This window comes from Amblyomma maculatum, chromosome 1 (genome assembly GCF_055883805.1).
Source record: "Amblyomma maculatum isolate TAMU_Amacu chromosome 1, ASM5588380v1, whole genome shotgun sequence".
NCBI classification, from domain to species: Eukaryota; Metazoa; Arthropoda; class Arachnida; order Ixodida; family Ixodidae; genus Amblyomma; species Amblyomma maculatum.
In genome coordinates, this window is record NC_139344.1 from 91,965,366 (window position 1) to 92,109,544 (window position 144,179).

Here is a 144,179-nt window from a genome sequence, read left to right on the forward strand (position 1 = left end):
CGTGATTAGTTCTCATGTCGAATTATTGTTCTAAAATCCCCCACTCCACTGTGTATGTTCAACAAGGATCTCTGTATTGGTTAGGCGGTACATTGTTTTTTTGCAATAAAATAACTTAGCGATATAGAAAAAGGACACGAGAATAAAACACGCAACGCAGTGCGGGTACTGTCGTGTCTTCTTATTGTGTCTTTGTTCCGTAGCACTCTCCTATGTATGTACAGCTAGTTCTCTTCTTCAGTGCCTATAATTTTTCTATTCCTTATATATTTATCTGTTCATTAATTTTATCCTAAACTTTGTTTTAGCACAGCAACAACATTTGCAGAAAGTTGGTCGAGGCCTCTGCGATATCTCGAGAAGGTAATACAGGCATATATAAGCGATCCTTCAGTAGCACTGCTAAGCAAAACAATTTCGTTCCTTGCCTCAAGGTTCTTCTTTTTACCCTAATTTGTCCAATACGGGAGGTAGATATGGCTATGCGTTCTTTGCGTGTTTTCTTGCAGCTATCAAAGACACTCTTTGCTTTCTTTTTAGCAGGACAAATAAGAATATATTGACGCGGCAGTTGCGACAAAACAACAGCTGGAAATTGGCGCTTGTCTTTTGTCACTTGTTTTCATGGGCATCTCCATTTGAACCCCAGACTAGTTTCTAATTACAGCACCTTGTACATACTCATATGTCACTTTAATATCATGAGCATCCATACTAGTGGCTCCTCATCTGTAGCAGTTCCGCTATATCAGATGGTAGCAAAGGAATCATCTTCAAATCAACGGCTTTGCCAGGACCAATTCTGCGATCCTTTTATAGCTATGCTTCTGTACCCATAACCGTAACCATGCGGTCAAGCTCAATACACCGCATGTGCTATCGTTAAAAGCAACTGGGACTTTGCAATGCCTCTTTCATTATCCCTTGTAATAAAAAAAAAAAGAAGGACATTTTACTCTCCGGCTTACTGCGACTTTGACAGACGAAATTTAAGGATTTGGAGCTTTCGGTTAGTACTTCAGAGATACCAATGAGATTCTCCTTTTGTACCGCACGTCAGCTGCAGATGTCTATAAAATCAGTTCATATTTCCCGGAGGTGACAGAGACATTTAAACGGAAAGGGGCTCTCTCAAGCAGTGGCGCCGTTTTCAGACCTCTGACACCATGCAGTAATATCAACAAACAAATCGCACGGCACTCATTCCCAGCATTATTTGATGTGGGACGCAGTGGCAGTGTGCCTGAAAAGATTCGCTCAATTACAAAGGGACAGCGGAGCGACGTGAACGGCATATATTATCCGTGCAGAGTCCTTTGAGCTCAGAAGCCCTTAAAAGCTGCAAATTCCAGACAAAAATATCCGTGCTCATTAAGTATACGGTCTCATTAAGTAGGGTCGCATTAAGTAGGGCAGCAAATACATGGATCCACAGCAATGATCCAACTGCCAAGGAAGAGAAAGAGGATGCATCGTCGGATATTGTGGCAATCCCAACTAGCATGAAATTACAAAGCCGATATCTCAAGTCGACTGGAAGAGCCAAAACTGCATGTTTTTTGGAGACATTTGTAGAGACGAATGCACCAGAAGGTCACACGTGCACAATTTTTTACCAAGCCGTCGCGGCTGCGACCAATCTCAGCCTTTTATAGAAAGGCTCTATAGCTGCCCGGCACAAAAAAAAAACACAAAAAAAAAAAACAAGGAAACGCTGCCTCCAAGACAGTGCAAGCAAGTCTGCACTGTCGCCGTTAACATTTCATGTATTCAACTGTTGCCCCTCTATGCGCACTGAATGAAGACAGTGTCGATTCTAGGAAACATGTAAGTGCTCAAATTCTTCCAACACTGCAGCAACAAAACAGCTACCGTAGTGTGGGACATGGGTAATAACGAATAATATTACCATAGCTGGCAGTTCTCATGGGCAAAAAAGAAAGTCCTGGTAGTTGGAGGTAACATTTTTCCTCGTTAAATTTAAGCAACTTTTACGCTCTCTGCGTCTCTTTTCTTATCTTCTTAATGTCCATTAGCGGAATAACAGTAGCATAGTAGATGCAAAAAAGAATAACCACAAGAAGCTTTTTAGCGCGCCCATTAGATGTGAGCAATTCTCTGTACGTAAAATACCCATGCATGTTGCTGCACGCAGTGCGCGCGGCTCGTTCCCTGCCACAGCCGCAAGCCTTGCTGCGTTGATATTTGATAGTCAGCGTGGTATACTACCTAAATGCCATTTGAAAGTAGGAAGTAATGAATGTATGTCCGCCTATGCGCATACAGAATTAGTGCTGCAATGTTTTATAGCAAACCTCGTAAAATATTGCAGCTTATTCGCGTAGTATTGGCGCCTCATATGAAGGTGCTCTCAGATGACGTCAAAATAAATATATTCATTACTTCAATTAAAAAGTGAAATATTGACAACCCTTTTAAGGCCTTATGAGCGCACAAACGTGGAACAGGCGAGGACCATTTTTGTTAGACTAACAAATGTATGCATGTGTATTGAGCTGCCGTACCAGTGTTGCACACACAAGACATTACCTTTTCTCCCTCATTCTGCTGTATGCTCTAATCACATGTGAAATTCAGGTAATGAAAAACTCCCAGTATGTGAGAAAGATGCCAGGTGAATACGTACGGTAGTATCTCGTCCTTAACCGAAGACCAATTAATACAGCAGCTGGAAGTATCGCTAGGAGAGCAGCAGATAGGGCGCATGCCAGAGTCACTAATGGAGGACAGCAGCCTGTCTGTTCTTGTTTGGCGCCGCCTTCTTCGGCCGGTTGTTCCTCCTTTTGCTTGGCGTCCGGCACAGCGGGGTGGGTTTGAGTTCGCCTTTCTTGGGCTGGAACAAGATGCAAAAGGAGACATACGAAGAAAGCACAGCTTTACACGAAATTCGTATAGCTGCGCTCAGCGCATCTCTAACGCATACAGCGAAGGAGGGGCATAAATGACTGTTGGCAAAGTCATTGCTAAATTGTGAGGGATAAGAAGATATGACGACATGTGCACCTTTCTCTACGGTTTTGACCTTGAGGCGCCATACTGAAAATACCTCCAAGCTGTGTGCGACTCTAGAGTCTCATCATCATCACCATCATCGCCACTACCAGTAGGACTATACCCACTGCAAGGCGAATGTCGTTCCAATATTCCTGTGCTAGCTGCATCCACTTGATCCCTGCAAACTTCTTGGCCACATCCTCACACCTAATTCTCTGCCGTACCCTGTTACGCTTCCCTTTCCTTGAAATCCTATTCGTTACCCCCGTTAGCGACCATTGGGTATTCTCGCTCTGGAAGTGCACTGGAAGTGCGCAGAAGCAAATATTTAAGGGAGCTCAAGTCGAGCTTTCTTCGCCATCAGTTGTGATTGTGAAGAAACTGGGATACTACGAGCTGCTGTTCTGCGCATGGTGATGGGAGTAATCTAAGCTAAGTATGCTTGGGAAAATTGAAGTAGAAAACAATAGTGCTTCGTTTTATAAATTAATGGCGAAGTAACTGCGGAATATTTTAAGATACTTTTATGAATGGAATAATGAAATTTACCTAAGCTTGCGATGTATAGCAAAATTTTGGTTCTGAAGTTTGTCCCACGCTGACAAAATTAAGTCAGATTGCCATAAAAATGCCAATCAGGCGCGTTTTTGAAAATTAAGAGCAATGAACTAAACGCCTGGCGAAAAAACAAATGGTCTCCAGATGTATAGATTGTTCTAGTCTCGTGATATTTTTGAATATGTGAAAGGTTACGTTCAGAAACCTTTTTTCCTGAAAATCTTCAAAATTTACACTACTCATATCGGTAGCAATGGTGCAATAATTCAATGCATGATAAATTACTGCTTTTAGAGTTTGTTCAGAACTCGCACTCAGTAATTAGGACTCCCCTAAAAAGCTGAAGGACCTACTTCAGCTGTTGAGTTTATCGCTACTTTTTCTGCATATGCTTCACCATGACTTGCGTTTTAAGCGGATCGTCTCTACGATCCGCGCGCTCCCCACGAAGATCCCTCGGAGTTATGTAAATTGAGTTCTGCAACGGCAGTGACATTTTTCGAAGCTGAATATTGCTGCCGCGAACGGTTCATACATAGCCTGTTCCTTTGATGTCCCTTCCATAAGGTTGAGATGAAAAGCTGACTTTTATTCATGTGTTGAATTAACTTGAAAAAGTTTCCCATATTTCCAGAAAACGAAAGTTTATAAAGAGCATTCCTCGTAAAAACCAGAGAACCATCTCATATCTCCGAAGATGGCTCAAAACGAAGACGGTTCCCTTCTTCGATTTTCTCGTATTATGTTTTCAGTGTTTACTGCACCCTATTAAGGAACTGAAGTGTAATATATGTAGTAACATTCAGGAAAATCTCAGTCGGATATCTCCCGGGAGCTGCGGCATGCTTGTCATCGAAACCAACAGTTAAAGTTATACCAGTTGTAATTTTTCAGATTAAAAATTCATTGGTCATGGATAAATTGATGTCACCGCTGGACGTAGAACCCAGCCTGACACCTGAAACTTGGCCATCGCAGCAGCAACATGCGCTCGGCTACGGCAATGTTTCATAGCGGCACGCATCGCCAGCTTGACGCTAGATGGTTGCACTGATAACCGTTGTAGCGTGTATTTCAATACTGGCTTGTGTTTAGCGGACTGTGTTTAAACTAAGTGTATTCACTGTACATTGGTAGCGGCTATTTTACATGTCTTCTGATTACATGCTTACATCAACTAACCAACCAATGAGTCTCGGCCTCCTGCTCTCTGCCACACAGCCAACGTGACAAGCGAGATCGTACATCTGGCAGTGCAGTTAGGTGAAGGTGAGAAACACCGGAGCAGTGAATTCGTTTGACTAATCCTTAATAACGGCACCTGTACGCGGTGGCACTCGAAGGTGGCCACGACATCCGAGCTTGTATGTATGTATGTATGTATGTATGTATGTATGTATGTATGTATGTATGTATGTATGTATGTATGTATGTATGTATGTATGTATGTATGTATGTATGTATGTATGTATGTATGTATGTATGTATGTATGTATGTATGTATGTATGTATGTATGTATGTATGTATGTATGTATGTATGTATGTATGTATGTATGTATGTATGTATGTATGTATGTATGTATGTATGTATGTATGTATGTATGTATGTATGTATGTATGTATGTATGTAAAGAGCGTCCGTTTTGAAACGGCGTGATGATAGTCATCACCATATTCAACCTTTCTTTTTTATGCTGTTTAACTTAGATAACTCTTCAACATCAACAGCAAAGCTAAAAGAACTTAATTTCATGGCCTCTTTTCGTGTGATATACACGACTTTTAGATATGGGTTATCTTTAAATACCCTTGTTTGATTTCGATTTAGCTTCGCGTCCCCCCTGTTATTTATCTACCAATCTTCGTCTATCCGAGCAGCCAGCTAGTGCTGTCTGCGGGCCCTGCTGGTATATTCGCCGCCGACTCTGGCAGACTGCAGATTTTTACTCTATGCATTATCGGAGGGACAAGGTACAAGGCCGTCGCCAGCTCATGCGGAACTATGGCATACTAAAGGCCATATAAAGGGACCTTATGGCATACTGCACTCGGGCGCCCCCTGACGAGTCAATCCTGGCAACGACACAAGCGCAATACCAAGAGTTTTTATCAGGTGGCATCTTCAGGCTGTATGCGTTAGCTGGAGCACAGTGGCAGGGAGATCAAATTTTTGCTTGCGATGGCACTTGTCAAAGCCTGCCCGTTTAAAAGAACAACCTGTAGAGCTAGAAATTATTCATAATTTGTAGCATGCGCACGTAAATGTGGCAGAAACAAAAAAGTATATGTTCAACCTATCCGCTAAAAACAAATGAAAAGTTATAATAGAAGCTCACTAACGTGTCAGTGTAGGCATGCTTGTCGTGCATGACAGGAATGAACAGCGCACAATGGACGGGGACACAAGGAAAAGAACTCAGGCTTGGTCGTTTCTTTCCTTGCGTCCCCGTCCATTATGCGCTCTTCATTCCGGTCACGTCACAATAAAATTATGAAATGTCTGTGTTTTCTTCTGTTTATTGCTATGAATAACCAGCACCCACGGCTCAGGAAATGCGCTTGACACCGTCGATAGTATGCTCTGTTGGCAACAACATGGGGCCAAAATATGATTGTAATGCGAGTTTTAAGGTGGAATGCAAAAGAAATGGAGCATTGAGAGTGGTACGGACAAAAATAACTTTGAGTGATAAGGCCGTTTCCAATACCACATTGAAGGCATATTTCTCGCAGATGCGGTTTCGTATCTTTTTCCTTTTTTTTTTTTTCAAATAAACAAGGTTAGGTGGAAAAGCGTGTCTATCAGTGCTGATTGGAGCCTATGCGGTATTCATGAATATATTGTTTACCATATATAATCTAATGAGATTATATATATATATATATATATATATATATATATATATATATATATATATATATATATATATATTGTAATAGGAGTCCTTAAACAGGGCGCTACGCCGTCAACAATCAATGGAACGTTCTGCGATCTGTAAGCGCACGCCCGAGCGTCGGAGAGAGAGCTTCGTTGTCGTCTTCTTTCCTGACCGTCACGCGCGTTGAACATGATTGCCGTTCTCTTCAAAGCATCAGGCGCTGAACATATCGGAGCCCAATACCTGTTTTACAATTTCCCCCGGGCGAAAAGACGCCATCCTGGCGGATTATGGCGATGTGACGATGGCAGGGTCGTAGTTAGGCTTCAGGCGGTTACTGTGTACTATTTCACGATTGCGGCGACGGTGGTCAGTGGACGGCGTAAGGGGTTCGATGAGGTAGTTGACGGGGGATGTTTGCTTGACAATACGGTAGGGGCCCTGATACTTGCTCATAAGTTTGAATGAAAGGCCGGGACTGGAGGAAGGCACCCATAGCCAGACCAAAGAGTCTGTACGGTAAGTAGGAAGAAGTGCAGATTGTTCTCGGGTGGTTTTCTGCAGTTGCTGGGCGTGAGAAGTGAAGGACCGGGCAAGCTGGCGGCATTCTTCGGCATAAGTTGCAGCTTGTGAAACAGTCGTGAATTCGGAAGAATCCGGTCGGTAAGGGAGAATGGTGTCCATGGAACAAGAGGGCTCACGACCGTAGAGAAGGGAGTATGGCGAGAATCCTGTGGTTGCTTGAGTGGCCGAGTTATAAGCGAATGTGACGAATGGAAGAACGCGGTCCCAGTTGGAGTGGTGGGAAGCGACATACATTGCCAGCATGTCGCCCATGGTGCGGTTAAAACGCTCAACCATTCCATTTGTTTGCGGATGGTACGCGGAGGTGGCGCGATGAACGATTTTGCATTCTCTCAGAACAGCTTCAACATTTTCAGAAAGGAAGGCAGGACCTCTGTCACTTAGCAATTCTTTGGGAGCCCCGTGGCGAAGAATGATGTTATGGAGGATGAAGGAGGCAATGTCTTGGGCTGTAGATGATGGCAAAGACGCCGTTTCGGCGTAGCGTGTGAGATGATCAATTGCAACGATGATCCAGCGATTGCCTGTTGATGTGCTAGGAAGCGGGTCGTACAGGTCGATTCCAACGCGCTCGAAGGGATGAGCTGGGCAGGTCAGCGGCTGCAGAGGAGCGGCGGGCTGGCGAGGTGGGTGTTTTCGGCGCTGACACTCTTGGCAGGACTGGACGAATCGACGAACATAACGGTACATCCCACGCCAGTAGTACCGCTGTCGCAGGCGAGTGAAGGTTTTCAATAAGCCTGCGTGGGCACACTGGGGATTGTCGTGGTAATGGGAGCAAATCACAGAGCGCAGATGGGTCGGAATTACAAGCAGCCACTTTCTACCATCCGGAAGGTAATTCCTACGGTAGAGGAGCTCGTCTCTGATGGCGAAATGGTGAGACTGGCGACGGAGAGCGCGGCAAGGAGGTCGTGAAGCGCAGCCAGATAAAACATCCAAAAGTGAAGCGATCCATGCGTCTTTGCGTTGCTCGGAAGTCATATCGGTGGGCATGTCGGTGGGATGTAGGACGGATATAGCAGGAGTGGCTTCAGACGGCAATGGAGAACGTGAGAGAGCATCAGCATCGGCATGTTTACGGCCAGGGCGATAGATGACGTTAATATTGTATTCTTGGAGCCTCAGAGCCCAGCGGGTAAGTCGACCAGAAGGATCTTTCACAGAAGACAGCCAGCAGAGGGAGTGATGATCGGTGACGACATCAAAAGAACGGCCATACAAGTAGGGGCGAAATTTTGCTATTGCCTAGATGATAGCGAGACACTCTTTCTCGGTGACGGAATAGTTTGCTTCAGCTTTTGTTAGGGTCCGACTGGCGTAAGCGACAACGTACTCATCAAAGCCAGACTTCCGCTGAGCAAGTACTGCGCCGAGGCCGACGCCGCTGGCATCAGTGTGGATTTCCGTGGGACAAGAAGGGTCGAAATGACGCAGGATTGGCGGAGTCGTCAGAAGGTGGCGGCTCCTCTCACGTACGCTGATGTTTTGGTGCGGCCACCACCCCCTGTCGCCCCTGTATACAGACGGCCTCCCCTCCTATACGAGCCTCAGGGACATCAGCAACCTCCGCAGAGTACAATCCCCCCTTATCGTCCGGTTCTCCGCCGTCGATTACAGCCACAGCCTTCCAACCCCTGACGCACACAAGACAACCGACCCATTTGCTACGCCTGTGGAGTCGCCGGCCATGTGGCTCGTTTGTGCCGCAATCGTGGCCCTCGTCCCTACAAGTATACACGCGAGCCGATGTACAATCTTACCCCGCACCTCCACCACTTGTAATAGGAGTCCTTAAACAGGGCGCTACGCCGTCAACAATCAACGGAACGTTCTGCGATCAGTCGTTGCACTTCTGTAAGCGCACGCCCGAGCGTCGGAGAGAGAGCTTCGTTGTCGTCTTCTTTCCTGACCGTCACGCGCGTTGAACATGATTGTCGTTCTCTTCAAAGCATCAGGCGCTGAACATATCGGAGCCCAATACCTGTTTTACAATATATATATATATATATATATATATATATATATATATATATATATATATATATATATATATATATATATATATATATATATATATATATATATATATATGAGATTATATCGTGTCTAATGAGAGCCGTAAAGTATACCGAACGGAGCTGGAAATGAAGGCTCTACAAAGATATCATAATTATTAATTGCGCCTTCATGAAGAATTTGTGAATACCAAGGTTCTCAGAGACATTTATGGAATTCAAACGCCTGCTCAGTGCGCTTGTGAAGGAAACCAACAAAGCTAAAAGAACTTAAGTTCATGGTCTCTTCTCGTGTGATATACACCGCTCTGTTTTTACGTGCAAGAAAACAGTATGTTTAATATCTATTAATTGTCGAAACAATCATATTAAGACTATATCTCCCGAGTGGGTTGAAGTAGGAGGATATGCATTAGATAAACCGTTTTAACGGCTTTTTCAATCGCCAGTTTTCGAATCCTAAATCGGAAGACAATGTGCTGCACTGCAAGCATCGTGCCTCTTTCAAATGCGATTTTCCTATCCGCAAGTGACGAAAAAGAGATCGAGTCTCCTACCACATACCTCAATGATAGTAACGCATCAGACGCGAAATAATTTCAGGTATATTTGCATATTCATCATAATTTCAGAATATGTTAAATTAACATATATTTAGCATAATTTTGTTTCAAGGCGTCTTTCCGCAACAGATGCAAACTGGGAAAGTCAAGTTATTGTTTGAAATTGGAGTGAAATTATACTCAAAATGCTGAGCAATATAGATTAGAAAGCAATGGAAAAGCTCATCCACATCCGACTCTCCAGTTTTCTTAACGGGTAGCTGCAACATATTTCGGAAAAAATAAATTATGTGCGGCTTTTTATAGTTTTTATCTGCTGAACAAGACTATCATGCATAAAAATGGCAGAAATGAACGCAAGCGGCAGTTTTTACATGAAAACGAGCACCAGCGGGACCAAGCGTCACTGTTGACCGCAACTGGTCGGGCCCATCATGACGTCATTCTCGGTATGCCCGGCCGGCGCCGGCAGTGTTGCTGCGTGCGCGTTGCTTCAGGTGGCCTGACAGCTCAATGTAAAACGTTATTCGTTATTCGAACAATGTAAAACAACTTGGACACATACCGTACGCGTTCGAGCAAAACCTGCAGTTCCAAAAAACGGCGCTACGAAAGACGCTGTTGAGTACGTCGACCGCGAAATGCGAAATCAGCACATTTTCGCCAGTCGGAAATCGGCACGCGAATGCGAAAAGCGCACGAGCTGGTCTGCTTTAACAACTGCCTTTTACGCATTTAATTACGTTTTAGTACCAACAAATGAAATAGGCATTGTATGGGGTGCAATCCTGGTCTACAGCGCTTCATACAGCCTTCGACTATCGCCCAGTGGCGCAACGACAAAGGCACGCATACTGCAGCTGCAGCCCATCCCGTCTTCGTGGCGGTGTGCTGTTCAACGTAACGCCAAAAATGATCGTCCCTGTCGCAGCATGAAATAAGTTTGCAAAACCTGCAACACCGGATGCTGCGAGCTCACTGCAACGGTGCCGACAGTGAGCGCGGCGGGCGGGCGCTCAGGCCGGGTGCTGCTCCCTGGTGATCGCTAGGCCCGTATTTCACATCGACGCCACGGTAGACGACGCTTTGAGACTGAGCAGGGCTATAAGTAAACGGCCTACTCATACAGCGCGTTGCACATTACAGACGGGCTGTAGAATGCTTCTCCCAGCTAATCCACTGAATCCTTGGAAGGTCAATTTTCGCACATAAATAGCATTGTGTAGTTGGTATTTTTAATACCAAATTTGTTTTTTGTACTTGCGTTCAATCAGAAACAAATGTCCTTATTGTATTCGGCGGCGGCGAAGGAAGACAAGCCGCTTTCCGAACGCTGGCATTGATGGCGCCATCTTGCGCTGTTTGCAACAACCTTCTATCGCCTCTTGCTGCGACTGGGTTGGGGAAGCAGCACAAGATGGCATCTCCGGTGCCAGCATTCGGGCAGCGTCTTGTGGTGCTTCGCAGCCGCCGGATACGATAAGGACATCTGTTTCTTATTCTGAATGAATCAGGCAAGTACACAAAACAAATTTGGTATTAGAAATGCTAACGACAAAATGCCACTTCTGTGCGAAAATTGAGCTGCCAAGAATTCCGTGGATTAGCTGGGAGAAGTATCCTACAGCGCGCCTGTAATGTGCAGCGCGCTGTAAAAAGGTATTTTTGTCAATCCTTTTGTCTCACAATGAAATGAAGATATGATTATTTCATTATCATTACATGAAGATATCACCTTAGCACAGGAGGTAAAGTATACAAGAGGATCGGATGAGCCGCGACGCACTGGCGACTGCTGCTACATAGCTGTGAAGAGAAACTTGCGTGTATCGCAGTTACCACTCCTACCAGCATCTCGGTACAGGTCATCATCCTCAATAAGGGTTACTTTTTCACTTTCCGTTATCCCTGGGCTTATTATTTATGATAAAAATAAATTCTAGCACGCTTTTGTTTTTGACGCTATAGCGTAAGGTATCCACGGAGAGGTTTCGGGCGCGGCCGGAGCGGCATGTGGAGGCAGTGCTGCCTTCGGACGATGCTTCAGCGCACTGTTGCCGCGCGTGCCACATAGCATTCCAGACACTACATTATAAATGACTATTGCAAATGAAGCTTCGTTATACCGATCATGCATATCGTTTCCTGTACCTAATTGGTAACTGTTGACGTAGCCGAGAATGGCGGCGAGCTGTATAACAAGCCAGCCGCGACTCACGTTTTAAGTTCGGTATCCTCGGTTAAGCATAACGATGGTGAAGCTAGCCGTGCAACAGCAGTATTAACCTAATTAAGTGCGGGAACAACGACTAAATGGCACCGGACTTCACTTGCACTGACTTAGCGAAATTGTAGCGCAAAGCAGGACAGGCCACAAGAAAAAACGAACAACCTGCCCTGCTCTGCGCTGAAATCTCGGCATGTTCACGCACCAACAGGCCCAAAAAGCCACGCTTTTGCTCTGATTTAATTGGAATGCCAAGTAGCCACAATCACTGCCAAGGTTCGATGCCCGGTCATCGGCATGAAAATCATCCTTGCAAAATACAGCGAATTTCAAAGGCAAGAATTTTCGTTTTTCTTTTCATGAGAGAGACGCATTGCACTGAACGTTTCTTATCCTCTGGGAAACTATGAAGCATCATGTCGCCTGGACCACCAATATTCGCACAACGGAAAGGCCTGCTGATAGCCACTTGTCGCTTCACGTACTCACATAGAATGTTTGTTTTCTAATGACACGAGGAAAATAATTTTAGAACATCCAACGACGTTTATTTCACAACTGAGCAGAAGAGGCTCATTATCCGGAGGGCGTCGAAGCGCACGGGCGCTACTCCGCAACAGCAACGTATCTGCTGGTTGACCTCCTGGAATGTTTTGAACATGCGGAACCTTCAGCACAGAATAACCGAATTGGAGAAAACAAACGCCGCCAACAGCAGACTGAGCTGGTCCGTCGATCACTAAAGCGCGGGATGGAGTGGAGCACGCGTGCGAATCTCGCGGCTGGCCTAGCCGGCTGGCCGGAATTTCAAGATGGACGTCATATCCGCCTGGTCGCCAGTTTCAGCGTCCCGCCCCCGCTGCTCCAGACAGCGACCATGGCGTGACCGTGGCGCGTTTTTAAAAAAAGTGATTTCATGTTTTTTTCTATCAACAAATTTCAGAAAAAAATTGACATGCATAACTAACAATACCACTTCTTTCTAACCACATAATTTTATTCAATTTTAAAACCCTTTCAGCTTCCGTTTAATAAGCGCTCTTTTTTGCCTAATTGCCAGCGTGGATTCCGAAAACTCTATTTCAAAGGGGGTGCTTTAGTTTAAGGAAAAGAATTAAATATTCAAAACATCAAAAATCATTGCTTAACGACGCTAGCTTTGCTTTGACTTGCCAAAAGCTTTCGAATAATTACGTCATAATAGATTGATTAACAAGCTACAGGCTTATGGTGCACGCTGCGTGGCATATTAAAATGGTTTTGCCACCTACGTTAAAATGCCGAAAGCAATATGTCTCAGTAAATGATTATTCATCAGCGTTAAGAGCAGTGACCATAGGCGCACTGCAAGAAACCTTTTCAGGACCGCTTCTTTTATTCCTTGTATAATAATACTTTATACACAGTAGTAGTAAGATCACAAGTATAACTCATCTGTTACGCCGACGCAACAACTTTATTAGTTACAGATAACAATTATAAAGATATTGAAACATTATGCGAAGAAACGTTAGCTCAGCTGTTGGTTTGCACGGATGCAAATACCTTAAGAATAAATTTTAATAAAATCAAATGCCTATCATTTGATCATTTACCTACCTGAGAACAGAGTTGCTACATTACTTAGAATTACACTTGAAACTTGAAGGGTTGAAATACTTGGTTCATATAATGATTCAGCGGTGCATTTTTCAAGCAACTTAAGTTCGGATCTCCATGTATTTTATATTCGTAGCAAACTGTGCAGAACCATAGGACTAATAAACAAACACAGGTTTATGCTAAGAGAACACTTAAAAATATTGTTATATAAGACGTTAATTTTTTCAGTTTATTCACTCATATTTGGAATTGGCAACTGCACACAAAAAAATTGGATAATATATTCTTGTTACAAAAAATTGTCATCACAATAATTGCGAATGTTCAATTTCTACGCCTACTGCACAACGTTTTCAACGATACCGAATTATTAAGGTACTATACAGTCTGTATGAATATCATTTATTCAGGTCTTTTCTTCAGGCTACAAAAATAATTAGTACGCTTGAGTGACTTAGCAATATTAATAGAAAGATAATGCTTATATGATACTCGCCGCACAGAAAGGTGGTTTACGCCAACAATTTATTATTTACAATCCGTTAGTTAGTCTCCCGACTGTCATAAATACATTAGAGAGGAATATGGCTGATGTAATAAAACTGTCCCAAAGGAGACTAAGGACACTTTTTGATTATATGTTCTTCCATGTATGTATTTTTGTATTCGTTTTTACATGTATTTTCCCCCTGGCGCTAAATGAGGTTTACTAATACCTACCAGTTGTAAAAGTGCGTTTTCAACCTTCTGTCAAGGGTGTTTGTTTATCTGCGCAATGTGTGCAAGTTATACCAAATGTGGAAAATAATGCATACAAGACGTCTGCGACCGTCAACTTTTTGCGGCTTCCCCCCCCCCCCCCCCCCCTTTTTTTTTGTTCAAAGGATAAAGAAATGATTTGATTTGAGATTATACGGCTGCTCAACATGACAAGGCTGATTTTAGTGCTTCAGCACTAATACTTTCGGTACAATGATAATCGTAGTTTTTGTTTGTTTGTTTGTCTGAAGCCTCCACGCTCGTTAAGCAGCGACACTCGCGTTTATGTCTGCCGTTTTTGGGGCGTCACGAGACAGCAAGTCATGGCCGTTATAGTTCGAGCTGCCAGCTTGGGCAGCAATTTTGAGATGACAGTGTAACCTTACGGAACCATAGGCATCACAAGTCCGGAGCACAATTCTTAGACATGCAAGTCCGTTCGTACGGCTTCGTTAAAGCGGGGCTTTCTATCTTCGTCAGCTTACACCATATGATATATGTACACAAAGCAAGTTAGTTCAAATGAAACCAAGCCATGGAACATCAAGATAAGTCTTGTAAAATTAGGTTTCACAGTGGTGGCGCAGAATAATTTGTGATTAGCATAAAGCTGAATGACCCAGTCGTTTCTTTTTTTTTTTTTTTTTTAATTGTCCAACGCGTTTGATACGCGAGGCATACGCCTCTTCAATATGAAACAGAACAAAGTTTGAACACTCAGTTAACGATTACTTTTGTGATCCACAAGGACATTTCCTCATACGGTTTATTTTTCTGTCTCTAATGTTATCTTATCCTCCTCTATTTCTCCTGTTTTAAACGCAACTCTCTGTCGAAAACAAAGCAAAAAGGAGTGTCCGGGGGTTGGCAGCGTCTTCATCAGCCAGCTCAAGCTTGTAAGCCTCTAAAAATCACCAAGTAACCGTCTGGTAAACACTTAACGTGAGCGCGAATTAGTGCCCCATGTCGGAAATCACAAGCATGGCTGTGAGAGATGGTAGTTGACAGGTGACAAACAAGGGGGCCATGCACCCCACATTCCTTTTAAACCTCACTGCCTCGAAAAATCACGACCATGACTTTGACTCTGGCAACTGTCAAGGGAGTGCCTATATTTCTTTTCACACGGGTATTATATGGACCGAGCGACACCTCCAAGAATCGTCGAAGGCCGGTGGACATTTCACATGGTCAAAGCCACCTAAAAAGAAATTGTCACACCACGAAAAGTTATTCAGAAACGACTATTAAGCCTGTTCCATGAATTCACAAAGGTGTTCGTGTAGCATGCTGTAGGCAAGGAACGCTCTCACGTGTATGCCTAATGAACATAATCGACCATCTGTATATTTTTAATTTGTTATCCCCTTGGCATATGACATCCAGTGCCTATTTTCAGTATTATTGGCTTAAAAATAATGTTAAAAATTATTTTTGTACAAAGTGGGTGTTCTCTTTAATCTTGGAGGGGCCACCTGCACGTCGTGCAGGCATAAATGTGCCGCGCTCCATGCGTGCGACTTTCGAGCTGAGCCAGGCCTCTTCCACGTCGCAAAGTGTGCGGCGTACTCGCACATATTTAACGCAAACCTAAATATTGCATTATCTATACCGAATACTATATTTATAAGTTTAGCAAGCAGATGCTATTTCTATGCAGTAGGATTAATCAAAGTGATCGCAAAGAGCCGTAGTCATGCAATACTCTAGGATTGCCTGAAAGCTTCGCCCAGTAACAGAGACAAGGGCGAAAATTTCAACATAATATTTACTTGAGAGCATATTTACCAGCGTATTCCCTGCTGAAAAAGAAAGGAAAGGTGATGAGCGGAATTTGGTGGCTTTCTTAGGTCTTTATGTTCAATTCAGTGCCTATATAGATACGAACCGCGCGGTGGGATGACGGACGAGAACGAGAAACACGAGACGAGACTGTCTTCCACGTCGGCCTGTTTTTCATACTATTCGCATCAAACTATTGTGTACATAGCCCAAGCTGCAACGTGACTAATACGCTTCTTTTTTTCTTCTTTTTTTAAATACGAAATAAGTATACATGTCTTCAAAAGCCAGCGTTGTCCTCCGCTGTCATTTCGTATGTAACAGTACACTTATGGTCACCAATGATGAAACGTAACGTATAAGTCGCGATTAGTAGGCATAATAATGAGCCATGTCTCATAATCATATCGCAACGTAGCATGACTCGGCAGTTTACAAAGTGTTATGTTTTACACATTTTACATAGTAATGTACGTACTGTAAGATGCGGAGTTTGTACAAATATTTCACATATAATCATGACCCATGGTAAACAGTCCTTACATTGAACACAGTATTATACGCATTCTCTCATGTTAAGTCTTAAGTGTCTCTACAGAGGTTCTTTTGTTGTCAGTAGATTTTGGCCTCTTCACTGATAACTATTTTGTAAGTACCGGTGCGTGTCACATAATTCTCTCGTCCATCTAATGGCCGTTATTACATATCTGTTTTAGCTGTTCGTGTTATTTTTGGTTACTGATAGTTTCATAACACGGACTTGCCTGTGCCGCTTATTTTTTTTCCCCACTCCCTCTGCCAACACACTACCTTTGCATCGGGCGAGGGAGTCGCCGAAATTCCTCCTCTTCTGTTTCGCTGTAGCTTCCACAGTAGTTGCGTAGGGTGCAGCCGACTGTCCAGTCAACAATATAGCAGCGCCCAGGGAGCCCAAAATGCAAAGGTCTATATCGGGTGGTGATCCCTTACCTCTTCCACTGCCTGGAACCGAGGAAGCCTCCGGCAGCGTCTGTGCCCTGAGCGCTGCCAGCTGGCTGCGCCCCCTGGGGCTATCAGCAAACACCAGCAGCTCGAGCGGCGAGTCAGGTGCTAGACCCCGCAGCCAGAGGGAGCGCCGACCCGCCTGAGTGCGACTCCAAGCTGCGCTGCTGGCACGACTCGCGTTGGTGCCTCCCGCAGTGCCGGACAGGGGGCGGCGCATCTCCAGTGTCAGCTGGGGTTCTTCGTCGCCGCTATCTCCGTCCACTGAACAGAGCATGGGAAGAGGGGTTATCCGTCTCTGCGGGCACTAATTAGCTGCCGCGCGCAGCTTGCCGTACTGACTGAAATCAGGAAGAGAGAGAGAGAGGTCTCGAAAGGCCGCTTTCCAGTGCATTACGGATTCTTATTCGGAAGTTTCCCAACAATGCACCTGCGCTTCACTGAACGGTGCTGGAACGCATGGCTGCTTTAGAGAATTGCAATAAGACCGCTGTTACGTTCCTGGAATGCGCGCTAAAAGGACACCTTTCGCCTTTCTTGCGGCTGATGTACAAATTACGGCCATATACAAAATCATGGTGTCATATCGTTCACATGCCGCCTTTGCGTGTGGAAATTAAGTTGCCTTAAGCCTCTAAATCTGGCACGGTGCTTTTTTTTTTTTTTTTTTCTTCTTTTTTTTTTTTTTTTTTTGTGCGCCGCAATCTACCGTACGCAGTATGGCTTCTGCACTCTGCGCAGAAAGTTCATGTCTGCTTTGGACTCCATATAAGGCCATTATTTTTTTTTACACGCAACAGTGTACTGCACAAAACTGAGTGGTCTGAACAAAAAAGAAAAAAAAACACAGGAAGCAGGAAAGATGGGAGCTAGAGGGATGCACAGAGGTACGGGACAGATTTCCTGAGGGCTAAATATCGACCGAAGTCCACATGACAGCCGACCGTATATATTTCCATCGCACTGACTTCTTATTGCATGACACTAGCAATATGCACCCTAAAAAAATAAAAATAAAAAATGCAATCGCCGACACGCGCTCAGAGCAAATGGGCTGCATACACATAGGCGCACTGCGTACGCCTAATAAAATTGGCGGATCATAACACTTGTACTTGTGCTTATACCTTAGACGGGAGATATTTCCAGCACTGGAGAGAAATATTTAAAAATAACGCTTTTTTTTGGAGCCTATTTAAATAACCTGTAACTTTGTAAGAAGAATCTGCCGTTCTTCTGCAGCGCGTAAAAGGCGAATTGCTGAGAATTTGTTCTACAAGGGGGGCAGCAAGAAATCTTGCACCTCTATAAGGCATACAAAATTCCACCAGATTGTGTCTATTTAGAGCCGTGCGATGTATGGTCTGCTTTATAAGTCCCTTTCGCGTTGACCTTTCCTGGCATTTCCTCGCTTCTTTTCGCAGGTGCATGTTCTTTTCACTGTATATTCATTTGCTGGCGGCTTCAGTTGTCCCGCGCACCCAATGAAAGGTGGAAAGCTCTCTCGCTCCCAAATCAAATCGAAGACGGCTGTCGGCCCTGTAGGTAGTTATGACAAACCATATTCTCTCTCGGTGCGCGATACGCCGAAATAGAAGAATCCCCAGAAAGGGAATGTATGTCGGACTGGGTCACACTCAGCGGTAGTGTGTGTCGCAATGGCCCCTCTGTGAAGTTATACCGATGGGCGACGGTTCTCACGGCAGACGACGCGACGCGCCTTCAATGCACTGATCCTTGTAGCGCTGATTTTTTATTTTTTTTTACATATACGTGGTTATAGCGTGGTAGTTGAGATGAAAACAAAAACGTTAAGTAGAAACTCTTCGTTGCAGCTCTCGTGAAACAAGACAAAGGACTGGTGGAATGTCTGTCGAAACGATACAAGCACGACGAGCAGTGCTGAGGGAGTCTTGAAGAGGTCCCGGAGGGAGCACATACAAGCTGTCGTAGTGTCTCCGTTCCAGCGCAGTTTTCTGCTGCATGATTATTTGCGACCCGAACATGAAATGCGACCATATCCTTGAAGCTGAAGGTCTGGTGTCCTGGACTGCAGATTTCCTTTCTTCCAGTTTTGCAAGTGTACGGTAAATTCAATTGCCTCTTTTGATTTATTGAAAAGAAAAAAAAATGCAGCCCATCCTGAGACTGTTTTCTGGACCCTTGTCGCGTCGGGAAATTACCAATGCGTCCACATACTTTTGTTCATATTATAATCCCCCGCGCATTTGCAGACCCATTATTGCGGCAGATATTCTAAGAGAAGGTAGACGATAAAGCTTCGCGTTTTTGTGAGATCCGAGCGCAAAGTTGCAAAGTTTCTCGCGAAAGTAAAGGCGCTTTGAATAGAAAAACTTGGGCTTGCAGGGTTGGCACCGCTAGTACATCCACCATTCTAGCCTTTGGAGCTGCTGTTGGAAGCATTATTCTGGCGTCCCAGGCACTGTCTGTGTATGTCTGAAACCTAAACACAACTCTGTGCTACACATGACAAAAGAAATAATGTCGATGAGGCTAGTTGGAAAGAATATGACAACACCGGTTACATGGAACCCTTTCACAATCCTCTGCTAAATGCTATGATAAGGCTATCATATAGAGTATATTGTAAGGGTGAGATGCCTCGAATTACTGAGCGCTTCCTTAAATCTTCCGACACAATTCAATTAGCTTGGATTTGAAAAATTATTTTTGTTTATGGGGATTAACGTCTAGAGCGACTCATAGTATGACAGACTGCAGTGAGAGACTGCGAAAAATGGATGCAGTAATCCTGAAATGTTGACACCTGAACCAGGACACGAAGGAAAATACTAAGAAGCAAGGAAAAGAGGCAGGGAATAGGTGGCGGCGTAGAACGCTCCTCATTAATACTGACCACCTGATATCAGTTTAAACATGCGCCGACATCGCACCACACACAAGTAATTTTGCATATTGGCGCCATATAACTGCATCTACCGCAGTCGGAATTCAAGCTCGCGGCCTCGCACTCAGTAGGCGAATGCCATGACGACGGAGGCACCGCGGCAGGTTCGGGTGTACCTTTTATTTTTTTCGCAGTCTGTCCAAGGGGGCAAGATTGCGCACTCATCAGTACACTGTGCTATTCGTCTGCTCGTACAAAACCTAGACGTTATCGATTTGGCTGGCGTACAGTATCTATGTCCCATTGAATCCACACCACAAGGGTACAGCCTTCAGGAATGAAGGTAAGTTGGCCAATAGCAAAAAAGGCAAATAAAGTAAGTTTTGATAGAGCCCCTACTACCGCAGTCAGGAATAAACACAGCAGTTTCGATGGCAGTTTTGCCAGACAGTTAATCTGTGCGAAAGGAGGAGGAGGAGGAGGAGGAGGAGGAAAGGCAGGTAGGTTAACCGGCAAAAGAAACCGGTTTGCTACCCTGCACTGGGGGAAAGGGGTGAGGGGATATAAAAGTTGTGGGTAAGAGAGGGATGAGTGAAGTCAGTACAGTCACATCACACACATGTCACATCACGTCAAGTTACTGTCATATCACGTAATATAACAACAAAATCATAGCTTTCGATCAGGCCTGTGCTTTTCATAAAGGGGAGCAATGCCTGAAAGGCCTTCACCGCAGACGATCGCCGTGGCCAGGGACCTAAAATCTTAATTTCAGTCAGTGGGCTTCCATCTAGACGCTCCAGCACACAGCATAAACAATATCTTTCCTCACTCTATATGGAGGAAAGAAGCCAACAGTCGGCGAGGCCAAGGAAAGCATTGTGGATTGTACTTTGAATATTTTTTTTTATTTTTTATTCTGTAATTACATAAATTAGTAATGCAATCTGTTTAGGGGAAAGATAATTAAACACAAAGTAGAAGGAAAAACAACGTGCCGATGGTGGGAACCGTACCCACGACCTCCGAATATCGCGTCCGGTGCTCTTCCAACTGAGCTATATCGGCCGCTGTCCCACCTGCTACTTTCTTGTGTGTTAATGTTGTCTGCATACGAACCCTGTGACTGTTCACCAGCGCCACCATCAACCATAGCGATGGACGTGGAACGTCCTATGTTACCGCCAGCGTCACGTAGAACGTGATCAAGTGCGAGGGCGAAAGCTGTGCTAGAACCCTCTTACGCTACCTATGGCTTCAAGACTGCCAGAACCGAGACCCCGTAAGCTACAAGCAGATAAATGAAGGGGAAATGAGGGTGCTCGTTATAATACACGAAGGAAAGAAGCCAACAGTCGGCGAGGCCAAGGAAAGCATTGGGGATTGTACTTTTTTTTTTTTCATTTTTTACTTCTGTAATTACTAAAATTAGTTATGCACTCTGTTTAGGGGAAAGATAATTAAACACAAAGAAAAAGGAAAAACAATGTGCCGATGGTGGGAACCGAACCCACGACCTCCGAAAATCGCGTCCGGTGCTCTTCCAACTGAGCTACATCGGCCGCTGCCCCGCCTGCTACTTTCTTGGGTTTAATGTTGTTGCGGTATTCGGAGGTCGTGGGTTTGGTTCCCACCATCGGCACGTTGCTTTTCCTTCTACTTTGTGTTTAATTATCTTTCCCCTAAACAGATTGCATTACTAATTCTTGTCATTACAGCAGTAACAAAATAAATAAAAAAAGTACAATCCCCAATGCTTTCCTTGGCCTCGCCGACTGTTGGCTTCTTTCCTTCATGTATTATAACGAGCGCCCTCATTTCCCCTTCCTTTATCTGCTTGTAGCTTACGGGGGTCTCGGTTCTGGCAGTCTTGAAGCCATAGGTAGCGTAAGAGAGTTCTAGAACAGCTTTCGCCCTCGTCTTGATCACGTTCTACGTGACGCTGGCGGTAACATAGGATGTTCCACGTCCACCGCTATGGTTGAGGGTGGCGCTGGTGAACACTCTCAGGGTTCGTATGCAGACAACATTAACGCCCAAGAAAGTAGCAGGTGGGACAGCGGCCGATGTAGCTCAGTAGGAAGAGCCCCGGACGCGATATTCGGGGGTCGTGGGTTCGGTTCCCACTATCGGCACATTGTTTTTCCTTCTACTTTCTGTTTATCTTTCCTCTAAACAGATTGCATTTCTAATTTATGTCATTACAGAAGTAAAAAATAAAAAGAAACATAAAAGGTACAATCCCCAATGCTTTCCTTGGCCTCGCCGACTGTTGGCTTCTTTCCTTCATGTATTGTAACGAGCACCCTCATTCCCCCTTCATTTATCTGCTTGTAGCTTACGGGGGTTTCGGTTCTGGCAGTCTTGAAGCCATAGGTAGCGTAAGAGAGTTCTAGAACAGCTTTCGCCCTTGCTCTTGATCACGTTCTACGTGACGCTGGAGGTAATATAGGGGTTCCACGTCCACCGCTATGGTTGAGGGTGGCGCTGGTGAACACTCTCAGGTTTGGTATATAGAAAACATTAGAGACTTTTAGTATAGCGTATGGACGCATTCGTACGATAAACGCCAGCAAATTATATGACGCTACTCCGCGTGTTGCATCGGCGCTTTTAGTTAGCCGTACGAAAGCGCGAACGCAAACTACGGTGGCGACATCTAGATTTAAAATTAAAAAAACATTTTCAGGCTTTTTCTTTTCGTACTCCCAAGCCAAAACTAGACGAGTTACATCGGGATTTTAGCCAGTTTCTGTGTTGCGGCAGCTTCGTTGTACTCCCAAGGCTGGTATTCCCATGTTGAATACTTTTACCTTGTATTGCCGTCCCCGGCCTCCTTTCATCCTCTTACTGCCAAGCACATTCTTACGGATACACACGTGTAAGCAGTCAAGCCAAGGCGATCCGTTTCATGGCGTTGTCATGTCAACAAAGCAACTCTACTTTTTAGGCTTAGGGACTGCGCTGTTGCCGTTCAAAATAAAGAACAAAGCAAATGATTCACTAAATATTTGAGCTGAATGCTACACGAGGCAAAGCGAGGAACTCGTGTGCCATTTATAGGCGGCAGCCCGCCCTAAAACGCGGTAACGAAGACAAATTCACTCTGAAGCGGGCGGCCTGGACGCCGCCATTTTGTAAACGCTGATCTCCCATCGTACGTAAGGGCTGGGCACAATAAACTCAAGTTTCGACGTACGCTGGCCGATCGTACGAAAGAGCTCGGTCCAGGGTATCGTATAGCGCATGCGCAGTGCGTGTTACGATATTTTTTGCGCGCGCTATTCCTCTGCGTGTGTCTGTGTACGCTATACTAAATGTCTCTATTAATACCCAAGAAAGTAGCAGGTGGGACAGCGGCCGATGTAGCTCAGATGGAAGAGCACCGGTCGCGATTTTCGGAGGTCGTGGGTTCGGTTCCCACCATCGGCACGTTGTTTTCCCTTTCTACTTTGTGTTTAATTACGTGTCCCCTAAACAGATTACATTACTAATTTTTGTAATTACAGAAATAAAAAATGAAAAAAAAAAGTACAATCCCCAATGCTTTCCTTGGCCTCGCCGACTGTTGGCTTCTTTCCTTCATGTATTATAACGAGCACCCTCATTTCCCCTTCATTTATCTGCTTGTAGCTTACGGGGGTTTCGGTTCTGGCAGTCTTGAAGCCATAGGTAGCGTAAGAGAGTTCTAGCACAGCTTTCGCCCTCGCTCTTGTTCACGTTCTACTTGATAGTGGCGGTAACATAGGATGTTCCACGTCCACCGCTATGGTTGAGGGTGGCGCTGGTGAACACCCTCAGGGTTCGTATACAGACAACATTAATACCCAAGAAAGTAGCAGGCGGGACAGCGGCAGATGTAGCTCAATTGGAAGAGCCCGGGACGCGATATTCGGAGGTCGTGGGTTCGGTTCCCACCATTACACGTTGTTTTTCCTTCTACTCTGTGTTTAATTACCTTTCCCCTAAACAGATTACATTACTAATTTATGTAATTACAGAAGCAAAGAAATGAAAAAAAGAAATATAAAAGTACAATCCCCAATGCTTTCCTTGGCCTCGCCGACTGTTGGCTTCTTTCCTTCATGTATTATAACGAACACCCTCATTTCCCCTTCCTTTATCTGCTTCTCACTGTATATGGGGCACTCACAAAGAATGTGGCCTGTAGTGTCGTCGCACCCGCAGTTTGTACATGCAGGGCTCTTTGCCATACCTATCACAAGAGAATAAGAATTCGTGAATGCTACGCCAACCCACAGGCGGCACAGCAAAGTTTCTTCACGTCGGAGTAGGCCAGGTGGAAGCCGGAGCTTCAGGTCAGGGTCCAGGAATTTAAGGCGGCAGTTTGCAAACTGGCCAGAATTCTACAAAGAGAGCGTGTGTTCCCGAACATGTACGCGATGCCTGCCCGCTGCGTCTGCCTGGAAGCCATTTATAGATGATGTCATGTCCTCCATTTATGTCATATTCATGAAGTTTTCATATTTCCGCGACGTGTTGCCCATGGGCTCCACGGCAAAGAGCCGCTTTTTAGGCTTGCAGGGCTGCTTCTGAATCTGTGAAAATAGACTACCGCTGAGGGCTCTGCTTACTAATATGCCTCATTGCGACACGAAGAGCGGTTAGCTCTGCGGCTGTTGAAGAAGTCCGGTGAATTGTCCTAACTTTTATTTCTGTAGTAACTGCGGATATGGCCATGGAGCCTGAAGAACTCACGGCATTCACTGAACCGTCGGTGTAGACATGCAAACGATTTGCATGGTACTCATGGAAGTATTCAAGAGTGAGTTGTTTTAGTTCTGTCGGTGATAGTTCGATATTCTTCCTGATGCCGGGTATTGAAAGAAGCACGTGTGGTTGATGCAGGATTCATAGTGGAGAGGGTGGTCTAGATGCTGGTGTAAACTGGGACGGCAGAATATCGCGATGCGCCTCAACGGTCTATGTAAACGATGTACAGCCTCATCCACTTCTAGCTATAACAAGGTCACTGCTTTCAAAGCGTCATTGAGTCGGACCCGCCGCGCAATAATGCTTAGTGGCAGGCCATGTGAAGCGGCACATCCGGTTCCCTCTGTGCTAGCATCGCTTTGCAGCGATATGCGCTTGCGTCGGATACAATGTTGCCTTGAACGTAGTGACCATGTTATAGCTAGAAGTGGATGACCCTGTACGCGGCCTGGTAATAGGAAGACTGGCCAAATGATGACAGGGAACCTGGGAGATGTGTCGAAACGTGCCCTCAGGGCTTCAACTGTTAGGTAGGTAGATATGGGATGCTCCTGTGCAATTAAAATGGTAGCAGCCGTAGAGGCACATTTCGGCAATCCCAGGCAGGTTCGAAGAGCTTGAGCTTGAACGCTCTGCAGAATTGCTAAGTTTCTTTTCCTGACATTTTCAAGTACAGGTAAGCTGTAGCGAAGAAATTCCATAAATAATGTATGGTATAGCTGGAGCATCGACCGCACGGACGCTCCCCATGACTTTCCCCCAATGAAGGCAAGTATGTGAGCAATTGCTGTCAGCCTCTTTTTCATAAATGAAATATGGGGAGCCCACGAAAGATTTCTGTCGATGATCACTCCCAGAAAGCAATGGTTGCTTTCGTAGGGTATTGTTTTATCATCAATGCGTACGGTGTAAGGTGACATGTTCTTGTGTGCAAATTCAGCTAGCGCACACTTTTCAGTTGATATCTGTAGACTTTGCAGGTGGAGGTAGGCCGCAACTATACTTGCTGCCTTTTGAAGCCTCGCTCTAACCTGTGTCCGCAGAAGGTGTCACGCTTTCGAGAGCGACAAAAATAAATTAATAAACCTTGCCTCCACCAGAAATCGAACCTCCATCTTTTGGATCTCCAGCCAAGCGCTCCACTAATGGCGCCTTGTCCCAGATCTTTTTTTTTTTCCTTTATTGCCTGGCTTTGGCATACGACATAACACGAAACTTCGATCAAAACATGAAGAAAGGCACACAAGGCACCATCGTGAAACGCGCTTCATAATTCCCCTTGTCTACCGTGGGGATGATAGCGGGATTTAGCGAGTGACAGATACTGCGCCTTTCCTTTCCTGTAGACGAATTATAGAACACCGGTGAACTTTGAGGCGTTCAATGGAATGCTGATTGTGTTCGACAAGGGGCACGCTATGTACCGTCAAGACAGGTCATGACGTCACCAGGCTATTCATGCTTATACGAAGCTGACCTCGACGGGCGTCCGATCAAGACGTCCGTGCAGCGCCTTTCATTTGTCGCTTCCTCCAACGCCGCACCACAGAGCAAACAGAAGCAGACTCGGGTGTCTAGGAGGCGTTAGTACAGCAGGCACCAGCGGCGTTTGAAGTTGATATACAGGATAGAAAAGGCGCAGTATCTGTCACAATTCTCTGCGTACCCATGTAGCACGCCGTAAAGGAAGGGAGGAAGGTGGCAGTGAAAGAAGAGAGGGAGATAGAGGTGCAGTAGTGGAGGGCTACAATCCACCGCCCTATAATGGCGTTCGCTTCACCACGCTTTAGTGGTCAAATGTGGCCACTAGAATTTCTTTCGTTGCACGTTATGAACTAGACTACGGATTTCCTCCCGTGCCAAATGGCGTCGGTGTTGCTATCCTAGTCTGCTGTATACCCGTAAAAACTCCCGTTTGAACCTCGCGGCCCAAATAAATTGTTTGCCCGAGTGACCCTCAAACTCAAAAGGTATACGAGGCGAGAACTGACGCTCCCGTGACATAGTATCTTCGGGCACGTGCTCGTGTAGAACGGGCTAGAACTACCGCTCTGCTTTTTTGCCACCGCGAAGAAGAAAACTGCTGAATATTTTTGCATGCTTTTATTCGCACGATGGCATGTCCCATTACAGCCTTGCTTCTTCGTAATAATGCATATTTGCTCCAGTACTACCCCACGACCGTCCTTGATTCTGTCGACTATTTCTGTAAGCATATACCGAAGTGCCACAAGAGAAGGCGGCGAAGTCGAGTACGACGTCACCCCCTTTGGACGTCGACATTACCCTCCTGGCTACTCCGACGTTTGATTGACCTAATTGTCTGCAATTATTTAAATCATTAACCCAAATTACCCGTTTTGTTACTTCCACGCCTTGCATTGACGCTCTATCCGATGGTAACATTTTTTTTTTCGATATACCGAATAGTTCCTCTTTTACGGCGCCAACTAGGTCATGCCCACGCGACTCGCTTATATAGCCACACAGTGCTTACGCGTTAATGAACGTTAACTTTCATTCCTCGTCTACCTAGTCACTGCTCATTTCTAAAAGGGAGCCCTCGACCAAAAAGTCTTCATCCTTTCTCGACATTCATATTTCAATTAAATAAAGGCGTTCTGAACGTGATACCTGGCGTACATAGTAGTAAATTGCTGCTCGGCATGACTAATGCGAACGCGTTCATATCCTGCCCTTTTGTGCACACGTGCGATACCTATACGCATTCTCAGTACGTTCACCATTTGTTATATTCCGTGCCGGCTCATTATTCCGAGCACTCTTTCTAGTGGGAACGCTCGTGCGCAGTCAGGACTCGGCGCAGCGCGTCCTTTTCGCGCACAGAGACAAAAGAAAAAGCGAGCGGAAGCAAATACGATGAGCTCCGGGCGCCCTCATTCGTACATTCATGTTTCCGAAAATGAGCGCTCTGGGTAAATATTGTCACGTCGATTACCACTTTAGCATGGGGGGAACGAGCGCAGACTGGAGGTTACGGGGGAGCATTTCAATGAAACGCTTCGTTTTAATGGCGCTTCTCGCACAACTTTTTAGCGAAATCTCTAATTGAACCCATGAACCCCGCGCCCCGAGACCTTATATCTGTATGAAGGTCCTTTTATTTCTTCTTTCATTCCTTGCGCGTATACCGTGGTGTTCCACAGCGGAACGCTCTTTTTGGTATTCTGTAAGGACACGAGCCTGTAGCTATATACCAGGACTTCCTGCCAGAGTAACAATTTTGTTCTTGGTCTGTAAACATACGTTACGACCTTTTCGGTCTCAGTGGTCAGCCTGAGGACTCATGATTATGAAGGCTTTGCCAACTTGTTTTCTGTGGTTAACTGCGAGTTTCCGTCTGGTTAGGGCGCGATCGCATTTATGCAGCTGCTCGTTTCATCGAGCACTATCCGGGCGAGAACGCAGTCTCTGTTCTCAGAAGCTCGTAAGACGTGTGCTAAGCGGTAAGATGGATGGTTGCGGCATGCTTCTTTGCAATCCGGTGGACAGCTTTATATAGGGCAGCGTTACGTTCATATTCTGATTACATCGCACCACGCGTATCTGCCGCAAGTCGACTTGTTTCGTCAGCCTGGATTTGCCTGAACACACATTAAGTTACTCGTTTCGGTATTTTCGGCGGTGAACAAGGGTATAGCTAGTTTTTCACGTGTAAGCTTCCCCAAAACTTGTACACACTGAAAATACCTAGTGGCCATATGCGCAGAGAGATAATTACCTACCTGAAATAAATACATGACACCAAAAGGCGCGGCACAGCGAAGCGAATAAAGGCAGGCGACGCGCGGGCCCCCGTGGGCTTCATATCTTTAATATCGTTCCATGCCGACGCAGACTGTCACATTAGTTGATTACCCACCGAATTCTGACCAGAAACGTACATACGTATGGATTAACGACATTTTCACATAAGGACGATGAAAAGCACGAAACGCGGGACCCAAAATCCAAATAAAGGAAGTAACTGATCGAAGTCTGAAACTCACTCACTTATTAAACCAAGCTTATTTAATCTCTGGAATCAGTTCTATTCCGGTAAGGTGATCCGCTGGCGATTATGGGTAGCATGCCGCAGAAAGGCCATTCTAAGTGCATTAACCAGAGGTATCTTGCTCTCAATGCATTACTATTCGGCTTTGTAATCGTGTCATAACCGAACTTCGACTCGGCACTTTACTTTTTTCAAGGTCAGCCTACTTGGTATTGTTATTTTATTCTTCCAGAAAATTGTTTGTCTTCTAATCGGCTTCAGTCAAAATCTGTGAACTCCCGCTGTTAGGAGGTCTTACTCATTAGACCGGGACCTTTTCTTGCTGAAACAAAACTGGAATTTTACGTTGTTCTCTTTTGAGAAGCGCGAATGGTTTTCAGCGAGTCAACCTACATGCGCCAACAAACAATTTTCCTTCCATCCCCCCTGCCACCAAGTTGTAAATGGCGGTGACCTGTTTTTGTTCCGAACTTGCTTTCTGTCATGCGCCTTAAGAAAAAAAAAATTACCTCACGGACTGCGCGTCTTGGAACGGCCGTTCGTTATTCCCTCACAACCACCGACTCCATGCATTTGCGAACGAGCATTTTAAGCAGCCTTACTTCCGTTTCTTAAACGTTTCTATTTATTTGTTTTTAAACTCTTCGCTTCCAGGCGGGAGATTAGGAGGCCGAATTTGGTTTCATCTTCCACGATTGGTCCTGTGCCCCTTTCCTTTCCTATAACAAAAAAAAAAAAAAAAAAAAAAGGAAGAAGAAAAACCCCGGAAGTCGTAAGTCACTCGCAAAGCATCACAAAACATTGCATGAAAAAAAAAAAAATGCAAGGGAGAAAAGAAATAAAGAAAAATGGGCCGCATAACTTCCAACATACCGCAGATTACTATATCTCGGTGCAAATGTGGTTTCTTCTGTACGCACATGCTATATATAAGCCCCTTTTTTCGGTTTCGTTGTCCGCTATAAAGCAAACACAGAATGTTGTCAGTTATAGAAGCTTTCATGAAATATAAAAGGGTTGCTAGGCAACTGCCGCTTACTCCATTCGGTCTTATATGGCAGTCCCGCTGGCCCTTCAAAACTACATGAGCCGCAATGGTGGCATTTGGCGCTGGTGAGTACTTTGTGGTTATTTTGCACGCAACACAAATACATTCGAAAAGATTTTGAGCAAATAGCCCGAATAACCTCCTATGAATACTCTAGCATAACCCCGGCCCTCAGTGTCCAGCGGCTGCGATGCAACTGACCAAGGCGGCGGTCAGACCTGCAACGCAGCAAAGGGTGCTAAGAATCTCTGGCTCCGGACAGGCCACCATTGGAAACTGACTCTGGCAACGTTTAACGCTAGAACCGTAGCTAGTGAGGCAAGTTTAGCAGTACTGTTAAAGGAATTAGCCGGCACGAAATGGGGTGTGATATAGCTTAGTGAGGTTAGAAGGCCAAATGAGGCATATACTATAATGAAGGGCGGAGATACATTGTGTAATCGAGGTTTACCGGAGAGACGAGACCTATAGCAGTAGGGTTCCTTGTCAATAAGGATATAGTTTGTAATATAGAAGAATTCTATAACATTAATGAGAGGGTGGCAGGCATCTTAATTAGGCCTAATTAGCGTTATAAACGGAAGGTGAAGCTGGTACAGTCCTGCGCACCTACATGTAGTCATGATGACCAGGCAGTTGAAAGCTTCTACGAAGATGTAGAATCGGCAATGCGGAAAGGAAAGACGCAGCCTACTGTACTGATGGGCGACTTCAATGTCAAGGTAGGGAAAAAGCAGGTAGAAAGATCAGGCAGTGGGTGACTATGGCATTGGTTCTATAAATAGCAGGTGGAAGTTACTAGTTGAGTTTGCAGAGTGCAAAAACCTAAGAATCATGAATACCTTCTTCAGCAAACGGAAGAACCGAAAGTGAACATGGAAGAGTCCTAACTGGGAGTCTAAAAATGAAACTGATTTCATACTCTGTTCTGACCCCGCAATTATGCAGGATGTGGACGTATACGGAAAGGTGCGATGCAATGACCACATGATGTTAGGGTCTCGAAATAGTCTGTATCTGAAGAGGGAACGAAACAGAGTAATAAAAAAGAAGTCCATCAACAAATAAGCAGGCACAATAATTTTGGATCTCGCTACACATTAAATATTCAGCTTTAACCAAGGATGATAACCTTAGCCCGGAAGCAATGAACAATAATTTCAGAGATATGATTACTGAACGCACGGTAGAAGTAGGTAACAGGATAGTTAAAAAAGATACCGATAAACTATCTAAGGAGACGAAAGAATTGATTAAGAAACGCCGAAGTTTGAAAGTTTCTAACCCAATAGACAGGATAGAACTGGCAGAGATATCAAAGCTAATAAATAAGCGTAAAATGGCCGACATAACGAAATCTAACATGGGGAAAATTGAGCATGCTCTAAAGAACGGGGGCAGCCTTAAAGCGAGGAAGAGCAAATCGGGCATAGGCGAAAATCAGATGTATATGCTGAGGGACAAGGCGGGCAATCTCATCAAGATATTTTGTTGGGCGAGTTGGTATTTATTCATTATTAATTTAAACAGCGCGAACACGAAGACAAAGGACAAGATAAAAGAAAGCCACAGTACAAGCGCTGACTCACAACTACGCCTAAGCCTTTTACTCCAACACCCAGAAAAAACAACAAACATGAAGAAAACGAAACAATTACGTGAAACACCCCTGGGTTCACCTGCTGCACAAAAAGTCACTTAAAAAAGGCACCTCTTTGCTTGAAAGAGCAAGAGAAGTCTTGCTGACACACTTATTGTCCGTTGAAATAAAATATAACTCCACTATCTCTCTCGCCATCTTCTCTTTGTGGCGATACAAAATCCTAACCTTGTCAAACTTAGGAGTGCACTTCTTCTTCTCCTTCTTCATTATTTCACATGAATGGCAATGTGATACCAGAAACGTTTTGTCCTTTCCACTTTCCAAGTTGTTCCGGTGTTCCTGTAGTCTCTTATTAATACATCGTCCTGTTTGTCCTATATAACAGGCTCCACAAGAGAGTGGAAGCCTGTACACAACACCTATCTTGCATCCAACAAATGGGTTTCTATGTTTCACCCCACATTCTTGCTTCTTCGCTTCTCTTTTTCTTTGAATAGCCGGGCAAATCCTCTTTATCTTGAGCGGGGCGGTCAAAGCGACGTCAACACCATACCTCTTGCCTACATTTTGGAGGCCATGTGAAATTTTGTGCACATACGGTACCACCGCCACCTTGCTCTTCCTCTCACCCATGCTGAGCAGGGATTTCAGCCTGTGCGTTCTTTTAAGGCTCTTCAGCACCCGGCAACTGGCCTCCATTAATAACCAACTCCCGATAACCAGCCTTTGCAATTCTTGTCACTTGTCTCTCAAAACTCTTGCCCATGCCGTGGTAATAAGATTTCTTCAGCGCATTTAATAAGCATCTGTTGATCATCCCATTCTCCACTAATTTGGAATGCCCCGAATTGGAGCTTAGCAAGGGCTTCATCGATCTCGAGTTGTAATCCCAACAATCATGATCATCACCGAATTGAATCAATAAATCTAAATACTGTATCCTATCGTCCGCTGGTTCTTCAACAGTAAATTCCAGCCCGGATCCACACTCAGTAAAAACATCCATAATGTCCCTCATTCGTTGATTGAATCCTTCATGGTCTGTGAATACTAAAAAGTCGTCTCTCAAATCAGGTGCTCTTTCTACTTACTTTACCATGTCTACTTTTTTCTCTTCAAGCCTTCAAGCCTGCTGAAAGGGGAGGAAGATGACAGCTGTCAAGACTCAAGTTTTCATCGCGCTCTCCTAGATGGGTTCAAATAAAGTTATTCCATTCATCCATCTATCTTGCAATTCATTAATTTCCCCGTTTATTTGCTAAATTTGGACGTATTTTGCACAATTTCGACGTCCGCGGCTGTTTTCACGTCTGCACACCATATCGACGTCGTTGGCTATTTTTACGTCTAATGGACTTTCTTTCAGCTCCAATTAACAAGACATCAACGAAATTTTGCATGCACGCATTGTTTCACCCTTTACCTCATATAACTATTTTGTTTTCGTATCAATCAATTAAATTGTCGATAATGACAGTGTGACAGCCTCTGCAGATGCACAAATTCTGTCCACACTCATGAGTCTATAAAGGTTTTTTGCCTTAAAATGGGGCTTTATAGGTATCTCTGTCAGGTAGTCTTTCAGATAAGTGGGTAGCTTATGACTGCATGCTAATGATACGGGCGAGATATTGAAGGCACAGGTACACTAAGGGGTCATGGATTAAGCGAGTAGAGAAAAGCATGTACGCGAACAACGATGCGCAAGAGGACTCGCAGACGGGAGACATTAATGCTACCACGAAAAAACCTTAAATGCGGAGATTTTTCCTTTGTTTCATGTTCTCTATGACCATAGCTGCAATTCATGGCAGCTTCGAAGTGGCAAATACCCAAAAGACGGCCTCTGCGTCTTTGTACAGTATGTAAGTCTTTGTTACTTCTTTTTTGCTTATTTGGTACCTTCAACGCCTTTACGAGTTCCCTATTTCATACAAGCGAAAAAATCCATAAAATGTCACCTTGGATTCGCCGTTCGTAACGCGGTATGTTTAAGCGCACAGCAACTGCTGCAGGGGCAGTGATGCATGAATTTGTAAACAGTCACTACACTGGCAGTGATTGCTGATACGGCCGCAGTCCGTAGGAAACCTCTTATGTACTGACGCATCGATGAGATGGGATCCCGTCGGAAACATGATTGATCTCACTCCACCACATCAATACCCGCAACTGTTAGGAAGTCAGGCGTTTTTTCGGAACATAAGCAAGAAAATGCTGCATCGGAGATAGTATGGCACTTACGCTATTTTCACTGTAAACCTTCAAAAAACGCTAAAGCAATCCGACATGCGAGGTGAACATGCACTTTCTCAATGCTATTTACCTGTATGCTGGTTGAATTTTTAGGTTCGCCGCTTTCTTTTTACTTGTCTCTAACAAGCAACACTAAAAATAATCAATTTTGTTTGTCTTAGTGCGGGTATTTTCGTTTATTTATTTATTTACGTATTTAATACTATACTCCTTTGTCAGATTCAGACTGGAGAGTTCACGCAAAATACATAAATCGTTTAGCGACAACCTTGATGGAACATAGGTAACAGTACAGCATCCACAGTACAGCAACAAAAACATCGATAAAGAACACACGGCAGTACGCGAAGAAAACCAGCACAACTAAAGTTGTCTCCAATTTTACCCAATTGGGAGAAATTCTCTACCATGGTAAACCATTGCTTTACTAAAGAACAACCACTAACATAAAAATATTATTCTAGCCTGCTTTGCCTAATGGTTTCGCCCAACTGCTTGCATGCTACACGTTCACTAATGACTCGAGAGTAAATTGCTTTGTTAAATCTTCCATCAGCCTTTTCGTACACGCTTAAGTGACACAAAGTAGCATAAAAAACTTCGCGCTCAGTGTATCCACAAGGACACAGGATAATCATCTTTCCTACTTTTTTTCTCACCCACGTTTTGTAGTCGCGGGATAACAGTTGCTGCAACTCATTAAACTGGGCTTACCTTTCGTATGGTCCAATTACTGGCTATGCTCGCCGCCTACCTTCCCATGTAAACAACATCTACCACCGCTCTGGCTCTAGGTGGCCTACGGCCGCTAGTATTTCCAGCCCGAAGGAATTACCTGGGGCTGCTCGATCGCACCAATGACTCCAGTATAGGAGGGCAGAGGTTTCTCTTAGGCATTTCGTGGTTGATAAAAAGAGCTCCATTAAGGGATTAGCGAAAAACACGTTCGACGATACAAATTGCCTCTTATATCCCCTCAATGTAAACACACCATTTTTAGTTTTCTTTGGTCATGACACTGCCTGTAGCCTTCTTAAGATCCAAAGTCTTTACCTCGTCGTAGGACCAAGAGAATAACAGTTCCTCCACAAGGTGTTATTCTCGCTTATGCCACCTGAGCGAGCCTCCGGCACTTTTCCGGAAGTAATGGTGCTACCAGCTTACTGCATTTTACATACTCGCCGCAATCGGCATGCCAATTTTGATGCTGTTTCTTTCGGATATAATTATTAGTGCTGCTGTTTTATTTTCATGGAAAAACTTTAGGTTCGCGCGCGTGAGCTTTTGGTCTACCTAATTGTTTCAGCGGCTGCTTTCGCAGCTGCGTACACTTGTCCAAGTCTAGCGCATTACCAATGCGACCCTGACAACCCGTGGCGCCAATTTCTCGATAAATTGGCTGCGAGAGACCTGAGGTTGCGGCAGGGTTGAGAACATTAGCCTAAAAGATTCATGCGCAGCTATATATGCGTAGTGATTTCTTACTTCTTGTGCATTCAGCAAATTAACATATTTAATGAGCCGTCCGACTACAATAGTTAGGGTGTAACACCTTTAAGAGCAAACCAAACGTACGAAGAGCATCATTACTAGCCAAAAAAAAATAAAAAATATCCTTTTTTAGGTTCGATTGGGAATTTATTACGTCTCGAATGATGGAACGCCAGCTTCGAGAAGATGCATAAACCTTCAAAAAAAAAAAAAAAAAAGCAAGATTCAACTTACCGTCTTACGACCCAGATATCGGCGCCCAAATAAGAAAAATTATTATTTATTCAATAATCTCTTTGTCTTATTTGAGTCTCTCTGTCGGTGTCCGTCTGGCCGCCGTTACTTTTATCATGTTCACCGAACTCCGAATCTCCACTAACTCGGCCTTTAAATATTACCTCTAAAACATCAGTGGCCATACAGCAAAATTCTTATTCTGTTTCTCTGGGAAACTTCATATTATACCATGCTTAGTCCCTGCTCCACGAATTTTGAGTACGCTATCTGAGGCATGGTCTCTACAGCCACTCTACGTTCCTTTTAATTTACGTGACTGTCACATACTATCCTATTCCCTGCTATCTTCCGTCTATTTTCCCTTACAGTAACGCTAGAAGCATGTCTGGCTATAACCTTGCTGTCTCTTATTCCCTCCTTTGATTCCAGCTCTCCCAACTTCAAAGACGATAGACGGCACTAATTTGCAAAATTAAGTCGACAGACAGCCGTTAGCTTCTTGCTCGCTGTTTTCGAAAATTCCCCAACAGGCCCTGGCCTGCCTCGCGTAGCGCCTCAAGATACACGCGTGCCCTTCTCAGCCCCATGATTCTCATAGCAAGAAAGTGATTTCCACCATGGCGCCTTGTTTTGTCTCGTCAAAGTGAGGCACAAATAATTCGACAGAAAAATCCGAGCGCTCCCTCTCAGACGCGTTCACGCTGGAAAAGTAGCGAACTGAAAAGAGAACGCCTCCGGGCACCCAACGAACGGCTGAATGACGCTCCAGTAGGAAAGAAACGGCTACATTCCGTGCTCCGAGAGCGGTGTGCGCCGCGGCCATACACGTCACTGCCACGCTCTCAGATATTTATTTGTCAATTTGTTTATTTTTTTCATATTCTCGGAGAGTGGAGGGGCCTTGAACGCCGCTGTCACTCATCTGTCTGGGGTGTTTGGGTTGCGCGCAAAGAGAGGGCGAAAAACACAAACAGCGAGTATCTCACTGGTCTCTGACGAGTGTTGTGCTGAGCTCTGGAAAACTGGCCCACTCTGACGAGATCCTCAGCCGGAAGAACAAAAGCAATGCAAATAGCAGCTACCAAAAATAGAGACAGTGTGAGAAAGGGTCTCCTCCAGATATCGGAACATCTATATCAGATCAATCCTTTGGGAAGCCAAGAACGCTTGTCCCCTCCAGCACGGAGATGCAGCATTGCGGATAAAACTTGGACCGGAGAAGACACTTGCAGCGACAAGAAAAAGCTGATGTATCGCGCAGTAACACTCAATGCACGTTTCCTAGCGACGTTTCAACTTCAGAAGCGCCAAAGTATAGGGCAGAATTACTAAGGCTTTTTAAAAAGATTTTTACATATTGGCAACTGCCAATCCCTAATTAAGACATCTTGAAAAGTGAGCAATAGACTTATAAGATTTAACAGATGGTAGAAGGAATCATCAAAGCAGCTGTATAGAAAGCCAACGACTTAGGAAATTAATACAGCACAGAAAACGCAAAAGTGATTTGTGGATTCGGCCAAGCAACTTAAATAAATAAGCAAGCTCAAAAAGGCAACGTGGCCATTACAGACCCTCTGCTGAATGAACCAGGTGACAATTTCCAAATTAATTTTTGTGTTCAGGTTGCGGGGCCAAGTTCAGAGCAGAAGTTTGAAACAGAATCAGCGCTAGTGATGCCATGCATGTTCATACGGTTTCATGCAGGTATTGAAAGTGGGAAAAAAGAGGATTTAAATGTGTCTCTATGATATGGATATTCGTCTAAAGTATACATCCGCTGGTTGCTTCATGCTCGCGTATGTGGAGAAATTTTAATTGCATAGAATTCGCCCTGTTTGCATTAATTTCGAACCCGCAGGTTACAATTTGGTGAGTTAGTGAGCGTGTTTTGTTCCTGTTATGAGTGAGCCTTAGTGCGTTGCGCCCTTTCGTTCAATGCGTGCAGTACTAGTTACTGATTTAGGCAAACAAACTGCATTAGAGTATTCATAAAGCAAACGACACGATGAAGTATCATATTGAGGCGATTGAGCGGGCTATTATTTTAAACAAAGCGCTCGTATTCAGTGGTGGCAGCATGTCCCTAGCTAACGTTTTCCTCTGGTCTTTCCGATGCATTTGGGATATGACCGAACTGTTAAGCCGAGATATGGCTGGGGACGAACGTCGAGAGAACTTTACTAAGCTGAGATAAAGAGGACATCGAAAAGGAGGCAAACTCACAAGCTGAAACGCGTAAAAAAACTGGCCCTAGCACGGACGGCATAAATATTCTAAGGGTGAGCGAATATTAAAAAAAAAAAAAAATTGAGCAGCGAACCGAATACTTAATTAATCTGATTATTCGGACGAATCCGATAGCGTATGTCAACAATTATTACAAATTGAGATATGCCCTAAGGTTTTCGAACTGGCAACAATGGAGCCCCACCAGTTACACAAAGACGCGTACTCAACAAGAAAGACGGACGCTGGCCTTACGGGTCCCTTCTTCTTTGCGGCCCCCATGTACCTGCCGGTACTCGATTCTTTCAAGTTAAAGATGCGCCAACAGGGCCAAGAGCTCGCGGTACTACAGCTTTTCGAATACTTTTTGAACACTTTTCGAGCAACTGGCACGATGTTCGAATAATAAGGCTCACTGTATTTTCATTCGAGAACTGTTCACATACTTTCCACAAGGCCCACCTTGACGTTGCGTGTCATCCTTTCAAAATCTACTGATATCGGGGGGAAGAGTTTAGCGCCGCGACGCAGTTCGTTCGTGTGTCGGATGCACGACGCGGCAGGGTTCAGGCAGGTTCAGGAGACCTTGCCGTCGACGTCACACCTCGTATTTCAGAGCTCACAAATAGCGGTCACCCATCTCATCATATGTCCTCACATCTACTTGTGTTGTAGTTTATTCCCCTTCGTCATCAATGTCAAAAGGTAATTTTCCTACACGTATACGGTCGCTGACTTACATGTTGACTTCCTGTTGCGACTCCTTGGAAGATACTAGTGTTGTGTATCGCAGCGCCGAATCACATCAACCATTGGTATGACTGCAGCGAATATTACTGCAAATGTTTTCCTCGTGTTCGATTGTGTTTTCAAATACACTATTCGCATTTAACTCGTTTTCGAAGCTGCACTAGGCGTATTCGATTCAGTTTGGAAAAAAAGTACTATTCAAAATTTTTTCGCTGAAAATTAAAGCAAACAGTTTTTTTTTTCTATCTTTGGCCCTAAATACCACAAACTCTCCGTTTTCTTACAGTTGACCATGTTTGAAAGACAACAGTTGTCAAGGCGATCTTTATTTTTTTTTTTTTGGCTCGATCTATATAGACCGCAATTTAGTCAACTAGATTTTTCCTAGCTAGTGCCGTTTGTTATTTCCAAGGAAAGATGGAGTTTATGCCAAAAACAGAAAAAAAAAGTTTACAGGTTTGAAAACAGAATAACGAAACCTTTAATATTCGCTAAAAAGCTATTATTAGAGTTTACTTGAATGAAGACGGAATATAGAATAAAACAAACAAAACCAGGATTATGTACTTCTATACATGTACTAGATTCAGAAACAAAGTTTCATAAATAAACCTTAAAATACATGAAAATATAATGCCTAACTTGAGACTTAAATTAACAAAGTTAATTGCAGTCGTAGCACTGAGCCTTAATCGGTCAGATGGGCGGATGAGGGTAAGAAGTTTGATGGTAAAAGATTGCCCCAGTTGACACAGGACGCTGTTAAAGGGCGGGTATGAGAGAGGCCTTGGTCTTCCAGTGCACGCGTAGTTAGGCGGCGTCTGTTCCTAATGATGATTGCAGTTACGTACTTTTTCCTTCGTTTAATTCTAGGCCAGATTTCGCAGATCTATTCTGTGTTTCGTATAAGTAAAATATTGCCCCAGAACTTCGGTATAGTGTCCCGCGTAACGTATTTTGCAGTGGTTTAACCAAAGTTGTATGCAACTGGTTCTAATAAGTAATTTGTTACTTTAAATATATTCCATTTTTTTCCAACTTTTAATTGATTGATTAGTTTGTTTTGAAAACAATAAACGTTCCGGATAATTTAAGTATTCCTTATACTCGATTATCGGTGAATACCTGTTATTATTTAGAGAAAACCCAATATTTGAGGGGGGGGGGGGGGGGGGGGGGGCAACCGTGCAACTTCGAGAACCGGGATTTGGGGCCAACACTGACGCTAGAGAAGGTACGTCCTTCGTGACAGAGAGACAATTAACCGGCTGCGGAGAAGCACCATCACGCGCGATCATATCTGCACCAAGAACAGGTCACGGCTATCTCCAGCAAGAAGCCCGTGCCGAGAAATATTCCCACTCTAGAGAGACTCTCCACGCCCGTCCTTTTAGATAATGCCAAAGCTTATAAACCTCCCACTGCATCGAACTCGGCTGCTGCCGCAAAAGTAATGAATATGCTGCGTAATGCAAGTTTCCGTTGAAATCTGTTTTATAGCTGGCGTCGCTTATATGCTAGCATAAAAAAGAGCATGGGGACTACTTCCGCTTCTACAGTTGATAAATTGCAGCGTAGCCAAGAGAACGAAAGGGAACAGGCTTAGAGCTGTGTATGTGTCCCTTTTTCCTAGCCTTTCTTGCGGCGTTATTTGTTTCATTTTTAATATGTGAAGATACACTGAAGTTACACACCTCCTGCTTTTAAAGTTTTATTGTAGAAACGATTAACTTTCCCTGTAATATCAGGTTACAAGGAACAAACGTTTATTAAGCTTACGTGATGGTTCTACGTTTGTGATCGATAGTACCGCTCTGTGCAGGACGATCCGGCTGCGACCCCTTTAGCAAAACGTGCACGGCGCCAAAAAGAAGTCCGCTGGGCTATGCGTTTGTTATGTTTTGCTCTCTTCATATATCAACTCGAAGCAGGATGGCTGTGACAACAATTCAATCCTTGAAAATATTCTCCCCTGTACCGTGTCGATAGATTATGCGGTCTAGAATCACCAGCGCATAAGCTCCCTGGATACGCGCTTGCTCAGTATGCAGGCTAGTCTAAACCATGCGGGTATTGTATGGCCGGCAATAGCGGCCAATGTGGGCATGAGACGCCGGTTGCAGGCACCCGCTTCAAAGGGCGTGCAAATTAAATTACTTCAAAGCGTCACGCTCCAACAGTCATCGAAGGAATGCATGAAACGGCAGGTCAGCCAATTTCCGCTCGAGATTTGCTAAAGGGGTCGCAGCCGGATCGTTGGCGCAGGAAGGAGCTCGAGCATACGCAGGCGCTGGGTGAAGTCTGATTGCGCTAATGGCTTCTATTTGTGAGCAAGCCTGCTGGGATAACAAGATGCATGAAAAACGGGGAAATGAGCTACAAGTAAGCCGCTAAGTGCTAACGCCACAGGCGGAAGAAACGCGAACGCCGTCTCCTGCGGGCCAAGATAAGCTAATGCAGTTTTAGCGAAATGCGAGAATGAGGCTGCGTTAGTGCTTTAATTACGACTGCGCTAATCGTGGAACACAACACCGGGTAGCTCAATATGCAACGAATGAACTTCATTACAGCCCCGCAATTGGCACAGGAATGGTCCGTTGAATTTTCTGAAGGCCTCTTCGGTGCCCGGTCTCGCTTCTACACACAACGAGGAAACGGGAAGACGAAACAAAAACGCTGGCGTTAGGGATCAGCACGAGGAATAACGGTATCGCGACAGTACAGAGCCTGAGGTCAGCACTGCAAAAGAGAACGGCTGTTTCGCTATCTTCACACGCGTTACATAATGCACTTTTATTCGCCATAAGTTGTGTAATGAAATAATAATATATTTGCTTAATGCGAGCGTTATTGTCTTGGAAAGAAAGACGACAACAATAATCTTAAAGTGGTTGCTAATGCTTGAAAATTTTGTGCGATGGGCGTGAAACATATATATATATATATTGAAAGGGGTGTTTACTGTCTTTTAACAGGGATAATAGCCCTCTCTAAGTTGCACAGAGAATCACACAAGAACACAGCCAGTCTAGGCCTCCACAAGCGAGCTCGAGCAGCTCAGCGGCACTTCGTCGTTCTCCTCCTCGTCTTTGTGATATCCTCGCCTAGTTCATCCTCGTCTTCGTAATATCCTCGCATAGTTCACTACAAAATATATATATATATTGTTACGACGTTTATTACACAGATGTTAGGATGCGCTGGAGATTAGCACACCACAGCGGACAGACCCAGCTTCCTCGTCCTCTTCTGCTTATTCCGCCAAACCTTATCTTCCTTCAATAAGGACCGCGGGAGGTGCATATACATACATATATATATATATATATATATATATATATATATATATATATATATATATATATATATATATATATATATATATATATATATATATATATATATATATATATATATATATGTATATGTATATCGTGAGCCTTCCGTGGATGTTCTTTAATTTGTACTACATGCCATGATCTTCTTTCATTTGTACATACCATCGACATCGTCGCGCGGCGCCGGCTCCGGCACGCGCCTAGGTTCGTCATCGAGTTAAAACGCTAGACAAGGCATCGCTGGCCTTGCTGTCACGACCTTGCCGTCTCTACCTAGCCTCCTTTCACAAGTGGTGGAGGGGAAATTCAATCCCCTTGCTGCCTTGCACCCTGCCTCTCGCTGGAGCTACGTTCCGGTCGCCGTTTGGCAACTGCTACCATTGTCATGTCAACCGAGAGCAGTCCCGACCCGGCCGGACCCTCTACCTCGGCGGCACCGACGCCGCCGACTCTACCCACACGACAACGCGACCCGCCGCTTTTCGCTGGTTATCGCGACGAAGACGTCGGTGACTGGCTCGACACATATGAACGCTGCAGTGCCTACAACCGGTGGGACGATGCTTTAAAATTATTTAACGTTTCTTTCTACCTCATTGAGATCGCCAGAAACTGGTTCATTAATCGCGAACCCCACACTACTAACTGGACCACTTTCAAACAGCAGTTCCGGCAATACATCGCCGACCTGGAAGGTCGGACTGAGGTCGCGAAAAACAAGCTCGCTTCCCAATTTCAAGGTCCCGATGAATCATATGCGTCTTACATAGAGGCCGTACTTGCACTTTGCCGGCATATCAGTCCCACCATGACGGAACCTGAACGCGTACACCACGTCTTAAAAGGGATCCATGATGTGGCTTATCACACCTTAGTTGCCCAGAGCCCTTCAAGTGTTGATTCAACTATTAAGACCTGCCAACGCCTCGACCAGCTGCAGTCTTCTCGATTACAGCCCGACTTCGCGACTGGCCCTACCTCTGCTGACCTTGATCTGCAAGCAATTATTCGAGCAATCATCCGCGAGGGGCTCCAAGCCCTCAATCCTTCCTGTCGACACGGGTGCGATCATTCTTCCGCACCTTCTAATGACGCCGTTCTCCGTAACATGATGCAAGAAGAGTTTGCAACCATCACCCACCCTATGGCATCCGAACTTCCTGCAACCCGCCCAGCGCTGACCTACGAGCACGTCGCGGCATCCCCCCCCCCCTCTTTTGGTTCCCCCACCCCGATTGGCACCAACCTACAATCACGTCAATGCAATGGCGACGGCTCAACCTGCACCACCCTATTACGCACCTTGGCGACCCTCCCGACCAGTCTGCTATTACTGTGGAATTAGAGGACATATATCCGGCTTTTGTCGTCGCCGCCTTCAGAACGAGCGCCGTGGTTACGACACCTTCGAAAGTGACATGCCTTCAGCTTCATATTATCAACGCCGGTCTAATTCAAGCCCACCTCGACGATCCTCCCCACTTCCAGTATCCTCGTCTGTGCCTCGTGGGAGCCATGTATCCCGACGCCGGTCCCCATCCCCATACCTTCGCTCAGTTTCCCCTGTCCGACCCGCCCCAACTCTCCCTGTCCGCCATCCGGAAAACTAAGTGCTGCAGTTTCCGGAGGTCAAACTGCACCCTGCGAACTTCCTGATCACCCGTATAATGTGATTGCTGTTTTCGCTGAAGGTTTACCGGTCGAAGCTTTGATTGATACAGGGGCTGCAATTTCTGTCATTCACGCTGACTTGTGCTACCGTTTGCGAAAGGTGACAACACCATATGATGGGCCTGAACTCCGTGGAGACAATGACGTCCCTTTGCGGCCTTCAGCGAAGTGCACCGTACGAGTTATCGACGGCATCCGACATCATGTGCAGTTTGCTGTGCTATCACCTTGTGCGCATCAGATGATTTTTGGATGGGATCTTTTGTCAACCGCTTCAGCGTTAATTTCTTGTGGCGACCGTGTTATCCATCTGACAGACAGCGATTTTTCATCTCTGTTTTCTGACGACATCATTCCCTCATTGCTGCCGCTGATACTGTTTTGCCTCCTCAGTGCGAGAAACTACTTACCGTTGTTTCTGACCATATCACTGACGGGACGTACTCATAGCACCATCTTACCGTCATCTTGCACGCGGCATCCCCTTTCCGTCTAGTTATGTCCGGTTCTACAACGGCTCAGCGACAGTATCGGCCACTAACACTTCACGTGAATCCCTCGTGCTCCCAAAAGGAACTTCTCTCCCTTGCATGGTGGATGTTCAACCTTTTTTCCTGATGGTGCTCACCGCCATGCTGTCTCAGCAATGTGTTCGTCAGATGTCTCTCTCTCTCTCTGTTCTCACAAAGGCTATTAATCCTAACCTCACGCCGAACCAACGCCAAGAACTGCTGATTTTGCTTCAACACTACCAAGCCATTTTTGATGCCACTTCCCACCACTGGAACGGACTAGTGTTGCGCACCATCGCATTATTATGAAGGTAACTCTATCGTTCGCCGACGGCCTTATCGGGTTTCCCTTTCTGAACGAAAAGTAATTGAAGAAAATGTAAATGACATGCTTCGTCGCAATATTATTCGTCCCTCAACAAGCCCATGGTCCTCCCCAGTAGGGCTAGTTAAAAAAAGGACGGCTCGGTACGCTTTTGTGTTGATTACCGCGCACTCAACAAAATTACCCGCAAAGATATATATCCGATGCCGCGAATTGATGACGCCTTCGACTCTCTCCAAGGCGCCGAATATTTCTCAACCTTGGACCTCCGCTCAGGTTACTGGCAAATACCTATGCACGAGGACGACAAAGAAAAAACTGCTTTCGCAACTCCCGATGGCCTTTACGAATTTAATGTTATGCCTTTCGAACTGTGTAACGCACCAGAGGCATTTGAAAGAATGATCAATATTGTACTTCGTGGCTTAAAATGGAGAACCTGTTTATGTTACTTAGACGACATTATTATCTTTTCGTCCACTTTTAACGACCATCTCACGCGCCTGAATGAAGTCCTCGCGCATCTCGCTTCAGCGGGCCTTCAGCTCAACACCTAGAAGTGCCATTTTGCACAGAAGGAAATTAAAATATTGGGAAATCTGATCAGCCATGACGGCATTCGTCCAGATCCTGAAAAAATTATCGCGGTCTTGAACTTTGGTCGTCCACAACGGACTACAGATTTGCAGTTTCCTTGGCCTGGCGTCTTACTTCCGGCGTTTTATAAGGCATTTTGCAACTATTGCTGCTCCACTTCATGAGCTACTTGAAGCACGCAGCCCTTTCATGTGGACTGAACAGTGCGAGACTGCTTTTAAAAAAGTACGTCCTCACATCAGATCCTGTTCTTGGCCACTTCAGTGACAGCGCTCCAACCATCCTGCACACCGACGCCAGTGGTCACGGTCTTGGCGCTGTACTTTTGCAGCGTGATGCAACTTCGCGCGAGAAAGTGATTGCCTTCGCCAGTCGGACTATGACTCCAGCTGAGAAAAACTACACCATTACCGAGCAGGAGTGTCTTGTCATCGTCTGGGCTGTCCGAAAATTTCTCCCTTACCTATACGGTCGGCACTTCACAGTGGTGACCGATCACCATGCTCTTTGCTGGCTGTCTTCACTAAAAAAATTGACAGGCCGGCTTGGCCGTGGGATTCAACGCCTCAAGAATACCATTTCGACGTCACTAATAAATCTGGTCGTCAACACCAAGACGCCGATGCTCTTTCTCGCTGTCCACTTTCGGAGTCAACTTGCTGTTTTTCTTCCCAATGCATTTCCGCATCTGACCAGAGCCGACCATCTCTTTCTCCGACGTATATTACAACAGTTTCTTTCGACGACTCTGAGAACAAACACGCTCTTCGCTCACAGAAATTAGCCGATGCCTACTGCCGTCCCATCATCGACCGCCTTATCGGCGCTTCGGACCCACCCAATGCTAGGCTTCGCCGACAGCTTCGCAATTTCAAGCTCTAAAATGGCATCCTACGCCGCTACGTGTATTGCCCTGATGCAACTTGCTGGATCCCAGTTGTGCCGCGTGTGCTTCGCCCACGTATACTAGCTGCTCTCCACGATGACGCTACTGCAGGTCACCTTGGTTTTGACAACACCTACGACCACGTGAAAAAACGATTCTTGTGGCCTGGCCTATGGTGACCCAGCGTTGCCAAATACGTCGCATTCTGCCCTCTGTGCCAACGTCGCAAACGGCCGACTTCTTCTCCCGCTGGCCTTCTACAACCTCTTCCTTGTCCCGCCACGCCATTCAACGTAGTCGGCATCGACTTATACGGTCTCCTGCCTCTCTCCGATGGAGGTAACTATTGGATTATAACAGCTGTTGACCACCTCACACGCTACGCTGAGACAGCACCTGTACCGACTGGTTACGCACAAGAAGTAGCAAAATTCTTTTTGCGATCAATTGTGTTGCGTCATGGCGCTCCTCAGGTGCTCCTAAGTAACCGCGGGACGGCCTTCTTATCGACAGTCGTTGCCGAAGATCTTAACGCCTCATCCACCCTTCATAAAAGAACCTCAAGCTACCATCCCCCAGACCAACGGTCTGACTGAGCGATTTCATCGCACCTTATGGGATATGATATCCATGTAGATCACATCAGATCATCAAAATTGGGACACTATTCTAGCATTCGTAACATTCGCCTAGCATACAGCAGTACAGAGGACTACCGGTTACTCTCCATTTTTTCTTGTTCATGGCTGTCCTCCCACTACAATTCTCGACACTTCCTTCTTTTCTATGCCCGACTACTCTACATCAGTAACTCCCCAGTTCTTATCTCGTGTGGCCAAATGCCGTCATCATGCCCGCCTCAACACAGCAGCCTGCCAGGAAGACCGCAAGAGTCGCTCTACACATCGCGTGGTCTCTTTTCGTCCTGGTGACGAAGTACTCCTTTATACACCATTGCGAACCCCTGGCCCTAGTAACAAATTCCACCACCGCTACGTTTGTCCCTACGAGGTCATCAGCCAAACTTCCCCAGTGAACTACAAAGTCACGCCTGTTGATCCCCCAGCCGATCAACGCCACCGTGGAACTGAAATTGTTCATGTTTCGAAACCGTTTGTGCGCCGCAGTGCATCGGTTAGTTAAGGGCGGCCAGGCTGGCCGCTTTCGACCCCCCGGGCAGATTGTGGGAGCCTTCCGTGGATGTCCTTTAATTTGTCCATACCATGATCTTCTTCTTTCATTTATACATACCATCGTCATCGTCTCGTGGGTGCCGGCTCCGTCACGCGCCTGGGTTCGTCATCGGATTAAAACGCTAGACAAGGCATCGCTGGCCTTGCCGTCACGACCTTGCCGTCTCGACCTAGCCTCCTTTCACAATATATACCGGGTGTCCCAGCTAACTTGAACCAAGGGATACAAAATAATACATTTGAGGTAGGTCAGTGAAGCCAATTGCATTCAACTGCCAGCCTCCTTGCGCACTACAGGCAATTTTTTGTTTTGCAATGACTTAATTAGCTAATTATGTTAATTTTTCTAATTTAATAAATATAGACTTTAGACCAAACATGTGAATTGGAAACTAATAGAGCACCTTCAGAAACCCCCATTCGATTTATTGCGATAAAGAAAGTCTCACGTGTTTCTTTTTTTCTGGGCTCAAAAGAAAGCCCACGAAATACAAATAATACCACGTGACTAGCGCATTTGTGCGCCGCGATTGTGGTGCTCTCAGTCGTGGTTTGAGCGAACGAAATTAGTGGCGGTCGTGTCTCGGCCCTGTGAAAGCGACAGGCCGATATGCCTGCAATGGCTTCTTCGCCCGCGTCAGACAACCGGCCCACGTGAAGGTGCAAGTAGCGGCGAGAGTGGCGAGCCGACACCACGGAGATTTTAACAAGGCCTGCTTCTCTCCCATCAGCGAACGTCACGACAAACGGATGAGCGATACGGTATCAGCCACTGAATCTGCGCATACAGGCTTGTGTAAAGGGGAGAGATGACATCATGTGACTGGACTAAAATTAGCGCTGCATCTTCATTTGCCGGTTGTTTATCGTCATCCGCTTGTCGGGATGTAGGCTGCTGCGGTGCGTAGGCCTGGCCAAGATCGCGGTGGCGACGGGCGAGCTCGAGCTCGCTCCAACCATCGCCAACATTTCTGCCTGCCGCTGCAACGGGACAATCGGGTCACGGCCGCAACTGATTTCGTTCACTCAAACCACGACTGAGAGCACCACAATCGCGGCGCTGAATTGCGCTAGTCACGTGGTATTATTTGTATTTCGCGGGCTTTCTTTTGAGCCTGGAAAAAAAGATACACGTGAGACTTTCTTTATCGCAATTAACGGAATGGGGGTTTCTGAAGGTGCTCTACAAGTTTCCAATTCACATGTTTGGTCTAAAGTCATTATTTATTAAATTAGGAAAATTAACATAACTAGCCAATTAAGTAATTGCGAAAAAAAAATTGTCTGTAGTGCGCAAGCAGGCTGGTAGTTGTATGCAACTGATTTCACTGCCCTACCTTAAATATATTATTTTGTAACCCTTGGTTTTAGCTGGGACACCCGGTATATATATATATATATACACACACATATATATATATATATATATATATATATATATATATATATATATATATATATATATATATATATATATATATATATATATATATATATATATATATATATATATATATATATATATATATATATATATATTTTATATATATATATATATATATATATATATATATATATATATATATATATATATATATATATATATATATATATATATATGTATATTGCTGCTCCGCCTGTTCTGAAACAATGCGCTGTCTGAAGCGGGACTCTATGCGTGCTTAAGAGGATAGTCGTTAAATTTTCTTCTCAGACGCTGCATAGAAAGGAAAATTAGAAAAACACAAAGCAATTTCAGATACCTTCGTTGCAAACTGCGCTGGTGTTTCCGGCGGCCAAAGGCTAAAATGCTACACAAAGTTGACAAATGAAACTTTTTCACCGCCACACGCAAAGTTGACAAACTAAACTTCCTTAACTACAGCGAGGGGGTTACGTAAGCAAGCACATCGCCGAAGGAGAAGAAAGCACAAAACGGAGGAGTGCAAGCGCATACGCAAATACACACACTAACTTGAATAATCCAACTTATTTCATGCGGTCTTCCTACTTTCTCCTTGTTCTTCCCTCCATTCTATACCACTGAATACCTTCCCGAGCGAGTAGAAATCTTTATTTGGAGCAGCTCCGTGGACGCATTACTGGTTCTAATCATTCCAAGGAGGCACTTTTACTCTTCCGTGCAAGGGCGCACTGCATGAGACCCGCAAGTATAGTTATGTGTACTTCTAACGTCAACCCAGTTGGTAAGCAACGGGCGAGTCCCTTTAAATAAGTTATCCTGTAGTTTACTTCCTTAAACTAAATGCGACGTAGGTGCGCTGACAGCGCCACTTCGCTTACTTTTGTGCATCTTCGTTAACCTTGGTAATTGTGCGGCAGAGTTTCAGTGGGACTAAACCTAGGGTGAACAATTTTATTGCGGCTGGAAAACGGGAAAGCATGCTCCCTTTCGACTTCGCTTTAAGCAGTAATGAGGAGAACTATGAAGACTTTTGTTATACGCAAGTTTTTCGTTGCAATCGGGTTTTTTGTTCCATCCGAGTGTTTCGATCGCCTCTGCCACCTTCAAGACGAAAACAAAGATTTCCCTCTATCGCCGTTTTCTCGCCTGCGAACTGTGGCAGGTGGCCCTTCTTTTTATTAACCCCCTTGGAGCAGCAGGTCGTTTCTCTACAAGAAAGCTTTTTTTGCTAGCAAGGCACTGAGTCCAAATGTGTGCTCGGTGCACTTCATTTTTTTCCCTCGACTCTGGGTTTCTGGTCGACTGCGCACAAATGGGAGCTGAGGAAGACGACCATTGAAGCGGATCAGTTCGCTCCGCTCTGGATTCTAAACCTATTTCGCGGCCGTGAAGTGCTTTATTTTAGCTTATTTCTCTGAGGGTTCATCTGCGGGTAAGACGCTTTTTCGCTAGCGAGGCACTTTGTGTTCACGTACTTAATTAATTTCAACCTTCCCGCTACGGAATCATTTCTCTTCATCCACGTATATATATATTAAGTTTCTTCACCATTTCTCCTCATCACCTCCAAAAGCAGTACGCATACGGTGAGTTGAGTGGAGCATACGCGTGCTGGCACATTAAGTCCTTTTTTATTTATTACATTATGTGGATCAAAAATGGTTCGAACAGGAGCCAAGCTCGCTCGCGTCTGCCATAATCACCTCCATAGGCACAAACGTTTATTGAGAAAAGAACAGGAAAGAAGTATAAAGTATAAAAGTTATATAATACAGAAACCGGCGATGCGGAATGGAAGCACCTGTTCGCCCGGTAGCCTGGCTTTCTTTCATGCTGTCATAAAATACGATGAAAACAGTTTGGTGGGAGGAGGAGGAGGAGGAGGAGGAGGAGGAAACAACTTTATTTAACGCATTGCATTAAGCGTTAAGAATGTCCTGGGCCAGGGTCACCAAGGCCGACTGATCTTGCAGCTGGTCAGAGGCTAACCAAGCCTCCACGTTGGGGGAGAAGGGTGTGGAAAGTGAGGAGATTGGAGGGCGACAGGGCATGAAAAGATGCAATGCTCCAAGTTTGCATAGTATTCTGGGCAATTTGGGCATGCAGGGGAATGTATGATTCTGTATAGAAAAGATCGGGCAGGAGTAAGCAGTGTATTTAGTTGTATGCGTCTAAGAATGCGGATTTGCGTGGTAGTGAGAGATTTATCAGGAAGAGGAAGTGTACCGAGTGTTTCTCTAATGTTGTCGTAGTGAACGTTAATTTCTTTTTTGTAGTGAAGAGCAGTGTCCCACGTTGGTGGATAAGGCCAGGGAATCCCAGGCGCCCCGTGTTGAAGTTCGCGGGCGAGGCGATGCACTACCTCATTGCCTGGGATTCCAGCGTGACCAGGAATCCACCTCAGTGTTACAGTGTGGGGACGTAGTTTGGTAAGAGCTCTGTGTAGATCATCGTGTAGTTCTTCAGGAATGCGACCCGTGTGAATGGCGTGTATAGCTTGTATTGAATCAGTGTATATGGTATATCCTGAAGGGTTAGGGGGTGCTTGTGCGAGGTCTTGAATACTGGTAACTATTGGTAGGGTCTCGAGAGTCGCTGTAGGAGGAGGATCTATGTAAGGACCGAGGGTATGCGTCACTACATCGCTACAGCTCTGAATTGAGTAAGCAGCCGCTCCGACGTTAGTTCGTGATGCATCTGTGTAGATGATCGTGGAATCTGTCGGGTGAACATGGTTGGAAACGCGAGCGGAATGTCTGCCTGTGTTAGTGTCGGGTGCAACGTTTTTTGGAATGGGGATTATTCTGAGGTTATCCGGGAGCGAAGAAGGAGGGGTAATTATAGGGAGGTCTATAGGTTTGAGTGCAACCTGCTGTAGTATCCAATGTCCTTGTTTGGTGCTAGAAAGACGTGCCATTTGCCGGTCGCGATGTTGTTGTATGAGGTCTCCCAGGGGCAAGAACAGCCCCGTAGAGTATAGGCGCTCCGTGGACGTATGTACAGGGACGTTAAGGGCGGCCTTGTACAATATGTGAAGCGCAACCTCAATCTGATGTCTTTGGCGACAAGTTAGTGTAAGGTAAGGAATCGTATATAAAATTTTGCTAAGTGCTAATGCGTGGACAAGCTGCCTGACTTGACCCTCGCGTAGCCCGGCGTGCTTATTGACTATGCGGCGAACTAGATGCGTAAGCTGATTGCAAACTTTAATGGTTGTAGATACATTGGCCTGATTGGTTGACTCATGGATATGAAGTCCGAGGATCCGGCAGGATGATACACGAGGGATGGGGTGACCTGCCATTGTGAGATTGATCAGCTGGTTATGTTGGCGTTGATAGCGAGTTTTTGCACAATCAGCAGCAATTCGGATTTTTCAGGTGCGGGAGATAGCCCTACTTTGTCAAGGTAACTAACGACTGCATCGATACCTTGCTGTAGGGTCTCCTCTACTGCTCCAGGAGACCCAGAAGTGCACCAAAGAGTAAGGTCGTCTGCATAGAATGTGTGTTTTAGGTTTGGGATAGACGCTAAAGTACGAGATAGGGGAGCCATTGCAAGGTTAAAAAGGGTGGGTGACATAATATCGCCCTGAGGAGTACCACGTGTGAGGGGGAAAGGATCAGATATCGAATCGGGGAGACGGAACTTGGCCGTACGGTCGCGGAGAAATGCTGTGAGGTAGCCATACATCTTTGGACCACAGCCAGTAGAGGCAAGGATGTTTAATAGAGGATCGTGGGCAAGGTTATCAAAAGCTTTTCGCACATCAAGGGCCACTATGGCTTGGATCTGGGAAGTGGGCGGAGGGTCAAATTCGTGCATGAGGAGAAAAAATAGGTCCTGAGTAGACACACTTTTTCGGAAGCCAATTCGTTGAGGGGGAAAGAAATCTATGGATTCAAGATGAGTCTCGAGCCGATTGAGCACCATCCGCTCCATGGTTTTTCCCAGGCATGATGTTAAAGAAACTGGGCGGAGGTTTTGAAGCGCAGGTTTTTTGCCTGGCTTTGGAAGTAGGGTTATAAGTGATTGTTTCCAAGATGCTGGGAGTGTGCTTTCTTCCCAATGTAAGTTTATAATGCTGAGAAAATGTTCTTTGTCCTTGTCAGAGAGATTTCGAATGAGTGAGTATGTAATCTGGTCTTCACCTGGGACTGACTTCCGCTTTAGCTGTTGTAGCGCCCAGTCGAGATCTCAGAGGGTAAACGGCTGATCGAGTTCTACATTGGAAGCATCAGTGTACGGAGTATAAAAGCTGGGTAGGGGAGAAGGAATGTAGAGATCGCGGAGTTGGGCTGTTAAGGCATCCGCGCCTAGTTGAGAATAGTGCTTCTCGAGAGTGGGAACAGGAACCGGTTGAGGCCCGAGTAGTTCTCTGAGTAAATGCCAGGTTCTTTTTTGATTTAGTGTGCCGTTAATGGTGTCACAAATTTTGTTCCATTGATTGGTGTCAAGTGTAACGCAGTGTTCTTTAACCTGTCGCGTCAATTCGGTGACTCGGTCGGAGAGGCGAGCATTGTTGGGCTGAGTGCGAAGAGTGCGCAAGAGTCGTTTCCGCCTCTTCCAGATGCGTACAAGGTAAGGTTCCGGATTATCTGACGGGGCTGAAGTGAAACTCTCCTGCGTAGCTTGTTTCTGAGCATGTTTGAGTGCTTTTGTCCAGTTCTGAAGACTGCCAGTAGTATGAGAGGTGTCGTGTATAGTGCGAAAGGTATTCCAGTTTGTGTGGGAAATTTTACGTTAACGCGGACGGGTATGGCTAGGGACAGTGATGTTAATAATGTAATGGTCGCTGAGCACTTTTTCATCTGTAACTTGCCAGGTGACCTCTCGCAGTCCGCGGCCCACTGTGAGGTCTGGCATGGTGGATTGTTGGTTCCTGTAACCTTCCCGGGTAATGGAGTTTGGGGTGTTATAAACAGTTAATTGAGCTCCGTTTAATTCGTCGTTGAGTATACGGCCAGGTCGGAAGGTGTGTGGGTAACCCCAGATAACGTGCGGGGCATTAAAATCCCCACCTGTTAGTCGTTAGTCGTTTCCTTACTGAAAAGTGTACAACTGAACGAATCAGCAGCGACACCGACATGGTACCGCAATGAAGCTCTCTTGCTGCACCCCATACGCGTGTTTCGGTTTTGTGCTTACATGCGGGAAACTGCGTTATTTCGTCTGCTTTCTTTATTATTCTATTTTACAATAGAAAAATCTTTTTTATTAGGCTTCTGCTTCAGCTTGTCTTTGGAGCTTTTATTTGCTGCATTTTAAGATATACCGTGATAGCAAGGCAAGGTTGGCTCTCCTACTGAGGGTAACAAGGCTATATTTTCGGTCAGTTAGTTGGCCATCATTTAACGGTACGCGTTGCTAAGAATACAATGCAAAAATGTACAGAAGGACGCACATAGCAAGCTGACTGTGCTTCATGAAACGTTGAATGCGAAAGAGCGCGCATATTCCATTCAGGAGGCCACAGAACAAAATGATAGCATACGCGCCTAACAGAACACATGGCTCATGACTTCGAGATGAAATTTGGCTTAACCGTAACCAGAGGGGCTCCTGAAAATTACTGTCAGATAAAATTTGAAGGACGCGCCGACCTCCGGAGACATTAACGCAGACCGGGGATGTTCTTTCATGACCTTAGCACCGGTTACATTCGTTATTTGTGCTCCACGTCTTCTGAAGGTGAGAACCAAGACATTATAGGATTAAGATCAACTTGAAGATGAGGGCCTGGTCAAAACTTGTCAAGCAAACCCCATTGTATACGTTGCCAGGTAACCTTCATTAAGCAGTTGGCATGAATGAACCAGATTTAAAAAAAAAAAAAACTAAATTCCTGAAAATGATAGCCATTTCTTTCCAAAGACGATCCACAAAATGCTAAAGATATTGCCACCAAAATTAAGGAGAAAAATATTTGAAAGTTTACGCAAAGTTTAACTAAGATATTCTTCTTTTTCTCTGAATACATTGCCTTGTTTTGTGCGGCTCTGACTTAGCCCGCTTTAACAGGTAAGCAATCGTGTGTTAATCAGCGTCGATAAATATAGCTGGGGGTTATAGCCGTTATCAGAAAAACTAAAAATAAATAAGCTAGCTGTCCTCACTTATTTTCAGAGTAGCCAGCACAATGCTTCAGAGTGTATGGCGCGCTAGTTCATGGTACCCTGGCCGCAGACGGAATAGAGTGTTTTGAATGTAGATTCCCTTGCTTGCGCGCACCTTGTATACGGCGCGGTTTGGCCACACGCGAGACTTTTCTGAAGCCACCACGTTTTATTATTTGTCGCTAAGTCATACTGGGTGGCGTTACGCAAATATAGACTGTTAACGAATCGGAATTGCAGCTTCCGTCAAAGTTTATTTTCCCGGTGAAAGGATGCTGCTGCTCCAGACGAACAACTTTCGACAGGAACGTTAGTCCTTCAGTGAGCCACTTTATGATGCACACAAACTTCTAAAAAATTGGTCTTTTTTTTAAGTTAAACACCCTTGCAGTTTAATTCAGCTGCTTAGTTACGTTAAAAAAGGTCTTCATTGTCCAATAAAACGGTTCTCCCCTTGGCGTGTGAGAAACGGTGCTCAAATCCACCAGTAGCCTTGGATGCGACCTGTTGCGGATGTTTACTGATCAGAGACATTCGGCTCTTGTTCGCAAGGACTCGGGATGGAAGTACGGCCATATCGACTACATTTTGTGGCGCAATTATGACGCACAGTAGAGCCGCAGTGCTCCAAATTAATGCGGAGTTCTTCACTATGCAGACCCATCCTCGCGGGTTTATGCCATCCTCTTCCTGAACACTGATATTTCTCTTGGCGCGGGTCATATGCTGCTAACGAAAAGTACAGAAAATACCGGGCCTTTGCTTTCTTTTAGAAAATTTGCTTCTGGCATAAACCCACATTTTGGATACAGGCTTCGGTCTGTTGCAAACGAAGGTCACCGAAGGCAAGGCAGAAATGTAGGGACACAATTACCGGAAGAATGGCCGAATCCAAGCTCAATAGACGGATTGTTTGGGGTGCCGTCTTCTACTCAAACTATTCAAACTGCGCTGAGTGGTCGGTGGTCGTAAATTGAACTTAAGTTTCCTCCACTGATATGCCGTAGACGCAGTTTAATTGCAAATGGTTCTGTTTATGTGCAAAACAATTTTGTTTAATATCAGTACTTATGCCGCTAACCTGCAACCTAAATAGTCTCCAAGCGTTAGTTGCATGTGTTAAAAGAAGTGCTGAAATGTGGAACATTTATTTCAAGCAAATATGAGACCGAAGCTGTCTAGCAAGTTCTACGAAAAAAAGCTTGTTGACTAAATCACTACCGTTTCAATATGCTTTCAGGAACTCCCGACACACCCATAACGCAGTGTTTTAGATTGTTACTATTCTGCGATGCATGAGTGCGGTATAGAAATAATTTAGTTCTCGACTTATTTTACCGCTGCAACTGAAAGATAACCAAAAAACCGCGTCCTGCTGTATGCTGAGGCAGAGTAATATTCTCTTCGAACTGTTCTTAGTGCATGTGGAAGTATCTGGAACACAGATGATTTAACGCTGCTTCGATATGTCGTAAGCAGTGCTACCAATAGAGTTAACATGAAACAAAAGAAAGCTAGCATGTCGCACGACGTTCCTGCCATGACTATGTGACGACACTTTACATCGTAGTACGTGAGAGAATTCTGGCCGCCTTAAAGCCTGGCAATGTAAGCGATCATTCCCAAGCGAAACGCTTTGCACCGTGATTAATTTTGTACCTTTATTCGAAGCGATGAAAAATGTGCATGCCTCTTTTTAAGCAACAAACAGCAAAGCCCTTATGACCGCTTCATATTTATTCCTCACAAAAAACTCAGCACTTGCTGTGTTAGCAGAACTCCTATTTGAAAGCCTGGAAGTTATCAGTAAGACAAAAAAAATCCGCCACGTGCTTGATGAAATCCGTTCGTTTCCTGTACTCAAAATTTCGCTGCGTTAATCGGTGCACAAACCTATATATTTTGAATAAAGCCTCTCGGATGGATGCTAAGTACGGAGACGTGCAATTTAATGTTTAAGCCGATGAGCGAGCCTTCTAAAGCGAAGAATGCCTGCGTTGAAACGCTCAGTACCGCAGAAAAAGGTCACAGCAAAGTACTGGGCCGGGTCTGAAGGTTCGCACCAACACAAAACGTAAAGAAACGAAGAAATCATCAACGGGCCCCAAGCAATGAAAGCGTGACTCTGCTCAACGTTAAACGCCAGGTGACAATTCTCGCTGCAGAATAACAGCCAAGGTTCAGCACGAGGCGACCACGCCATGAGTTTGGAGGATAACACACGCGGTCATAAGAAAAAGCGCTGAAACGGCGCAATAACTAATGTGTACATCATCCCGAGGTTTAATAGCTTGAGGTTATAATATACCAATCCGGCACCGTGGTAGGTTTGTTTACCGGCCACAGACAATATGACAGGTAGCAACGAGTCGTCGAGTTCCCGGCTGCTGACATTTCGAAGAGTGCCAGAGTTTTTGGGGAGTTGGAATTAATCCACGGTGCCTATCTTTTGCACATACTTGAGCTTACCAGCAAGCTAATGGCGGAGATGTTTATGGAGAACCGGTGCCTTTGTGTTTTTTGTTACACATAATCACGTCGCCAAGAAAACCGGTGCAGACTATCATATAAGAACTGTCTTTAAATCGACCTCCGTCATATTGTTCTGTCGGATTGGTGACTGCCTGGTGCAAATCGCAATGGGGCAGAAAAAAAAAATCTATGCATCCGCGAGGCACGTACAGAAAACAAAAATGTCAAGATAAGAAGGAAGCGCATTGCATCGCGCCTCCTGGCGGCATACTCAGAGCCCCGGGATCAGCAGTGGACGGCACGGGTCCTCGTTGGCAGACCACCTGCACGGCTGATGAGGTGGCGTTCCAGACGCTGCAGTTGTACCACTTGCGGGACAGCCACGTGTTACCTGCGTAGTAGATGTAGTAAGAAGAAAGTAAAAAAGAAACAAAGCCTCTATTCCTAGGGGTGGTCTGACCCTGGGGAGAGGGATGAAATGGGAAAGATTCATTAATGTGCCTGAATTCAGACAAGCCGAAAGCTTGTTGCTGGCGAGGGGTATCCTAGTTCTCAAACCACCTGCGTCAGTTTTCATGATTCACCATCTCCCTCCTTACTCTACCTCCTTCATGATTATTTTTCCCTCTAACCACCGTGTTTTACGCGCACACTGCACTGCTTCATTGCGCGCGTTTAAAATTGCAGCAGAAACTTAAGCTCTTGTGGGATTTCCCATTCCCTCATTTTAGCAGGAATAACTCCGTGCCCAAAGGGAGAAAAATCCTCTGCACTTACTGTACATGTACTTAGAGTTCCCACTGGTTTCATTACGTACTATGTGACGCACCTGGAGGGCGCAGCAGATGAAAGATGCAGGGCCGTATCGCAGCTCCTACGCTGTTCCGAGCCGTGCACTCGAGTGTTCCGTAGTCCACTTCAGACTTGGGTCGGAACCTAGGCAAGACGCATTGCGAATAAGTACATCTGCCGGAAAAAACAATAAACAGAAGAAAAACAGTATGTCGTTTTGTCAAGGCCTTCGGTGAGGAAAGGAGCGCATAACACGCAATTCGAAAACCCCCGGTGCGAAAAGGCACCTTCACGGGCGCGACCGTAAGTCCCCTAGGGCGTACGTGCGATGATGAATGGGAGCCTTGGGCGAAGCTTCGGCGAAGCGGAAAGCACCCATAGATCCTGTGCTGCTTGCTGCGCTCTGCGACAGTGGTAAAAGCCGGGGCTATCACTGGCAGTCGCCGCCGAACTGGCGCAGCTCGACTTCTCCTCGAGCTGAAGATTTCAAGCGTCGCTCTTACCTCAGCGCCGCACCCGCTCGCTCATTCGGTTTGCTGGCAGTGACAATTTTGTGAGGCGCGGCCCCGTGTAACGGGAAAGCGAGAGCTTATAAAAAAAATGCGGCGGAAATAATGTAAAGAAAAGGGAGAGAGAAATTTCTGTGTGCATAGCAGACTGGGTATAGGACAGCGTTTTTAGGGCGAGAATGTAGCGGGCACGTTGCCACAGTGATGAGGCAACCAAACGCGTGATACTCGCACTTCGCGAACATGTACCTAACTATCCTGTCTCTTGTTTACGCAGAAGCACGAGATAGGATATCTGTTTTTCGCAGGTCCAGCTGGTTTCTTCTGAAATGTCAATTCTGCGTCATCAAAGCGCGCAGAAGAACGCTGGCCTATTGGGAGAGAAAACACAGTTCCCTGTACGTAAATACCGCCTCGTTGCGTTTTGTTTACCTTTTCAAAAGAAGCACATATCACGAATGTTGAAAAACAAGAAATACACGTGCCTCTTCGCTCCGATGAGAATAGTATATTGGAACCTTGTGCAGACTTCAGCTGTCCCCGCAAATTTTTCATGCATTTCACACCGACATCTCCGAGGTCCATGCCTCCTCCTCGTGTCGACGTGGCAGTTCTTTTTAACGTCGTGACGAAAGCAGTTACCTCGAAAACAGAGCCGTGCTCGCGTGTTTCGCTTCGAGCGAACCGCGAAGCCAAAAAGTCATTCTACTGCAGCGACAGTTTTAAGTCGCGGCAACGAATGGAAGCTCTGATTTATGCACCCTTGCATATTTCACGAAGACAGGCGCATGCAGACCGCGTCATTTCTTCACATTCTGAAGCGTGGAACGAGCAGACGAACTAGGCGGGAAGCTGTCTTAGCGCTGTACAGATGCAGCTCCTGCCACCCTGTATTACAGCCATGGTGGAGTACATAGCACGTGCAAAAAGATGCCAGCGCAGCTGTCTCTGAAGGACTAGCTTTTGAGCGGCGTGCGACGCAGACGTCTTAGCTGCCCTCCGCTGTCAATTAAGAGCAGGCAAACGGGGAAATGAAACAAAGCCTATACGCGCAAATTGGGCATCCTTGTGAAGAGGCGAAGGAGGCGTTCTCTAAAGCTTTAATTAGGCGCCTCATCTCATTCGGAACTCACCCTAACGAGTAGAGGACCCCTTTTATTCTTTCTGTTTTATTCCTTCGATGTGTCCGAAGTGCTCTATAGAGGCCTGTTAAATTCATGTTGCATCACAATGTGCAGACCGCTGTCTTTAGTTAAAAGTGAGAGGAAAACATTTCAAGGTAATGAGAGCTGAAGAAAGCTAAAAATGATCTTCCACAGAGGGCTTACAAGAACCAAAAGCGCTCTTGAACACCCTTGAATTATCGACGCATCATCTCTTAACACCAAAATACTGGGTGTATTGCCTATGTGTGAAGTTTTTTCTGTTGAAGAAGGAGCCTATAGAAGGCGCTGGACTGACAATGAAATGCAATGATTTGAAATGCATTAAAGGTCATTTCTCGCAAGATGCCTTCCACAAGTATTAGGCTTGTGCTTGAAAGCACTCTGAGGTCGCAAACCGGAAATGAACATCTAGTAAAATTAAACTTTGCAAATCAGTCCATATGACATCATTGAAGATGACCAAAAATAGCAGGACGATTAAGCGTCGCCTTAAAAAGTAAACACGATAGCGCCTTTAACACCGTCTTTGCGTTCTGTGTCCGAACACTCGTTAGTGTGTCATACGCATTACAAAGCGTTCACAAGGCGCCCATGTAACACGCTTGGTACGAACGATCCTTTGCGGCTTCTTGCGATCACCAGGCGCAAATCTATCGTTCTTGGTACAAGCGACTGCTCTTAACTCCTTTATATTTCCACGCATCGTTTGCCAATTACTCCTGGCAAGAACTTTGCCAGTGTTCATTGTATCAACTGCTTTTCACGTCACGAGAAGAACATAGTTATTTGCGTGCAATTAAAAAAAAAAAAAGACGGTTTCTTGTATGCTCGATTCTCAAAGCAATATCTATCCATCGGCACCAGAAAACGGCTTTAAAGAGCTGTTATTGCAGTAGTCTTGACAGTTGCTGCATAAGAGTCCGTCTGCTCTATACTGGGAAGGGGAAAACGTGTTGCAACGCGTAAAAGGTACGCCTGCACAGCCTGCTGTCAAAACGTTCTTCCATAGAGTGCATTGGTGTGTTGTACTCACCAAGACATATGGATAGCAGAAGAGAAAAATATGTAGCATGGGCTGTCAACTCTATTTTATGTAAAAAAATCAGAGACTGTTGAGCATGTTTTTATAGATGGTTAGGATAGTGTTTGTTTTTTTTTTGGGGGGGGGATGTGTTGTAGCGAACTTAGCAGTAACTCCCATAGAATTCGTTTTTTATCAGTACCGAATGATAATGATGTTCCGTATGATATGCTAATGCTTTGAGGTTTGCATAACACGAGGAAACGGCGAGCGGCAGTTTGCCTTGCTGATCTTGTCGGAGATATGAGGGAATATTTTGGGGATTTTAACTCAACAAATATTAGATGTTTTTAAGACTCAATGTACCTCCTTTTTTGTTCTTTTTTCCTCTTTTTTTTTTGCAGAAGGTGAGCAACTTCAACCTCTTATAATTAGAAAAGTTGCCTGTAAGCGGGCTCGCCGTTACGATTCGTCTAGTCAGTATCACTTTGCAAAATAAAGACACCAAAAAGAAAGAAAAAAATTCTGAGAGCACTGTGCAATCCACACTGCAGAAATGCAAAATCTAAGCATTCAGGTGCATACGGTGCATTATCTCATTATCTCTCACTATCCTTATCTATTAAATGCACCATCATTATCATTGCTAAGTAATCATTGATCATCGCTATTGTCATCGTCACGGTAGACAAAGAGAATTATAATGTGCGTTTCACGATGTCTGGCGTTGGGCCTGTACAGAATATGAAAATGCAAGATGGCAGTGCCTCATGCAGACCTTGACGCACGGCTTGTTAGAGAATACTTTAAGGAAAGCGTTGCAAGATATTGTGAACTTATAAAACTTGTAGATCCAGCACTTGAATGGTTCCCGCACATTGAAATTTTGAAATCTTCAAAAGAATTTTAACCCTGGTAGGTCATGCAAATACGGCTGACGGCTGGTGTGTAAATATTGCATGTTTTGAGTGCAATGGCGCAGTTGGTTAAAGCGCTCGGTTGTGGATCTAAGGAATGGAGGTCCGATTCCCCGTGGAGACAGGATTTGTTTATTTATTTTCAGCTATCTTCTTCAAGGTGCACAAGAAGAATCACGATGTGCGTTTGAAGATCCCAGGCGTGGTGCTAACGAATGGGAAGCGTCACAGAAAAACATGAAACGCGAAACAATTTTGGCAAGTTAACCTATTCATGCTTTACCAAATGTTATTGTATCTTATAACATTTCTTATCGTCTGTGATAATGGGGTGTATAACATTTCTTATCGTCCGCGATAATGGGGTGTAATGCATGATGTGTATTTATCTCTTCGTTTGTACAAAAATTTAATTTCTATGCTCTTTTCTCCACCCAAGTACCGTTCTATGTGTTTTGGTTTACCGAGACATGATGTACTTAAAAGAGTACGGAAAGTTCCGCTCTTGCCATGCACGAAGACTGTCTTGTTTAAGTTACACACAGAGACACTGCCTGTTAGAACGTGGTTAGAGAAAAAGGGTTTTTTCGTATCTACAGTAATTTGCCGCCTTTGTGACTGTCCGGAAACCATTGAGCACTATTTCATCGATTGTAAAGAAGCAATATTATTCTGGGATATTTTGCAACGGACGTTTAAAAAAAGACTTGATTTGACACCAAATTATCTACGATATTTCACTGCATTGCCATTTGTTGATAAGCATTTAGACATGTTCTTTCTAATTGGATTATACACAGCCTCTGGAAAACGTGCATGATGGACAGAAATTGTGAATCTGTTGTTTCTACAAAATACTAGTTCTGTAGGATGATTGTTCATTTAAGAGAATTGTAAGCAGAGACTGACTTTGAACCGGAGTGGAACGCACTCTTGGTGACGTGCTCTACATTGCCTCTTGTTTAGAGATTGACTTGGTGTATCCTGTTGCGTACCATGTTGATTTCATGCTCTTTTCTAAATCATTTGTACATAGTCCGTGTACATAGAACATTGTTTAAGTGTAATAAATAGCATGATAAAGAAAAAAAATCTCGCGCGCGGTGCAGTTGGTTAAAGCGCTTGGCTGGGGACTCGAAGGATGGATGTTCGATTCTCGGTAAAGACCGTATTTTTATTCTTCTGTGGACGTTACTTTCGGTTTCGGGTGATGACTCCATTTGATTGACAGCTATGGTGTGATCGAACGAACGGCGACAGTATGAGCCATCAAAGGCTTTCGCCTTGAAATTATTTTGTGGCCTATGCATTACGTGCCCATTTGGTGAGCCGACAGCCTGGGTTCAAACCCCAACGGAGGCAATTTTAATTTTATGACGACTTACTAGCATTTTCTGAAATCGCCCTCTTACAGGAGCCTCCGCGCCAATTTTGGATTCATATCATCCTTCCCCTCAATCATTCGCATTTGTTCAATGTTTGGAGTTTGAAATTCCCGCGCGAAGTAATGTAGTCGTAACGTCATCACAATGTTGATCCGAGGACGTTTTTACGCGACCGCATAAAACGTGACCGGTTTTCGAGCAATGCTTAATCGACAGAACCAGCTGTGCACACATTCCCGTAAATTTCTCTAGTGCTAACAAAAGTGTGACTGAAAGGAGTGCCTGGGAGTCCACAGAAAGGCTGATGAAGCGTGTGCAACGTTCCTGAATCTTTAAGCTGGCTCCTCAGCCCACAGAGCCCACTCATAACCTGAAGAAATAATGCTCCAAATATGTTGCGAGAAGCTAACACTGACCTCCGCAAGAAAGGCGCCTTTTTCGTGCTCTGGCCCTTTATCAACGCTGCAATGAAGTTGACGTAGCAGAAGATTTCTATAAAATGGTTGTGGGCACAACGCAGCCACAGTTACTAATTTCAGAGGTTTTTGCGTCACTTTCGCAGAATGACCAATACGACTCGCTCTTTTCAATGCCTGAATTTAACGCCGCTTTTGCCTCTTGTCGGCATTCATCTGCACCCAATCTTGGCGGCATTTCTTATTCAACTTTATCTAACCTTGGCTAGGATGGGCAACCTGCGCTACTTAATTACTTTAATGTTTTATGGGCTTCTAGTGTTGTTCCACAGCATTGAAAGATCAGTCGCCTGGTTTTTCTTTTGAAGCCTGGAAATCATTTTTTCGAGCTCACCTCATACCGGCGAGTTGCTATAGTAAGTTTTGTTGGAAAAGTTATGAAACGAATCATTCTGGCATGATTTGAATAGTTTCTAGAAACTAATGATAATTATCCGAATATGATTACTGGACAGCCTTAAAGCGGTAAAGAAGAAATTGGGCATAGGCAAAAAGCAGATGTATGCGCTAAGGGACAAGGCGGGCAACGTCATCACTAATATGGACAAGATAGTCAAAGTAGCCGAGGAGTTCTATACAGATCTCTACAGTAGCCAAAGTAGTCAGGACCGTAATGAGATTGGTGGTAGGGAAAAGCAGTCAGACGTTCCACCAGTGACGAAGGACGAGGTCAAGAAAGCACTAGAAACTATGAAAAGGGGGAAATCAGCTGGCGAGGATCAGATAACTAGACTTGCTGAAGGACGGGGGGGATATCGTGCTAGAAAAACTGGCCACCCTGTATACGCAGTGCCTGGTGTCATCGACGGTACCGGAACCATGAAAGAATGCAAACTTTATCCTCATTCACAAGAAAGGGGACTCTAAAGACCATAAAAATTACAGACCAATCAGCTTACTGTCTCTTACGTATAAGGTATTTACTAAGGTAATCGCTAATAGAATCAGGACAACCTTAGACTGCAATCAAGCAAAGGATCAAGCAGGGTTTCGGAAACGGTACTCTACTATCGATCATATCCATACCATCAATCAGGTGATAGAAAAATGCTCGGAATATAACCAGCCCTTATACATAGCATTCATTGATTACGAAAAAGCCTTTGACTCAGTTGAAACCTCGGCGGTGATGCAGGCATTGCGAAATCAGGGGGTAGACGAGCCGTACGTGAAAGTGCTGGAAGATATATATAGTGGCTGCACAGCAACCACAGTTCTGCATAAAGAAAGCAACAAAATTCCCATAAAGAGAGGTGTTAGGCAAGGAGACACAATCTCCCCAGTACTATTCACAGCTTGTTTAGAGGAAGTATTCAGAGACTTGGAATGAGAGCAGTTAGGGATAAGGGTAGATGGAGAATACCTCAGTAGTCTGCGGTTTGCTGATGACATTGCCTTGCTAAGCAACTCGGGGGATGAACTGCAAATAATGATTGATGACCTAGACAGTAAAAGTAGAAAGGTAGGCTTGAAAATCAATATGCAGAAGACTAAGGTAATGTTCAACAGCCTCGGGAAAGAACAGCAGTTTACATTAGGTAGCGAAATACTGGAAGTAGTAGGCGAATATGTCTACTTAGGACAGGTAGTAACCGCAGATCCGGACCATGAAAAGGAAATAACAAGAAGAATAAGATTGGAATGGAGCGCATTTGGCAAGCACTCGCAGATTATGACTAGCAGCTTACCGGTATCGCTCAAGAGGAAAGTATACAACAGTTTCATCTTGCCTGTACTCACCTATGGGGCTGAAACGTGGAGGCTAACCAAGAGAGTTCTACTTAAGTTGAGGACAACCCAGAGGGCTATGGAACGAAAAATGGCAGGGGTAACTTTAAGAGATAGAAAGCGTGCAGAGTGGGTCAGAGAAATAACTCGTTACTGACATTCTAGTGGAAATTAAGAAGAAGAAATAGACATGGGCAGGACATGTAGTGCGAAGAGAGGATAACCGATGGTCGCTGAGGGTAACAAACTGGATTCCAAGGGAAGGAAAGAGTAGCAGGGGGCGGCAGAAAGTTAGGTGGCCGGATGAGATTAAGAAGTTCGCAGGGGTCAAGTGGAAGCAGCTAGCACAGAACCGGGTTAAGTGGAGAAATATGGGAGAGGCCTTCGCCCTGCAGTGGGTATAATCAGGCTGCTGCTGCTGATGATGATGATGATTACTGGATTTCATCGAGGACGCTCTTCCATCGACAGCGTGATCGACTTTTTTGCGACAGTAGAACACGAAAAGCGTCACCGTCGACTACAGTAGCTGCTGTATATTTAGATATAAAGGGGGCTTACGAAAACGTCCTTCATGATGCTATTCTTGATGGACTTGACGACTTGAGAAGTGGTGGCCGGCTGTAGCTATGGATTGTGAGCTATCTCAACGGCCGCTCTGTTTACAAGGCTACATCTGATATAGATACTACCCGTCATCAGGTCAGTCGTGGAGTTCCACAGGGAGGAGTCCTTAGCCCAACTTTGTTTAATCTTACGCTAATGGGCCGGGTGAGTGAATTGCCAAGTAAGATCCATATCAGTGCATATGCTGGCGACATCTGCATATATGCTTCTGGTTAATCGCACCCGAAACTACGTGCGAGATTGCAACCAATGCAACGTCATCGACATCGATGTACCTACGGCGTCTAAGTTAACTCTTAGCGGCAGAAGAGTACATTGTTCGCATTTACAGGAAAACGTGTCAGCCGCTACCCAATTACTCTACATGGAGTTCTGATATCGCATGCCTCCAAGTCCAATTACAGATTCTTGAGAGCAACTATTGACCGCAGACTGTCTCGGCCAAAACATATTAATAAGGTGAAGAAAAGGCTTATTAATTTTTGCCATGTTCGTCGCTTCATAGCAGGCATCAAATGTGGCCCATCTGAGCGCTCCTTACTACAGCTTTACGAGACGCAGTTCGTAGGCTGCATCCGGTAGTCTCCCAGTACACTCTGATATGAGCATTTCCCGCTTGCGGACTTTAGAGAGTGTGCAAGCACTGCCGCTGAAGATGGGCCTTGAATTGCGCAGATGCACCTTTGACGATGGCAGAATTGAAGAGGCACATGCTCGCCCAATATCAATACACTTGTCGTACGAACCACTTTGTGTGTATTAACGAGCACTTACACGACACCGTTGTCACCCACTTGTGAAGATTCTGGATGAGCGGGCGGACTGCAGTTTTACAAGTGCACTCCGCTGCCATCAGCCGCAAGTACCGACAGGCTATGTCCTCCCATATCATCCCGCTCAAACACCACGAAGGATGGATAAACCATCGGTGTGCCTACGTGTTTCCGGGATACTAAAGAAATCCACGTGGGCTCAAAAAACTTACTCTGGCGCACACTTGTTCAGAATATCATAATTATATTCACGTACACACTGCTGGACCTCTGTTAGCACTGCTGGCTAGATGGAAATGAACAGGGCAATTATAAAGCAGTGGCCTCCAAACAGCTGTACCTTTTTCAAGAGCTGATACCAAGTGTCTTCTAACGAACTGTATGAAGAACGCTGTGGGAGCTTACTGGGCCCAGCCAGGCGCTTAACATCCGTCAAAGGAGACTCGACCAAACACTGTCATTTTATGCTTCACGTGATATTCCGCGCCATCCTGCATGCTTGCTACATAAACGCCGTTTAAACGTGGCTTTCAGATGCAGGTACTTGCATTTAAGTGAACTGGCGGACTTCCCGGAATGTTCAACTTGCGGAATCTCAGAGACTGGGGACCATATATTATTAGTGTGTTCAGTGTATGCGCATGAACTAAAAGTGTTAGCTGCTTCCTTGGAGCGTTTGGACAAGAGGCCTCTGTCGGAGGAGTTGCTGCTGGGCGCTTTGCAGGACAAGGGGATGGGTTTACAAGCAGTGCGGGCTCTTTGCCGCTTTTCATGCGACACCAGACTTGACTCGCGCTTGTAACGCAAGTTGCCGTGCCTGTATATATTTTCATGTCTTAATTATCCCACATCGTCACCCATCATGATCCTCTTTTTTCTCCTCTCCCGTTTCCCAAGTGCGGAGTAGCAGACCATATTTTAATCATTCCGGTCAACCTCTCTGCCTTTCCTTTCAACAAACACGTCAATATACTCCAAACATCAGTAACTAAATTTACTCTAAAAGATGACAGCATGGTAAAAAGAGGTTTTAGTTACCTTAACAAAATTTTTACATGAGAGTGCTACGCACGCTTAAGATCAAAACCGGACCTAAGGACCGGAGATGACTGTGTAACTGTTTGCTCCATAAGGGCGAGAAATGACACAGTGGCCAATAATTTCGCCTAGCGAGACCAAATCCTTACTTTAAGAGAAAGAAAGAAAAGTAACTTTATTTAATAATGAACGTGGCTCATTCACCCACCATACTGAATTTGAACAAAAAATTACAGTGCACAAATAAAGTTTTAAAGAAGCGATACGTATAGATATGAGACGTTTAACATTTATGTTTCGAAATAAACTCCGCCAATTTTTTGAAAGAGATACACACCTCGACATGCATAGTTTTTTTCTGAAGCATATTACTGACAGCATAGTGTACTGGTATGTGCTTATTTACCTAGTAACTCGCCAACGACAAACGCCAAGGCTAGGTTTCTATCATAATTTTATTCTATATGTCACAAACTCAGAAACAATGTCCGACAACGGACTTGAACTGGCGCAAAAGCATATTGAGGACCCTTCTCAACGTGTCATCCCTGATATTATATTCGTGACGGAAAAGCTTTGCGGTTTAGGAAGAAGACAAATGTGTTCAGAAGTCTTCCAAAATGTATCTCCGTTGCACTTGCTTTCGCCGCGCGCTTATATATTGCTTGCCTATGGGGAATATTTCCGTGTATAGCTAGCACGAGAGGAACAAAATCCGCATAAATGCTCTCCGGTCATTGTTTTATGGGCTCGTTGGTACTGCACGGAACCTTGAATTCAACTAGTACAGAAAGAATGAACGAAAACACCCAATACGACAACAGAGAGATAAAGTGCTGGGTCCCAATCTTCCTTGTTGTGCCTCTTCGTCCGTGCAATCTATGTACATAAAGCGCATTCGAGTTGCAGTTCCTTTTGGAAACGTGAAATAAAATATTCTGCAGGATGGCCTTCGCGGTCTAGCTTGACTTCTCTGACATAAACCACCACTCTGCAACTGGCTCGTAAACATGGTGGTATTAGATTGCTTCTTTCCATTTCCAAAATTCTGACGACGAATTATAGTCCTTTTGATGTGCGGGTACCCTTTCAGAGGAGTGACGTGTTGGTCTGCTACACCGAAAGGAACGAAAACGGATGAACTTCTCTCGATGAAGGATCGCTTGTCAACCAGTGTGGACACAGAACACTGTGGGAACGTTTGTAACTTTTCCTCGGTGACATTTATTATTTCTCAGAGTGACTCTCACTGATACAGTTCGCCTAGCAACCTGGCGCCACCATCTCCTGTACGTAAACAAGAAGCAATCGTTATCGTGTTTTCGCTTCGGGCTAGTTAATTCTTGCGGACGCGTTTTAAATGATCATTTTGCAGTCAGATTACGCAGCTTCTAATGCGCAAAATCTGCAATGAAAAAAAAAAAGAAAACAAAGCTTCGCTGGAAATTACACATTAACTGTAAGAAGGGCAACATGTCATATGCATTCGCATGAAAGAATGAAATAAATTTATTAGATAATAGGCAGCAGGCTAGGATGCATTTCTTTCAAAGCAACGCTTTGTCGCCGAACATCCCAGAGCAAGACAGAAGAGTAAGCATTTGATTTTTTTTTTTTTCCACGGAGTGCTTAACTCTTTTTTTTTTTCACGAGTTAGGCAGCGAAATGCAAGTAAAAACATTAAGACAATTTACGAAAAGAGCTGTAAGGCTGCGATGCGAAGAGCAGTAAGACCAGAGAAATGAGCGTAAAGAGAAAAGTCCGAGAATTAATCTGCAAGGCAAAAGCACATTTATATTCTGCGCACGGTGATGACCATCAACTAGCTTTACAGGTGTTTTCTTCCATTGCCAGAAATAAAGTTTACAGGAACACCGTCATTTGAAATGGGATAATTTTCACCCCTGGGTTCGGCTCCTATCTTAATGAAGAGTGCAAGAGAATATTCACACCTCTGCAATCAATAATTTCTGAATTCGATTGTTTTTAGTCTTTTCGCATAGTTCTACTGGACAAAGCTAGAAATGAAGCGATTATAGGATACGTGTTGGTGGACGCCTTCTGCGCGCACTTCGCCTCTACGGAGCAGCTCCCTTCTAGAGAAGGGACAGTGAATCTTCCGGCTTTTTTTTCTGCTTTTATTATTTTTTTCATCTACTGCATCAGGAGCATTAAAAGATATAAATGAGAATACTTAAACGAAAAGCCCGGTTCCCCGTTTTCTCCGCCCGCGACGACTGCTCAGATCGAAATAAGGGAGTATTGAGGAATTAATGTCTGTATTCTACCATGACACTAGCGAGCATTCGCCCTGATAACTGAGTGGCGACCTTGTACGACTGTTGGGGCCTGTAGGCACATATTATAAATCAATCACTGAGGGAGTGAACTGCGAGAAAGCCGCTCGGCCAAGTGCATTTCGATGTAGGTTAAAGTTCCACAGCTAGTCAAAATTGATCCAGAGCTTTACTCATACCTCAACCATAATTTATTACTCATACCTCCACCATATCTCAAAATGAAGCTTTCTAAAGTAAAATAGCATCAATCAATAAACCATGGGCAGCTAGAAAAAGGAAACCGCTCTCAGCGCCAGCCCGTTACGGGCGTTTCTAAGCAATCTTTATTGTAGTGCTCACTTAAGGCTGGAGTGTGCTCCGTGACTCTGGAAGCCAGTGATGTCCCTCCGACCCAAGGAGCCGTTGAGCGACCAAGCAAACTGCAGCTGGGACGGCTCGGCTACCATGGCGCATGGCAGCTCCACCTCTTGGTCGACGGCTGACAGGAACAGTGCGCTTTCTTCACGCTGGCACACCGGCGCGTCTGCATGAAGGGTACAGTGCGGTACGTTCAGCAGTTTATACGCTAAATCCCTTCCCCCTCCCCCAACCGATACTCCAGATATCACTGCCTGTTCATGCGAACGCATTCGTCAGGCGCGTCTTTTCAACGGAGAAAGAAGCAACTCTACCCGTTCACGTGGCGTCTCCACTTTGCCTATCTCCATCTGTGCGTGCGTTCGTCCTTCATGAGCGCATCAATTTGCTGTTTCTTTTGCAGTTATCCAGCTCTGTGGATCCCCCCCCCCCCCCCCCCCCCAATCGTGGTATCCGCGAAACCAGCCTTATTTCAAAATGGAGCTGCGCTCAGGAACTTTTCTTAAACGCAACAAGCACTAGAGGTTTGGCAATAAATAGTGAATGGAGGATGATCCTCAAGACGCACTAGGATATCACTACAAAAAAGAGAATACGTTCCAGACTTGGGATCGAGCACTGGGAAATTGTTTGTTTTATTTTTATACCTCTTCAGCTGCTTGGAACGAACCCGAATTTGTCTATGTAAATTACCCCAGTACTACGGAACTTGCAGCTGGCGCCAGCGTATTAGGAAGAATTTTATTTAATGCAAAGTCTAGCACGTAATGATCATCTGCGACCAACTTCGTTCTATATTCTTAGAAGTTTCTGAACGACTGCTAAGACTCACGCCATTCCAGGCCACTTTCTGTGAGGATAGCGTTGAGGATTTCCCAATAAAAAAAAAAGTAACACTGTAAACGATTAGAATTGCAACTGTTTTGAATGGGAACAATGGGTGCCAACTTGATTCTCCTTCCAACTGAACATTTGAAGTGAACTCTGCAATGAATCGCAGTTGTAATCTACATTCCAGTTGGGTAGTCAAATGGGAATCGGTTTCATTTGGAAGTCTATTTACAGTTGGAAGCCTAGGACTCCAAGTTGGTTTCAATTCGGTAGCCTAGATAGACTTAGCAGCTACTAGTTCAATGCCTAAATAGACTGTCATTTGTACACAGCAGTAGCTGTAAAATATATTGCTCACGTTTTCAGTGGATACTCATTTGGACCAATCTGCCTGCTGGCGAGTACATTTGGTCTTACCACTTCAGTCAATTAGTCTCACCAATTGCAATTGCACTGTGAACATTGGCACATACCCCAATGAAAGCAGAAATATAATTGAATTTTCGTGATGACAGCTGTCGGTAGCTTAAGCTACCAAATCGAATTCATCCTCTAGAATATCATACGGCCAAAATTAAATGAACCAACTACACTGTGTCGGAAAGCGCAACTGGCCAGAACATGAGTGTTTGATTAGTGGTATATATAAGCAGGAGCAGAAGCGTTCTTACTGGGTGTACACATTGATCTTATCCTGCTGGTGTTATGACTGTATATAGGGTTTCTTCTTACGAAGTATTCTCACCTGCCGGCCTCGATACTGATAAAAGCTTGTAATTCTTATTGTTTCCACATGGCTACCAAAAATATAAATTGGCGGTTTTCTTCTGCCCCATTTAGTATGTCCCACTGGACCCATTTTTTTTTTTTGCGAGGGGCTTGAGCCATTGAATCCAACAGGCATGTCCCCTTGGACCCATTGTATTCAATAAGTATCGCCCATTTGCTCTTATTAGAAATGGGTTATAAACACAATTGAAATAATCAGTTGGTTCCAATTCAAAATTTACAAATGATTACTTCTTTGGTCTGCGTATTCCTGACGTCAGTTATAGCTTCTAAGAAGCTGCCAACCATATACGTATCGCGGTGCAAGTGGCTCATAACAGCCCTGCATCGGGGTCAACAATGGCAGGGCCATCGAATAAGCCTCATTCTCCGGTGGGGTGCTATATGACCACTCAGAATCTTTGTCTCGGTGTTTGGAAATAGCGCTAGCGTCATGGGCCAGGAAGTAACGAATGGCGCAACAGTGTGTCGTCAGGGGCACGGCTTCTCTCGGGGTGAAAAAAGAAAAGGCGGCGTTGGATATATGGCCCGAGATTCCTTGACGCAGCGTCACTAATTGCTGAGTCTGGCCCTATCTTACCATCCGCATTTACAGACTGTTTCGCCATCGGCCGTTTATAGTTAGGAATGACACCAGGAAGGAAGCCCCGATTGGAATGTACTCACCTGCCACTACCGCCTTGCTTAGTCTTCACGACGCTGTTTGGAGTAACATACTTGTCCATTTTTCTTCTATTTTTATTCTGCGAACGCGCAGAATACGTTGGCTACATATTGACAACTTTTCTCGTGTTTGCTTCGTATGACAACTATACTTGGATGCCTTGAAATACTTGACTCTAGAAGGAGACGCTGCATATATTCAAGGAATCACTGAGGAACTTGAGGGGTTAATAATAACAGTAAACTACGTGTATTAGAATAATTTATTACGAGCACATTGAAGTAACAAAAACATCGATCTCATCCCCTTTCTGAATGCCGCTCGCTTTCTTGTTAACTCGGCAGTCGAGAAATAAAAGCACACAGACTGGAAACAGCGCTAACTTTTGCTTTTGCAATCGAAGGAGGGCTTCTGACGCACCATATGGAAGTTTTCGAAAATCACTCAATAAATTAAAAAGTTTGACTGGTAATTCAGAGGTTGATAACTTAGCTCATATAATTATTTTAATCTCGAAGCATGCTCCAAATACAATATTCATAGCGTTCTCGAGTTCTTCGAAGCCTGACCTGGCACCTCCGACGATAAGCCGTACATCGATCCGTGCAGCACTGGATCGTTAGTATTCCTTCTTTTGGTTGCTAACTTTGTCCCGGTGACGGCCACGTTTAATCGGGCAGAAATATGCCCTACCTTATAGCGTGCCCCTTCAAGGACTCGCATTAAGTGGCAATAAACGGGCCTTAAGTGCGCGCCGCTCTTGCATTTTCCGCAAGTTTGAGTACACGTGCGCCCGAGCACCACACTGAGGCGCTGCCGATACTTTAGCGTATAAAAACTCTGACAGGTAAATTTATGCGTGACGACGGGAAGGGAGAGTCATATATAGATTCAATTTTTGGGATCGAAGTTAGGCCGCCCAAGTTTCGCATGGAAATTGGCGTTGCACGTGGCGTGAACTAAAGCTTTAAAGTGAAACAGTCCTGCCTTGCAGGGATGAAAGTCAAGCCTTCTTGTTGGCGTTGTTCTTGGCAAGTACAGGTAGTCTTTATTTGATACTGTTATTACAAATATAAACTCACTTGGTACACTCAGGAAGTTATGGAAAAAACTTCAGTGGTAAAGCATCGGGATGAACTACATGCGGCACAATGTGTCAATGCAGGGACTGCTTTTTTTATAGTTTTTCTTTCACACCTCAAGCCAGCGCGAGCCTCAAAAAGACTGTAAGATAAAGGAATGGCAACTTTGACTGATATGGGCGGAATACGGCTGTTCGAAAACAAAAACTAGCATTACCCTCTGGCTGGAACAATCCTCGAGCGGATAGCTTTAGGTACGTGCCTTAATAGCGAACTGTTTGCTGACTGCCATGCAAATATCTTTCGACAGCAAATGTAATCGTAGTTTAAGAACGTCTGCGCTATTGAAACCTCCGTCAAAATAACTTTTGTAATGTCTTCGAGCCAACCGTAACTGCGCTGTAAGCTTTATACAATGCGCCCCACTTATCGTAAACCAATGTTTTAAACTAAAACCGAGGTGAATAGCACAGGAGGTTAAAGTGTAACTGAAAAAGTATTGTTGTGGGTCCACCTGCAGTCATCTCTTCCTTTTTAATTTCCGGACCAATCTGAAAAAGTTAAATATTCTTACATATGTTGAAGAGCTACATAGCGTCTGAAGAAGTTTCAGTCGGGGCAGCCGCTGTAAAAAAAAAGCGCATTTCGAAAAGATTTTTCTACTTTTAGGCAACTCCTCGAAACGTAGACTGCAGCGGCTAGAGCACTGATAGCAATTGGAGCCAAGTGGACACGAGTGCTCCACAACAGCAGCGAGTGCGCAGTGATGCCAGACGCGGGATACTAAAGGATGCACACTTGCTGCGACCGTTGAGTACTTCGTGCAGAAAAAAAATCGAAATTATCCTCTTCTAAAACAATTAAACATATGCTGTTTCTCTTAATGCTTTCGAACTTCCCCTTCCGGCTTCTAGAAAACTTGCAACCTTTTAAGGATAAATAATATCGAATTATTATAGAAGCGAATAAATACACTCCAACACTCTCTTGGCGACAGCTAGCTTTACTACGATTTAAATTGCACTAGCTCCACCTGTACATGATTTTTTTTTCCAATGATCACGTTACCTTCAACATTTTGTACATGGCGTTCAAAAGTTAGATTTCAAATTTTTTCAAGTTGCAAAGAGCACTGCAAAAACGTTGTTTTGGTGCATGGAATATGTGGCCAGGAGGACGCAAACTTTAAAGATGGTTATCATTGTAATATTAATAACTATTTAAACGTCATAATAAACTTCGTTTTCTCTGTAGTTGGCAATGCGTGTTTAGAGATAGTGGCACCTGATGAGTATTCTGTTTTGTAAAATTTTAGTAACGCTCGTGTGTTATCATATCTGACATTGTCTAAACATTTAGGCTAATCCGCCTAATTACGCATGCGAGGTCGTGGTACTAGGCATAAAGCTCCTCCGTGGTGTAACGCAGCTAATTAATATAACGGTTCGCTTGAAAATCATAGAGAAACACGAGGCGCTGATAACCTTCCCTTGTCGGCAGCTTTTCATTTTTTTTATATTTTAATAATTCATTTCTATCACTTTACGAACGGAGCCAGTTGAGAGCTATTTTTTCTGTTAATTGGTCACTTGGCAACGAGCGAAATGTTTCACCGTTAGGTGTATATATAGATTCTCGTGTAGCAAAACATCATAGGCACCGTGAAACTAGGTAGGAGCTTCGTGTAGAGTTGCGCGGTCTCGAATGCGTAATTAGAAAAAATTACTTTATTTTTACACGTGCATATTTTAGGATGCAGGTACGTTTCTAAAATCGCTCATATCTCACAGGTGCGTTAATAAAATTCTGCGAAATAGAACAGTGACTGAATACCACTATCATTAATTTTCACAATAAACAAGCATGCTAGCTGCCGCAAATAAAGCAGTTAATTATTGCATTTATTTAATTACTAATATTACAATGTCAATTTTCTCACTGTTTGCGTCCGCCTCGCCGCATAAATAGTGTACAGAAACAGCTTTTGTTTACTGTTGTGTGGGTTATAAAAATCCCGAAGTCCAACTTTGAACAGCCTGTATGCCGAACATTGTTGCCATAAGACCAGCGCAGAATTAAACGTAAGAGCAAACCGCAAGTCTGAAATAGTGATGAGTGATTTCCAGGAATTATATCACCTTACAAATGCTCTACCAATCATCTCTTAATGAATTTCCTGTCTACATAGCATTTTGCTTATTCTCGTTTATACAACACGCTGTTCGCGGCACTAATTTTACGTGAGAATACAAAAATTTGGGACAACTAACGTCACAAAAAGCGTCGGCCAATCAGAGCACAGCCATGTCACCATGGCAACTACCACCTGCCAGAGGTACGCTCTCGAGTACCGCGCTATGTGCTCTTAAAGTGGCTAGCAGTGACATTGATGTAAACCAAGCTCTAACCAAGCCGTATGAACTTGTGTGAATCCCGAGCTAGTAGCACCTGCTAATTCGGCCATGACATGTGGTCTCTGGACGTCAGAAAAAATATCGACTAATCAGTGCCAGAGGCATCCTCAAAAGTCAAAGGTCCAGACTTCCAGATAAAAGAGTTTTCCGATCTACATTTGAAGTGGTGCCTTTTTAGCTGGGCCTCCGCTTGGAGAGTGGGAATGAATATCAGGCGAGGGAGGCCAGTGATGGCTCGTATTGCCTCTCTATTGACTGCTTCCAAGCGGTCCCAATCTCTTGATGTGAGACGTTGAAATTGGGCTTGATAGACAAGCCGAGGCTGTAACACAGAACGCACTAACGTCCGAGCCATGTTGCTGCAAGCACCGCCTGTTTTCTGGGCTATACGCCGAAATAGGTGCAGTGTACTAGCGGCTTTCTGTCATGCAGATCGAACCCATGGCGCTGCTGAACCAGAACTGTCCAGTTCGACACCAAGGACTCGCATCGACGAAGTGGTAGTGAGCAGATGCCCGTTCAATGACAGCTGTAATGGTACTTGTAAAAGCCTGCGTCTACCCCATCGGTTTGTGATAGACATAAAGTTTGTCTTTTCTACTGAGAGGGCGAGGCCAATTTTCAGTAGAAAATTGATGAGCTCGTCGAGCAGCGTCGTGCAGCGCGCTACCTGAAGCGTGAAGCTATTCCTGCAGCGTCTGCATTAGCGCATTATTTTGATTCGCCTTATACGCTGCTTGAAGCAACGCCTTCGGAACCTCCATGGAATCGGCCACAGATGACAAACAACCGTCCGCTGCGAGAAAAGCGCCGCCGAGTTCAACATTCGGTGCAAGAAGCTGAGCCAGATTATTACACATACACTAAAGGGGCACTTCAAGCTTATGTAAACGCAAGCACTGACTATGAGATTTTACATACTACCCTCATTTGTCCATTGCTTTCTGAAATACGCCATATACGTTCATATCGAACAGAAGCAACGCGCCTTCCTTCTCTAATAGCAGAGCTCGTTGCCATTCGCGAAGGTTTGTCTACATTAGCAGACAGCCTACATGCTGCACCTCCGACCATTCTGATCTTGCATACAGAATCAAGCCAAGCAATCCGAGCATTACGGAGTGTAGCTAATACCTTCGACATCATCAACAATATCTGCAGAATTGTGCAAACATATCCTTGCCCTGTGCGTGTGGTGTGGGCTCCCCACACTACACTCCGTCTCACAGAAACTGATGATGCATCCTGTTCCCAGAAAGTGACATATCCTCTGCCTATGTTAAAGTTGTCCGCAGGAGATGCCGTAGTGCCTGCAAAAGAATTTCTTCGCCGCTCCACGCGTGCTTTAATTCCATCGTGTGGATCAAACCTTCCCGGCGGTTTAACTCGCCGTGAGGTGGTGACGCTGAGAGGAATCCACGTGGGTGCTGCGTTAACGCCAGCTGTAAAATCTTCCTGGACCGCCCAGACTGCTCCCATGAACTGCCCTTTCTGCCCAGCCCCTGCTATGGAGGCCACACTAGACCACTTCCTAACAGCATGTCCTGGTCTTCGCGTGGCCCGCAGAACACACCTTGGAAGCCACTCTTACCACCCTACCAGACCGCCCGACACAGGATGGACACATGGCCCACATCACCGAGAGCTGTTGGCATTCATTGCTGCCGCAGGCCTGTATCAATATATTTAAACCCTTATGCCGAAGGGCGAACTTGCGCAATAAAAAAAAAAGTGAGGCTTTCGCACTAAAAAAAAAAATTTCACATATGTCCCTCTGCGGCTAAGCCCTACACACCGCATATGTTCATGCTATTCATGCACGTACGCAAGAGTTCTGCACTTCGTGTATTCCAAAGCAAAGTTATAAGCAGTGCAAGATGACTATTTCTCTTCTGGAAGAAGTAATAACTGTACACAACTTACTTTACCAGGAATGGCATCTGTGGCCGACATAGTCTGCTCATCTGGCTTAAACTTATTATTTTCTAACACTTTTAATAATGGCATCAATGGATGTCCTAGAAGAGAATTTTTTTTACAAAAAATATTTACTGCTCTGACATTTTTCATCGACATGGTGAGAAACTTGGCTGGCTTGGATAGTAACCGCTAGACAAACGGAGACATTCATTATTTTTTATGCCGAAATATGAATGTGCCTCACTGTATGACGGCTTTTGACTGGGTAGAGCATCGTGCTATCGTACGCAATAGCAATACGCCATTAGGTGTGTTATATTCGTTTCATGTCATGACAGCGGTTGTTTATTTTCTACTCAAGAAATTTAGCAAAGAATTAAAATCAACCTCTTTTATAATGCAGCCATATACTTGTAAACATCGTAAACTAAGTACATTATGAAGACCTTTCTTATATCTACCACACATCGCCCTTTGTGAAAGCTTCCTCCTTACCCATTGATGGGAAAATATGCCAGCTTCCTTTCATATTCGCCTCTGCTAGGAGTTTCCTTACCGAATTCAGTGTGTTAAGGAACGAACAAAACTGCTATATCGCCAAGTCACAGGCGCAACGCTTGTTTCAGTCTTGTTTCTCCTCTACTCGGTTGCCATTTACCCAAGCCTAGAACTGACCGAGGCGGCAGGAAATATTCTCACAACCGTAAAACAAAAAGTGACCGAGTTCTTTAGTCGCGCAAAACTCATACGGGTCGTGCCAGGCGAGGCAGTGAAGTTGTCGGTGTAAAAGAAAACGGATTGGCGCTCCCGCTCAATAAGCGACTTTTAAGCACCTCGCCAAGTGCTGCTGGTTACGCTGCTAACAGCAAGAAAACGAGACGAAACCGCGGCGCCCATTTGTAGGCTGTGGGTTCCCAGTGCTGCGCTAGGCTCTCACGTTTTACGCGCAGCCGGACGGCGTTGCTGACGGTCTGGCCGGCGGAGTTCTGCGCCGTGCAGCGGTAGAGACCGGCTTGGTGGCGCGTCACCTGGCGCAGCGCCAAAGACAGGTTGCTGACGATGAGGCGTGCGCCACTGAGGCGCCGGCCGTCTAAGCTCCAGGCGACCTCGTTGACTGCCGGGTTTGCACGGACTGAGCATTCGAAGTAGGCGTCGTGGCCTTCCTGCACGCCTGACGAGTCCAGACCCTGTCCTAGCCGAAGCTCGACGATGGGTTTGTCTGCGTGAAAAAAAAAAAAAAAAAAAAAAAGATCAGGTTGCTGCAAAGACAGGAACTGCCTAGAGCGTGCCTACGTGAGCGAACCGTGATCCCTAGTAGGAAAGAGTAATGTCGAGTACAGAGCATAGTGGGTGGAACAGCGCGAAGAGACCCACTATGCAATTGTATCAACTCGCCCAGCTGTCCATCCTACTTACGAGTATAGAGCGTTGAGTACAGAGAGTACAGAGCGCGCAACGGGTGCGAATCAGTGCAGGCACAACAGTGCCTATACCCACTTTCCAACATTTCTAGGACCAACATTTGTGCAAAGCAGAGCCATCAAGACTTAGAAGGTAGTTGGGCACCAGCATTTCACCATAAAGTAAGCAACTGTGGTCTAATTTCAATTTTTATGTTCTGCCGTGCACAGCTAGAGCACTTTGGACATAGTAGCACCTAATTGTATACGCTGAGAATGTAAGCTTGTATGCAATTATAGGTGCTGCTGACATAGGGCGACCGACAAGCAGTGCGCACATTTTGCACTGTTTACAGCTTGGTTGAACAACGTGCGCATACATACATACATACGTACATACATACATACATACATACATACATACATACATACATACATACATACATACATACATACATACATACATACATACATACATACATACATACATACATACATACATACATACATACATACATACATACATACATACATACATACATACATACATACATACATACATGCATACATACATACATACATACATACATACATACATACATACATACATACATACACACACACACACATACATACATACATACATACATACATACATACATACATACATACATACATACATACATACATACATACATACATACATACATACATACATACATACATACATACATACATACATACATACATACATACATACATACATACATACATACATACATACATACATACATACATACATACATACATAAGTTTTGTAATGTACTGGTGTACTATAAGTAGCGAATGCAGAATATAGTCGAGAAAGCCGAGCAATCCACATTATCTTCTTCCTTCAATTTAATGTCCGGCAGCGGTTGTCTTCGTAAAATCAAGTTCTAGATTTTACATTATACTGCCCCGAGTGGGCCGAGTAAGTAGAGAGGAAGAATAAAAATAAAAGGAGCTTGCTTATCTGCCGGTTAATCACTGAAGACGTAGAACTGGTAGCAGTATATTTACATTGGCAGGAGCCAAACTGCGTGAAAAGAATAGCAGAAAAAACCCCATTAATAGATGCGAGAAACCGGGGAAGCGACAGAGCGTTTTAGATCAAGAGCTCAAAAGCAGAGCTTACGCGAATGAAGTTAAGACACAGGGCAGAGAAGAAGTCGCCAATCGCACTGGATGCTTGGAAAAACGTGGGATTAGAAAAATTTGCGCGCTGCAGCAGCTTCGGCTATTTGTTGCTTTAGTGTGCGAATATTCGTGCAGGCACTGAGAAACATCGTATTAATATTAGCAGATACGCTTAAGCGGATAAATAACATGCGTTGCAGGAGACAAAATGCGCTTAAAATTTCAGTACGGTATCCAATTCCTCCGTGTCCGTTTTTCTCCTAATCATATTCCCGATACCGGGAACTACACATTCCACGCTTAGACCGCCCCCCCCCCCCCTCGCCCCCCCCCTTTTTTTTTGCGCAGAAACTTGAAGTAAACGATAAATATGTTTTGCATTTTGTGATGTTCACAGCTGCGAACGCATTGCGATTTCCTCGTACAATGCTCTGTCTCTCTCTGTTCTAGGTGGGTCGGATTTTTTACGCGCATTCTTTATTCAGTGCAGAGCAGCCATTTATCTTGCGTTTAGCCCACGATCTGTCATTTTTTCGCTTCCATGGTGTCATTCGCAACCGCTGCTGCTAAGGCCTACCAAGAACCATGCACAAAGTTATGAGAAAATAATGAGCTGAAGTCGCGCTTGATGGCAAGTTGCCTGAATGCCCATGCAGAGCCTTACAGTGGACGTCGAGCCGCCAGGCGTCTTCTATGCCGTCGTCCGGGAAGCGGTCGTTGTGGGCGAGGCAGACCAACCGGCGGCCGTTGTCCTGTGGACGGGGTGTCCAGCGAAGCAAGCTCGCTGTACCGTTGGTGCCTTGCGCCAGCAGCTGGGTCTGCCGGAGGGGCACCTCTTCCAGCCGCCAGCTGACGTTGGCCGGCGGTTGGGATCCCGTGGTCTCGCACTCGATCACAGCTTCCACGTCCGCGGACAGCGGGCTGCGCGACCCTTTGATGCGCACTTGCGCTGGCTTCACTGCATCGCCGAAGGATGCGACATAAAAGGGAGTTCACTCGTTCACTGTCAAAGGGGACGGGACGCACTGGCCCAACATAGCGGCCTGCATTGGGCACCTGTGCGATTCTGTCATCCTTCGAAGTAACTTACTCGATGCATACTGAGTGGTCACACCATTCCCACTGCGCCCATACCTGGATTAGTTTTTCGGTTTTCAGCGGCAATTTCGGCAACTGCCGACAGGAAGCTTGCGCGCAAGTGCCTAATGTGTTTTTACGGTGCGCCGTTCCCGATTACGGTAGCATCGCGAAAACTGACATGATGGCAGACGCATTTCCAATGCGTCTCGCATGACTGCTATCTAAGCGAGGGAGACGAAGGGAGAGCTCTATGGAAAAAAATGTAAGATGTGTGGGAGCATTCGTTTATGACATGCTGTATTTTAGCTAAGAGTCAACATGGTTGAGGAACAAAATTAAACAAAAAGCTAAAGTCTGGACAGCAAACAAAGGCTTTAAAACAATATGGCTCTTAGACAGACCGCCATGACGACGAGATAACGTTTACCATGCAATTTACGTCCCTAGCAGGCAATTTTTCAGACGATCTTTTTCCTCTAAATCAGCAGCAAGCTGTCAGTTATGTATTTACACAATGTTTAGTCTGTGTTTCCTCACCTCATACACGATCGTAATGGAGGCTGACGCATTCATTGGAACCCGTGGGGTTGCTGTGTTTATTCTTGCACGAGGTAATGACGCCTCGCCTCTCCACCAACTGCAGAAATTCACTAGAAAGAAGAGAACCTATTCCAAGGAAGTTTCGCAAGGGTCTCGGGAAATATTTAGTTGTTTTTTTATTACAGGCTATTGCGCATGCTCGTATACATGGGCTCCGGCAAGTCGCGTTTTCCTGTTATTTCGATGCTGAAATAAAAGATACACATCGTGAAGAACGTGTGTAGCTCGCTGCAAATTTATCGCTGGTCCTTGGATGCCGGTGTTCTTTGAGCTTTCGTAACCACAGCAACTCCTTTTTAATCAAAACCTGTTGTTCTGGCGAGGGCACCAAAGACAAGGCAGCATTTCCTTTAATTCTTTTTTTTTTTTGTGCAATCTCTGCGCAGAGAGCAGTGGATTGACCATTATGTGAGGTGTGTCTAAATATGCACTAGTTAAGATTGGATCGATATTATTTTTTTGCATCGTGACTCCCTTTTTCTTCAGTCATTCCACAATGATATTACTTATGCTGTAAGTCAATTTTAACAGATTTCGTTTCAGTTTTCATGGTGTTTTACTGTGAGTGAATGTGTGCATAGATGGTGACTTCTGGAGTGGACTATGTTATACTGCGAGTGAATGTGTGCATAGATGACTTCTGGAGTGGACTATGTTATACTACGAGTGAATGTGTGCATAGATGGTGACTGTTGGTGCGGAATATGTACTGTTTTAAGTTATTGTGCGCATAGTGGAGTAGATTTCACAGATGTTAGGATTTTATTTAACACATAAGTGACGCTACGGTGGAGCAGTTGCTGGCAGAATGAGCAAGGCTAATCCCACCTGTAGCATACAATAACTCAGCTGCACAGAACTCAACTCAACCACAGTGCCTCATTTTTGTTGTACATCTTTTTCTACACTGTATATATAAGAATTACCAATCGTTTTTTCTTTTTCTTCTCCACTAGCTACATTAATTATCAGCAAGGGAATATCTGGTGGAGAAAACAATTTCTTCCGTACTTTGTTAGCCCTTTTAGGAAGGGCATTACATAAATATAGTCGATCCTGGCTATATCAGTCTCGAAGGGGATCGTGAAATATTTCGATATATCAGTAATTAGACATCTAAGACGTGCAAACAGATGAGCTCCACAGTAACCGAGAAACGTGAATACGGTGTAACTACGCTAGTGGCACGCTTCATACAGCGATGCGCTGACCGCCGGTATAATGGCAACCCACCTGTCGAAAAGGGTGCGGCTATTCGCGAGGCGCACGGGCGCACTTGCGCGCGTCCAACGTTACCTCACGCCAAGGAAGGGAGTATTGGGCGCACCACAACGTGCCGCTCTGTGGGCGCAAGAAATCGACGGGCTCTCGCTGCACGCACATTGCGTCACGCGCCGCGTCTCAGAAGTGCCGACGGGGTTGGAGTTCACAACAAATCTGCTGCGAACGGTGCTTTGCAAAAAACCCGCCGCCAATTGTAAAAGGTCTAATTCTGATATTCCTAATCTATAAAGAAAAAAAATAAAATAACTCGGCAGCCACCTTCCTTTTCGTATTATACCCTGGGTCCTCAGTTAAAACTGGGTACAGCCCATATCCCTGTCCAATTCAGCAGCGATGCATGTCACGCGAGAGCCGCCGCAAGCCTTCGGTCAACAAGGCTGGCTTCATCGCTCGGCAACCAGTGCACCATTCTCTTGCTTATCCGCATGACAGCAGCGTCCCGTTAAAAACAAGCATGACATACTGACGGGCGCTTCCATTCGAGCTGGTGGTTTACCTGGGCCCTTATTCCGAGTTCCCGTCGGTATGGATGTGTCGCTATCTCACGTGATCTCCAGTCATCTGATTGGTGGAAACACCGGAACATGATATTGCCACCTCTTCCGGTTCCGTAGTGACAACACAACGTTCCGGCGTTTCCACCATTCAGATTGCTCGAGGTCACGTGAGGTAGCGACACATCGATAACGACGCAAACTCGGAATACGGGCCCTGGTCACTTTGTTTTACAGCGTTAGCAGTGCCAGCAGGCGCCAAAGACTGCGCAGCAGACTCGGCTCTGCGCGATAAAAGTGATCGCGGAAGCGTAATCTGGAGAAGCGTCCTTTGCCGGGGCACGGCACGCAGTTCCATATATTGAATGTTCTGCTGGCATGGGTTCGATAAACGCGAACACCCCTCATATACTTTGGCACAGAATTTTCACCAGGATATTCAGACAGTTCTACGAAACCAATTTATTCAATATTACCGGGCTCGGTATACCAATAGTCGTATCACAATTTATTTTACAAGCTATCTTATATATATTATAAACTATTATTATAATTATAAAATTTATATACTGAAATGATTATAAAACTGTATTATTATTATTATTATTATTATTATTATTATTATTCATATTATTATTATTATTATTATTATTATTATTATTATTATTATTATTATTATTATTATTATTATTATTATTATTATTATTATTATTATTATTTTTTTTTTATCACCTATATTTTATAAACTCTTTAGTAACCTAGAAAGAAATCACTCCGCAGTACGTAATGTATGGCTGAGTTTTTTATTTCGATATGGAGGGAGAAGAGGAGGGAGATTCGGCAACAAACGCTGTGGCCCTCCCGGCAAAACCTCTTGCCAATACCCTGATCGAAAAACTGGAACAAGAAATGTATAATTCGAAACCAAGGCCTTACATTTCTGACACTGAGGTGTTGGTATTGATCTGCTTGGAGGCAGAAAAAAGTATTTTCTGCAAAATAGCTGCCCATACGCAAATGGACCAAGTCTCCTGCGCAGTGAACATGGCTACATATAAGGCTTAGGTAGGAAATTTAATGCCAATCTTAAGGAAGAAATTTGTTACTTTCAGTGCTGCTGGTGGCGCTTTGGAGACGTTAGAGTGGCCCCTAATCCGTCTCGACAAATACCCCCGAATAATGAGTCATAAACGAAATATTGAAAGAAACATTTGTTGTCTGCACACATCGATGTTTTCCATTATCTGAACGTTCTACTACGAAAGCCAAGTTTGAAATTTCTGCTTGAGAGCAAATATGCATAAATGCAACACGGTCACTTTTACGTACGCACAAAATATTCCTGTTTGTCTAATGGTACAGCTATAAGTGTTCTTCTCATTGCAGTAGGGGATGAACACTGATGGCTGTACAACCCCAGTGGTTACAAATCGCTCGGGAGCCTGTACATATCTCTCATCCAGAGAACATGGCCGCTCAAAAATGTCCGCGAGGATTCGTCAAGCAGGCAAAGAACGACCCGTGCGACTATGAGCGTATGGTAACCTACCGTGTAATTACCCTCCAATGTCGAAACAATCTACTCAGATACTCCCCCCCCCCCCCCCCCCCCAATGAATAATACTAAAGCGGAGAAGGTTGCCAGCGGCAAATCTACTCAATGGCCGATTACGACTTTCGCTGCAATCTCCGAAATTGTTATACAGCAAACGTCAGTCACATCCCATTCGAGTGTCTAGAGGATTATCAACCTCTGAAATCACAAACCTAAAGAAAAAAATGTTTAGGAGACTGCATTGCTTAACCCTAACCCGGAGATACAGCTCCGGATAGTGGGTTGTGCCCTAGGGGTCGTCAAGGCGCAGGATTTTCAAGCAACCTTGCGCCGTCAAGGGGCCCGTGCGCTTCTTTAAATCCTACCCCTGATCCAAAACTATACCTTCTTTTTTTATACGACAAATAAAAGTGTGTTCCTTCTTATCTTGAAGCAATCGCATGCTAGTGCATCGATCGTACCCAATAAGCGGTCTGTTCTTCGGCACGCGAGCTGCCATACAATCTTCAAATTTGACTTTTACTGTGTGCACTCAAGACTTGACTTGAGTGCGTGAGAAATTACTTTAGTTCATAGAGCTGATCGTTACTGCCCAGAATTATGTACTGGACGCCGGTCGGGAAACCTTACCGAACGCTCAGGGACTCGCTGTTCTCGCTGCCTCAGTTCAAACGAGTTTTTTTTTCTTTTACTTAATATAAGATGCTTCAAACCAATAAAATTTGACGCTGTAGCTAAAGAGTAGAACCAGTCACCCGGTGATGCGACCGGAAATAAACAAATGCCAAAAGGAAAACGTCGGGTTCACTGGAAGCCAATAACGAAAGCTTCAGGCTGTGCCTCTGATACACTGAACGCGGCGTTAAAGAAACATCTACCAAAACAGCGATATACTTTCCCCTTTCCGCTTTGTTCGTTTAACTCAATCCACTCCTCCCACTCTGCCACGCACAGAAATAGTAGTGGAGTCAGGATAGAACATGAAAATGTGTACAATACAGCTTCTTTTTTGCTGGCAATCTAACCACAAAGCAAGCGAAGAGGAAACACAGAAGGGGGATGTCCGGAGCAGGAGTCCGGTTGGTTACCACGAATTGTGGTAAGGAAAGCGAGAGCTCTAAATGGGAGAAAGAGGAGGCTGAAGGTTAGAGGACGTGGGCGGCGATTTTGTGAAGCGCACAGTTGCCACCTCTTTTCGTGCAAACACGGCGCACTCGGGAAGCTGGTCTAAAACTAATGAAATACTGTAGGAACTTCAACTAATAAAAATCTGAAGCAATTGTGCACACTATTCGCTTAGACACCGACCCCGCTAAAATTCTTGCAGTGAATGACCGGGCGCCTTCCAAGATGCGTCGGCGTTTAGGAAGAAATAACCACGGAATGCTCACTAAGAACAAATAAAATGCGGCAACTGGTTTAGACGGCGTCGTTTGATGGCTTTTTTTTTTGGATAGAGTGCCTAAGTGTGAGACATGACACGTTTCGCAACGTTAGCCTTTAGTGGTGCACGATAAGCTGGATTCGAGTAGTACATGCAACCTCCGCGACCGCGTCACAATCCTGGGCACCCGGTCCTTATATCCTCATATATCTTCCTATATTACGCGACCTCAGTCATCTAGAAGTGGGGTGCGCATTCGCCTGATAACACCTCCAAACGCTTCAAAATGCGTGCCACAATGTCCCAAGCCATCTTGAAATTCCTTTCGTGCTCACTCTGCCAACGTCTTCGCTGCCAACCTCAACTCTGGAGCAGAGTAGCAGCAGACGTATTCGTGATGCAAAGAAGGAAAATGGCACATAAACACTGCCTCCAAACGCATCCTTAATATGCACTGAGGTCATTTGCAGCATAAGCATGTACCTACCATAAAAAGAAGAAAATGGTGTAAACCGTCATCATAAGGATGCTGTGCTGCGAATGCCACCGCTATGTGCATAAGAATCTCGCTTAACTTGCGATCGACAGTACTATGAATGGCTTTAAAAGCGTCTCATGATGGTTGCTTATAATTTTCAAGAGTATTTCTCTCAGTCCGCCTCTTATTTGTCATTTTCGCAGCCAGGAGTAACAAGGTTAGTTGTTCTGTCCGCACACAACTCTGAATAGCCGCTTACACCAGGAGTTAGTGCTAACAAATCTATAAAATGAACATATTAACAAGCTACTGAGAAAAGCATGCAATAACACATTCACTACCCAAGAACATGCTCCTAGATTTAGTGTAATACTGTTTTATTAGAGGCACCCCACGAACTCATAAATGAGCCTTGACATCATACGAAATGTGCACAGTGTGTCATTAAGAATTTCTGAATTTTTTTTAAGAATTAGGTTTTAGTTAGGAGATCACTTTCTGCGGTATAGCATTTTCAGCGATATCGGGCATCACAATTCAGCCAACATGTGCTATCTAGTGGGGTGCTCAACTAACACTGAACAGTGAACTAATAGGAAAGGGCACTAACAAAGACGAATGGACAGATAAACACAGACAGGACGGGCGCTGAATTCAAACTGGTTATACTTCTTCGAAATGAATAAAAACGAATATTTTACGCGCATCCGAAAAATATATTAGCGAAGTAAACACCCTCAAACACCTCCACACTAGCAGGAAACGTGTGAATATCGTTTTAGGCCATTTCTGTCTAATCAAACTAAGCAGCCGGCTTTCGTCGCTTAAACTGAGAGACCGATGAGTCACTGATGCAGTCGTCCAGCATTTTTATATAAGACGCTTTGAGCAACTCACAGACGAGAGCGTTCTTTTTACCGCTTAAAATTACGACTTCTGTGAGCATTGGTTCACACTTGAAATAGCAAGATTTGCAGTGGGTGGTGGATGTAAACTTTGACCGTTTTGCATAGAACGCTTGTGCTCTGCTGCCCGATCGTTCGCTCATTGGCCTGTTCGACAGACGTATACCATGGCACATGTTAAGGAGGAATTTGATAAATGACGGGGGTGGCACATTTGACATAAGGCTTAGCATGCTTCTTAGAGCAGCCGTTGGTATGCTTTCTTCTTTCATTTCAATTCAAATTTATGAACCAAAGCTAAAAGAAATCACAATTTTAAGCAGAAGGAAGAACACTCTCACCTGTAAGTTGCCCAAAGCGTCTATTATCAAAACACTGAGTTCAGACTGCATCGGTGATCCCTCGGTATTTCTTTTTAGTGCCGATAATAGTCTGCTTAGTTTAATTAGATGGGAATGGCCTAAAGTGATATTCATATGCTTGCCGGCAGTGTGGAGGTATTTGAGGGCGTTTAATTTGTATTTTTTTACGCATGCGCATAAAGCTTTTGTTTTTACTCATTTCGATAATATGCAACCAGCTTGTGTTCAGCGTCCGTCCTGACAGTGCTTATCTGTGCATTCGTTTTTGTTTGGCATAGTGGTACCTTTTTTATTAGTTAAAATGCACCCACTAGCCCAGCAATCAGTTTCACCAGAACAGTGTAGATTTAACGCGATAGCGTTAAATGCCACTTGTTCGTCCTGCGTCTGTTTCCATTCTCCGTCCTGTGTTTTTAGCGCTGAAAATATTCTTTCGTCGTTAAAGGTCACGTTCTTCAGAAAATTCAGTGTTGTGAGGAAAAAATCCCGGACATGTTTCTGGCTGTTGATATGGCCGGGAACTGAGTGGTCGTCGGGTTATGTGACGTCAAGACGCCACGTTAAATAGGTTAACTGGCTGGCGCTGCAAACTGTTGGGTTTACAGATGGGAAAATGAGGTGACAATGCAGCCTTGCAGGACCCCTGGATCACGTATCAGATATGCTCCCTCTAGGCCACGCTAGCACGTTCGTATACGAAAGCTTGGTTAACGCAGAGCTTTATATCTAAGCCGAGTGGTCTTTACATACAACACACTTTCTTACGAATGTATACTGATGAGTATGTATGGTTTAATAAAGGCACAAAAGAAATTGCTGATGAAGACATTAGAAAGGTGCAGGTATATGAACAAGCTCTATAAGGGGAGCCGGTGAACGGGAGCCTAATATTAACGCTGGCGTGCTTTACCCTTAATGACAAAACGTAATTCTCCCAATTTTTTAAAAATCTATTACGGTTAAGACCATGTGTAGCTTGTAGCCTACCGCAAGTAATATTCATATTAGCTTTTTTTTTTTTTTTTTGAAAATGCTTTTCTCGTCGCCGCTGCAGCGAGACAAATTTTTGGGATTCACACGGTCGAAATTGAAACCGAGCGGCTGTAGCCAGGCCTGCTCGCGCGAGTCGCATGGCGGTGCCCCTATCCCGTGGTCTCTCGGCGCAGCGCCCGAATGGGAGCACTGAACGGGCGAGCACGCTACAGGTTGGAAGATGTGCGACTGGCTTTTGCAGTCACGGCCAGTGCTGCCTATGGCCGCTCGCTTCCCCTTAATTCGCCACTCTGCAACGGCAATTAAAGTAAAATTTTCGAAATTATAAGTGCTCATACGGATATTACTTACACACGGCTACAAGTGTGTCAAAAATAAAAAAAGCCCAAAAGCAATAATCAAAAGGTTAACCAGCCTTCTAGTTTGTACGCCTTTGCTGCATTGTATAGTACATCATTCATCATAATTATAAATGATGAATTATGTACTAGGTTTGGTTTGGTTTGGTTTGTGGGGTTTAACGTCCCAAAGCAACTCAGGCTATGAGAGACGCCGTAGTGGGGGACTCCGGAAATTTCGACCACCTGGGGTTCTTTAACGTGCACTGACATCGTACAGCACACGGGCGCCTTGCTTTTCGCCTCCATCGAAAAGCGGCCGCCGAGGTCGGGATTCGATCCCGCGTTCTTGGGAACAGTAATTATGAACATAATTATGAATGATGAATTATGTACTAGACTCCTGAAAATAGAATGCCAAAAAAAGTGATCTAACTCAAGGACGCTATGATTAAAAAAATTCAGAAAAATCATGGTGAAACAACCAAGATACCTGGCGCACAATCGGCTCCTTCACCACCTACCACAGCTGACAGCAGTTTTCTTGAACGGGAGGAAGCCGTGACGGTTTGGATGGTGGTGACTTGTGATTAGGAGACGGCAGGGAAGTGAAAAAGAAGAGTGCGTGAATGTGCGGACGCGGTGCGTTTGGCGTGCGTTCCGAACGAATGTGGGTGAGCTTTCATGCCCCTGCGCAGAAACACTTCTCTTCAAACTCGGCGTTTCAGGTCAGGCTGTCAAGTCTGGCCATGCATGAACATACGGGGATTAGGCTACCTGCAGCGCCGCACCACCTCGCCAGCCGTCTCCCTCATTTAGATGGCGCCCGCTTCCACCCGCGCCTCGCTGTCAGCCGTCAGGGCATGCATTACCCACCGCGACTACGCCTTTCATAACTTCAGGCATCGCAACTGACACAGACCTCTGCTTGACGCCTAGCTAACCAGTCGGTACCATTTTCGTTCACCTTCCGTTTCATTTTATATATGCTATCTTACCTGCGCCAATGTCCATTTCGTAGTCGTCCTCGCTTCTAATGCAGTTTTGCAGTTTGTATGTGCGCTCGTGGTCTAATTGTCCTGCGCTCCTGGGCTAACCAGGGCACATGCATTCCATCACAGCATAAAACACATCGCTGTGGCATAGTTAATGAACAGACTGCCATGAGGTTAAATTTCGTAAGTTCATCATTTCTTGTTCGCCATGACTGCAATTTTCATAACACCGCGCACAGCCCTCTTTATGCGCCTGACGCTTCAATGTAGTAAGCTTTTTTTCAGCTAATTTCTCCGTTCGTGTGAGTCTGTACTCAGGTATGATTTCTCGTATCTGAGTAAAGAATAATAACCTATCAAAGGCCGCCCTCATGTTCTAACACCGACAGAACTTATCGTCTCGTTTCGCTTACGATGGACTGTAGTGCTAAAGGATCGCAATTATACAGTGTATATAACTATCGGTATTCATTACCCGCGCTAACACGCGCACCATTCGCCACTTGTGCGAAGAGAAAAAAATAGAGAACCTCGAGTGCCCTTTAGCAGCAATGAGCGAGCCCAAAACCCGAAAAAAAAGAGCGACGAATTTACTCCGATGTGAGCGAATCTACAAAGTCGTCTTTATGGCAGCGCGTTTCGTTTTTCATTCGCAAATGGAGCTTACCTTGCTCTTATATTTTATTTCTGTGCGTGCGAGCCTCGGTTGTCAGCAGGCTGATGGGCGGGCAGTGTTAGCGTCACAAACCTCATACGTACGCTAAGGCTGATGTTACGCTCAACTGAAACTCCCATTTACACTCTTTCTCTTTTTCTTCACCACTAGAGATAACCCAAATAGCCCTGGGATTCTCGAATTACCGCCTAGAAACTCCTGGGAACCGTACGAACAACAAAAATACCCCCCAAAAATCAGGACTTCACTGCAAACCAGAGCCCGCCAGCACTTCCTTTTATTCTCATTGCGCGAAGTTTACTACTAAGCTGTTTCTCTCTGATGGTGCATACTCATGACGGTCTTCCATGTGTGGACAATAATATATTTTCTCAAATTTTAATTGCGCTTTTTTCTCCACGTAACGAACATCCCATTTTGCGTCGAGGAAGACTGCTAGGTCAGAGTGAAGCGGCCTTCAATTTTGACGCCTTCTGGTAGTTCTGGAGTAGTGCAACCTTTTCTGAGAACTTGTGCCTCATGAATATGAACAAAGGCAATGTTTCAGGTGCGGGGATTCTGAGGAGCTCTAGAAGAAAATTATTTTTGACAGCTTCATGGGTAATAGAAAAATTATGGTCGTGTAATTTAACTCACTATCGGTATCTTATTTTGAAGATGAAAATGCGAAAAAGTGCAAGCAAAGCTCAGTAGAAAAGGAATCAAATAGCGTTTTTGAAACATGGCCATATTTCGGTTGTGCATGCTAAATTGCTGCAGATTTCTAGATACTTCAGTTCTGAGTCTACAAAGAATTAGGACTTCTAGATGATGGAAGCATGTGCGGCCGCTGCCTAGTGATGACTAGCAGTCAAAGGTCATACAGGGAAAAGAAGTTGAAAACAAGTTGGTAAACATGGATAGCAACACAGTCAGCCAACTAGCCCGAACACTGCATTCCTTGCAGTCACTCATATCGCTGTTTAGTGTATGTTGAAAGTTGATCTCAGTGAGTTTATTTTACATGAGCAAAGATGTGAGTCTTCGTAAATATTCTGTTTTTTTTTTTTTTTTTTTTTTTTTTTTTTTTTTTTTTTTTTTTTTAGCGGGCTATACTAAATAAAGCAAACGAAGTCGGTTTCCGGCTTCATTTTAGGATGACTTAGCAATATTTTGCGCCTAGCCTGCAGGGATGACATGCGTCCGCCCAAGGGCTGAAAGCATTTTTTAATTTAGATCGGCCAGATCACAAAAAAAAATTATTATTTATGTGTTTACTTAAATTGAGCACACACTCAAGCCGGGCATCGCATCAAGCACAAAATCCAGGCAAAATTCTCGGTTTTCCACTTTTGTATTTCATAGCTTCTCATAACTGTGATAGCGAAGGTGAGATTCCAAACACAAATAATAAAATATTGCTTCGCATCAAAAAGTACTAATAGAAACAAACTATTAGGTTTTTATTATAGCGATGTTAATGGAACGACAAATAAGCGCGGCCTGGGTGTTGGGAATTCGTTTTTTATAGCAATACTCCTGTAATATTACTACGCACTGCATATCAGGTAAAGAACCACGGACGGCAAGATTATTGTTACACAAATTTAAGGTTAAATTAATATCTAAAGCACCTCTATACTCACGGATAGTTTATCCTGGCTCTGCAGCGGAAATTAGGCAGGAGAGGAAAACAAACACACCTTTGTCACCGTGCAGTTCGTGTATTGTTCGGAGTTGGTGCAAGGTGGGGTGAAGCAGTACATAAGTGAGGGAGGTCATTCTTCATGAGACGCGGATAAAACGTACGAGATACAGTCAGCGATCCCAACAGCGCTAAAGAGTGGACGAGTGGGAGCAAACGAGAGGGGGGGGGGGGGGGACTTTTGGAATGCATACATGCTGCATTTCTTCGATGCTAAGCACCCCCTTCTTTCAATATCGCGATGACTAAGTGAGAGAGGGTGGGGGTGCTTTATTTGACAAATCTAAATTGAGAGATCCCTTACTTTTCGCTACTAAATCTCGATAAGGTGGGCGCAAGAAATAGCAATTTAGTTGGGAAACAACGTTGGAAAACACCTTCAACAAACTCGATTTTAGTTTGTTTAAACTCCAAGCTGTAGTCAGCCCTCTACAAACTTGTTTCGACTTCTGTTACGGCTCTCAAACAAGTGACACCAAACCAAGCAGCGCGCGCCCGCGGTGACCGTGAAACCTGCCGGACGCCGCCGATATGAGGCCCACGTCACGACACTCTGATAGAGTCATCGGCTTGTTTTTGGCACTCTGTGCCGCCATCTTTCATGTAGTGTTTGCGCATAGCAACGCATTAAGCCAGACACGGCTGCCTGAACCAACCGCTACGCGCGCCGATCCTGGCAGACGTGAGCCAAAGGTCACGCCACGAACGCCAGGCCACCTCGGGTCTCTGACAGCTCCGGTTCGATGACAAAGTGAGCAAGCGCGCTTGGTAACCTTGGATAGGTGTACTTTCTTGCAGAAAAAGGTGTGATTAGATTAGCATGCAAAGTTTTCTCAGAGTTTTTTTTTTTTTTTTTTTTGCGAGATTGGGCGAGGAGAATTGGGGTTTCTTAGACTCGCGAAAATGCGGTATCTATGGCACACGTTTTTGTTATTGAAAAAAGAAAAATTCCCTCTCCTTGACCTCGAACCTTTGACAATAGAAACGATCAGTCACACTTTGAACCAAAACTCTGGAAATCTGATAACTAACTCACGCACGCTCCTTGCGCCCCCGTTTGAAATACAAGATCGTGTCTCGCCTTTTCGTTTTTGCTGTCAACAAGGTTCCCGGGGGGAAGCCGAAGCATTTATAGCTTTTATTTTTCTTTTGCGTTTCTTGGTCGGCGTCTCCAATGGCAAGTTTTATCTATTCGAAATGTGGATCGTTCTAAACACGTGTTTTGTTCTCGGTTTCGACCACAGCGGCAAACGCAAACAGAACTACTTATTCAAACATTATGCATATGCATTGGTTAGACAAAAAAGCATCGGAAATAGTTTGTAACGTTCCGCGTCATTTTCCTTTCATCTCGTCTTCTGCCATCAGTCATCTCTCTCAGTAACGCGAGCCGCACGGGATGATGTCACGCTGGCTGCTACTGCATGCTGCTGCTGCTAAACAAGCTCATGATGCCATTTGATTGCCTAAAAGCGCACCACTCCCCATGTCACGCTGGATTAATGACAGCGAGGAACGAGGGAGAACGATGACATGTCTGACAAGATTGACGAGTATTTCCGGCTCTGCTTCCGTCTCGGGAAAGAAAAGGAGCATGGGCCCTGTGACATCTCCGGACTGGACGTGGTTGCAACAGGGTGGCTAGCAGTGGCGCCGTGTCCATGCGGGCCCTGCCCACTGTTGGACCTTTACTTGGCTCACCGCCTGTTTTTCTCGCCATAACTGACGTCATGACCAAAAGAAAGAAAGTCGTAACAATATACGGTCCCTGATCTAAATGATATGAGATTGCATAATGGTCGAGCAGCAGGAAGAGCAGCTGCTCCACAAATTTTGTCGTAGTCTGCCACGCAAAATAATAGGAAAGACTAGGCGAGGCCAGTCTGAATTATTTAAATGAATAAACGCCTTATAGAGGCTGCGAACAAGCTATTATAGTATATGGTTCGCATCGCAAATAAGGGAGATAACTGAGAAAAATGAGAGCTCGGGTAACGCAGTTCTGTATGACAGTGAAAACGGCGTGACAATTAAAACACATCGCTATTCTCGACTTCCTCTTGTAAGTGCGACATGTTTCTGGATTTCTTGCCGTGATCTTTTTTTGTAATTTTAGTCTTGTGAGAAACCAAACCAAACAATATATCGCGCATAGAGTAACTCACATCGATTACTGCTTAGTAATCGCGTAATTTACACGGCTTTTGGTTAGCAGTTCGTTAGAAGTGCCGTAGCAGCATACAACTTAAAGAGCAACCGCAGGTATTCGATTAAACATTGTTAGATGTAAAAATGCGTTGACATCAAGGTGCAACTGCCCTGATAAATATGCTCGCAGTATTCGAAGCGTACGAACCTCCTTGTTGCGCTTTAGTTCGTTCGTGTTAGCAATCTCCTGCCTAATTAACGTGGAAATGGTTGTTTTCTGGTTTGTTAGACATTTTTTAGAATACCATTGCATGTTTCTGTGTCACATGTGCCTTTAACTCCACTGTGCAATTTGGAATCCAATCCTAGTTCAAATGCGTCCGAGATAATTCTTCAAACTGAGTCATCCGGCAATTTAGCACCCCTACAAATAGTACTGAGACTTTAAGCAGGCGAAACAAAGGTTTGGGTTCATCTGAGAGACGTACGCAAGAGGTAGTTTATTACGAAAGAATGACTTAAGGCACTAAGGGAGGAGTAATTTTTTTGGAGGAATTCCAGCAATAGCTTGCTGTTAACAGTATCGCGAGCAGCGATCCTTCTCAGACTTTGTCCGCAGAAATAGGCTCAGTTAAAATCACTGCTAATGATGTCGAAGGCGGAATCCAACGCAGCAGTTTTTTTTTTGTTTTTTTTTTTTTTTTTGCTTTCATAATAAGCCCTGTGAAACGTAGAAAGAGTCGGAAGAGGCTGTTGTTTCGTTCAGCTTCGATAAGCTGGGGAGATACTGATTTACCTGATTAAGGTCGGCCATGTTCGCAGACTAGGTATGTACTTTCCATCACGTTCAAAACAGAGCAGTTATTGCAGCGTTTTACTATGAGCAGAAAACAAAACATTTGCCGACGATTACACTACTTCCTAATTCCAAATTCATCAGCTATTTCAACTTTTCGATAGATTGAGGCGACGATTTCGAGCAAGACATGTATGCACGATTACAAAGAACGTTTTTTTTTTATTTTTCAAATAAATTTTTCTAAGAAACACTCCACTAACAGTTCTTGACTGCCATGAAGGAAGCTTTGTGGTCGTCTGAAGCTTTACACTACCCGGCACGTCTTTCTCTTTTTTTTTTTCACTGTCACCTTTCTCCTTTGCTTTGCACACTCGGTTAAGTGTCCGCGCAGAATTGTGACAGATATTGCGCCTTTTCTTTGGTGTCAACCAATTTTAAACGCCGCTGATGCCAGCTCTACTGCGTCTATTTCTATATGCTCTGTGGTGCGGCGTTCGAGGAAGTGCCAAATGAAAGGCGCCGCACGGACGCCCGCGGATCGAACGCCCGGCGGGTAAGCTTCATATATGCGTGAATCTCCTTGTGACGTCATCACCAGTCATGACTTCATGACCGAATGTGACGTCATTATCACTTCCGCTTATTAGGCATGGCCGGATGTGGCATCACGATGACGTCACATCCAGTCATGCCCTCACGACTGATGACGTCACCAAGTTACAAGGCCGACGACGACGCCACCAGAGACGACGACACGAAAGGCAGGAACGGGCGCCAAAGAGCTGCGCTCTGAAAAGAGAAGTAGTGCTGGTGGCTCCTCGTAGGTTGAAACCAACGAATTTTTCAGTTCGCGGACGTTTCTCGAGCTCTATCCATACTACTGGGAGAATATTATTTGAATTGGTCGGTGACCAGAGTCACAATTTAACTACAGCGCGACAAGCTCACTCTCGATGTTTCCACGTATCTGTAGACGCCGACTCTGACAGTGTCAAAAAGTAAAAAAGAAAAAAAAAAACAAATCCGTCGAATCGTCTGACAGCCCGCAGGTGCTCGGCCAATATATTTTTTTGTTTTTGGCAGTCGACGGCTGCGTCTGGATTTTATGTATTGCTCATAAACTGTCCATATCGGTAAAAATAGAATTTAAAAATTAGCAGTACTGTGATTAGCACTAAATTCTTATGTTAACATTGGGACTGAGTCTCAGCTATACGACACTATTTTGAGTTCAAAAATGTTTCCTGCTGATTACGGAGCTTCCTGTATAAAGACAAACACACGGTGGAGTCGTTTTTCTGGTGGCCAGAAAGCCTATATTCTAACATGTATTCTCGACTTTAGGGGTTCTCATGCTGAAACTGTCTTGTGAAAAGTTGCACGTCGGAGTAGAGAGCACCTTAATATAAGAGCACTTTATCATTTGTGTGGTGACACAAAGGGTTCTCTCTTCACTTACTTTTCTAAATTCGTGCACCAAGTTACACTGGTTACGTTCTGTTTGGGGGTTGGGGAGGAGGAGGGTCACTGCAATATGCTTAATGTTTGCTGGGTTGACGAACTGCCCGGTCTTTACCTTTGGCTTTTAGTGACCTCGTTACCAAGTGCGGCTGAACTTAGCTTCCTCATGTTCCCACTCGACGATGTGATTGTTTTTCTAGTACCCTCATTCTATTTTTTTTTTTATCAAGTTGGTGAACAAACTTTGTTTCTATACTCCCGAGCATAAGTGACCATGACATCGTATTTGCATGAGCTAATTGTGCTCCACCGGATACTCTTGTGAGAAAACCACCTAAATGTCACTGTTATGATTATTAATTTAAACAGCGCGAACAAGAAGACAAAGGACAAAAGCGCTTGTACTGTGGTTTTCTTTTATCTTGTTCTTTGTCTTCGTGTTCCCGCTGTTTAAATTAATAATGAATAAGTACCAACTCGCCCAACACTGTTATGACCGCCGCAGCTAAGGTCATATTACACTAAAATGAAAGAATACCTACAATCGTTTATTATTGTCAGCGCTGTGGGCAACGCCACTGATTTGTGGTTGCTGTTTAAGCAGACGCTTTAGCTGGCTACCGAAGAGTTTATTCCTAATTGAATTATTTGCCCAGGATGAAGAAAACATCAGCTATGGTTTACGATTAATATCAAATCGCTCAATACCATGAGAAACTGCAAATATATGCAATACATGTCAAATCGGGAGTTAAAATTCCTTGAGGGTTTGGGTAAAGCAATTGCTAACAAAATAAAGGAGTGCAAAAAAAATTAATTTTCCCAGACAGGGCTCTAAAGAAAAATACCAAAGACCTCCGGAAGTGGTGTAGCAAAACCTTAAGGACAAGGTCGGTATTCCGGTGGTTATGCTGGTTAAGAAAAAATAATTAAAGCAAACTGCTTTAATTATTACTTTACTTTTTCAGGACTATACCTAATCAACTGCCGATTTGTTCAACCTATATATTACCCATCCCTGTTATTATCATCGAGAGATTTGGAATTCCTAATTTAAAAAATAAATCAAAATTCATAGTGAGGGTTTGATGATATTTCAGACTTTGTTCTCAATAGCTCCGCTAGAATTGTTATTGAATATCTAGCTGGAATATCTACCATTTCTCTCAGTAACTGTAATGTATTGGAACACTTGAAGATGAGTCAAACCGCTCCAGTTCATGAAGAAGGACTTCGGATCTAATTAATAACCTATGGCCGATATCTCTAACTAATGTTGGTTGCAAAACATTTCAACGTATTATGTACTCCAGGTTATTTCACCAGCCAAATAAATATAACATTTTTGTCCACTACGAGCACATAAGTTTTATTCGAACCAGCCTTACGTTACGCAGTTAATCGAATTTCTGCATTGCCTTTTCTCTTTCTTTGACGGCAGCCTATAATAGGACTGCATATTATATGATTTCGAAAAAAGAAAGAAACATTTTTTTCCGTCTCCCATACCCTTCACCTGCACAAGTTACCTTGTCTTGGACTGCATAACAACATACTTTGCATGACACAAAATTATTGAACAGGTCTCTTTGGAAAAAATCTTGATGAATGTCTTCCTTCCGGAAGATATTTTTGTCGTGCCAAGTGTGTTCCAGGAGTGAGTCCTGGTGCCCCGGTGGTTTCTAACCTACATAAATCATATTGGTTGTAGGATAAGTTCCGAACTTTGATTATGCGCTCATGACTGCTTGTACCAAAAAATTGAACATGATTCCGACAGATTAAAACTTCAAAATGGCTCAACGGAAATTAATCTTGGTGTAAAACCTGGATTATTGATATAAAGGTGGCCAAATAGAATTATGTTCGTTTCACTGGAAAGCGTAAAACGACGAATACGCAGTACTATTTAAACAACAACTTTATTTCTGAAGTGAACGAGGCAAAATACTTTGGTTTAATGATAAAGCTCTGACATACCGGGTAACTGCCATGTAGGTAGTTTAACCCCGAAGGATAGTTGATCTTAATTTTATAAAACGAAACTTAAATCACTCTCTACAAGGCGACATATAACTTATAAAAAAGAAAAACAATCTCCGCCTTATCATATAATACGCATAAAAAATAATAACTGCTGCTTTGGCGCCTGGCAAGAAAGCCAAGCATATGATCACTATTAACTTTGCGCACTAACTAACGTGAACAAATTACTCATGCATAACGCACTTTGTAACTGATGAGAGTAAACGTCGATTGAATTCTGACAAATAAATTGATGAACCGATTACTAGGCGTGAATTACCGCTGTAACACGTAGCACATTTATTCTTTTTTGGCTTCTCTCCTAGAGCCTTAATAAAATTGCTCTCACGCCGCACGGGAACTGAGTGGCAGCATACAAAAAGAGAAACCAAACTCACTTCTACCGCGTTCTTCAAAATGCAGCGTATTCTCAAACGTGTGCTAACCGCTACATTTGCCGTCATCATAATGCCATCGCAGTGGTGACGAAATAGTGTAGGTTACAGTGCGCAGCGGCGAAACGCAGCGGCGAAACGCAGCGTTTAGCGCTGAGTGCCAGGAAGCAATACGCTACCAGGAACGGGTGCACCGGCATTAAATGAAAAGCAGAAAGATCCTCTTCCTTTTTGTACTTTTTTTCAAGTAGCCGCGTCCTTCGCGGCTAACTTCTGTCTACTAACAGCATTTTCGAACTTTAGTACTCAGGTAGTTGGTTTTTCGTTTAAAACCATTTCAGTGACGAGCAGAATAAAATACCAGCACTACTTTCCCTTCTTCAGGACAGCGCATTACCTTTCTTGTTTACTTAACCGTCGCGTGACTTATCCTTCATGGAACAGCAGCCGCCCTAAGCCCCCATGGATGCGCAACTATTTCTCAAGAAACGTGGCTTTACAGAAGTAGGCGCAATTTGAAGCACCCGCCCCCGTAGCAAAGCCCTTTTCACCCGATATATTCGTGTCTTGCTCTCTTCTTCCTTAGTGCTCTGTTTTTGCACTTCTTATTACCGAGCACGAATGGACTTTAAGGCGAAATCCCGTGAGCATTGTGCGTAGCGCCTTCGGAATGGGGCCGTGCAGGACGTAACCGCAAAATCAATTAGCTTTGGAGCAAGCAAAAGAAAAAAAAGATTCGTCTCAGAAGGAAAAGCCTCTTAGTAACGTCTTTACCCGTCGGCACCGCCTTCGTGCCATCCAGTCCACCGCCCAATCAAGGCTGTTCGGAGGCGGACGAAATGGTCGACACAGTCCTCATTACCGCCTCTGTCCCCGTTCGGCACGGCGCCCGGCGCGCACGACGGACCACGGCCCTTAGCTCCATTGCAGGCATCGCAATTTCGTTTGCGGCTCACAAAGATGCAAGCGCTTGGAGCGCCGCCCGAAGCCCGGGTGTCGAAAGGAGACCCTGCAAAGTCCCCTCAGTTGCCTCATGGGGGCAGCAAATCGTCCTCGCGTCGAGGCTCCGCTCTCAATCGAATCGGAACATTAAGTGGTCCCGAGACGATGAATCCATTCTTGCCGCCGTTGTCTGGATAAAATCTCGCTCCTCACTGAATGGGCCGCCAGGGTGACGAATCGCTGGCAGCGAATTTGATGGGATGCTGTCTGCAGCGAAACCTGTCGTTGCTCTGCGGCCCTGCGCCTCACGCACGGATGCCTTAAGTACGGCGCCTATACCGAAACGGACGCCGGCCTAGGGATCAATCAAAAAACAATTTATACAGACAAGTCATATTCTGATGAGAACGCAATATGGACGAGGAGAATTGAGACGAGAAAGACGTTTCCTTGCAAATGGCTTAGCAGGCTTCAGTGCTTTCATTGCCCTAAACTAAGAAAATTCATGGTTTCCTGGAGCCTAACGACTAGCGCGCCCCTTGCTAACCAGCAAAAATGTACGAAATCCTGATATTACACTTACACTCAGAGGCTTTGTTCACCGTAAAAAAAAAAAAAAAAAAAAAAAAAAAAAGGCAGGGGGAGGGGGGGAGGGTACGAACAGGAATCGCGTTTCTGAACCTCTTAAAATGAAAACTTCAGCGCTGAAGAAACGCAAAGAATGCCCATTTTGTTGTGTTTACCGCAGCTACAATAAATATATTGAGAATATGTTTACAAATTCCAAGCCGAGCTCTGATTCAGCGCAGTGTCTGAATAGAATCCAAGCGCTTATATTGGAGAGCATGTCCGCTCTTCAATGACCGTAAAGCATATAACGCTAAGATATTTTTCTTCACATACGGCTAGGAGACGTACATACGTCAAGAATCTGTAAACATCAGTCGGACAAACAGGGACGATGCCGCGAGATTTAATAGCCCGATGCTCTCCTCGGTTCTAGGTATTGAGGTGTGCATCCATCTGGAAATATGCTTCCTTTACCTCGTCGGCCATGGTGCGCTCTAAGATAGGCCGTCCCTTCGAACTCACTGGAAAATAATAGCGTCTTTCCGGACTCCTTTTTTGATGCTAAAGAATTTGCATTGCCTTCTAAGAACAGCCAAATATGTTATACTCACGCGACCATCAAGTGGGACCCCATGAGATACCATTGCCGGAGATAACAAATATGATTGTGGATGCTGGCGAAACAGGAATACAAACTTCTATTGTCGTTTGTTGCTTGTGTACCGCGCGCAGTGAGGCGCGTTGTCTAATCGAACCAAATGCACATGACTGGAGCCTATAGCGTTCGCCATGAAACCGCCATCTTATGTCTGCCCCGGGGGCGTAGGTCCCTCTAAAACTTTCAAAGCAAAGCACAACTCGGAGCCAAAGAGAAACGGCGACCGGGGTTCTTTTTCCACTTGCGCTGAGCAGGTGAAGGCGTGACGCGGCTTTATCTCGGAGGAAGGTCGGGAAGAGCGTGGGCGGGAACTCCAGACTGCATGCCTTCGTTTCTGGCGGCGCTAGGCTCGCGTGTGTGGGTGTAAAAGTGCGGGCTCAGAACGTTGGCCTGTTCCAAGGATCGATTAATAACAAATTGGCGAAGCTCGTATAACGCTAATGCATTTTCAATGCAGTGCACTGGGATCCCAAAGGTTATCTTTGCAGGTTCAGTCCGCTTTGTCTGTCCTGGGATTTCTGCCTACGGTGCGAGACTGGTTGGTTGCACATTCGCATGGGACATCCAACCGGATCACGAACGCGTGGCTTTCGGCACCAGCTAGACGTCTTCTGACCCCGTGAGATCAAAGTAATTAGTTAGAGGGATCACCTTTTCCTGCCCGTCCGTTGCCTCCAAGAAGTGGGCATCAAGGGCTAATCGCGTTTGTTCCTCGACCATTTCTTCATCACTATCAGAGAGTGGCCAGTTGATTAGGCACACAGGCACTGGCAGGCCGCATCATACATAAAACTGAAACCTTTGCATAGGTGCACAACATGTTCTCTCTTTTGATTCAGCCGGCGGCAAGTCCCTAGGCCAAATCCCTAGGCCGGGACGACCAGACTCGGAGTTCCAGAATTATTTGTTCACTCGGATGTTACATTTATCAGTGATGGAATCTAACGCATATATTTATTTCCAGTGAATGCATGTCCAACGTGACTTCTTAGGTTCATTTAACAAAAGGATATTTAATATATGTACACCTTTCCATCACGATGACACCTTTATTCGAAGTTGCGCTTTTGATCCGGAATAAATGGTTGGCTTCCCCTATGCGCAAGTCATTTATATGTTTTGTGGTTAACATATATTTCATACAATAAACTAAAGTACGAAACACTTGCCGTTAGCGCAGAATCTTTATTTTTCCCACCAGATAACAGAAATCTGCTTTCTTGATAAGTAAAATGAAGATGCTGAAAAATTCATAACGGAGAGCAAGAAATGACAAGCGCATCTTGTATTCTGCGTTTTAAGTCAACTGTCGCTGATGAGCTGTACGCCTCTGCCTGGTCTTATGCACTGTTACCATGCGCATCACGTACAGTAAGTGATAAATATATGTAGGATCTTGCACGTGCAAAGGATAAATCTGCTTACCTCATCAGCATGACGGACAAGCCTCACTATTCCTTCAAGGTTCTTGATGGTTATATATATATATATATATATATATACTATTCCTTCAAGGTTCTTGATGGTTATACATATATATATATATATATATATATATATATATATATATATATATATATATATATATATATATATATATATATATATATATATATATATATATATATATATATATATATATATTGCACTGCTTTCAATTTTAAACGACACGACATTCAGATGCTAAGGGGCATTCGCTATATTGAATTTCCTCGCTATGATTTCAATCTGTCTTTACAAGGCTGGTGCGAGAGAATGCATGGCTTTTTTTTTTGTTTTCCCTATCTATGAGAACCGTTGAAAGCATGAATGTAAAATACTGACAGAAATGTAAATATCAGCATATGCAAGCAGATCCTGGCCATAAAGCTTCTTGGGATGCGTGCCGCCAAGGTCGGTGCCAAATTGGTTTATGGACGGAACGCAGGAGTACTCTCGGGCTCCAGTTCATCGTAAGCGACCATCAAGGACGAGCCAGAACAGAGACGGTGATAAACGAAGAAAAGGACTGGCTTTCGCCCAAATAGACAGCAGATGTCAGCGACGGGCAGACGGAACTGGACAAGCAGCGGCTAATACAACGCACATGGACCACGAAAGGCGATCGTCGTACACGATGTGTTCTCTAGCTTCGGCCGCCGACAAGGGACTGAGGATCGCCGAATGATGCCGGCTCTTTTCCACTCAGGGCTCGGACGTCCACAGCATTCATTCATGCGTTCCAGGAGCTTTCCATATTGGTGGAGCATTTTTGTTTCGCATTTATATTTATTTAACGGTCACTTCGCTTAGTTTCCGCTTAGCAACGCTGCATTCTTTGCTTTTTTTATCCTGACCGAAGAGGCCGATCTGAAAGGGAAACAGGTTTTAGGTTATGCAAAGCCTCACATTTTAAGTTAAAGTGGTTACAGTAGGTTGCCTTTCCCTTCCCATTGGTAATGGCAGATTGAAGCTGTCCCCTACAAGTGTGCCATTTCTTTTTACAACGCTTAAAACGTGCAGCAACCTAAGTGAACCAAATCTCGGAGCTGTGCTCGAGCGGAGCGCTCGCAACTCCACTTTGTCGATCCGCCCCACACTATCGCTTCTGCCACCCTGCGTGCTATTTGACTGATAGAGCCTGCAGCGAGCGACCTCCCACATGTAGCTGGTCAAGTATACGTTATTCAGTCATAGTGTCTTTTGCGTGTGTCATTAATGACGTGTAAAATTGTTTCAACATTTCATGAAGCTTTATTTTATTTATTAAAAGAGGCCAATGTCACAAATATTGTTACTAATAGTTCGGTGTACGAAATACATATTTCTCGGAGCGACGCTTGTCTGGTGGGACCATATGTGGGAGTGGAATTTTAGTGGCATGAATATGGGAGAGAAATGTGTGCGTTAACACATTAAAAGCGAATTTCCCCAAGGTTTGACTTTTTTTTTTTCCTCCCCGCTTTACCTGGTATTTATAAACAGTTATCTTCAACAATGCTTGCACTTTCGTGGAAGTACACATACTAGGTAATTTTGTTACCTTCACAGCTTGTAGAACCAAGCCATAGCACTTTAGAATAAATATACTTTGACCCCACGCGGTTGACTTACGATCTATTCATGGTTACTCAGATGTGGTGCCATCCATGGCACAGTTTACAATAGAATAATTCAGGGGTGTGTTGGAGCAGCTAGAAAATTTCTAGCAAAAGACGTGGTCCTGATATCTTTGATCATTATACAGGGCCCTCACATCACGCTTTCTTTCCTAAGGTCTTAAATAATTAGAGAACATTTTTGTGTTACTTTACGAGTAAAGTATATTCGATCAGTGCCTCTATCACATGTGAAATCAGTTGAAACGACCATAATTCTGAAACATTTGTGCAATTTCATCCGCATGCTATACAAGTATCTCTACCAAAATATACTGGTACCAATTCTTGAGCTGTTTGCAAGCATATCTTTTCACCAGTAACTTATTGTGTTTAATGGTTTGTTACATTTGGCAGAAATGTACAGTCCTGGTCGAAAGTCGCGAGTCCACAGGATTTGCTTTTAAGCCGTGCAATGGAGACAACGGAACCGTTGCGAATTGAATATTCTGGATGGCGAAAAGAACTCCACTCATTTACCACCTCAGACTCTTCGGGGTTCCAGGAGGGCTGTAACTCACTAATTACAAGGCTCAGCACCATTTATGGGCAAAGGCGCACGTTTTAAGCAAGCACTAAATGTATTCTTCTGTAAGGATACCCTCCTGATAATGTCATCGACCAATCTCCATTTCGTTGTGTTTAATCGTCTTACCACTGCTAGCACGGCATCACAGGGACCTCGCAGGTGCTAGGGGATCCTGTCGACTACGAGATTAATCACGACGTCGTGACAGTCGGTTGACGCCACTAGCGGCAATACTGCATTGAGTGGCATGTGCCGCTTCGTTATTGAGTTCTATACGGCTGTAGTGACTTCTTTCATTCTTCTAGGCATAACGTTCATCTACACAAGGAAGCTGGTGAGTTGTCACTCATAAGAGATTATATCTGTAGTTATTTCTCTAACAATTAAAACACATACCACGATGAGGCGCAAAGTTTTTTTTTTTTTTTTTTTTATGAAAATACCCGTGTGTAATACTTTGCCGGAACAAAGAAAAGCTGACCTGAAAGTTGAAGCCAAATACGGCCAAGTGACTAAACCAGTACCGATGCGCACACGATTTTCTATGCAATTGGTTGCTAGGTTTGAAGCTGTACTAAAACACTTACGTTGTGACGAGTTTGTTTCTAGGCTCTCTTCAGACTGATAGCAAATGACCTACGTGAGGGCGAAAAAGAAAAGAAAAGATGGCGCGGCGACGAAAGCCGTCGTTTGCTATGTCGCTTAATGGGGCATGCGACAGCGACATACGGGACTTGCATTAACGGAGATGTACACGCGCCTTCGTTTGGTGCCTGCAGACTTAGATTTAGTGAACACCCCCGTAATGCGTCACGCAGAAGAAGCGTAGTGGCACACCTGCTCGAGCGCCTGTCCTCTAGTCATACGCGGCTGCATGCACACCTCAGACGGCAATGTGTTGTTAGCGCCTGTTAACCGAGAATAAGATTGTTCTTTACGTTTAAAATTTGCAGGTCTGCTTCAGAGCCTCTTCGAAAGGAACATTATCTGAACAGCAGCAATGGAGCAACTGCCACGATGACTCAGCCTGTACGTGCACTTGCTGAGGCGAAGAGAGACCACGCGGATAGGGGGAGAAATGGGTACGGTCGGGAACGATCAGCGAATGTCTGATTGGCTATTCGCGGTGGTACTTACGGTGGACACGCCAACCTTTCTGTACAAACAGAACCGGCCGACGGGGAAACCCCATACTGAGCACTTCGTGCGAAGGCGCCACTGGTCCCTTTTTGTTGCCACTGGGGCCTTCGCGCAAGATTTCGCGTGCACGGTTCCTTCTGACCATGTTGCCATCCTCCTTTGTGTGTTGCGTGCTCCTGATGTGATCCTCAGGTTGAACAGGTTGAATAACAAACTTTTCTTCATTAACTGTTGCTTATCGTGCATCACTCTCTGAACGTAGAAAAAAAATTGAGCCTAAGGCGTTATGCAATTTTTTTTTAATTTGGCACCAGACAGAATTACCGGCTTGTAGTCACACCCTGAAAGCGAACACCGGAACTAAAGACTATGCTTACCTAATGCGTTAGAAGAAAAAAAAAAACTGCGTTTTCTTAGGTGGGCAGCACTGCACTTGATACGCGGGAAAGTTCTCGCTGTAAAGTTGTCAGCAGTCGAGAAAAGGCCGGCAGTTCCCTTTAGCACACTATAGCCCTGATGTTTATCCTCCGTGGTCACTAAGAAGGTCGACAAGCTGACTAAAGCGCGAAACGATTTCGCGCACAAGTGTGGTAATATTCAAAGACGGCAGCATGGAATCTCTTGCCCTTCGGAGTTGAAGAACTAAACGCTCAAAAGCTGAAAAAAAAAATAACATTGCACCTGGAATGAATGTTTTGACTACATTTCCGACCGCATAGAAGCGGCTTTCCTGCGTTTGACTTCGAGACTTCTGGGTGTGCAAAAGCAGGCGCAACGATAACATATACATCTCTACTTGACGCGGCAGCCCTTTGCCCCGGCGTTTCCTTTTTTTCACGTTTTCTTCGGCGGGCGCTCAACGGGCGCCTGTTTTGATGCCTACGCATTCCGCACCAGGGCCCACAATAAACGCGCCGCTAAAGCCAGCCAGGCAGGCGGCGGGCTTTCCACTCACGTTCGAGCTGGAGGCGGAGGGAGGATCTGGGAGACGCCACAAGTTCAGAGTTGAAAGCCTGGCAAGTGAGCCGGGCTTCGTGGTGCCATCTTTGGAGCTTGTCCAACGTCGCCCAGCTACGCGTGACGCCGTCCCGGGCGTCTGACGAGCCTTCCGTGGCCTCAAGAAGCGTCGGCTGCGACCCGCCCGAAAGCGAGAGACTCCACCGTAGGCTCGGCCGCGGCTTGCCTGCATTGAAATGAGTGAAAGTCGCGCGCGGAATTCTCAAACGGTTGTCTGCAAGAATGGCGCTCCAACGAAGCCGCTCGAGAATTCCGGCCCATTGAGACGCGCTCGCCCAAGGGCTTGGAATTCGAGCGCGCCCCCGCCGCCAAACTGCCCACGGCGGCCGCCGCACGCCGTTCCGCGTCGTCTCGCGGCACCTGCGTCTGCTTGCTTGGTATTTGTTCGGCAGTTTCATCGATTTACTTTATCGTGTTTTAAGCGCCCAGTATTGTGCGAGGGCGTCTAACTACGCTGCCATAGAGGCCAGACTTCAACTCTGCCCATTTGAATTCGAACCGAGTGCGCCGCCGGCGCGCGCGTTTGTAAGACACGCACGGTCTCTATACAGGATTGTCTAAAGGTCTGGTTTGGACTGAAAAGATGCGGAAGCAAAGGATCAGCTTTAATCCGATCATATCCCTTCAAGCTCACACTGAGCGTTAGCTGTGCCCTGTGCAACAGATATTTTCTTTCCAGGACGTCATCACCACATAGCTGTATTGGCGTGCGACTACTGTATTATGTGTAACGCGCTTTTTGCTTTTTCCCACAATGTGCAGCAGTAGCAATGCTTAGGCCTCCAAATTATGTGCCAGTGAGCATACCTCTCTTCATTTCTTTTTTAAGCTCGTTACCTATACATATATTCTGACTGCCGTTGTCAAACTACTTCTCCTTTATACCCGCCGCAAGTAAACTGCCCACCACCACGCAGCAGTGAGTGGCCAGAGAGGGTAGAGGGGCTGCAATATTGTGATCCTACTAGAGGCATCCTAGCCCATAAGGATAAGTGCACATTTTTAGCCAGGAAATGATGCTCGTCAAGTGTAAGAATATTTAGTGACTTAGAAACAGTAAAAACGGTCCCAGCTTTGCCCTGGAATCCAGCCTTTCGTGTCTTGCGTGCTGATCACACTTACAATTGTCACTGGACCTCTAGGCGGCCAAATCAGGCAGTAACCAAGTAACCATTTGTTTGGTACATTAAGGTGCATTCTCAGTACAAGTTGCCGCTTCCACCTGGACTCATATTTGCAGCAGAGTGAAGAGTGTGAAGCCAGCAGTCGACAACTAACATTCAGACATCTTTGTCTTCGTTCGGGTAGCAACCTTAAAGCTGAGAATCCACCACTGCATGCACAGCCGTTGTCGAATATAGCACAACTCACAGAGCTTGCATCTCACAAGAGCAAGAGCAACTTGGTTCATTTTCCATCCCTTACTGTTATAAATATCTCGAACTTGATTAGAGTCCATGGTCATCGTCCCTCCGAAGATTAGGATTTCAAGGGAAACAAGGCAGCTCAACTGCACAGCTAAGCAGCAAACCCCGATTGAGTTAACGCTAATCAGAGGCCACCAGAAAGTTACAACGACGAAGGCAGCGGCGCTTTCTTGAAACTTGATAAATACTTTGTCAGCACACTTCGCATACTAATGTGATATTTTCGTACCAATATAGGAGTCTGCAGTAAATCGTGGATACCCGTGATACATTAGTGGTGCTCACGGAAAATTCGTCTAATCGACTTCAACCTACAATAGTATAAGCAATGGTTGATGTTATGCAATGATGGGTGGGAATTAAGAAAACTGAGGCAAGGTAAACAGCGGATACAATGACGAGCGGTTAACTACTTCTGTCTTTCTCAGGGTATAAGGCTGAATGTTGGGCGAGTTGGTGATTCATGATTAGACTTGGCACCAGCTTAAGTGGAAGACAAACACACAGAACGTATGGGACAATCGCAGGACATCAACTATATGTTTACTGTAAACATACATATACATAAACTGATAGGTGCAGAAATGATTCGTCAAATGCAACATGGGTGGCCATTAACGCACGCGCATTCTGCGGAAACAAGCATCAGTAGGCGAGTTCCTTACGTGATAGTGCTATGGAGGGAGTGGAGCATTCTCAGCTTCTTTTTTAATGCAGTATGCTTCTATGATCTCGGCAACGCTTCTTGCATCCTTCATCACCCGTGCTTTTGACGTTCAACTGCGGTTAACTTGTTTTGAATCTTTTGAACGCTTTATAAGTCCTTCCTGATAATCATCTGCAGCAACAGATTGCACTGCATGTCGGTGCTCCCTCCAGCTGTCGTTTAGGCACCTGCCTGTTTGGATAAAATAATAAGTTTTTGCACGAGGGAGGTATCTCGTAAACCACTCCTGTAGCACATGTATTGAAACGGATAACATGACGGATGGTCACGGGGCAGAACCTGGCAGATTCCCAGTTTCATCAACAAGCTTCTTACCATCGGAAGAGTTCCAAAGAGGGCCTTCGGCGTACCGTATAGGCAGCTGCGAATGAAAACGCTTTTCGCCAGCTGGCTTTGCCAGCTCTCCTCCTCCTCACTACAAATCAGCGTGGCAACTTGGAAGACAGGGATTGCGGCAGAGCTCTTGTGTATTTTCGGAAGAGTAGTGCATACAGAGCTCATTCTATGTTTGCATATTTACCGTGCAACGTCTTCCCAGCTTCGAAAACGAAGGCACTTCTTTAGCCAGCCGAGTTTGTTTAGTCGAGGTTGTTAGCAACCTCGACTGCACTCTGAGATTTCGTCGCACTCGTGCAAAACGGAGTACGCTCTTGACGAGGACACACTTGGCGTTGCAGCATTTCGGAAGATAATTTTAATATCATCTGAAACTTTTAATCGTAGTTGAGGGGAAGAATTTGCGGAGCACAACCAATTCGTATACTGACAAACTTGAAATCGGTACCTCAGCCTTAGGGAGTGCGTGGCTTCCCCACGAAAAGGTTCAGCCTTAGTTTTTAGTAGTAGTTAGGTCAGCAACTCCACACAAGAGAATTTTTTTTAACGTGTGTTTTGTACCTGCATTCTCACGTTGCACTCTATAGAAATGAGGTGCCTGACAGCTTCGCGTATAATTCGATATCTACTGAGCCATCAAAAAACTTCTTCAATATAAAAAAATATTCCTTTGAAGAAAGACTATGAAGTCATCTCGGATCATTATTGCTCCAACCGGTAGAGTGATAGGGTAATATGTGACCGCTGGGCTAAAGAAAGCAGAAAACACGATAATGCACCACTTTAGCGCGTGCTTTCCTCCGAATTACACATGTATTCATAAGGCAGGGCTGGAATAAGAAACGCTTTGTTTATCGTGTGTTATTTCCAGCAATTTGCGTAATTAACTCGCGTGCCATCCGGATCAAAACACGAAGAGTCAGGTACGGTTCGCTTCTCTCAACCAAGAATGGCATATTGCATGCTGTTCTCTGCAACGCATCCTTTTCCTGCCTGGAAACCGGAAAACTCAAAGGGCGGCTTCGTAACTTCTAAAATAAATTCAATACTGAGAAATGTTCTTCCCATGGTTACGGTGGATGCTGAGGCCGTCTGAGTACTTGTTCGAGTGGTAATAGAAGTCGGCTGGGTAACTTTTATGCACTTTTACGCAACGCTGGTCTTACTTGTCGATTACGACATCACCATCAGCAGAGGTAATGGCTTTCTCGACACAGCCGCCCACTCAGACCGCCATACCCTTCCACTGAAAACATTAAAGTAAGGATGCGTAGGAAGAACTGCAGAGTAGGTCAAAACAGATCAAAAACTTGAGTACGAGTTTTATTTCTATCGCAGTGGGGAGTAAATAGTTTGCGGTGGTGCAGCTGCGCTTAACCACGAGTCAAATGTGACAGCACTGCTCGAAACCACCGCCCTGATCTCATGTTTCCGCGCGAATTAAGGTCAAAGTACCAAGAGTGGCACTTGAGCAGAAATCAAAGCTAAAGCCACCTTGGGAACATTAATAGCCTATGCACACACACTGGCGTACGCATGCGCACCCCCCCCCCCCCCCCTTCCACACTAACACACAAAAGCCCGCGCACACTCTCATGCGCAAGCACGCACTGGGCAACTCGCACCGCACTGCTAATGCACAGGCCTGCCATTGTGAATAACCTTTTAATTTGGAGGTACTGATGCTTCGAGATTCATAATAAGCTCTTCATTTCATGACTACTGTATTGTCAGAGGCTTATATCTTTACCACTCTGTTTATCCATTCGAGCACGTAGCCTCCGAGTTCAGTAAGTCTTTCTGCGTGACGCACATCGAACCGCGCACTGTAGAGTACAGAGGTGCATTTTTGGTGCTAAACGAACATTTGTTGAAAACAGGGACAGCCGTTCAATGAAAACCACACGCTAAGCTACTAAGGGAAAAAGATATTAATAATTAAATGATCAATAATTTTACGTTTCAGGGTACTAGGCAGCATCTATCAACGACGTGTGCAGCTCAGGTTCTTGGGAGTTACGAAAAATAACACCGAAGACGCAAAAAAGTAAAAACTAGGATGGCATCAATAGGCCGAGCAGTGAAAACGTAAAGATTGTAATTCAAGCGCGCATAAAGATGTCCAATGAACTCAGAAAAGCCCTTCACATCAACATATTCTATTTGCATATATGCCCGAGGAAGTTTGCAATAAACGTCGGCTGTCAAGGGCTTCACCAGGACCTCCGAAGCTATGCCTATCGTCGGCAGCGTCGAAGATTTCGAGGTCGGGGTTTCGATTACGGCGGAACTGTATGGCCGAGGAAGGAATAAGAAACGTTCCCATACACTGCGGTCCTCTTGCATATTCAATAACCCCGAGTGGTTCCTATTACGACCACCTCTAGCCCAAAACCGCACCTCATGCAGAGTAATCGCTTTCAGGCGCGCAACAGCACCGCGTGACTACTTTCGCATCAATTACAATACGTACAATACAATAAGCCGTAGCGAACACATCCGGTACATATGCACTCGTGAGTATAAATAAGAGATGCTTTCCGTTTTACCACACCGAAGTACGCTTTAACCGCGAACGCTGTTGATTTATGTGATGGTTAGCGCAAGCCCAACACAAGTCCATCTTTACGACTGCATAGAGTTATGCACGCACGTATGCAAACCACTTACATAGACCGCAACTTTTTTTTTTCTTGCTAACGGGTGTTCGAGCACGTTCCAACGTCATTTTGATAGGCGAGAGCGCAACCAATTGGCGCTACTCCAACTTTATCTCTTTTATTTTGTTCGCGACCGAACACGAAATACAGAGCACGCGAAATCGGAAAGAAATCGATTAGACATCCAGGCCGAAAGAGCGGATGGTGCGTACAGCGTTATTATCATGTCCAGGCGGGCGGGGACGCTCCCTTTTCCAAATGGAAATTTTTGCTCTTGGGCACGTTCGTTGTCCAGATCTGCCCGAAGACTGGCGCTGGAATCAACGCTGCAGAGGTGGTCGCTCGAAACAAACCGCTTGCTTTTTCATCGATAATTGCAAAGCTGTTTAGTCACGAATGAACACAGATTAGTGTCCTGCGCTTTCCTAGAAAACAGGTGAATTTCCCCGTGTTCGATGGTGGTAGAAAAATGAGTGTGCCCCAGTTCAGACCGCTTGGAAGGTGACCTTTCTTTTGTCCAAGAAGTTCTAGCGGGGCTGCCAGTTAAGGAACAAGAAATGGCTTCCTCTCCCTATCTTTTTTTTTTCATTATTTCACTCCGGCGCTGCGTCATTAAGTACTCTTGGGAAGAGGCAAAGCGACCAGGGCCCACCATGGTCAAGGCTAATGGATTTTCTTGGGACCTGTACAGCTCGCGAGAAGATATCTTCTTTACGCGAGTAACATGTCAAGCAACCTCAGCGAAATCCGCTAAGTAGGCAGAAGGGCTTTCTTTATTAGATACGGGGCATGTCTCTCGCGATTGTTTCCATAAGATAGGTTATATTGTTAGTTTGACATCTACTTTTAAGTTGTGCCCGGCATTAAGCCCCAGGTGATCACCGCACGCCGAAGAATCCTCTACATGTAACGTGAGGATTGCTACAAGCACATGTTTGAAGCGGTAGCGAAAAATGTCAATGTTGTTTATTTCTGCCTATAGTGACGACTGCAGCAGATTCCAGCAATTTTGAGCCATGAATTGAAAAGAACATGTAATTAACATCAGAGCTGTACCGAACGACATCGTCGGTCAAATAATTCTGCATGGACTTTCTAGAAGACCATTTCTATAATATAACATCTTACGTCGCCACACGCAGGTTAAAAGGCGAATGTTTTTTTACATATAAAAAAAATTATTGGATGTAAACAATGCAGGCTTTCACTGCGAAATATATTCTTCAGCTTGACGATAACAAATATTTCTTATGTGTTTCGCAATTTTTTTGCCGGCATGGGTTTCTTTCCTCTGTATCCGTGGCACTACAGACCGGTTCACACACCAGTCTGGCTTTCCTGCGGCATGCATTTGATGTCTCGTTATTTCTGCTTAGTATTGATTTACTTATAACGCAAGAGCGTTGAAGTTCCCGTTACATAGAAAATCTAGCGTCGGCGTCGACGTTGCGAGCGAAAAATCGAGGAAATGGCGCTGGCAGGTGGCAGGTGGCAGCAGACATGGTCGAGCACTGATTCTTGGATGGCTTGTGCGACTTAAAGAGACCATGTAATACCAGAAAGTTGGAAGGAGCTTCCAACTCGGGTTGCTCGTGTGACGTGGCGAGATGGAACAAGAATTAAACTTCCAGTGTTCTTGGATGGAGAGTCAGGTACGCTACTCCTAGGTTACGCTGTTGGTAGTGCTTGGTTAAAGCGGGGCTTTATATATTGGGTGGCAGTTTACACCATTTCACCATGCCCTTAAACGTGGAGCTTAAGTGTCCCTAATAATTTTATTGTGGTTTCATTTCATACACTACTATTTCGTCTCTCTAAGTTCTTTTCGGGGAGTAAGGAATTTTGCGAACGTCTTGTATCTCTTAATATTTATTTTGCCTTTTTTTTTTCTTGTCGTGCGCTTTTCTTAGGCCCAACATTACACCATGAAACATGTATATTGCTGTCGAGGTTCAGTTCCTGGGCGCCCGATCACTATCTATAGCTTCCCTTTCTTGATTGGGAGGTTCTGGCTGACTGCCACCGCGTAGCGAATTGATTTATCGCATCTAGAATTTTTTTTAAATTCTGAAAGCATATTTTTCAATGTTTTTTTTTTCTTTTGCCAGTATCAAGAAGTTGTTATTTAAATTTGGCGGGATTACGTCGACGACGACTCCGTTAGGTGCGTGCTCCTTTCACTTTTATTTCTCCTTACCTTTCCCTATCGAAGGGCCTCAAACTAGAGAGACACGGGTGATTCGAAGCTAACTTTATTGGGGTGCTTTGCACAAGCAAGATCCTTTCAGTATAGTGGTATCGAAGTTAGGAGTGCACATTTGCGGATTGGATGTGGAGGTGGAGTAATTAGGCAGAGAGAAAACCTGCTGTTTATCCCCGACCCAAGCGCGGCCATAATGCTACAAAGTTGCGTTCTACTAATTCTTCACCAACAGCTGTTAGTGCCTAAACTTTCTAGTGGCGACGTAGCTGTGCCGCAGCCGAAGACACTGGGCGCTCTATGAGTGTGCTTAGAAAAAGTAGCACTGTTGGTGACACTACCTTATTTGGCAAATCAGTCGCTAACAAACCATACGTTAAAGCCCCTTTAAACCACTCTTATCGAACAACAGTAGAGCGATATCTAGAGCCGGCTCTTTGAAACGACAACTTCAGCATTCTTGCTTGTTTATTTGTTTGGTTTTGGCTAAATTTGTCTTTCGCGCACTTAGTCTGTGAGGCGTATATCTACCCTAAGTGCCAAAATTATAATGCTGACTTTTCCTGGTCTTTCGTTGCGGGGGTCTCAGTCGCAATGTTAGCGTTTGTTCCTCTTTCTTAGAGAACATAAAGAAAGTGTCATGGGTGTAGGCGTAGTCGTATATAGGGTAATGGGGCTGAACTAAAGTAATGAACAAAGTTTTTCGTAGTTTACACACCGTCTTCGCAACCTGTGTCCGAAAATGAAGGAAAGTTGAAGACGAAGAACACGTAAGCGGTGAGAACGGCCTGATAAATGTCAGCATATATTCCTCTGTAGAAATGACTTTGGGGTGATAACCAGTGTTTATAGAATCCGAATGTAGTGAACAGGTCTTGGGCTCAATACATGTTTCAGCATATTGCAGATCTGTACTTCGAAGAGAGATTGTAAGGCGCGCTCTGCTAAGTGTAGCCTCACTGGGGCTAACTAAGTTAGGCAGACATGCCAGAAATTGGGCAACTAAATTAAGAAACGCAAACTTTCATCTCAGGTCAAGACGCATTTTTGGGGTCTCATCCAGCGTCGGCCTTACCTCCCAGCACTTCGCACAGCACCCGCAGCCGCTGGCCCTCCCGCAGTCGGACGCCACCTGGTGCCTCTGGTTCAAACTTTAGAACAGGAGTTCCAGGTCCCTCTGCATAGAAACAAGCCGTGAGCCTATTCAAATAATTTGCCCGCATACGTACAACCAGCATATCAACTATAAACTGCTAATTGTGGGGTTTGACTTCTAGATGCGACACATCGTATTTGAGAAGCGTTGTAGTACAGGGATGATGAATAATTTACACTACCTGAGGCTCTTTAACGTGCACTAACATCGCACTAAAGAACAGAGCTTTTGTGCTTCGCCTCCGTCGAAATACAGCCGCTGGGGCTGAAATCTCACCCACAACTCAGGTATCGAATGCCAAATGCCGAAGCCACCAAGCGTCGCAACGGTCAGCGTTGCAACTACAAACGTGGTTATACGACTTCAAGAACACAGTTAAGGTGCCAAAATCTATTAAAGTGCGGACGTTCACGCATGCCCTTAAATTCCGAACAAGCTAATTTGTTCAAAGGGAAGCACTTTACGAGCGCAATTATTTTTTTGCATCTCTTAAAATAGCATCATATTACTCAATGTCATAGACCGTTCCCCAGGACGCTTCCAGTTGCCTGTTTTTTATTACCTGAAATTCATCCCTTTGGTTTTCTATGGTAATTTTGACTACTCCCACCACTACTCACCCCCTTCTCCCAGTGCAGGGTAGCAAACAGGCTTCTTTTACCGGTTAACCTCTCCGCCTTTCCTCCTACTCATCTTCCTCTTGCTCCTTAACTACTCAGGTCAAGCATAGGACAAAGTTTGAAAGCAACACCTTACTACACGTCGGAATCTCGATCCATTCCCATCAGTATGCTTATAAGAATATATTAGAATGGCCCGCAGTTGTCTCACACTTTAAAGTGATGTCCAAGAAGGTGAAGTTGGCTTATGTACAGCATTAGAACGACACGCTTGGGTGTGCATTGCGGATAATCTCCACTGCCGTATCGACTGGATAAAGTTTTTCGAGCGTTGGAAATCGAATACAAATAATAAGGAAGCAAACCCAAGGTATAAACTTCATTTTAGCCTGAGGCCTGTCGTTAACCACGTTGCAGCGCAACGGAATGTGCCTTGCGCAGTCTGCAGAGAAGTATGCAATTTTGGTGCCATGAATTATGCTTAGTTTTTGTGCATAAAGTCATTTAGGACCTAATTGCACCGAAGCAGACTGCTAATAAAACGAAACTTGGAGGACTATGCAAATTATCTTGAGCTGCGCAAAAGAAATGTTGAGAAAGCTGCGCGTATTTTGAAAATGGTTGCACAAGTCTCTACTGAAAAGCTCATGTTGAAATCCATTACTTAATTGGTGATTTTTTAATGATTCGCGTTATTTAAAGTGCATTAAACAAAACCATACATTTTATTTCAGTATTCTTGATACATTACGCGGATGTATTCTTCCACTCAAAAATCAGGTGAGGAGAGGCTTCATCTTAATTCCTTTTCACGTCGCTCGCAAAGATACTGGGAACATCAAACCTCACTTTTCGACATATATATTTCTCATGTCGAGCGTTAGATATATTTTCTTGTTTTTTGAGCCCTCATATTTTTGATGCCTGTTTATAATTTTCTTGTGATTTTGACTAAAGTTTTTACGGTCACTACAAGAAGTTGCCCATTTGAGGAATGGATGACTTCAGCCATTTGCCAAGGAGAGTAAAATATATGCGATGACGCCAAAGTGCAAAACATTTTGACTGTATGTCATCAAGACTTCCTGTATTAAATAAAGACAGGAGCTCGATTGCCGTTGCCACCAAATACACGTGGAATTTTGTGCTACTGTACTTTCGCGTTTCTAAACTACTCCCCCCCCCCCCCCCCCCTCTAATTCTCGCAAAACTTTGGCAAGGATGTCCGTGTGCTCACTCGCTATGTCGTCGAACCGGCACTGTCAGAGTTCAGTTGGCGCGGTGTTCGTGATGTGAGCGCCGGCTTCATTTGTTGCTGTGTTGAGATACACTACATGATAGATGGCGGCATAAAACACCAGTCGAAAGCGACTTCGATAACTCTATCAATCTGCTGCCACGTGGGCCTCGTATCGTCGACGCTCGGCAGGTTTCACGGTTTTGTGGGCTTACGTTGCTTGCTTTAGTGTCACTATTTTGAGAGCTGCATTTTGAAGTCTAAGCGAATTGTAATCGCGTTTGCCGAAGATGTTTCGCAAATGACTTGATAGATTGTTATTCCTTGCGCCCGTCTCGTCGAGATATAGCAGCGAAAAGGAGGGATGAGGGGGCTTTATTTTAAATTTTTCGAACATACTCCCTCCCCCCCCCCCCCCCCCCCCCTTTGTTCATCGTGATCGTGAAAAAAAGGGAGTGTTTAGAATCGAGTAAACACGATAATTGCTCAGGCTAAAGCCATGACGTTGCCTGTACTGTATCTCTTGACGTATCCTCCTAAGCCTTATCTCATGACATTATAGCAGGATGCGGTGTCCTAGCCGTTCCTTTCTTTTACTTTTCATGTCATATATTAATCTTATATCGAGTTTTTATACTCTAAACAACTCATACTACGTTTAACAGAAGAGAGGAGCTGGATAGAGAGACTGACATAAGTATAAATTCCGGGTCAGCAACGCGAAAACGGCCGTTACATAAAGTCTAAGGTAATTTATTAAACATGATCACGGCCTGCCCACCCCAACTGTTACTACTCTGGCTCATATTTTTTTCCGATCAGGTATTACACCACTAATTACATTCTTCGCTGACTTCCATCGTTGTTGTTTCTTTCCTGGGGGGCAGATGTCCATTGTGACAACGTATGCCTAGCGTTAACATTGAAGTTTTCGTAGATGACGCATGTAGACTGTGTGGTCGAGTTGCAGCTCCAATAAAAATCAGCAGAAAAAAGTGTAGTTCCGGATCTTCACACCCTCGGACCGACTCCAGACCATCGCGGCTCGGAGCATAAAGTATAGCGTGTTGCACAATTACCGGGGCGCTTTAGAATGCTTCTCCCAACTAAACCGCGGTATCTTCGCAGCTAAAATTTCGCACAGAAATGGCATTTTGTCGTTCGTATTTTTTAATACAAAATTTGTTTGGGGTACTTGCCTAATTCGATGAGAAGAAGTAGGATGTTCCCATTGTATGCGGCTGCGGCGATGTAAGACGAGCTACTGTCCCAGTGATGGCACCCGCATCGCCGCCACCGCATACAGTGGGAACATCCTACTTCTTCTCATCGAATCAGGCAAGTACCCCAAACAAATTTGGTGTTAAAAAGTACGAACTATAATATGGCCTTTCTGTGCAAAATTTGAACTGAAGGAGAAGCATTCTACAGCGTGCCGGCAACTGTGCAACGCGCGGTTTGAATATGATGACCCGATGCAACAATCTGTTTAAAATCTCCCCTTTAACCAAGAATAAAAGTGCCGTACTTTTCGCTCTTTAACGCAACCGGTTGCGTCATCCAGATTGCCAGCAACTGCCGCGCGAAGGGGACCGCTTACCGACCACGATGAGCTTCACGCGAGACGTCTTGTCGGGTGCAAGCTGGAAGCGCACACGACACACGTAGAGTCCGGCGTCGCTCGGCGACACATCTGCCAGCGACAGAGTGCCACGCGACACAGAGAAGTGCAGACGATCTTTCCAGGTCGGCGCCATCCGGTGGTCTGCCTGCACCAGGGCCACCCCACGGGATCGCACCACGCTGTACATAGGTTCAGCGGCAGCCGGGCCACGCGTCCAGCTGATGAGCACCGGCGCTGCCTCCACGCTGGAAGCGCCGAACGAGCCGCCCAAATCGCACGGTAGCCGGGCCTGACTCCCCGGCAGCGCCAGCACCTGCTGGGGCTCTGCAAAGCGAGTGAAGAACCAGAGCATGAGTGTGTCGTTTGTTTGTTAGTTTTGATTTCTTCTATTATACGTTACCAGAGATGTGTACTTTCTCACCTGTTCTGAGGGTTACACATAGCGATAATTAAATCTGTGCACTATGGGTGCAATGTACAAAGTGGAAATCACCAGAACGAATGCATCATGGAGTCTCCAGCTCAGACTTTAGCGACATTCCGAAATTCCCACAGCTGAGTAAAATGTGTCATTGTCACTATGTTGAAGAAACTCGTGTATTCAAGGTTGTTATCGAATGGTGCAACGAAGTGAAGTTGACAATGCGAACGGCTTGGAGATGGATCAGTTCCTAGCTGAGGACCAATTCGGCATTACTTCGCAGTCTGCAGAATCAAATTATTTCACTTAACCTTTTTAATACCAACAGATATTGATGACCATGTAAAACTAAAGGACATATGTAGGTAAATGTACAATACAGGAGGCTGCCAAAATTCCCGTAAAGTTGACGAGCTATTTTCTATCCAAAACGAGTAAAATAATCGTAGGCGGAAAGCGTAGAAGTTAAACGCGAGAGGACTGCTAAAATGATCTCCAGCAAAATTACTGCAAGTAAAAGGACAGCATTTATTTGAAGTTTCATCTTTCAGAAAACATTCATAATATTTCCAACTTGGCACGAAAGGGGAACTTGAACAGAACATTGGAAAAGCATACTATGTGTTTAGGACACTAAAACTTTATATATTAAAGTAAGCCAACTTCAATGACATTATTATTTGAGACTACAAGGAGAGTAAATGCGTCCAAGAAAGTTTTAATTTTTCCCAGTAAATTCGGGACGTTATATGCAGGAACAATAGTTTTGCGCACAGGGCAGAAAGACCGGCCTCATGCATGATTAGGTGAAGGAAACTTGTGCAAAGCGACCTTCCTGAGCAATTAGAATTAAGTGTTATGCATTGCGCATTTCTATTGCTAAAGTATCATTAAAGAAATTATTGGCACAGGCGTCTGAAGCGGCCGTTCTACCGTAGCGATGCATGCTCGTTGCACTAACTCGCTGTCGATGTATATTATTTATAATATATATATTTTTTTGCTTTTTATGGCGCGCTGTTGAGATTTCGAAACACGCATTGTAGGTTATTCAGAAAAAATCTTGAACTTAGTTTGCAAGCTAGAGCCACATGAGCCAAAGTCACAATGGTTTACACGATGCTCGGTCTTCGCGGATCTAAAATAAAAGTTTCTTAGGGCTCTCACTGACCTATTGAAAAGGGATTTACAGTCCCTCAGCATATCGCACAGAAATAGCTTAAATTATATGCTAATAGATAGTTAGCTTCGACTGCATACTAGCAAAACTAAAGGCGAAGACTGGACAATTCTTTTTGATGTAGGGTGTTTTTTATAGCGCAAAGACAAGAACAAAAAAGGCGAGACGTACACACACAAGCGCTAACTATCAACTGACTTTATTTGTGGAAGGCAGCATCACATATAGGCTGTAGTGTGGGAGATAATGAAACGAAAGCTAATAACAATGAAAAAAAAATCACAAGATAAAGCCAGGAAATCAAGGCGCATGCGCGGGTGGGCATGTGTTATACTTGAAAAGACACTTTTGCCAGAGTCAATCTGTAGTGGCGTTGAAAAAGTCAACCTCAGCAGCGAACAGAGGGAGGATTCGCTGATGCATTCGTTACCAAGTTTCCTAATGTGACAGACTTCTAGGCTAATCCGTGCCGTCCTGTCTTTACTTTTGCCAAGAACCTTCGTCTCCTCAAACCGGGCTACACATGCATGACATTTACTTACGTGAGCAACAAGATGCTTATAATTGTCATCCTTATTTTTAATTTTCGGGCATGTTCCCCCAGGCGGTCATTGACACAACGTCCAGTTTGGCCAATGTAATACTTTCCACAAGACATGGGAACAGAATAAACCACTCCAGTGAAACATTTAACGAACGGCTTATCATGCTTCTTCAGGAACTCACGTTTTTTGGCATTACAAATGCGTGGGCAGAGCTTTCCCGGCTTTCTGGGGGCCGAGAACAATACACGTACACCATGCCTGCCAGCGACTTTTTTGAGGTTGTGCGACATTTTATGAATGTATGGTATAACCTCAGGCCTAGGGGCCTTATGTTGAGCGCCAGCCGTTGTTTGTTCCGGTCCACGTTTGAACTTGTGAAGCATGGCCTCGGCGACGGCTGTCAGAATCGACCAGGGGAACCCTGCAGCCAGACGTCGGCTTATCGGATGGTCAAAACTCTGAGACATCTGATGTGGCCACGACTTTCGTAGAGGAGATTCCAAGCACATCAACGCTATCCCTCCCTTGATGGTCTTGGAGTGCGCCGAGTCATATGGCAACAACTTCTTTTTTCTCGTGGGTAATAGTCCGAGCAGACGTGTCCTTCACCGAAAGTTAATTTAAGATCTAAAAACTGTAAAACCGAAGATTTGGGCAGCTCATGGGCAAAATTCAATCCAAAACCATGTGTGTTAGAAGTATTTAAAACTTCATCTATTGTAGAGGGGTAGGTGAAGAAGTCCTGCTTTCTTAAATGAACTACAATTCTTGGACAATTCTTGCCGAAGATAACGAGCACAGCCACCGAATAAGGCGTTAGCTACAGTATCAATGATGAAATTAAGCATAAGCAACGATTGTGCTCTGGCAGCTGATCGAACGCCCTCTAATGCACGTGTATTGCGGAATCTCGCCATTCTAGAGCAAAGCAGTCTTTTTGAACACGGCATGGATAATGTGATATCCTATATTCCGTGTCAATGCATTTTCAAGACGCCAAATAACGGAAGTAGACAAAGTAGGAGTCGAACTCTGCCAAGACAAAGGCAGTTGTTCATATTGCTTATATTACACGGCACTAAAAATTAAGGGCACATTTAAGCGCCACTTTAAGGAGCACCTAATGTCAGTTGCATGTTTTGCCTTTGGAATGAAGTGCAGCCCATTGCAAAACGTTAACATGTGCATGACGTGCGCGAATAAATAATTTATGACCGATTTGTTTCTCAAGCAGGCTTAGTTTCAGCGGTAACCTCCGAGCGATGACTGTGACGTCAAAGACGATATTAAGTAACGAGATACATGCGAAAATTGCATTATGGTGACTGCTTTATACAATTTAATTCGTAACAAATCTTACGGAGGCCTTTCCAAGAGCTGCAAATATAAAAGAAGAAAACGAATAAGCAGAGAATGCATTCCCATTTCTTCGTGATTCACGTGACTTACGCTCGTATGACGTCACGTTTAACTTTAGCGTTGCTGGCTGTTTCAAACTCCGACGCGACGTCTTGTGTCTATATATTTATGAACCTTTCGTCTAAGAGGGGGTTTTCGCTCACTGTGAATTAAGCAAACGACGACGCTGGTAACGCCGGCGATTCTTCGAAACGGGATTCTTATGACAACAGCCCTCACGTACTGACAAATAAGAGGCATCTGAGAAAAAAAAGCTTTTTTTTTTCGCCAACACAGTTTGTATAATGTTAATGAAATCCACAATGAGTGTAGCCGCATGCCTACCGGATCTGCACCGGATCACGTGGAGCGAATGACGCGCTCCTCGTCGTTTTGAAATCTGGATCTATGAAGCACGAAGGGAAGAATCAGGCGGAGTCAAGTCACGACTGCAATGATAGTGGAACACTGCAGGTAGAAAAATTAGACAATGCCTTCCTTCGTTTTCTTCCCAGTCGAAAAAAACTACAGAACTGTGTCAAAAATACGACAAAATATCCTGTAGTTCTGTCGTAACTATCAGATTTTTCTGTACTTCTGCAGTACTTTTCTGTAGTTCTGTAGTTTTTCTGTAGTATATTTCTGTTGTCTGTAGTTCTGTAGCACTTTTCTGTTGTAACAACAGAAATTTCTGTTGTTACTACAGAATGTTCTGTTGTCACAACAGGTTTTTCGTCAAAAACCGCACAGAAATTCTGTCGTAACGTCAAAAAATTTTCTGTAGATTTTTCCGACTTGGTTTTCTTTTTTTTTTACTGCGGCTGTGTGAGAGGGCTTTAAAGCCCATGTTGGCTCCCAGAGAGAAAACTTCTAAAAGAAAGAAGGTACGGCTTCCCTCGTTGCCTGGTTGTGCAAAGCCCAACAAGTTGATCGAGAATGCATTCAAAAGCATCGTAGGTCCTGCAGATAAGTGGCTTTGTTATGAGAGCTTAAAAAGTTTTGAATAAACAGTGGTGGAGCAAAAAATATGAGATGCATTACTTCTTGCACGTCTCTCGTACATATCGGACACCTATGCAGGCAAGCCATAGTGGCTTCTAGCAACTTAGAGTGATATAGCGTGTGAGATCTTTTGCGCTTTACATATATGCATTTCAAAATGATCGGTGCAGCTGGATACTATGTCAAGACGGACATTATATATATCGCAGAGTCTAATTATTAGATATTTGATAACAATAAAGGAGCTAATCAACCAATTTATTTCATTTAAAGAGGTTTTATTATACTGCTAAATAAACTCTATTAAAATCAAAGGTCGGTTCCTCTTTTCGGTACTGTCTCAAAAGTAATGTTGATTTCTTCATCATACCTTACAGACGCGGTGCCTCTGTTTGACGCATAAATATGTACGCACAACGATTTAATAAACACACAATGCGGGAAAGCCAGCCAGCTTGTGGATGTGTTTATTTTACATACACTATTTCGAGCCACATTCCCGCTTAAGAAAATTTAAAACTGGGACGTACATTTGATGTTGACGCTTTTCGATTTCACATTTTAATATTGGCCTTTAAAGCCAAACATAACAAACACTGAGAAGAAAACGTTTGTTATTCGTATATTCATTGACTCTATAACGTACTCTAGAGCCTCCATCTCTCATTTTGTCTCAGTATCTCTCATTTTGTTTGTCTGTCCGAAGCTGCGAAGCTTGTGAGGGGCCCGAGTTGGCAGGAGGTACCAAATCGGGCGCCACTTTTGAGACGGGATCGAAACCACTGGGACTTATAAACATGCTGCTTCGTATCCATGCAGGCACTTTCATACGGCTTGGTTGTAGCGGGGCTTTCACGTGAAGTGGTAGAACACGACTGTGCGTTGAGCGCGCGCTACCCGAAACCGAAGTGGAAGTCGAGGCGTTCGCGAACCAATATCGCATTTGGCCTAACCCCTAAAAATATGTCATCATTATTCTCAAGTCTTCTGAAAACAATAAAATGAATCACCTGATTTGAGAAGCGCTGCGTAGTTTATGATTAAAACCTTCTTGGTGCCGCTTGTATTGCAAGGAAAAGCTATTTGAATAAAATAAAAAAAAAAAACTGGTTGATAATGCCTTAGGCATAAGCCACATAAAATGAAATAAATAAACATCCCGCATCTCCACCTGGCTTCAAAATCCGCCTGTATGCTGTCAAATTTTCTGAGCTTCGTGCCATTGAAGACGAACAAAAAGAAATAAGTGGAACATTCCAAAAACATCTGCATAAGCATGAAACGAACGAGATATATTTAGCAATACACCTCCACCCAGAGCGCCCCGGGCATTGCTCCGCATTATGCGGGGTCTGGGCCTTGCGAAAAAATAAATTAATCTGTAGTATTGCTCAATTTCGCGCTCTAGGATGGCGCCTCTTCTGGTTTCTAGGCAAATAAATAAAGCAACTTCTGCTCTTTTAAAGAAACTTTGCAGTTAGCTTGTGAAAGGCGCTTGACTGAGGAGAAAGCCTTGGGCCTGAAAAAAAAAAAAAAACAGAAAGTTCCAGGGGTGGCATGATTATAAATATTGTTGGAAGGATTGCAATCTTGGGTAGCCGGGATTTTGGTAACAAAAGAAGGGAAGCTCGGAGGAACGCAATGTCTACATAAGACATCATAAAAGCAATATTTATAGGATGCCTTGGAAACCTGACGGCGATGCCTAAGAAATCTGCTCTCGCCCACCAAGAAAATATACGCATTTTGTTTTTGATCTACTTTTGCGTCACACTGCGTTGCTGCTGAATTAATTTTCCCTAACGCGTCTCTAAACACCGCATATTATTTCTGTAATCAGCTCATTCTAACCTATACGACGATTTCTCTGATTAGCTTCATCCCATTTCTTAGAACTCAGGCGTTTTAAACGAGGCGCGAACAGCATTTCATCACTTCAAACAACATGCTTATTTCAGGCTAATGCCTGAAATATGTTGCTCCCTATGCTATGCTTGGGCCAAAGATATGTTATCATATCCATGCTACGTACTGTCTTTCACCTCTCATTCACATTCATTTTTTCCTTTCTTATTCACCTACTGGCCCTTATTTGTCCGCTTGTGACGTTCTTGCACGTGCTCAAGGCGTGCCGGCGCCGTCACTCGCGCATATTTTAAATCATTAAACGTTTGTCACCACCACCACCACATCTAATGATTACATTTCAACTCATAATTTTCAGTGTCGTTGCAGCATCAGCCGAAAGAGCGTATGTTCAAAGTGACGTGAGCATTCCCTTAAGTATAGACATCCTTAGCTTCCGTCGCTTTCATGGGACTGAATAAAGAAAATTAATCCAATTCTTCTAGTTTCATTATGGTCTCGTCCATTTAAAACATCGACTAAGCTGCTTGAAAAGCCTTGAATCAGGAGACGCAGAAAAGCGAGGGGGGGGGAGGGGAGTCGTTTGGGGTCAGTGAAGCAGGATTTGTTCGGCTGTCTCGAATCGATATTTTATCCGTCCCGATTCATTGGCTGAAATGACGTTTTATTGAGAGGCTTTTTTTCAAAGGCATCTCTGAAAGCACCCAGGTTCTCACACCATATCGTAAAAGCCTTCCACACAGGCAGCTTTCTCTGCGTTCGAGCGACCGCCGTCGGGCCAATAGAAGCAAGAGCGGACATAATTGAGAAACTCCAAGAACTTCTAAACATACGCGGAAGCGGCGTTCGAGAATTCCACACTATCAGGGATTTTTAGGTAGGCCGCCCTCGATCCGAGCCCTCTAGGCGAAACGCAAGCAGAACGAGACGCGGGGGCAAGGCGCTCGAGAAGAAGGGTCCCTGCATCCCTGTGCGCTGCCGTCGCCCAGTCGAGCGCAGCAAGCCGACAACGACAAGGAACACGCCGACGCAGCCCCCGAGTCGAGTTCTCGGGAAGTTGCGTGGAACGCCGACGCGTTGTTCGACGGCCGAGAGCAGCGCCTACGCACCGGGATTTCGCGAGCTGTCTCGGCGCATCGGGAGGCGCTCACGAGCTGAGAGATGAAACTCTCTCTTATATCTGACAACACGTGCGCTCGTCAACAAGACAGGAAAAGAACCTGGCTCTCTTTGGTCGGTGACTTCCACGGGGATACAGCAAGAACCGCGTCGCGAAAGAACGGTGTCGCACGAGCACACAACGTACGTGTATATACGCCATGGCTTCCGTTAGGCGAACATATTCAATTCAAAGACAAAGAGTAATTTTGGTGGCATGGTAAGGCTACTCCTCTTTAAACGCTCGAACAAAATCAGCGGTAATACAAGTGTAGTTTTAAGGAGATACGAATAAAAAAAGCTTGCATTCTGAAAATTATAGCGGAGTGCAAGTATAATGAGGTAGCCCACGAAAGTTGGATTTCTGAAGTATGTTTGGCGATGCTTATGGAGCAAAAGTGGCAGCGGCTCCCGCTTGTCTCCGAATGCAAAGTCACCGAAAGCATTCGTATGTCTCCTGTGCAGGGCTACAGTCTTTTGTAGGGAGAGTCTACGAGCATAGCACAACCTATGACGTCACCTACGGGGACGATGACTTCAGGGACCGAAAAATGTGTTGAATGACTGACAGTTATAAAGAGGGTGCCAGCAGCGGTGCTGCTCAAGCTAAATTTTACTCCTGCTTCAAAAAGAATAATCTTTCATCTGATCTGAAGATAACGAGTTCATGTTTTCCCCACTGGAGTTGTTTTTATCTGTCGTTATAATTTTTAGAGAACCGCTATTTCTCAAGTTCTCATTTGTATGCCGCGGTATACTCTCAGTAAGGAGCTTCGTAAATATGTACAAGAATACCAAGTTCATTTACACCAGACAACAACCGGACAATTTCTCGTTTGTCTCCAAGCCCCAGAATCACAGCGCTCTCACAGAAAGGCACGCGCAGAGTGCGTCTACTGGACGTGCTCTAGGCATCGCAGTTCGGTTCCCGTCGAGCCCATAACGAGAGCGAAGAAGACTTGGTCAAGCGAAAAATTTGCGCCTTCAGTCATCGCCAGGACTGCGCCTGCGTATGGAAGACCCTATTCCACACCGGTGATTGCTAGTGCAATCATCGTGTCAGCCCGTGTTTGGGCAACATTCAGCCATCATCGCCGTTGTTTCGCAGCTGTGTGTAGCGGGTCCGCCAATGCACTTCACTGCACCGTCAGGCGTTTAATGAGCTTTCCTACGCAACGTATAGTAAAACAAGTACAACTGCTTTGCGAAAAAATTGGTATGCGGATCACGGCACTGGCACGGAGCAACGGACGCTGAACCCGTGTTGCAAAAGTGTGACTCGCTCAAAAGGCCCCTTTTGCCGCCGCATTCTATATATTTGTATTTCCCTCGGAGAAGACGCACATGACAGCATCGTTATGCGAAGACGGGCATGCCTCGTCTCGGGTAATGATTGCGCCTTAGGGCTTAAATGTAATCTCGATTAAGGTGTCCTTTGCAGTAATGAGTACGGGTGCCAAGTCAACGCTACGGCTAGGGACTCGCCAGCAATCTGGGGAACGTCATCAGCTTTTCGTCTACGTATAACAGCGCACGTTCGGAAACGAACAGCGCTGGCCTTGGAAATATGATCGCCTTTATAGAGTAGGTATTAGGGAAGACAGAAATCTAATATGCTTTGTAAGCGAGGTAGATCGCCTGGCAGTGAAAATCCTATATATAGTGCACCCGCGCCCCGAGGTATCTTGGCACGAATTTCGTAGCACCCGCGATGGTTTATTTAAATACTAGAACAAGTGACATGTGAACAAAACCGCATGACGTCCTGATTACGCATACTTTGCGCCGGTATAGATTTTTTTTTCTTTTACTAGCCGGAAAACAAAGAACGACGACGACGAGGAAGACGAAAGACGAAAGAGCGATGTCAACCTCATAGCGATGCCCGGTCAAGTCGGCAGAAAATTATCCCAAAGCTGTTTAGCTTATTTAACTTGCCCGGAAATTTGCCTCTCATGATAAGTCAGTTCATGGCAACGGTGCTGAATTCGATTAGTTCTTATCCGAGCATCATTGTAGCTTCTCATCTTTTGCCGCAAATTTCATCGCACTTCATGCCAATGCATGCTGCCGTTTGTTTTTAGAGGTACCTTTTTTATGAATAGAACCTTAGAGTGAATGCTACAGACCCATGAAAGTAAAATCACAGGTACCAACCAATGTTGTGTTATCATGTGAATAATATGCAGCTATTCATCGGAAAGGCGTCAGCGTCGCCGCATCCCAGAATTGAAATAAAAAAAAATTAAAATAAAAAAAAAACAGGTGTCTGGAGAAATATGCACTTGGTTTCATATCGAAATTGTAACTCAAACGTTCGTTTTGCTGCGTTCATCTGCCAGTGAAGTTAAAGATAGTTTGCGATAGGGACTATACCTACAACTGTACGACGTTAACTGTAAGTGTAAGCTACCACCGAAAATTTAGACACGTACAGCGTCTTTCTTTCCTCAATAACTGAACCAGCTAAAGACCTTTATCAATTTGCCAAACCCTATACCAGCCTCTGAATTAAAAAAAAAAAAAGAAAGCAGAATAAAAAAGCGGCGTTCAAGGCCTATCGTGTCTACTCGAGATAATTATGCGCCTCCTAATCTTCACCTGGCATGTATGCACATAGATCATGAAAAAAAAAAAAAGAAATGAAACTTTAACTTAGGGAAAGTGACCATTCTCGCTTAGGCTGACGCGGAATCCTTAAACGCATAACCTGCTGATAGCAAAATACCTCATTATTGCGCCTGCAAACGAAACGCGATGAGAGTAGAGAGAATATACAACTTTCACGGCACTTCCGAACCAGTAACGCGTCATACGTGTAAATTTTACTTCCTGGAGAGGAAATACAAAAAGGCTTCGTTACCACCTAGAACGTGTAAATTTTACTTCCTGGAGAGGAAATACAAAAAGGCTTCGTTACCACCTAGAAAGAGGTCTTATTGAGGATGCGAAGTGAAAATCAGTTTTAGCAACAAGAATCTTTTTATTCGCGGCGAAATTCATGCTGTGCGGGATTCAATTCTTTTCCTCGCGTTTTATCTGACGCTGAAATAAATCAGAGTAAGCGAAAGTGTGGACAGTTTAAGGGGCACTGGGACTTGTGACTGGTCTAGGATGAAATGTGTGATGCCTACAATTTATGCTGAGGTCCATCGCGCCCCTTTTCATATGTGTGTCTAATATTTTACCATTTATTGCAGTATTGGTGACAGATGAACACCTAGGCGTGACGGACTACAGACCACAAAATGTAACTCCGTCGGAAGAAATCGCTTTAGAAACAATCACATTTAAGGCCACAAATATGAACATGAAAAATATGAAGTGCTGTCTTCCGCCTCGACTTAATCGTCTAGTATATACATGTAAAACTAAGATTCACGAACAAACCCGCCAGTAACAACTGCTCGAACAAATTCTGCCAACCCTGGTGCGTTAATGCAGCAAATGAAACCAGCGGAGGGCTTTGTGGAATGCCACGCGCTTCCTTGAGGCAGTAAAAGCTAACCTTTGGAGGAGTTCAATTCTAAAGCGATGCATTCAGGTGGCATTCGGGCAGGTGTGCATATATACAGCGCGCGCCGCCACTTGCCTCGATATGTATCCAGCTGAAGCGCAGGTGCAGAGCAGTCCGGCTATTCTAGAATGCGCGCGCAGCGGCTGGTGCAGCTTTTAACGCACCTTCTACGCCTTTCTGTTGCTGTTCAGTACGAACTTTATCACAGTCAACAAATACAGCGATATGTGAAAACGTTTGACACAGATAACCAATATGCTGTGCAGACATTTGCTAAAAGCTGGACGAAACGTTGAACCATCATGCCTTTGTCGTTGTCTGCGCCTAATAAAATATAAAATATGCTTTGTTTGATAGACTATCCCATTTGCCTATCGGGCTTACAGGAGCAAGAGACAGGCGGTAAAATCAATTACGGTGTAGGTACTGCAAACAAATTTTTAAGTGAGTTTGTAATAACAAGAAAACAAGCAAAGCCATAAAAGTGTTTTCTTTTTCCTTCTTCCTACAACTCACAATAATTTTTCGATGCGCATAAACATGTATGTAAAGCAGAATTTATAAGTTAGATGCGCAGCTGGTCACTTTGTTTCCAGCGAGAGGCTAGGAAAAGGCTCGCATGTTTCGCATTAAACAGCTTCTAATTCAAAATAATACTCTTGGCATAAACCACACTTCCATTTCTGAAGTGCTCGCAGCATCGCTTCCTGAGCCGAGCCCCACAATTCACCCCGAAACTGAATTTGTAATGAAAACAATGGGCTAAGTTCCCATGATGAACACTGAACATTCATGCCTGTGCGTGACAGCCACGCCGGTTTGGGTGTATTAGTAACAAAATGCTCGTCAAAAACCCTCTAACAAGACCGAATTAATCATTAATCGTTGTTACGGTACTGGATTCGCTCCTTCTTTTTTTTTCTTTTTTTTTTGTCCTCCTCAAAAACGTGCGCTGTTCTTCGTTCTCCACAACAGCAGCTGCAGATCCCGTCATCCTGTTTAGCATTATCACAGCCTTCCCCTCTTTTAAAAGTACAGGGAACAACTTTTGCTGTAAGAACGCAAACGAACGCGCATCAATATGCGATTGCAATCGCTATAACAAACCGCGTGGTTCAACAAGTCATGCGTGTTTCTTTGGCCCTGTTATTTGGCTGTCACGTAAGTCAAGAGCTGTGAGCTTGGGATGCTATGAGGCCATTTCTGAAGGAAACGTTCTGTCGATAAAAAATATGTGACATTTTTCTTTCGCGTCTATCAAGCTACTTACCTATGGTAGAAAGGACTAGATCTAGAAAAAGAACCGCTAGAAGGAGAAGCGCTAGACAGAAAAACAAGTGATTACTTTAACCTGCCAACAAGATGATCATATGATTTTATCTTCTGTATACCTCCTCGTTTACTTCAGGTGTCAAAATCTTTTTTCGCACTGTGTAAGCAACAATACATCAGAGAGACAGGAAAGTCAGTGAGCATAAGGTTAAATGGTCATTGTGTAGGTGCAGGCAGATACCTTCCGAAAGTAATTTCCCAACATTTCGAGCAGAATGGCCATATTTTGATGAAATTAAGCTATTTACTCTCTAATCCGGCTATAAATCTTCAATGGAAGGCACTTCTAATCCATAAACCTAAAATCTTGCAACTAGGAAGAATGAATATCTGCAAAAAAAAAAAAAAATGGAATATTCAAATTATAGTTCCTCTCCGCCATAACTATTTCGAAAGGCAATCACAAACGCCGGGGATCGTAAACTTCATGCACACCATTTTTGATTCCCCTACCCCTTTTATAGCATGAGCCCCCCGCGGGTTTTTCCAAATTTTTACCTACTTTTGTTTTTATTCCTTCTTGAATCACCTTTTTATATAATGTTCCGCTTGGCAGCTAAGCCATAAGCTGATTTATTATTTTGAAGATTTCTTTCCAATTGCCCTTCACTCTTGCCCCTCTATTACTTTAACATTCTCAGCCTGACCTGGCATTTAATCACTTCCAGAAAGCTGTTGGCAGGTATTCTGCGGCTGCTGGATTTCCTATCAGGTCCCTTTGGAATGCTGTTCCTTTCAAAGAAACGCGTGCCAACATCAAACCTGCTTCTTCTGCTGACTAATGCTTTAGCATCTTTGCCAAAAGTAACCAGGCTTTAGGGCCTGCTTCTCAGTCGTATAAGAAAGTAATTATGCCATTTCTCATACTATAAATCCCCGCAAATTCAAGATAATAATTGTCCACAACCTATAACCCCTTTTTCACCTTTATGGAGACCATAAGGAGTCTATTATGCACAAGTGAGAAGCAAACCATGCAGCCTGCTTACTTTTGACAAAGATGGTACCTCACATGTCCTTTTCCTCCTGATGTTGCCGCGGTTTTACTTTCTTTTCCAGGTCACCGGACCAACGCTTCCAAGTTCAGAGAAATCCATCGCCAAGGAAACATTCTTTAACTAGCCCCGCCGCGGTGAAGCCCTGGTTAGGCCACGATCGACTACCCTGCCCCAGGATGCGGGTTCGAATCCCGACCACGGCGGCTGCTTTTCGATGGAGATAAAAAGCAAGGCACCGGTGTGCTGTGCGATGTGCGAAAAAACCCAGGTGTTAGAAATTTCCGGAACCCTTCACTACGCAATTTCTCATAGCTTAGTCGTCTTGGGACGTTAATCCCCACAAACAAAACCAAAACTGTATTTTGCAATTTTTCTCCAAAGCCCAGTGCAAGGAAGTTTCCCGGAACGTAGCAAAGCAATTTCAACGACTTCTTAAAATTGTATTTTTGATGCCCTATGTTTGGAAGCACATTGCCAGTTCATATAATTTTGATATCAACCTAACCCTTGACGTTGTGGGCCTTCCATTTCGTGACATCATATAGGGCCCTAAAGCTAAAGTAAATATTTGAATAGACAATTTTTAAACTTAGTTTTTTAATAATTCTGCTCTTGGATGTGTACAACACAACTCCCTTCAGTAGAATTACACCTGCACTACAAGAGGGCACGACACAGACGCATCCCTTATGGTTTATAAAATAAAAGTGACAGCAACATCAATATAATCTAGAGCCTCTGCTCGTCGTTCATAATAAAATATCTGTGATGTATATGTTTTATGAATAAATCACAGATGTAAACACGCCTCTGTTAATTTAAAATGCAAATGGGCGCATGCTATTTCGCACCTTAATCATTTTTTTTTTTTGTAATCAAAGCCTATGTTCACATCGGCAGAACGAGGTTTTTCGGAGGCTCAAGACTACAAAAACACGGAAACAAAAACCAAAATATTAGGTTTTAGAAATTCCCGTCTGGCAGTAAGCCTGCATCATAACGCACACACTAGCACCGTATGCATATCGTGAGCTACTGTGCGTTAATGCTGTCACAGCGGAAGGTATCGGGAAATACGAAGCTCACTATGTGTTCGTAATTTTCGCCCTAAAGACGCTGAGCTTCAGCACGTTGTGGAGCTGCTCCTGCTTAATTTTCGTCTGATCTTTCGAGACAAGACCTTCCTTTCTTTTTTTCATACACAGGCGTTGCGCTGGAGCTTCCAGACGCTAAGGCCATGGGTGGCCTTGGTTTTTTCGGGACACTTAATCCTCTTAATGACACAACCGCCGCTCTTGATGTGCATTTTCAATGATTTAATTTATCAAGATCAGTGTGCCCTATAAGAATGAAGTAGTTTCCGCGTTCTCGTTGACAAGACGCGCACAAGGATGTCGAATGTAGGCATACGGCCACTTATGAAGTTCCAAATCGGTTGCATCCTGAGGAAGTCCTGGCACTTATTTCTCACAGCCAGTGGTTGAGCAAGCATAATGACAGCCAGAGCTACAGACACCCATATAACTAAAGACGAGCTTCGTTCTTATAGCTGCCCTAACTCACAATGCTACGCAGCAATACACTGCTCGTGTAAAGTCTGTTCCTAACGATATCACCGCCGATGTTTGAGTTCTCGACCGTAAAGACTAGGGCATAGGATCGGCACAAACCCAACAACTTGTGAGCGCAAAATGCCCTAAACCTGCACAAAGCACGACTGCAGGTTTACTGCCCTAACTCCTGCTTTGTTACGAATCTACAGCACCAAATAATGTTTTGTTCACAATTAACGCGCTTTTATACCACTGAACTAATTTTAATGGTCTACATCTTTTTTGATCTCCCTGAAGCTTCACACAAAAACGCTACTTAGTTGTTTGTTGCAGCCTCACAGCCTATGCAGACTCATCTGAATTAAGAATAGCCACAGCTTTCAGGATTTCCAAAGTTGGCCTGCCACCATCCTTCCTGAAAAGTTCGAAATTATGAAAATTGGCTGTGCATGTGGGCTTTAGGCTTTTCTTGCACTGCATTGAAGTTAGTGCATGGGGTTCTTGTCAGCAATGAGGCATTCTATTTTCAGCGAATCCCTATTATCACTAGCTCAAGGCATTACTTCAATGCTCTATTTCGTACGGAGACGTTGTAGAAAAGAAGCATCGCACTAAGATGAATACGCAGGAGAGGAAACAGAACCTGTTAAAAGCTCTAGTTCTTGTTTTCTTCTTTTGTTCGCTTCTGCAAGGAAGCCGAAGTTCCTGCGCTGCTGAAAGGAGCAATCGACGCTATATAAAGAGATACGCCTCAAAGGCTTCGTTTCGTTTTTCCTTTTGTGTGCACTTTCCCCGCAGATGTCCCGGCCACCTATAAAAAAACGAAGTTCTCTTCTTTAACCTTTCTCGTGGTGTGCTGCGTGGCTAAGATTAAGAATAAGTCACCAGAGATCCGTGTGTAACAAAAACGAATCCTCATCACCGGAGGAGGTACGTGTGGCCAAAAGGTCATTGAATGCAGGAGTGCTCCTATTGCCAGGCTTCCGCTACCCCTGAGTTTCTGAAATAAATAAGCGAATACGGCGGGGCTTGTTCAAGAGAATGACTTTCGTGCAGGAGTAGGCACTTGTAGCAAAATATACCAGAGCGCAAACTTTCTAGGTTCATCTTGGTTTCAAATTCATAAAGTGCGGAGAATTTGCACTCGGTGGTGCCCAACTTAGGGGCCTTATTTGATACTGAACCATCCTCGATATGACGGTGACCACGTCTTCATGCCGCATCCGTTCTATGATGCAGTGAAAGAAGAAAAAGGCACACCATTCCTCCTGTGAGTAGTGTGAGATATAATATTTACGATTCGAGAGCACATATACACATGTATAGACCTAAGAGCAAAACTTCGTTTCCACACTCCTCAATGGGCGGGGCGCTGACATAGCATTGAGCCATTGGGTTAGCGTTCGCCCATTAGTATATTTATAAGTGGTGTTGCTGGAGGACGCCTGACGTTCCTTCTGGTCGCTTTATGAGAAACACGCGATTTCCCGCACCACCACTAAAACGCAGGCCGGACGTAATCGGGAAAATTCGGTAGAATGAAGCAGTACTTCTCGGATCGAAAGTGGTATTCAGAGGAATAACCAAGTTTTACCATCGTTCAGGAGTTTACCAGAAAGGAGACTTTCTCAGCAACGAGATGGGGCTTTTCACCAGGCGAAAAAGAAAAGCATTGCGAATCTAACTTTCCATTTTCGCTTCCTGCAACCGCGTACCTTTCCAACGCGCTGTTGCTATTATGGCTGCAGCCGCGCAAACGCAAAAGTGACCGAGGAAACCTTTCAACGCGTTGACAATTTCCCCAGTTTAACTTTCTTGCTTCCTATTCGGCTTGCTTTTATTCTTTAAAACCGGTATGGTTTCTCATTTTTGCACGATGTTAGGAGTTAAGAGCTGCTATGGCTGACCGAATAAAGAACGGGGAAAAAAATTAGTTTCAATACTTTCGCCGCAGGCCCTTGCAGGCCATTCATACTTCTCTTTGGTTCTGTGGGATGACAAGGAATCAAAGCAACCCGGAGAAAAGTTGCAGAGAGGCAAGCATGGAGGTTGGAAGCCTTAGCTGTAGGCGACAAAACATGCGGCAGTGGACATAGCTGTGCAGCGTGTTCGGCACTCATGACCGGTGGCTCTGGTGGGTCGTAAGAAGCAAATAGATGCAGGATTAACCGGACAGGGGGGGGGGGGGGGGGGGGGGGGGGTACATGTGTGAGAGGTATAAGGATCCCAGAATGGCCATTTCTTTGCGCTAGCGTTGTTTGTAAACAGGGAAGGTTTATTCATCACGCGCTGTTTGACCAGCTTTACGGCCATATCCAGAATGGCACGCCTCGACTATAGGACTTGATCATCGCGTCATGCAGAAAAAAAAAAACCAACTACAGAGCCAAGTGGGGGCAGTAATAGCTTTCATAAAAGTGACTCGCCCACACTAACAAACATTTGCTCTTGTACGCTGGAGATTGTTCGGAAGCTCTTGGGTGAGCTTTTCTCTGGCTCTGCATTGTGCGCATGCACATCGCCGTTGTGGGGAACTATTTGTGCAATTTCTTGTTGACCGTGACCGCGCTTTGTGCTTCTGATTCCATTTAGAAGCGCTGCAGGAGCACACACCGCACATTAATTTTCGCGCTCTTATTTTTATTTTTTTATGTCAAGTACTTACATGATTTATAAACACTGCCAAGCTCTTAAGAAAGTTAAATTTTTCCCAGCTCGAGCATTTATCTCTGTCGGGCAAAGTTAAAAACTTTTCCACTTCCCTTAAAAAATGCAGAAGCGAACCGCGGAGATGACAAAGTGGAGCAGAAAAATCTGGCAAAGTGGTTCTCCCGGTTAACCGGCACCAGGCCGTTGTGCTCTTCTGCGCTTTGAGAAGAACTTATTGCTTGAATACAAGGTTTTGTCATCGACGATTCGCTGGCAAATAAAAAAAAAAGAACACGAATAACCACCGCTCGCGAAATAACAACAAGCGCGTAAGTTAAAAAATGTGAAGAGTAACGGAAAGGCTTCCACAGACGTTGAGAGCCCATTTATCTTGCACTCCGCGGTAACTTCGTCAAATACGACTTGTTAATGCCCAGTAGCAGCGGTTTACTTTTATGCCAACTATTCCTTAAAAGATAGAGCGAGTGCTTTAGCAGTAGACAGCGACAGACCTGTGCAGAGCAAGTGGCTCTGGCCTTTTAAGAATACCGCTAGCAATTGCCTTACTTTTGCATCGTAGATGCGAATTTGTGGCTTTACATTGTAGTTTATTTGAAAGGCTGTCAATTTTCCTAAACACACAAGCACTCATTGTATATACAGTCCCGAAAGTAACATCATTCAACGTGAACCACCGCGAAGGGCTAGGCTTTGCTTTTAATTGTGAGGCTGCGGGTAAAAGTCGAAGTGAATGAGGCCACTTGGTGCTTTTTAACGAATTGCTTCTTTAGTTATTACAGTCACCGTAATGTGGCAATCATATCTTCCAGTTAAGGTAAGCATCGAAAACTAAAGCTTTTTAATTTTAACAAACATAGAAACAGTAACTATTTTCGCAGTGAAACAATTTAAGAGATCCGCTCCACCGCGGTGGCTCAGTGGTAACGGCGCTTAACTGCTGAAACCAAGGACGTGGAATGGAATCTCTGTCGCGTTGGCCACCTTCAGATGGAAGTGAAAAGCAAAGCACCCGTGTGATGTCAGTGCACGTTGAAAAACCTCGGGTGGTGGAAATTTCCGGAGCTCTCCACAACGGCGTCCCTCATAGCCTGAGTCACTTTGCGACGTCATATCCGATAAACCAAACCAATTTCAGAGACGTCACAGCGACAAAATATAGCCGAATAAGACCGACGTTATGACGCGGCTCGTGAAGCTTCAACAACGAACACGACATTGTCTGTCCTCTTAACATGGCGACGCATTTTAATGATCGCGTCACCTAACCTTAAGAGAATTCACATGGATGACGCTTATTCATAGCGAAAGGCATGGTGCTCCCATTAATTTATTTGAATGTTCAATTATATGTTAAATGAGCAGACGCGATAGCTAGCGCTCGATTGACGGTTTAGCGAGAGCGTCAGGACTCCAAGAAACACAGGCATTAAGCACAGCAGCTGCAAGAAGAGCAGCTCCGAAATGGGGCTGTCTCTCAGTGCTTACCACTTTATCTTATAAGTTATGCTGAAGCGCCTCCATGGAGCCCGGAAACGAAGCGAATCTGGAGAAACTTGGCGCGAGTTTCCCGCTGGACAGGCGGTCTTTTCCCGTTCCTGGGCCTAAGTAACGAGCTTTGCGCTCCCGTTAGGAAACGGTCGAGCTGAGCCAAGTGCTCCGAGCAAGCAGGGCAAAGAAACGAAAAGCATAGAAAAACTTTCGCGGAGCTTTCCAAGGAGGAAGCGGCAGCGAAATAAACGACCCCGTCCGTTACCTTCGACTGCATTCTCTTTCGCTGTCAGATCGCCTCAAAAGCGGCGACGTGCGTTTACATTCTTCGAACAGTTTACTGAGAGAGTTACTCTTTCTTCGAGAAGGCCACTCAAACGACGACAGTGGCTTCGTGTTATCTTACAGAGACCGCTAGGCGCATACTGAACTGCTCCCTCTGTTCTTGTCATTTTGTTTCATTATCTCTCTCTCTCTCTTTCTGTTTTCACGCATAGGACGACGCGTTCAAATTAGCTATCTATCTGTCCATTTACAGCCTGCTTTCGCTTTCCTTAAGAGAACCTAGGTGACATGTTTGTAAGGTTAGTCCTTGTCATGCATGTTCTATGCTTAATCTCCGCAAAGCGCAACGAGATACGTGTCTCAATGCGTTCCTTGGGAAGTGCATCGGAAACCGGACCAACCACTTGAAATCCTCCGGTTCCAACATACCGGTTCCAATTTAGCGACTGGCTTTGGCAAACAGCGGGCATAGGTCGACGGATATAGAAAAGCCAGTGTATACACGAGATATTGGCGAAAGTACGGTGAAGTCTCGCCTTCCGGCATGGAATCCGTGTAGCAAAAACTTCAGCACACAAAATATAGGCATTAGGATGTATTGATGAAATTCTCGGGGAAATACCTGACATGACACTGCGTCAACCAAATAAATCTGGGTATCAAACGAACCATTTTTTTTTCGATACATGATAGCATGAAAAGAAATATAATGTTTTTTTAGTTATAAGGCCACGTCACCTACAATAACTAGCATAAAGACGTAAAAATTGTGCAACCCGATACTCATGAGTGCCCTTTTATGCGGAATAAGTATGACCTGATGAAGAAACATGTTTCGATTGGTGATCCTCAGTGCATTCTGCGATTGAGAGTAAATTGTGTCATAAAAGACCACTGTTACAACCTTATAGGAAGAGAATAGATTTCTATAGTATAATAAGACTATCGTAAAGAAGAAGTATTTTCACTTAGTCAAAAAGAAGTGTTGTGTGCTATGTACCTTAAAATGCTATGTACCATAGCTGTGTGCTATGTACCTTAAAATTCCCCTCTTGGAAACGTCTAAGGATTAGTATCAATAGAATCGAGTTATTTCTAGTATTTCAAAAACATGTAACGCTACTACTTCTTCAAAATTGAGGAAGTAGATGATTCTCGAGTGCGAGCAAAGCAAAGCATATATGGTGCCTGGATGTAGCGCCCGCCATTAGCCTCCGTTCCAAGGCTTGCCACATTCATCTCCCGCCATGGCTAGACATGCTAAGGAATAAACGTGGCTTCGCTTCACCTTTCGCCACTGCGCGCCACAAAGTTATTCTAACAAGGAAGTGTTTTCGTTGCATGGCCACAAGTTTCACGTAATTTGTGCAGCATTGCGCGATAACATCACCTTTGCACCTTATAAGGATAAGCGTCAAATGAATTCGTATGTCGAGCGTAATACGACTACCGTAATGACTCAACACTTTCGGTGAGCCACCTGGAAGTGTCACGTGACTTGCAACATCATGCGTCATAAAATTCAAATTAATTTGCATCACTGTGTTATCACTGGCGATGGTATTTCCCCGATACAAGACGCAGTGTCAATGATCGCAACAAATGATGTAATGTCACGTGTAATGCGATTCATGTGAACTAAAAACCAAACTGGCCCCAGTACTGGGCACAGCGGTCACACTGAACGTTACAGAGAGGTAACTTGAAGAAAAACGGTTCATAGCCACTGAGAGCTGCCGAAGTGAAATGTATTCTGTTATCCGTTTAAGTAATTTTTTACGACAGATGTTTAGAAATAAATAAATGATGTCGAAAACATCAGCTGCCTTGCTGAACTGAAAAAAAAAATAAATCAATGATGAAGTATTTACCACTAGGTAAAGCCAAATCATGTGTGAACTCTGGAAGTGTACGGGGCGACAATATCCTACCAGAAATCCACAATATCCTAGCAGATAGCACGATGGTCCCTAGGTTGATTAAGTTCAGCTGGGGAAACCACTGGTTGCATTATTGCACCACCTACGATAGCTGCAGACAGCGGCCTGTAGTTCTGAACCGCACTAAGCGGTCCGCTCTTACGCATTGCGGCCACCTGGGCAAGTATCCGTCATTAAGAGATGTGGCGAAAAATAGAAACATGAGGCCTCGGAATAATTTTGATAACTGCGGAAGTAACATTACCGGGCCCACGTGATTAGCTTGTTCCAATTAACTCAGTTGTTCACCGCTGCACAAGTACCCACCATACCTTTTAAAGATGAAGTCATGCATTTTTCTTCCGTCATTATTCGACATACATCGTAAAGTTCGTTAATGAGCAGCATCAAACATGAGCGAAAAGTGCACACTGAAACGCCAGGCTTTTTATTCGTCATCCCTAATAACTGTTCATGAAATGTCCCGGCAGAAATAGAGCTGTCATTCATAATTTAAGCGTTATCACATTTTAAGCAAAGTAAAACACATTTCATCGGAAAGAGAGCTTCATTAAGCTCAAAAATCCGATTTATTTGATACCCATGGTAACAGGGTTGAAAAGGTAGCATGCTTTGAAGCATGTTACATGTTATGGGACATCGCTGCACGTCTCAGCAAAACATTTCATGATAACATTAGTAGCTCCTGAAAAACCAATCCAGCTGACACCGGTCAGTATAAAACTAAAACATCCGACGTCAATGGGGCTCGTTATTGAAAGGAATGCACCACGAGACCACTTATTAAAAGCATTTGGACGTCGATCCATCTTACTGCGTTCGAACAGCCGGTTCACTAGGTATCTAAAAAAGATTAGTTGTGGTTTAACTTGGAATTGGAATTGGTTTATTGATTCCTCGTACAAGCGACAGAAGGCAGGGACTAAAGGCTATGTGAAAGCCTGACAGAGGTACCTGCCCCCACACAGATTCCGGCATTAAAAATTAAAAACATGTATCAGGAACAGTTTGTCATTTCACACACTGTTAGGATAAAAACGCACATAATAGCGACAGTGAAAAATGGTTACAATTACTTCTACCATATACTAATTACACAAGGAAAATTTTCATCTCAAAATAATACATTTCGCACAAAACATTTCCATCTATATGGAACAATTTAGGAAACTAAAACTGATATGAATACACGTGAACAGTTCCTATAACTTATGGAAAACAACCTACTGAGATGGCTATATAAAAGGTTTCATCTCAAAATCATACATTTCGCACAAAGCATTTTCATCCACATGGAACAATTTAAGAAAATAAAACTGATATGAATACACATGAACAGTTCCTATAATTTATGAAAAACAACCTACTGAGATGGCTGTACACACTAAGAAAAATAAGCTCTAAAGACAACAAGATATTCGGATTGTATTTTGAAAGCCACGTTCTGCAATGCCTGAAAGCGCACATAAGATGGATCACATAAAATATTGTGAAACGTAGATAACGTATTAGAACATCTCAGCAAAAGTAATATTAAAGCCGCTCGGAGAGCCGCTGATAGGGGCCGCGGAGAGGGAAAGAAGGAAGGTTATTCGATGTAAGACTTATACATCTCCAAAACGTTGTCAACAGCCCAGTGAGTGTTTTAAAACAAAAACAGCAAGCTCAATTACATGAAACAATATGCGGGCCTTTTTTGTGTGTGCGTGGAACATAATTACTACGCTTTCATGCTTCAGAAAATAACGCCACCTATGTTACTTTTCAGACGTCTTGGGCCTTGGCGAAGAAGTTTGTTGCCCGCTGAGTTTTCATTATATTTGCGCATGCTGGCACGAAAATGCTATAGTTTGCCTTTATTTACTTTCCTGCCAGTTCGAGCATCCTCTCTGCGGGCGGTTTGTGTGGTGAAGGTGCTGCAAATTCGAAATAAGGAAGGCGAGCGTGCATTCCATTTAGTTTTGTTCCGCATCGAATCCTAGATAATTTTACATCGGAGGTCATTCGAATCAATGAGAAGATTGAAACTAACGAACACACTCGTGAACACTCCTAGGATATGCACAAATGCCACCGAAGTTTTGTTGTGCACAATGAAAAGTGTGGTACAATTTCTGCGCCTGTGTTGTGCACCCTTTCTGTGGCTTTCGTCCTTGTGCGCTACACACTCATGTCATGGATCACCGTTACCGGCTAGCCCAAGTTTCCAACCTTATTCTCCCAACGCACCCTTTATATATGTTATCTTCAATTTTTCTGTAGTTTAAGTGTCCGTTTTGCTTCCTGGTTTCGCCTTTCTTAGGAAAAAGGTACGGAAGAGTGTCAGGTTTCAGAAGTTGCTGTGTCAGTGACAGTGCAACGGACATGACACATTTGGCAGTTGGTGTCGACGGAATGGCCCTGATGATGTGTAGTACCACAATATTTCTCTGGAAAGTCGCGTTAGATAGATAAATATTAATTCGAACTTAATATCTTCTCTAAAAGAACGAGTACGGTGGATCTCAATCCCCGCTGCACTACTGTTGCAATCTCGAGAAAGAACAGTACTTTGGCATCCAGTGCCCACCTTCTTGGTTGGCCCTGCAGCTACGGGGATCAGTATCGAGGGCCCACGTGGCCACCAGAAAGCATGCTTTTGTGTGCCGAAGCGGCCGGAACGGTTCTGTGCGGACACAGCGCAAGATTTGCGAAGTCAAACCTCCTATTATTTATTTATTTATTTATTTATTTATTTATTTATTTATTTATTTATTTATTTATTTATTTATTTATTTATTTATTTATTTATTTATTTATTTATTTATTTATTTATTTATTTATTTATTTATTTATTTACAACACCCTCAGGGCCCGTAAAGGCATTGAAGAGGTGAGTGGGTTAACAACAAAACAAAATAAGCATAACCGTATCGTTTACAAGGATATGAGTTTCAAAAATATCTAAAATACAACAATAAATACAAAAAATTATATACAATACGTAGTAGTGCAAAAATTCCTGTCAGTATACAATATTAGCTAAAGCAGCACGAAAATTTCAGTTATCATTGATGGAAACAATATCTACGGGAAGGTAGTTCC

The 144,179-nt window shown here is 44.5% G+C and overlaps 1 protein-coding gene across 1 annotated transcript; it reads right to left on the bottom strand.

Moving 5' to 3' along the window:
- Window positions 1–2,594: 2,594 nt before the first annotated feature.
- On the bottom strand, window positions 2,595–120,094 carry LOC146203175 (nephrin-like). The gene is made up of 10 exons (XM_084602825.1): window positions 119,719–120,094; window positions 116,181–116,282; window positions 107,694–107,921; window positions 80,771–81,064; window positions 78,465–78,746; window positions 69,810–69,993; window positions 57,568–57,674; window positions 57,010–57,129; window positions 16,959–17,234; window positions 2,595–2,854 (listed from the first exon to the last, which is right to left on the bottom strand). The coding sequence occupies exons 1-10, from the start codon at window positions 120,092–120,094 to the stop codon at window positions 2,595–2,597; spliced, it is 2,229 nt and encodes a 742-aa protein (XP_084458951.1).
- Window positions 120,095–144,179: the final 24,085 nt, after the last annotated feature.

Excerpts from the sequence above, each read along its gene's own strand:
- LOC146203175 (XM_084602825.1), bottom strand. The coding sequence starts at position 120,094 with ATGCTCTGGTTCTTCACTCGCTTTGCAGAGCCCCAGCAGGTGCTGGCG. Across the intron at positions 78,747-80,770 it reads CTGGCGGCTCGACGTCCACT|ACAAACCCATCGTCGAGCTT; the intron begins GTAAGGCTCTGC and ends TTTTTCACGCAG. Across the intron at positions 17,235-57,009 it reads TGCTGATCCCGGGGCTCTGA|TGGACGGAGATAGCGGCGAC; the intron begins GTATGCCGCCAG and ends TGCTCTGTTCAG.